This window comes from Podarcis bocagei (assembly GCF_964188305.1).
Source record: "Podarcis bocagei genome assembly, chromosome: 4".
In the NCBI taxonomy this organism is placed as follows: domain Eukaryota; kingdom Metazoa; phylum Chordata; class Lepidosauria; order Squamata; family Lacertidae; genus Podarcis; species Podarcis bocagei.
In genome coordinates this window covers 100,479,087-100,602,262 of record NC_138128.1, presented here as the reverse complement: position 1 = coordinate 100,602,262, position 123,176 = coordinate 100,479,087, and the positions used below count along the sequence as shown (strand labels likewise).

General features: G+C 42.3%; 5 protein-coding genes and 1 long non-coding RNA gene across 17 annotated transcripts; 2 read left to right on the top strand and 4 right to left on the bottom strand.

The window, feature by feature from the left end:
- Positions 1-13,101: 13,101 nt before the first annotated feature.
- On the bottom strand, positions 13,102-25,513 carry RIBC2 (RIB43A domain with coiled-coils 2). Of its 3 annotated transcripts, XM_081191977.1 has the most exons (9): positions 25,337-25,470; positions 24,901-25,048; positions 23,239-23,320; positions 20,438-20,782; positions 19,767-19,885; positions 17,801-18,028; positions 15,193-15,359; positions 14,367-14,487; positions 13,102-13,757 (listed from the first exon to the last, which is right to left on the bottom strand). In XM_081191977.1, the coding sequence occupies exons 1-8, from the start codon at positions 25,453-25,455 to the stop codon at positions 14,406-14,408; spliced, it is 1,290 nt and encodes a 429-aa protein (XP_081048103.1). In that variant the 5' UTR covers positions 25,456-25,470; the 3' UTR covers positions 13,102-13,757; positions 14,367-14,405. The 3 variants fall into 3 exon arrangements, with proteins under 3 accessions (XP_081048103.1, XP_081048102.1, XP_081048104.1); XM_081191976.1 differs by lacking the exon at positions 13,102-13,757 and having other exon boundaries at positions 14,312-14,487; XM_081191978.1 differs by lacking the exons at positions 13,102-13,757; positions 23,239-23,320 and having other exon boundaries at positions 14,312-14,487; positions 25,337-25,513.
- Positions 25,514-26,386: 873 nt separating this feature from the next.
- Positions 26,387-63,387, top strand: SMC1B (structural maintenance of chromosomes 1B). 7 transcript variants are annotated; one of them, XM_081191560.1, is made up of 26 exons: positions 26,387-26,536; positions 27,737-27,845; positions 30,499-30,687; positions 34,613-34,725; positions 35,742-35,945; positions 37,502-37,740; positions 39,183-39,441; positions 39,907-40,047; positions 41,444-41,526; positions 43,131-43,338; positions 45,044-45,229; positions 45,573-45,752; positions 46,877-47,023; positions 47,656-47,793; positions 48,735-48,851; positions 50,576-50,682; positions 51,494-51,635; positions 52,022-52,167; positions 52,872-53,025; positions 53,630-53,728; positions 55,535-55,691; positions 57,580-57,734; positions 58,518-58,669; positions 60,670-60,739; positions 62,161-62,271; positions 62,495-63,387. In XM_081191560.1, exons 2-26 carry the CDS (start codon positions 27,737-27,739, stop codon positions 62,618-62,620), a joined length of 3,732 nt encoding a protein of 1,243 aa, XP_081047686.1. In that variant the 5' UTR covers positions 26,387-26,536; the 3' UTR covers positions 62,621-63,387. The 7 variants fall into 7 exon arrangements, with proteins under 7 accessions (XP_081047686.1, XP_081047690.1, XP_081047689.1 ...); XM_081191561.1 differs by having other exon boundaries at positions 26,491-26,626; XM_081191562.1 differs by lacking the exon at positions 26,387-26,536 and adding an exon at positions 27,456-27,584.
- Positions 63,388-64,928: 1,541 nt separating this feature from the next.
- Positions 64,929-79,500, bottom strand: FAM118A (family with sequence similarity 118 member A). Of its 4 annotated transcripts, none has more exons than XM_081191834.1 (9): positions 79,437-79,500; positions 74,912-74,969; positions 73,243-73,495; positions 71,693-71,914; positions 70,460-70,588; positions 69,141-69,426; positions 67,996-68,028; positions 66,411-66,494; positions 64,929-65,539 (listed from the first exon to the last, which is right to left on the bottom strand). In XM_081191834.1, exons 2-9 carry the CDS (start codon positions 74,956-74,958, stop codon positions 65,493-65,495), a joined length of 1,101 nt encoding a protein of 366 aa, XP_081047960.1. In that variant the 5' UTR covers positions 74,959-74,969; positions 79,437-79,500; the 3' UTR covers positions 64,929-65,492. The 4 variants fall into 4 exon arrangements, with proteins under 4 accessions (XP_081047960.1, XP_081047961.1, XP_081047962.1 ...); XM_081191835.1 differs by having other exon boundaries at positions 74,912-74,972; positions 79,446-79,495; XM_081191836.1 differs by lacking the exon at positions 79,437-79,500 and adding an exon at positions 77,973-78,058 and having other exon boundaries at positions 64,929-65,527; positions 66,398-66,494.
- A 1,486-nt stretch (positions 79,501-80,986) lies between these two features.
- Positions 80,987-83,658, top strand: LOC308585856. Its single transcript, XR_014007635.1, has 3 exons — positions 80,987-81,115; positions 82,029-82,102; positions 83,514-83,658. It is a non-coding gene; the product is annotated as an uncharacterized lncRNA (long non-coding RNA).
- A 2,221-nt stretch (positions 83,659-85,879) lies between these two features.
- Positions 85,880-93,834, bottom strand: LOC308585794 (uncharacterized protein). The gene is made up of 5 exons (XM_081191915.1): positions 93,737-93,834; positions 91,197-91,352; positions 88,709-88,946; positions 87,547-87,626; positions 85,880-86,537 (listed from the first exon to the last, which is right to left on the bottom strand). The coding sequence occupies exons 1-5, from the start codon at positions 93,816-93,818 to the stop codon at positions 86,401-86,403; spliced, it is 693 nt and encodes a 230-aa protein (XP_081048041.1). The 5' UTR covers positions 93,819-93,834; the 3' UTR covers positions 85,880-86,400.
- A 4,347-nt stretch (positions 93,835-98,181) lies between these two features.
- Positions 98,182-104,586, bottom strand: UPK3A (uroplakin 3A). The gene is made up of 6 exons (XM_081191208.1): positions 104,508-104,586; positions 101,839-101,997; positions 101,241-101,520; positions 99,739-99,821; positions 98,737-98,869; positions 98,182-98,335 (listed from the first exon to the last, which is right to left on the bottom strand). Exons 1-6 carry the CDS (start codon positions 104,560-104,562, stop codon positions 98,221-98,223), a joined length of 825 nt encoding a protein of 274 aa, XP_081047334.1. The 5' UTR covers positions 104,563-104,586; the 3' UTR covers positions 98,182-98,220.
- Positions 104,587-123,176: the final 18,590 nt, after the last annotated feature.

The window sequence follows — 123,176 nt, the reverse complement described above, 5'->3', positions numbered from 1 at the left end:
CTCTACCTTGTTGCAATCTTTTTAGTTACAGCAAGCGGAATGTTTCTGATGCTTAGCTGCTGAGAAAATGATTTCGAAAAGCTTTGAGCCTGCTTGGGGGGGGGGGTGACTTCGGGCCTAGGTGAGGTCACCTGTCCTCACCTTCCTTCAATCTCTCTAATTCCCTTCCGCGCTTCCTCTGCTGCTTCCCCCTCAGAGGAAGGATATTCCCCCCCAACACACATGTCTCTGGCTCTCCTGCAGGGCAGTTTCAGTTCAACCAAGAAGCAGCGCATGAACATGAGGATGCTGAGCAGGATGTGGCGCTGAGGCGCTCAGCCCAAAGGGACCGAGGTCTACTAGTGTTCTCTGGCCCTCCATTTCAGCCAGTCAAGTTGGCTGTTTGGGGGGAAATTGTATCACAACTTTGGCGGGAAGTCTCCTGAGAAATTGTGCTTGTGTTGGAGACCCACACATGCGTCTTTCCTCTTCTTTGCTTCCCCTTAAGTCCCTCGGCTCTTCTTCCTGAAACCTGGAATGTCTGGCCCACCGCTCACGCCTCCCTCTCCACACAGGACACTTTCCCTCAAGCTGGAAACCATTTCCTTTCCAGACAAGCGTCACATCAACAAGGAAATTCTCAATAATCACATTAAACATGTTGCATGTGAGCTGGTATCAGCCTGAAAGCTGGGGTACAAATGTAGTAAGAAATCATGACACAAGTTAACAGAGTCTCTCTTTCAGCCTTGAACATGGCTGACGCAGCCCCCTTTCCCCTCAGACCAAGACACAGGGAGCCAGTAATCATTCAAATCATTGTTTGGGCTTCCCTCTCCAGCACTGTCTGCAGAGATTAAAGAGGCAAGCACATGCGAGGGCTGCCACACTTTGAAACAATTTAAATTATGCCCTGTGCCTTTGCTTTTCAAAGGAGTGGGTGGAGAACCAGGCCTGCTGATCATGATTGACATTTCCAGTCACTTCCACAGACAACATTTGGTTCTTATTATCAAAAGATAACCACATATGCGGGGGGAGTGGGGCATGCAAAAACAAAAAAGACTATCCAGAGTGCCATAAGAATTCCTCAGACATGCACCATTCGGAAAGCATTTGTTACTGAGGCTTTCAGAAACATCTGTTATTTTTTATTTTGCATGTCCAAGTAAATTTTATGTCTTGTTTCCTTTGTATTATCAGGACTGGCAAAACATTAACGTTTGATTTAGCTGAAAAGAATATATATAAAGAACACCCTGTGTATTTTAATACTTTGGATTGAGAAGTGAATTAAATACATACAAATGACATTAAGGATTACCTAACCAAGGAAAAATAATAAAGAATACCAAATTTTTGTGCACTTTTTCTGTAGTCTCTCAGAATCACAGCATACTTCCAACCCTGGAAATAAGACTAGGCCATTCTGCATGTTAGCTTGCAAGCCATTTTGGAGTACTGTACATAAGTGAGTGAATAAATAAATATATGTAAATTAATTTTTGCCTTTTAAATTAATGCATTTACAGTGGTACCTCGGGTTAAGAACTTAATTCATTCTCGAGGTCCATTCCTAACCTGAAACTGTTCTTAACCTGAAGCACCACTTTAGCTAATGGGGCCTCCCGCTGCTGCCGGAGCACAATTTCTGTTCTCATCCTGAAGCAATGTTCTTAACCCGAGGTACTATTTCTGGGTTAGCGGAGTCTGTAACCTGAAGTGTCTGTAACCCGAGGTACCACTGTATAGGACTGGAGAGTATGGAAGCACTTTTACAGTCAATATCGCATTAATTCACACAACACAACTTTACCATAGAAACATAAATATCAAATAGAAGACTGCATTCTGTCAGAGGTACTTGCTTGTTACACATATACAATGATGGTTAGGTAATTTTAGACTCTGAACTTAATGGTCTTATGGTATTATCCATTATCCAAGTTCAAAATGTGTTAATCCAGTGCTGCTGTGCTATGGCACCTTCCTGCTCATTCTGTCTTGTCCTCCTGCTCCTTGGGCTCAGGCAGGGAGAACCCCAATGGATTTATGTAATCATGACTAGTGCAAATATGGGACAGAGAGACATGAGGATGACCGGGGGGACGGGACGGGACGGGACGGGGGGGCTTAACACAGTAGGCTGTCTTTATTGCAATACATACACCCACCTATAAATGAAAGACTTCTAATCCCGCTCCCTTCAGCCTTAGGACTGCATTTCCTCTCTGCATTTGGGAATGGGAACTAAGGAAGTCAGACCCTTCTTAAACTCCATGGCCTGAACAAAGAAATATGCCCAAGAGCTTTAGGAGTATTCACATGTCCCCCAGGTACACTTATAAGTGACCAGAAGAAGACGAAGGGAGAGTACCCAGCACAATGGATCCAGGAAGGAAAGTTGCTAAATGTGCGACCATCTCTGAAAAAGATCCAAATAATGCAATCTGCTGAGAGTGTCTTTATGGCTATTAAAAACAATAAGGAGTCTTGCAACACCTGAAAAACTATTTTATTACGGCATAAGTGGACGAACTCCACTTCATCAGAGGCATGAATAATATACATTAGTTATATTGTCTGTTGTAAAAGAGCCAGATTTCAGGCAGCGTGGAAGTGTGGAAAACCATATGGTATCCTTCACAAAGGCTTTTGAAACACTGCTGCAAAAATGACTCCAGGCAAGGAGGGAACATGTTGCAATTACAGCATCCTGACCATATGTTTTGTTAGTCAGGATATGGGTTGAAAAGCATGGCAACAAGGAGCTACGATAATATGCTGGGGAGATGCACGCTGCTTTGGAGCCCTAGTTTAAGATTATTCAGGGAGAACTTAAAGTCCTCTTCCCTTTAAATAGTATGCCAATATCATATAAATCCAGATACACCTGTTATAAACGAAACACAATGGCATAACTATGGAGCTAAAGTCAAAATAAAAAAATTCCTTCCAGTAGCACCTTAAAGACCACTAAGTTAGTTCTTGGTATGAGCTTTCGTGTGCTAAAGGTGAGATTATAGAAAAACAACCCTGACCTGCTTCAAGGAGGCTGGCTACTTCTTACTGAGGAAGGCAACTCAGACGTCTGGTGGGAGCCCACAAGACTGAACGCTTCTTTCTATAAACTTTTCTCCCCATGCAGAGATCACGATATCAGGGGAAAGACGCTTGTCTGCTGACAGACTACTTTTCTATGTGCAGGGATTTATTTATTTTTATTATGAAGGAACATTCAATCATGTGGGACCCTAGTTGATGTCTGAAGTGGTAGAGCTCAGTCACAGGTTTACCACCTAAACAAGGAAGCTTAGTTATTGGGTGACATCCTTCCTCTCTGCAACGTGCACAGCCCTGTATGGAAAAGAAAAATAGGGGTGGAGGCCGCATCTGGTTAAGCTTCCGCACAATCCTCCTTTTTATTTTCCAGGCAGAGCCTTATTAAGCATGTGTAATAAATTCCTGTGACTGTCATTCGTTTTAACTGTTTTTAATACAGAATTTTAAATGATTGACACCCGCCCTGGGGCCTTGGGATGAAAGGTGGATAAAAATTTAAATAAATAAATATTACCTCTTGCTGAAAGAGAAAGAGCTAAGTTGTGTGGATGTAGAATTCTATATGTGCTGCATCCCTATCCCAGATGATCATCTTCATTTTTAAACGGTGTTTTACATCTCTTAATCCATCTCTTAATCCCTTTCTACTAGTAATGCCATTCCCTTAATAAGCATTGGTTCTTTTTTTAAAAAGATATTTATTAAAGTTTCAGCATATTACAAAAATAAGAGAAAAAAGAAAGAAAGAAAAAGAAAGAAAAATAGAAAATGAAAATACAAAGTAAAAACAGTTAAAGACAGATCAGTCTTTCCATATCTTGTCCTTCATTTGCTTGTTTCCCTGACCTCCTCACACCTCCCTTTTTTGTATTCCAGTTCAATTAGTTAATTCAGCAAATCCTTTCCCTCTTTGATTTTATCTTAATCTTTTATCTTAATATATTATAACTTTAGATTACCATCTGTTAACAATCCATTTTTACATATTCCTTTATAACATTGCTGCTAAAAACCACTTAACTTCAATCCAACATCATTCTAACATTCATTAATTTTACAGTATTTCTGTAGATAGTCTTTAAATTTCTTCCAATCTTCTTCCACCGACTCTTCTCCCTGGTCTTGGATTCTGCCAGTCATTTCCGCCAGTTCCATATAGTCCATCACCTTCATCTGCCATTCTTCCAGAGTGGGCAAATCTTGTGTCTTCCAATACTTTGCAATAAGTATTCTTGCTGCTGTTGTAGCATACATAAAGAAAGTTCTATCCTTCTTTAACACCAATTGGCCAACCATGCCCAGGAGAAAGGCCTCTGGTTGAAATACCTTTTTCATTTCATTATAAATCATCTCCCAGAAAGCCTTAATCCTTGGGCACGTCCACCAAAGGTGAAAGAATGTACCTTCAGTTTCTTTACATTTCCAACATTCATTATCGGGCAAATGATAGATTTTTGCAAGCTTGACTGGTGTCATGTACCACCTGTATATCATTTTCATAATATTCTCTCTTAAGGCAATAAGCATTGGTTCTTGCATCTATGCTATGTCGGGGGTTTTTTCCTCATTAAGTTCTAGGAAGCTTAAGCAGGGAACATCTACAATACACTACACCATACAATAGCATAGCATTATTTTCAACACAAGGCAGCACAAGGTACAGTTCTAGAAACATAAAAATGTGCTGATGGCAAATACCTCCAAACAGAGCTGGTTGCAAAGATCTCCGAAGAAAACCTTGGACATTTTGAGAAGGGTAATGGCATACTCTGCACTGGTTCCTCAGTTCCAAATTTCTTAAACCTACCCCTGGTAGACCACTATCCCTGTTTTGTCTTTCAGGTAGGTTTTGACAAAATTGTTTTTTAAAAAACATGTTACTGTAAATTGCTACAGTTTTAATTCCTTTCCTTCCCCTGGTTCCCTAGAAGTTTAATCTCAGAAAGCAGGAGAGAGGTGCATATGTAAGCTGACAGGGCACTACATCAGAAAGCTGTCTGGAAATATTTGCCCCTGGTTATAATTTGTAGTCAATAGAATTTGACCAGTTGCTTCCTAAAAGTGCAGCCATGGAATTTTCAAGGTTATGTTACTATGAGAAGATCTCAGCTGGCCAGAACATTCTTAAAGGACTGAACCGAAATGCCTTAGAGGCCCTCGCAGTGCTGAGGCTGGAAGGATTCCTATCTACATCATCAAGAGAAATATTGGCTTGTCTGCTCTTCCTAGCTCCCAGCTACTATGAACTGCATTGCAAAGAGTGGTCTGAAGCAGGTTTTGGGGAACTGACTGCTTTTAATGAAAGGGCAGGTGCCGTGCTCTTTTTATTGTAATTATTTGTATGTTTTAAACTTACAGTGGTACCTCAGGTTACATACGCTTCAGGTTACACACTCCGCTAACCCAGAAATAGTGCTTCAGGTTAAGAACTTTGCTTCAGGATGAGAACAGAAATCGTGCTCCAGTGGTGTGGCAGCAGCAGGAGGCCCCATTAGCTAAAGTGGTCTTCAGGTTAAGAACAGTTTCAGGTTAAGAACGGACCTCTGGAACGAATTAAGTACTTAACTCAAGGTACCACTGTATTTTATATATGTATATACAGTAGTTTTAATTCTATCAATATTAACTTTTTTAAAAATTGTTGTTTCTTCTCTGTTTTTGCAACATTTTTTATTATCTATAAGCCACCTTGAGTCCAACCAGGGGAAAAGGTGGGGTAGAAATAAATATACAGTGGTGCCTCGCAAGACGAAAATAATCCGTTCTGTGATTCTCTTCGTCTAGCGGTTTTTTTGTCTTGCGAAGCAAGCCCATTGACGGATTAGCGGATTAGCGCTATTAGCGGCTTATCTGCTGATCAGATCAGCTGATAAGTGGCTTAGCGGCTTAGAAAAAGGGGGGGAGGGGAAAAACCCACAGGAACTCGCAAGACATTTTTGTCTTGCGAAGCAAGCCCATAGGAAATTCATTTTGCGAAGCACCTCCAAAACGGAAAACTCTTTCGTCTAGCGAGTTTTCTGTCTTGCGAGGCATTCGTCTTGCGGGGCACCACTGTATTAACAACAAAGAGCTGCAGCTTTGCTTATATCAACATTAAAAGCACTGTTAGAAAGGGGGCAGTAATTCTCCAGTATATTTTTCTGCTGTTTTTCTCTTCACCCTCCAACTCTTCCTTACAATTTTAAACTCATATCTGAGATAAAGCGATGCTATTTACGTACATCAAAATTTTATGTTGAATGGGACGAGAATTGAGAATAGCACAGTTATTTCCGTTGTGTATGTTGTGTGCGGGGACGCGGGTGGCGCTGTGGGCTAAAGCCTCAGCGCCTAGGGCTTGCCGATCGAAAGGTCGGCGGTTCGAATCCCCGCGGCGGGGTGCGCTCCCGCTGCTCGGTCCCAGCGCCTGCCAACCTAGCAGTTCGAAAGCACCCCTGGGTGCAAGTAGATAAATAGGGACCGCTTACCAGCGGGAAGGTAAACAGAAGTTTGGAATGAGTAGAATAGTTGGACTGCAACATAGGTTTGGAAAATATGTGAAACTGTTGGAGTGGAAACATTTAGTTCAGCAAAACCACAGACACCCTCTTTATATACACTTAACAGTTAGTTTTAGCATCAACTGCAGAAATAAAAAATGGCTGAATTGAAATATTCTGGTCCCAATCCAGCAAATTAGATCCATCCACTTAACTGATGTAATGCACTGCAATTATATCTGGTTCTCACTGAATTCTGAGGCCACTAATTGCTGCATGCAGCAAAGTTTAACTAGAATGGAGCCACTGCATTAGTTCCTTGGACTTCTCATACAAAAAAATAGCAGCACGGTTCTCCCATCAGTGGGGATAATAAGGATTTAATCTGATGGGATACCTGACAGCAGAGCATATTCAAGTCATTAGAGTGGCTCCATTTCAGGGATAAATAGCACCTCCTAGACACAACATCATAATCCTGTTTTTCTAAGCCCCAATTCTTCTGAATCCAAGCAGTTTATGGAAACCAAACAGTATTTCATTAAACTTGCCAAGAATGAGAGCACCGTTTGGGATTGCAAACTATGTTACGTCAGTGCAAATGCATTAAATGATTTTACCATTTACTTTAAAAATGTGAATGCTATATGATGACTAGGTTTCACTGACTGGAAGCTGGGGGCAGACAATACAGTTGTCTGCTTCTAGGCAGGCGTTGAATAAAGTTTTAGTTTGCCTCTCTTTATATTATATTGTCTCTATTAATATGCTTTTAGCCTGCTGCTGCTTTGTGTTCTATATCTAATTTGTGTCATCTGTACTGAAATGGTAAGCCATTGTGAGTATTTTTGGTAAAGAAAAGAAGAAGTAGAAATTGGACTGCAGAAATAAATTAGCAAAGGACTGATGGTAGCATGTGGATTTCTTTTCCTATATTCCACCTCCATTTCTGGTCACAGAGTTGACAGGTGTTATAGTGCTATGGAAACTCTGCTGGAGCAAGACTATGATGCTCGTTTTTAGCTCCTCCGAGAGCACTTTGTCCTATAAGGCGATCCTAAAATGTTACAGAGAAACTAACTCCTGATCTGCTCTCCCACAGTGAGTTAGAATTAGGCAAAAGTGACCCTCTCTCAGCTCTGCTGGTGGTGATTGAGGGGCTTCAGCACTCTGGGCTTCCCCAATGCCTCCATTGCCACTGGCAATGCTAGCCAATGATCCAATGATAAAGATAGATCACTCATGTGAGGTAATCAATCAATTACCGTATTTTTTGCACCATAACACTCACTTTTTTCCTCCTAGAAAGTAAGGGGAAATGTCTGTGTGTGTTATGGAGGAAATGCCTACGGGTGGCATGCCTACGGATTTTCTTCCTCTAAAAACTACGTGCGTGTTATGGTTGGGTGCGTGTTATAGAGCGAAAAATATGGTACTTAATTGGCTGGATCCCTAGATCTAAAACATGGGGCTAAACATACTCTCTAGCAAGAGAGAGACCATATCAGTTAAAAATCACAGAATCACGGGAGTAATGGGTTCTTAGACATTTTAAATATCATGCTCTAGCCACTTACAGTGCTTCCCATCTCTTCCCCTCTTGCAATGAACAGACCACACCATTCAGAAAGTTAAGATGCTTTACTTGCAAACTTAAAAGGTCAGATTCATATGTTATTCCATGTAGAAGCAAGAAGAACACAGGTAGATATTTGGGGATTCAAAAGATAGTGAAATGGCTACATTATTAATTATTACATTTCTACCACATAAAGAGGTTATCCCCACCCCCCAAAAATGAACCCAGAATGTGAAGCAGCACATATATGTGTCTGTATGTCACTATGCTTTCTGTGACTTCAACTCCTGTGTTAGAACTCATTGGATTAGGCTTTAAATTGTATTTATGGAGAGACAGTCATCCTACATGGTCAAACTCTCAATGTACAACCAGTATTGCTTAACCTGTACTTACTTACCACCATTCCTTTTAGTGCCCTGGCAAGCAAATCACAGAACGGGATCTTCTTTGGGCCAGATTTAACAATGATACAGTCCCACCCCCATGCTTCCCAAGGTAACTGGGAATGTGATGGTGGTGGGTAAGGTAGGGAGACAGAAGTGCTTAGCCTCCCTCGCTTCTCTGCAAATGATGTTTTGGCTGCTTTTTTTTTTTGTAGAAAATGGGTGAGTGAGGGAAAGGCTACAGTTCCCCCCAACCCTTCTTTTCCCTGAGTCTCCCCTGCAAATCTCCCTGGCTTCTGTCCCATATTAGTATTACAAGGAAAACATGATGTTGGGAAACCTATTTCCTTCAAAACTTCTCTTTTGGCCCTATGTTCATGCATAAAGCGAGGGTGGGGAATCTCCAGCCCCCAGGCCAGATGTGGCCCTCCAGGCCTTTCTGGCGCTCAGCACCCTTCCCAGGCCACACTACCTGTTCCGCAGGTCACATCCTTCACCAGACCAGACTCCAGGCTCTTCTCAAGTACCTCTTTCTGGCTGGAAGGTGCTCCTGAACTCAAATAATAATGCCTCTTTCTTGCCTGGAAGGTGGAGAAAGGTGTGTGGAAACTTCTGGCTTTTATGTTTCTGGAATGTGGCCTACGATGGAAAAGTAAGCCACATCTGTTGCGCCGCCTGCTTTTGGCTGTAACCCTGTTCTCTCAAAGTTGCCTATTAGGAAATGCGGCCAAGCTGAAAAAGGTCCCCCCCCCCCCCGCTGATTAAAACGTGTTTAATCCTCTTTTGCATTTTCGTATCCCAGAAGAGTGGGGTAATCAAATTAGACCTTGCTTTGTTACTAAAACAGAGCTCCTTGTAGGCATTCTTTTCCTGTCCGAGCGCAGATAAAGCTAGGAAAAAAGGGTAGTGAATCAGCCCAGAATTTTGTGATTTGCCATTTTTTAAAGGGTTACAAACTGACAATGTAAGACTGCTTATTTTCTTGTGGTTTTTTATATGGAAGGATTTTTGCGGTGCCTTTTGTGAAAAGGCTGGATTACTAATAAGGCACAGGAAATAGATTTCTCAAGCCTATTATTCACTTGCATTATTTCATGCTATACTGTGTAGTGTTGTCTAGATCACAATGTGCAGATTCCTACACTTAAGAGTGGTTGACCTTTTTTTTTCTTTTCTTTAACAGAGCTTTCAAGCCATGATGATTCAAACCTCTGGATTTTGTGTGGTTACTTATTTTATATATATATATATATATATATATATATATATATATATATATATATATATATATATATATGCGCCTCTGGGGTCCATGGGGTATTAAGGGAGAGGTAGTAGTCCTGGTGGGGGACACGTGCTGTTCCTTCTGAGGTAGTTTGTCCACCTTTGGTCCCCACCCTGCGGTCGGCTCTAACCTGTGGCTCCTAGAAGCTGTCAGCATGCGACAGCGGTCACAGCCCACAAATGGCTTTGGCTGGCCAACTAAACCAGGTGAGGGTAGCCGATGGGTCTCAAACCCTCGGTGAGTTAGGGATTTCCCCTGCATGTGAAGACACCCCTAGGGGATTGAGCAGATGGGACCAATACTGGGTCCAAGAGTCAAGAAGGCAGTTTCTGTGTGTGCTGTAGAGGGAAGTGAGAGACAGATGGCACTCATCCACCTGGGAAGGTAGCCCATCTAGAAGGAAAACTATCATCTCTGCTGCCTTGAGGAATATCTTCAGGAGAAGAAAAGGCTAAGGATTAAACTCTACACAAATCTGGAGTTGAGTCCTCAAGATGGTTGGATGGCACCTTGTCTGCCTCCTTCCGTCAACTCCTGCAGCCCAGCTGGTGCCAAACGCCTTGCTCTGCTTTCCTTTGGACCACTTCAGTGAGGCCATGAGGTCTTGTTGTCTGGGCAGCCCAGGACCTCCTTACACACTGCCCAGACTTGCGCCCCAGGGGGGGCACTGCAGTGCTGCTAACACAACAGCTTAACTTCACCCCCAGAGGCACACCCCACTGTCTCTCAAGACTGACAGATGCCAACAATGTGTGCCACTCCATTAGGAAAGCATGGATTTCAGCTTCTGACATTTTTCAGTGCTTCAAAAATTGGGGTAGACAACCTGTGGCTCTCCTGTTGTTATTATTGTTGTATGTCCACCTCCCAGAAGTCCCAGCCAGCCCAATGGTCAGGGATGATGGGAGTTGTAGCCCAATGACAATCTGGAGAGGCGCAGGTTTCACACCCCTGTTCCAAACAACTGTATCTCCCTATCAATGCATGGAGGAGACATCAATGAATGAAAGAATAATGGACTTCTGTAAAAATTAACGGCAAGTAGTTCATCTTGCCTCCTTTTCAAAGTGTTAATACAAAAGGAGGATTCTGAACTGAGTCACTAATCTTATTTTCTCTTGGTAAATGAGGCTCCTAAGCATGAAGGGGATGTGAAATAGTGAGGCTTATACATCTGTCACTGATTCCAGCTTCATCTGTTTAGTTACAGAAGAAAAAGAGATGGTAGTATCTACCAGCTACTGGCTTCAGATCTGAAATAAAATCATAGGTGATTACGAAATTTTTCCAGTGAACAGCATAAGGTAAGTCACAATGCTGAGGCACTGATAAAAAAATTCATTTTTTTTTAAATGGCCAATTGGGCTCAGTACTATAACACATACCTCACATGCAAAATATGTCAGGTTTGATTCAAAACATCTCCAGTTCAAAGGATTATTTTGGGTAGCAGAGCTAGGAAAGACCTTGGGAGAACTGCAGCCAAATGGCACCACCCAGTATAAGGCAGATTCAGAAGTTCTATATTTCAAGTGATTCCACATTTTAATTTACCACTTGTAGTTCAGGAGAGTATTTTCTATTACTCCTGTGAAAATATGCTCAAATAGGTGTTCTAGCTTTTGAAAGAAGCCAAATATGCATACAGTTGTGCCACAAATTATAGAATAAGTGTATGTTTTAATTCTGGAACCAGTTTTTTTAATTGAAAGGAAACCTACTAACATACATGAAGAAATACCAACTATTTACTAAAAAGTAGAGCATGGAACTCTTAATCTCAGGGTTGTGGGTTCGAGCCCCACATTAGGCAAGATTCCTGCAGTGCAGGGGGTTGGACTAGATGACCCTCGTGGTCCCATCCTGCTCTGCCATTCTGATTCTATGTATAACAGGAAAACTATCATTTGTTAGGGAAGGAGGAAAAGGAGGAAAATGTTTTTGCTTTTGAATAAATGAATTTGGTAGGCTTAATACCATATATTTAAATGAAAAACTTTTGTGATGTGAGGTTATTGTACATTTGCTCTGACTTCTGTTGTGAGTGAGAAGTTCAGGATTGCCACACTTGCCTGTGCTTCATTTTGTTGAGAAAATCACTTATGGTATTTTGTAATCTGAATTTATTTACAAATATACAAGTTGAGTTTTGATAGAGGCACTCAGTTCAAAAACTCCCTACAGAAAGCTCTACTACCTCATATTTGATCCCCAGAGAGAGGTGGACACCCCCACAAAATTGCTGCTAGCTTAGACTCCAAAACTCAACTTTCTATTTTTGTCCTCCTAACTCAAACTTCTCTTTGTTCCTTTTCCACAACAGATTAATAAATGCATTTTTTGTTGTTTTTGTTTTGTAGAGTGAAGACACCAGTAACATTATCTAAGTATCGTACCCTACAAAGTGTATGATGCCGCCACGGGACATTGTCATTGTAAATTGCTTATACATTCTGTTGATAACATACCTGCTCCTTTTTGCTATCTTTGTTTGCCTGTTTGTTCTTATCTATGCATCCAACCTTCTCTTTGGCAGCAAGAACACTGACTGAAGACCCGCAAAATACAAATGCAAGCCAAAATTTAATGAGTCATATTTGCTGACTTCCTTCCCACAGCATTGAAATGTATCTCTGAATCTTGTGCAACATCATCATATAGCTTTGAGAGACTGTGACTTGGTGTATACATGGAGCAAAATGGGGTAATAAAGATGACAATACTATTGCATACTAAAGGTAGGAAATGTCATTTTTGAACGTTTCCCCACATAAAAAGCTCCCTGCAAACAAAGCTTTTCACATCTCAAGAGACAAGTTCTAAGCAAGCCACCCCCTGCCATGTCAGTTTCCTGGTTTCAGGGAGACGTTTGGGTTCTTTGGTTGTTTTTTGTGTAGAGGAGTAGCATTCAGAACTGTGATTCCCACTCCACCTGCCGTCTGAAGTGGTGCAGGACACTCCAAGAAAAATGCCCCTCCGTTCCTCTGTCTTTGTAGACCAGGCATGTCCACTTACTGCTCTGCTGGTGCAGATGAGGGAGACGCTCTTTACCAGCTACCCTCTCTCATTCCCCCCAAATGGTATTCAAGCCGAGGGTAAGCTTATCAAGCAATTTTTGGATTTAGTAGAGGAACTGTTGATAGAAAAAAATAAATAAATAACTCTGACATGCAAGTATGTCTTTTGGATGTGTGGTCATGGGTAAATTCTCCCCAAATTTATGGGACAGAGACATGTATAAAAGATGCAAGACTAGTGAAGACTGAATTGGGATTTCTGAGTAACTGCCAAAGTTCTCCCACTGATGGTTAAAATCACAATTCTCCGTGCTTCTCAGAATTCATTCATTTATTTTTAAATTCTACAAAATGACTCAAAAGTAAAAATGGTTCAAGAAGACACAAAAAGACCTTCAACCCAACTAAGCAAGAGGCACAGTACTTCCCCAAGACATATATAAAATAGTATCTAAGTCAAACTCAGAGTAGATCCATTGATATCAGTGGATCTACTCTGAGCATGAAAGAGTTTGATAACTTTCTAGAAACCTTATGGATGTTTTCTCCTGGGAGAAAATTCCATATGAAAGTCTGAAAAGAGATCATGAAGACAAATTTTGGACAAACTTTTCCTAGTTGAGATGAATATTCTGTATAACATCCAATGTCAAGTGGGCTGACTTCTTCTTCTTCTTCTTCTTCTTCTTCTTCCTTTTCTTCTTCTTCCTCTTCCTTTCCAACCCTGATGGACCCCTCTGTCCACATCTGCTCCAGAAGATCACCAAATCTCTAAAGCATATTTTTGGGTTATTGGGGATGGGGGCAGTAGGGAGAGGAGAAATCCGTTGCACCAACTATGTGTGTCCTTCTAGTGGAGTTTTCTGGTCATTCAATGAATCTTTATGCACAGGGTTGGATGTCACAAATGAGATGGGAATGCCTTTGTTCAAGTTTTCCTCCATAACATATAATATTGCTTATCCACTCCTGCCAGTGGCAACCAATGATTTGGAATGGTGAAGAAATGCACAGGGGATGGTGTTATTATATGGGGTAAGTGATACCATATGATACAGTCCAGAACGCAACATAGGAATGCTGTTTTCCATACTATCCGTCTCCTGCAACATATATTTCTGTCAGTAGTTTCATTGTAAAAACAGTCTGTTATCTAGAAACATTCTTATATGGATGTGTTTGTGCACTGAACAATTGTTAAGCAATTCATTTAATTTACTGTTTCCCAAAATTTTGCTCAATTTGTATTTGCTTTTATGAATTGGGCAGCATTATATTATTCTACTGAAACTGACACTGGAATCATTCGATGAATGGTGGGGCTACAAAATTCTCCTATAAATTCTTCTAGAAGCATTATAGCAGTATCAACAACTTTTACTAAGAACTGCAAATGTTCTATTATATTGTCTTCACTGTACATTTTTTATTTCTGCATTAATATTTCCTTTTGGAATCCACCATCCTCTTGCTCATTATAAAGGCTTAGTTTCATAATATCCATATGTCAGGTAAAAAACATATTAATGTTGTTTTCTTTATTACAGTTTTGAAGTTGAAACAAATACTTCTGCAAACCTTTTGGATATATCCAACTTGATAATATTGATCCGAACATCACCGGCTAGTGGTGTTAAATTGTGTGTAATACTGGCCAGAAGGAAAATTTGAATACACCTCTTCATCAATATATGCTTGCCTGGAAATAAATATATTCAATTAATAAAAGTTCTCATAAAAATGTAAAGTTCATTCTTCATGTGTTCTGCTTACGCTTCAGATAACTGCTATGCAAAGTAAAGTAGTCACCAAAAGCATCAATAGTATCACAGAACGATAGCAGGTAATTGTTATTAAGTCTGACATTTGTAAAAACTTAGCATGCTTATTTTTAAAGATTATGACAGATCACTGAATGTAGAAAATAGCAAGTTCTCTGTGGAATTTCAGTAGGATGAGCATTTTGGACCAAATGCAACCAGTTTGATCAAAACAGAATAACTTTGCCAAACTCTTGAAGGTGCCTTGCACAGAGTCAGATCATGGGTCCATCAACCTCAGTGGTGTCTAAAACTACTGGCAGTCCATCTCCAGGAGACATACCCAACCCTACCTGAAGATGTTTGGGACTGAACCTAGGACCGTCTACAGGCAGACGTTTCCCCAGAAGGGGGTGTCTCCAGATCAGGGTTTTAAACAGGAAAGACTAGAAACCTGGGCCTAAAGAACAACGAGCAGAAGACACTACTCTATTGATCAGCTAAAAACAAAAACCAGGCTCCTAGCCTTTATACCAGGCCTGACCAATGCCTGCTATTTTCTGGTGAGACTGAAGATGGTCATATGTATAGATGATAGCTTACCAGACTAGGCACATGAGGTACGTGGTATAGACACTTCTTACCTTGTCTTCTGTTCCTGGGAGAGCTGTGCATTAAGATTATCTAACGTTCTCCGAAGCTCTCGATTCTGACGCTGCTGATGCCGTTCGAAAAGCACTTCTGCCCTAGCTTCCTGAATGCGCTTTCTGTCCCACTCTGCATTTCTTTGACGTTCTTCTTCTTCCAACCTCTATGTCAAAAAGGAAATGCTTGTTATTTCTTCATAAAAAGTAAAGGGACCCCTGACCATTAGGTCCAGTCATGGCGACTCTGGGGTTGCGGTGCTCATCTTGCTTAACTGGCCGAGGGAGCCGGCGTACAGCTTCCGGGTCATGTGGCCAGCATGACTAAGCCGCTTCTGGCAAGCCAGAGCAGCACACAGAAATGCCGTTTACCTTCCCGCCAGAGCAGTACCTATTTATCTACTTGCACTTTGACGTGCTTTCGAACTGCTAGGTGGGCAGGAGCAGGGACTGAGCAATGGGAGCTCACCCCGTCACGGGGATTTGAACCACCGACCTTATGATTGGCAAGTCCTAGACTCTGTGGTTTAACCCACAGCGCCACCCGCGTCCCTATTTCTTCATAGCCAGCAACAATTCACACAGCAACAATTCACAAACACCCCAATCCTAACTAGGGCAATCCTCATACAATCAAAATAGTGTATGTATGTATGTATGTATGTGTGCATGTGTGCATGTATGTACGTGTGCAAATGGTGCTGTGCATGCCTTCTATGTTTAAACAGACCACATGCCAGGGTTGGGATAACTAAGACAGTGGCACAGTGGATTTCAAGCCCACAGCTCAGAACTCTGATCAAACTGCTTCCTCAGTCCTCATTGTAGGTAGGAAGTCTACCCACCCACCTAATAATGTGCTGGTCCCACAGTCTTAATTATGCTGGATCTGATGCAGATCAGGGCCACTGCTGGTGAGTTTCCATGACTGAAATCTGCATATAGTTATGCTGAGAGTTGCAAGTTGCCTGCCTCTGGCATAAAGGCACAATTATACAGAGCCCAGAATGTGGAGATACATTTAGAGAAATCCATGCAGCTGACATTACCAGCTTTACATAAAATATTTGCCAAGTAGCATATGTCTCCAGATAAACATATGAACCCTAATATACTTACTTATTTCTTCTGTAATTATCAAGGAGTAGACATACTGCATGTTTGGTGGGAATGTGCAATGAAATAGGAGTTTTAGTTACAGTTAAGGACAAATGTTAAAAAGACAACTCTATTAGTTCCTGTAATTATTATCTTAGGATATTTGGAAGAGGTAGGAGCAGTACAGTAACAGGAAAGAGAACTGTTATTTATAAATAGCTGTACATATTTTAATAGCACAATATAGGGTGGAAAGACACAATTATGAAATAGGAAATTAAGAGTTGGTCAAATTAAATGCATTAGCTTTCTGTCCATCTGGGCACAGTTTGGGCCTCCCCTACTGGTGGTGTTCATCTTTGGTGGCCGAGGCTAAGAAGAGAATGCACTCTAATACCCCAAACCTATGGAGGTACAGGGAATCTGCTTTCTGTGCCTTGCTAGCTCAATGCAGCTGAGATGAGAGGTGTGGGCAGCCTTTTCCCTTCTCCTCCTTGTACCAAGATGTACAATTTCAAGGTTCCCACCCATAGACATCAATCATCTCAAGTTTCAGGGCTTACAGAGTTCTTGGTGCTTTGGGGGAACATGTCAGAGGAACAAGGGGATTCAACTCCAAGGCTGTCTGTGGCACACCCAGTCTTCACATGCAAAGACACACACACACAGACACACACGTGTGTATCAGGGGCTTGCACAGGGATATATGAACCACTCTCTGACCAGCTACAGGACTGCAGCCTGAATTGGGCTGAGCGGATGAAGCATAATTTCATTTTTAAGGTTGTTAAGAAAATAATGAAGTCACTGGCAGGGCCGTCTTAAGCATATCTGGTGCCGCGGTGCAAAGCTCCCTCCGGCACCCCCCCCCCCGTTTCCCAGAGTTTTTTTAGAGAGGACGGTGCTGCCAGCGGGGCTGGAGGAGGCAGGCAGCGCCAGGGGGGCGGCTCCTCTGGTGGGGAAGAGGCAGAGGCTGGACGCGGCGCCTCCCAACTCAGCTGGACACTTTGTGCTGCGGTGGCCACAGCAGACGGAGGCTCTGGGTGCGGCGCTGCTCCGGCGCAGCATGGCAGAGGGGGGCACGCTGATGCTGGGAGGCGCCGCGTCCAGCCTCTGCCTCTTCCCTGGTGCCCTGCACCACTAGCCTCTATGGGTAAGACGCCCCTGGTCATTGGGTTGATGTGGATAGATGATGTAATTGTTTTGTAGTTTTAATCATTACAGAGTAGTGTTAGTAGATTTTATGAAGGAATAGTAATGATGATCTAAGTTATGGAATTATATTTTTCTTTATATGTTACACTGTTTTTAAAAAATAAGTGTCCCTGTGCAATCCCAAAATAATTGTGTGGTCAGGGTGGCAATTATGTTAAGTGTGAATTAGTTCTTACAATGAATTCTGGAAAACTGGTGAAAAGCAATTAAGTATTTGTGTTTTTTAAACATCCTATTTCAAAAGAGGATTCATAAGTTTCTACTGTGGCACAGTGGCAATAATGAAAGTGAATACCAGCTTCTCCAGAACTTGTTGCAGCTGAACGTCACGTATTTCTTTCAGCTGATCTTGGTTCATTCCTTTCCATCGGTTAGGAATCACTCGACCGTTACCAAAGGAACTGGCCGCTTGCTGTGGGTTTTCAGAGAGCAGGTCTCCTCTAAGCAGATTTGAAATCTCAGCTATGTTATCTTCGTCTTCTTGCTGCTTTTCAAGTTGTCTTCTTGATGCAATGTCAGCAGCCTTAAAAAAGACATTGTTGTAGGAAAAACTCAGAAAAACAGCAAACCCTATTAATTATTCCAAAAGATTTACCTTGTTAAACCATGCACAGTTCTTAATGAGTACAGCATGATATTGTTATGTTATCTAATACACTTTACTACAATCCCTTCTCTTCAGCTCACAGGAGAATCAAGATAGAAAGATAAATAAGGAAGACCTGAATTAGACTAAATGAACTGAGGAAAAGGGAGCCAACATAGAACAGAGAAACACAAGAGGATGAGAATCAGAGGTAAGCATCCTGCTGCTGACTGTTTTTACTCACTCAACTGAAAAAAATTAATCTTGCTGTTTTATTGATTTTAGTTATTGTATTTCTGAAGTGCACTGTCAACTGCTTTCTAAAGTTGTGAAAGTAAAGGTAAAGGGACCCTTGACCATCAGGTCCAGTCGTGACTGACTCTGGGGTTGTGGCGCTCATCTCGCTTTATTGGCCGAGGGAGCCGGCGTACAGCTTCCGGGTCATGTGGCCAGCAAGACTAAGCCGCTTCTGGCGAACCAGAGCAGCGCACGGAAACACTGTTTACTTTCCCACCAGAGCTCACCCCGTCGTGGGGATTCGAACGACCGACCTTCTGATCGGCAAGTCCTAGGCTCTGTGGTTTAACCCACAGCGCCACCCGTGTCCCTAAAGTTGTGAAAAGTGGTATGCAAATACTATAAAGAAGTAAAACAATAGAAGAAAGAGGAACAAGATGGGAAAGCGGCAAATCAATAAGTCGAAATAAAGGAAGAGAAGTGACAAGGTAAAACTCTCAAAGATTAGAATGGGCCAAAACAGACAAGATTCACTAACTGACAAGAGTTAGCAATAGTCTAACAAGTGGAAAAACAGAAAGAGAAGAATCAAAACTCACCCACAGCTTAAAAACAAGATAGGAAAGAACCAGATGAAATAAATAAATAAATAAATAAGATGCAGAAGGGTCAACTAAAAGTTTAAGAGACTAAAGTTAAAAAAAATTAAAATCTGCTCTTAATTCATTAAACCCCACTTTATTTTGGAGGGAACTTCCTAAACTGAGCCAGAATAAACCAATGATTTAAACATCAAAAGGTCAAGCAAACCAAATGTCAGATATCACTGTTGTTGGTTCTTTCTCTTACTGGAACCATTCATCATAAAATATGAGCCAATTCTTAAGTCATGCAGGATTCACTTGGAATGGGAGTTTTCCCACAGGCCTGCGGAGGACTTGTCCCCCTACTCCTTAGAAGTCCTGAGTTTTATTCCAGGAACAAAAGGTTGACCACTTCCAAGGATGGGGGGGGGAGGGGAAAAAGACAGTGATTTGTACATTTGAAGGAAGTCTTTTTGCAGAAACTGAATGGGGATTGTTTGGTTCTGAAAGGGCCCTGAAAACATTCCATAAGAATAGCCTATTCCATCTAAAATGTTGGATGGCCATTTGTCTTGGGATGCTTTAGTTGAGATTCCTGCATTGCAAGGGGCTGGAAGATGACCTTTGGGTCCCTTCCAACTATACAATTCTATGATACTGTTTTTATGTATGTTTTATCGTTAAATTGCTTTGAGATGTTTTATGGGAACAGATTCATAAATAAAATAAAGTATGTCTCTAGAGGCTGTCTAAATATTCTGAAATGTTTTTTCAGTGTCTTATTTGTTACACTATATTACACTGAACTTGGAGAATAATAGTTCATCTTCTTTTCCCTTTTAATACTGATTTACCAGAGCTTTATTAAATTCTGTAGTAGTGATGCAAATGGCTCTTCTTGTTTCTTCATCTATTCTTTGAAGGTTCACAGCCTTTTGATCAAGTTCCATTCTGTGTTGGTCATGGAGGGCATCTAAATTAGTGAAACAGAATTGGACACGTGTACACATGTAAATCAGTATAACTGGGCGGGGGGGACAACGACCTATTGTCTCATTCTGTTGCTTCTGCCTGTTCCTTGGACTCAAGTTTCCACGTTCACCTTACACAACCCAATTCATTTGCCCTGCTCTCCTGACAAACCAGTAACTTCTCTAAGCCCTAGATCCAGCTTTCTCCCTCCAATTAATACGCATCACATGCATATGATTCTGCAATCCAATGAATGTCTACTCTTAGGTAAATCCCACTCATTTCAATGGGACTTATTCCCAGTAAATAGGTACTGAACTGCTCCACTGCTCCAGACTGTGGATTAGGGCTGACAAAACTGAAATGTATTCCAAGCCAAAAAAAAAACCCACAAAAAGGCAACAAAACTAGTATGTCAGGGAGAAGTGTTCTAAACAAAAATATGTAGGAATGCTTTTGTCTGGCATGCAGCTGAACAACTTGACGACTGTTTGGCCAGCTACCTGAGATATAACTTTCAAAACAAATTCAAAAATCTAGGTTAATTTATTACCAGCATATTTTTTATCTGCCAGTGCGTTCTCCCAATCTTTTTGTTGTTGCAAAAGCCATTCCCTTGTTTGCTCCTTCTGGAATTTCCACCTATTCTCACTGTTCAAATCTTCTCCCATAAACTTCTGCAAGCCAGATATGGTACATCGAGGGTCACTGTCTGCGAGACGAGCTGGAGTATCTTTCTTTAGGGCTTGTGGGTCAGACAAATCAAATTCACGCCGTGTTTCTGGCTGCTGATAAGTTTGGCGAAATTCATTGACAGCTTTGTTTAGAATTTGAGCGTCTCTTTTCTGTCGTTCATCTAAGATGCAGAGGATTTTGTCATTTTGTTTCATTTCAGCAGCTGGATTAAAAAAAAGGAAAAAAGTCTCATTCACAACCAGATGAAACATATACTCTTTTTAACTATTTATCAATAAAAGAATTACAAACTTGTTGACCAGCATCCAAAGACTTGTATGTGCACATTTCTGATGGTTCCATGTAGGGTTATGCCAGCTGTTAGGAGGGTGAGGCAGCCTGCTCCAGACAGTCAATTTCAGACTGCAAATGCGCTAACATTTTTACCACCGTGCAGATAAGTGAGAGGTGCCTTTTGGCACCATATGTCTCTGAGCTGTCTTTTTCTTTATTAAATGTATATCTTACCCTCCTCCCAAAGGAGCCAGGGTGCCCGTTGTATGCATGCAGCAAGGCTTCCAGCTACCATTCTTCACACTTCTGTACCACAGGCTGCTGCTCTGAAGCACACGCCACCCCCGGTTGTGGGGGGCTTCTTTTTCAGTGGCACTGCATGCACTGCAGCAGTAGGAAAAGAAGCCTCAGGATCCTCAGTACTTTTGAGTTCCCCATGTGGTCAACTGGATCACTCCTTATTTAAAAAAAATGCCAAAGAACCATTCTTTTTATTGAACTAACTTGTTTTGGTGTAGAAATATGCAAATATTTGAGCAACAGAGAAAAGTGGGAGCATGAAAAGAGTAAGGATGCAATTCTAATCATGTCTACTCAGGTAAGTGGAGTTATCAGGTAATCTGCCATCTTTCTACTCCAAAATGCCTTGCCGCCTTGGCTGATTTTCAACCTGTGAGGTTCAAAATGCATACATGGATATGTAAATACCTGGTCCACAAGAGGGGTGGGGGTGGGGCCAGCTAGGACTGGGGAAACAGCAGGCAGGAGAAAGGCTAAGTTTCCCTTCTGAAGCTCCTCTTCTTTCCTTTTTCTAACGGTCACTAGAATTCTATTACACATATTTGTAGTATTTTGAGTTGGGGGAATCTTCTAATCCCTGGATCCAGCAAATGTTAAAATATAACACTTTATAGGCACTATAACAGAAGTATAGTGTCCAGATCATGGAAAGTCATAGTGCAGCTCTATTCTGCCTTGGTCAGCCCCCACCTGGAAGATTGTGTCCCGTTCTGGGCACCACAATTTAAGAAGGATGTTGACAAGCTGGAACGTGTGCAGAGGAGGGTGACCAAGTTGATCAAGGAATTGGAAACCAAGTCTTATGAAGAATAGTTGAATGTATGTTTAGCCTGGAAAAGAGGAGACTGAGGGGAGATATGATAGCCATCCTCAAATATCTCAAGGGCTTTCACGTGGAAGAGGGAGCAACTTGTTTTCTCCTGCTCCAGACGGTTGGACTCAAACCAATGGCTTCAAGTTACAAGAAAGGAGATTGCGACTACACATCAGAAGGTTGGTTGAAGCAGAGGTTGGATGGCCATCTGTCACAGATACTTTAGTTGAGATTTCTGCATTGCAGGGGGTTGGACTTGATGACCCATGGGTAACTTCCAACTTTACAATTCTATTATTCTATGATAAGCAATGATTCAAATTCCTGGTGAAGTGATAGCCTAGGCCATGGGCCATTAAGTGAACAAACCAAGTGGATCTGTGCCAGGTAACAAATGGGTGGGCCACCATCCCTCAACTGGCTGTTAGTTAGAAAGACTAAAGGCCAGATGGAAGTGATCTGAGCTAGAATCTAGAAGTGGGAAGCAACAGGCTCGGAAACCAAAGAGTTAGAGTGATGTAGGCTCAGGTTGTATATATGTGTAAATAAACCATATATCGTAAAGGCACCTCAGCCTCTGCTGTACCTTAGTCCAAAGGAAACACCGCCCCTGTAATCTTGCACCACTCGGATATTGCGGTGGCATGCAACAGTAAGCAGGATCTAATTTGCATTGGTGCTACATTGGGTATATCTCTACTACAAATTTATAATGGATTTACGCCAGTGTAATTTTGATGCCTTCCCAAAGAATCATGGAATGGGAGTTTGGTGAGTATTCTCAATAAGAACTCACACAACCACAGTTCCCATAATTCCCTGGGGAAAGAAATAACAATTAGACTTGTTTAAGTTTGTATGTCTTTCTGTTGCAACTCCTACTGGCTGTAAAAACACACCTAGTTTCCAGCCAGTGGGAGTTGCAACAGAAAGACATATGTACCTTTTCCATGTACCTGGGGTTAAGTCCCACTTAATGGCACTTGCTTCCAAGTAGACATAGAACCATAGAATTGTAGAGTTGGAAGGGACACCAAGGGTCATCTAGTCCAACCCCCTCCAATGCACGAATCCTGCCCACAGCTAGCCCTGGGTGGAGGGGTATAGGATTGTGCTGTTAATCTTATATAACGTTGGCAATTCATGACTTCCATCTTCACAGCAGAAGAGTCATAGAAAATGTAAGGTGTTATTTAAGAAGAAAATAGTAAGAGAACAAATTTTGACAGTTGTTTGATAAACTACTGATTTAAAACTATTAACAAATATACCAATGGTGTCATCATATGCCCTCTGAGTTGCTTCTTGGATCTTTCTGTCTTTGATTTGAGCATCCAAAGCTTCCGTGTCAACCTGTAGTTTTAAAAAAGCCCACCACAAAACTGGTTCAAATGTATAAATTATAAAGAAATTACTGTATTACCAAAACTATGCAGGGCTAACTTCAATACAGAAACTGCTATTCAAGATAAAGCATTTAGAAATGAACTAGTGATCAGATTATCCATGTAACTGCTCCAAGACTAATCCTTTCCTAGTATAGGATGTCATTATAAGTTCTCTATACAGGAGTAAAAGGGGTATTAATATATTTTGCAAACTCAAGACACTAGCTTGAAAATAAAGACTTGTGTTCATCTGATTATGTATCCAACGTATTTACTTTAAGCACGCATTCTGGAAAACAAGGAAAACATGTACATTTCCAGTGAGAACCAGTGTGTTACAGAATGCTGGAATGGGATAAGGGAGACCTGTGCTCAAATCTCCTACTGAGTGACTTGGGTTCATACTGAGAGTACAACTGTGTTCACTGTGAGCACCCTACATAACAAACAAACAATATACAGTGGTACCTCGGGTTAAGTACTTAATTCGTTCCGGAGGTCTGTACTTAACCTGAAACTGTTCTTAACCTGAAGCACCACTTTAGCTAATGGGGCCTCCTGCTGCCGCTGCGCTGCCGGAGCACGATTTCTGTTCTCATCCTGAAGCAAAGTTCTTAACCTGAGGTACTATTTCTGGGTTAGCGGAGTCTGTAACCTGAAGCGTATGTAACCTGAAGCTTATGTAACCCAAGGTACCACTGTATTAGTAAGAGATTTCTGTCCTTAAACACATTATTTACTTGCCTTTAGAAGCGTCTATCCAAGCATTGCCCTCAAATGTCTAAACACGACTCTACATAGATTTTTAAGAGCATGCCACTAACACTTGACATACTTCCTTTGGGAACTACAGTATTACTCTGTTATCAGAGTAATTACAGCTAGTGATAAAGCATGGCATTTTCTTTAATCATGACGTTCACTGAGAGGACTTTTGTCTAATCACCATTGCTCAGGTAGTGACCAAGCTTTTGTAAATTCAATGTCTTCATTGCATTTGTAGATATGATAAATGAGCAGTAATTAACAAAAGATTACAAATGAAAATAAAGGTAAATATAAATAAAATTGGGAGAGATAAATAGCAGTCTTAGTAGTAGTTGGTGATGCGAGTTATGCAATATCAGAAAGAAAATATCCTAATAATTCAAGGAATGCCTATGTTTTAAAATTATTTTCCACAGCGTATTCCAAATATTTCTGTGGATTATTCATAACATTTGCAATAGGGAGTTTGCAAGAAGAGTTGCAAGTCATCTAAAAAAGTTTTGTGCTGCTCATTGGGACATTGCAGTACCATTTATTTCATGATTGTATTGATCAGGCTACAAGAACCAACATTCTCAGTAAAATCAATTTTGACATTCCAATTTCAGAAATTTGCAGACAGGATACTTAAATCAACACTTTGGCCTAGATGCCCTAAAAGGAAGCATTGCCCCTTCCCAGGAGTCATTCTGCCCATTGCTAGAGGCACTCTACCTACAGGACCAGAATTATTATTGCTATTATTTATTCCCCCACATCCCTCTCCCGCACGCTTACCCCGATGGTCCTGACTCTGGCGTCGAACACCCGGCTTTGCCTCTGCAGCTCCCGGTAGCGCCTCCGCTGGAGGGCAGCGTCCTCGGCCAGGTCTTGGCGGTAGTCCCGCTTCTGCGCCATGGGGGAGGAAGGAGGCGCGTCTAAAAACCTGCAAATGGCAAAGCAACAATTTCCACTTATATGTTTGCGCGCGTGAATGGTTTTTTTTTGTGTGTGTGTGTAACATATATATATATATATATACACAGTATATATATATATTCCTTCTTCCCCCCGACATATATATTAGCAAAAGCTAAAAACATAGGAGGTGGGAAACACTCGTTAAAAAAGCATTTAACATTAATCAAATTAAAGCTATATGCATATAAATATATATGAGCTGATCTGCTGAAGTTACATCCAAAGCAACTCTCTCCCCCCCCCCCCCGCCCACCTCGCCTTCTCTCCTCCTGGGGATGCGAAGGAGGATGTCAACAACGCGCGGTTGCCAAGGGAAACAGGCCGCGCCCCCCAGCCAGGTTCTCTTCCGCTCCAAGGACCGCCTTGTCCCATAAGCCACGCCTCCCTCTTGGCCCCGCCCACCCCGTCTCACCATCGCGCTTCCTCTCGCGCCTTCACTCTGTGAAGTACACGCCGCCCTCTTCCTTACTGGTACTTCCGGTGAATCCCCCCCCCCGACCAAAACACAGGGGGGGATTTCACCATAGACGCGCGGAAGGCTAGAGCGGCGCTGTGCTCCTCCCGATGTCTGAGTCGAGCGTGCTTCGAGTTTTCTACGTGACTTTTTAAGGCTGTGTAGGGTCGGTTACACGTGTGTCTGGGATGCAAGCGGCGCGCTGCTCCTCCTGCCCACGGGGGGGTCAGAGGCCGGACTCGCTTCGGCCAAAGGGAACATAAACATAGTGAAATACTGTTTCAAGGCATTAGATGAAGTGTTTGTTTTTTAAAACCTGCATCTCCGTACTTTATACCACAGCAGACAAAGCATTTTTAAAGTAAAATTAAAGGTTACTCTTCTAGTGCAACCTAATTTTCAGTCAGGGATAGAATTCCAGGGTTCATTTAATATATTTAGTATTATGGTGCATAACCGATTTATCTTTATAGTGTATATTGATTTACCGCTTGTAATAACAAGATTGTAGCGCGTAACATTTATGTACTTTGTTATTTGCGCCATTGAATTGCATGGAGCAATTTAATCAATAAACGCTAAAGAACTTCGCAACTAAATTGAAGTTCCGGCGAAGTGATTCCCTCGTCCTGCCGCCTCCGGGATCCCCCCCCCCCCGCCAGGGGCGCCTGGCCAGCCGCCCTAGGGAGTCCAGCACCGGCCGCACCTTCGCGGCTCTCGGGACGTCCCTCGGGCGGTGCAACTTCAGCGCCCGCGCTACTCGGAAGCGGAAACACCGCCCCTGGGCTCTCTGCGCGCGCAGCCGTCAGAAAACGGGAGCCGTTAAACTCGGGGCGGGGCTTCCGTGCCGATTTCGGCGAAGCCCGTCGAACTGCCCCGCCCCTCTCTTGGGACTCTCGCGAGATTTTGTTCCCTTATGGAGAGCGGGCGGGTGTGAGAAGAGACGCTCTAGGAAGAGACGATAGAGAGGGACCCGTGAGGCGGCATCCGGGCGAGAAGGTGGTCTTCTTCTTCTCCCCGCTTGTCCCGTTCAAAATCCTGGGGCGAGGAGACCCTCGGGGCTCCCTCAGCTCTGTGCTTGTTTGCTTTGTATGGTTTTATCGTGGTTTTTCTTTAAAAAAATAAGGAGACTTCTTTTTGAACTCCCCGTTTGAATATGTTTAGCGCCACCTGGAGCTTGTATTATATTATTACACATATAATATAAACATGAGGGTTAAAGGGGAAAGCAGGTTACGGTATATCCACCTGTATTAAAAAAGCACACACGCATCACTGTAAATATATACTGTGTGTGCATATCTATATTTTTATCTACACACACGCAGTCTTGAGATTCCTGCTTTGCAGTGGTTGGACTAAATGACCCTCGAGGTCCCGTCCAACTCTACAGTTTTACGTAATTTTACTTCTATATATTAATGTTATATGGCACCTATTTTATTAACTATGTTGGTAATGTAACTATCGGGTGCTGAGTACTGTATTGTCACTGACTTGTTAAAAATATTACTTAGGCTGCACCCCCTGCTCACCTGGGTTCAAAGGATTTAACTTTTGGGTAGGCCTGGTTAGGATGGTGCTGCAAGAAACGTGTTAAAGCGGGAATTAGACAAATTCATGGAGGATGCATACCTATCAATGGCAGCTAATGGCAATGGAATTTGTGGAGGGCTGTGTTGAGCGCCAGTTTAGTAGGGTCAGATTGGTTGGAGAGGGCAGTTGCCTTCATTATTATTCATTAAATTTGTGCCTTTAAGCTGTGCTTATATTAGGGGGAATATGGGAACATGCAGAATATATATCAATAGTAGTTTATATTATTATTATTAATACTACCGTATTTATTAAATTAATGCATAGCTACTGGCCTGCCTGTTCCAGCAATTTTTATATGCTACGACTATTATGTGTAATACAGTGGAAGGTCTCCATTTAATGGGATTAATGATTTATGGTATAATCCTAACTATGTCTCTTCAGAAATATATCCTGTTGAATTCAATGGCACGTACTCCCAAGTGAGCAGTGTTAGCCTGCAGCCCTGGTAGTTATTCATATCATTTCTACTGAGCAACTTTCATATTCAAAGGGTTGCAGTGTTTGATTGTTATTTAAAATATTTATTAACTATTGAGGGGAAATTGTCTATATATTTTTCTTTCAAAAATAATTTTCTCTCCTCCCTGTAATCCATAGATGGGATACTTGCAGCTTTTGATGGTGGAAAATTTCAAATCATGGCAAGGGAAACAATGCATAGGACCGTTCAAGAAATTCACATGTGTCATTGGTCCCAATGGTTCAGGTAACACGTGAACAATTCAGACAGGCTTCTGTCCTGTTATCTCCACACTGTTGCTAGAGTTTTTCTTTATCCTGTATTGTATGCTACTTTGAATGCTAAAAGGTTTAAATGGTTTTAAGGAAAGACATTTTTAAAAATTGATTGGGTGGAATGTAGTTCTACCTACCCAAATTGATTAATCTATATTAATATAACCCATTGTAAACTAAGCTGAATAAACTAGCCCTCTAGGGAAAGTTTGCTGAAGGTTTCTCAGTTTGTGAGACAATGGCTGTTACTCAAATATCAAGCTTTGGAAAGCCTTTAGCCCCCACCAATAATGCCTTTGAGGATCTTTCCATTCTTACCCCAATATCGAATTCTTCATATCCAGTATGATAATACACCTGCGAAGTCTGTCGGTGGCATATGCATGGCTGAGGTTGCAAGGTTTAATCTTCTGAGTTCATCCGAGGTGTCCTCTGTGCTTTCCCCCCTTTTTCCACTGGAACTACTCTGTGACCCTTACCTTCCTCCCCATATGCCATGCTTAAATTCTGTTTTAAGCATAAACGAGCTGTCTTATATACTTAAATTCATATTAAAAATAGAAAGTAAAATACAAGCTTATTCAACCTTAATTACTGAGGTAATACTTCATTTTATGTTGTAGAGGGGGAAAGTGGGGCTCAAAAAGAGGAGTTAACTTACAGCTGAGTAAGCTTATAGGTGGCTTTCATTTCAAAATGTTTTAGAAGAGATAGTTCCTGTCTCTTCTAAGATGGTACCTGCTATGGCAGGTTTGTATATGTTACAGAAAAATAATACATGTTTTTTCCCTTACAAATTATTATTAAAATTTATCATTAATTTTTATAATAGTTCTGAAGGAAAAAACCTCTTATATATTATATAAACCTCTTATATAATATAATTACCCTATAAATTACCAAACCAAGACTTGGGGGTATGTGGTAATGATTTCAATGTTTTCTACAGTGAAGTCATTGCTGTTTGTGCTTACGGTTATCAGAAACTAGTAAAATCCTATGTTGTACTCCTAATCTTCAAGACTAAATTAGGGGAAAGAAAAGAGTATAATTTAATATTAAAATTAGGCATCTATCAGTGTCATATCAATGAAGCAGTTTTATGGGGTTTCAGGGCTTTCCAACTTTTTTGGGTCAGTAGGCACATTTGGAATTTTGAGGGCTCCGGTCCCAAAATGGCTGCTTTGGGGTATGCAGTGTGGCCTAACATAAAATGGCCGCCACATCTAAAAGAGCAGAAAGAGTACAGCAATGCCCCTGCACCCCCTATCAGTGGGGCAAAGGTACCTCTAGCAGCCACAGCTGTGCTTGCTCACAAAAGGCCCCTTTTGCCTATCTCATCCATTCAGAACAGAAGGAAAGCGTCTCCAGCTCTGAAATTTAATGAAATGTGAGTGTGATTAAGAGAGCAAGCTCAGCCCAGGAGAAGTTAGAGACGTTGAAGGAAAACAAATAGGAAAATGGTCAGGGGGGCTCCATTTTTTTCTGAAAAAATGGGGGACACCACATTTTCCACTTTTTTAATGGACCTTCACATCTTTCCAGTACATGAACTGGGCAGGAAGAGTGAGCAGACTCGTATGCATTGTGGGATTTTGAAGGGATGTTCCATGAGGACTTTTGTGGGTGGTTGAGGAGGCAGACAGACCCCAGCAGGTGTCATGTTGGTGATCTCTTGCTTGCACCAGTATGGTGCCCCACACTCTGTGGGAATTGCTGTGTGAGGCACTACTTCAGAAATTGCCTCCTTATTTGTGTATTTAGAGGTATAAAAATGTATTATAAAGAAGAAACCTGAGTTATATAGTCTCCTGTTACCTGTGCTAGTGGTTTTTAGTCATAAAAGTACAGTGCAAAACTGTTTCAACCTGTATCTATGGCTGATAGCAAATCTTATTAAAGTTCAATATGGCTTTGCGTAGAAGTGTGTGCTAAATTGTGGAATTATACTAGCTCTGTTTATAATCTAACATAAAAATAATGTCTGTGAGTTCAGGCTCACAACTAGGAGATAAAACATAGCTGTGGTGATACGTGAGTCATGATTCTTTATCTGGTATGAATCAAATATTAGTCAGAAGTTTATCACACCACACAATATTTTAAGCTTTTTTTGTTGTTATAGTTCATTTAGTATTGTTAATGGTTTTGCCATGCCTGATGCTTTCATATCATCATGTATACAGCAAGCCTTCATTGTTATTCTTGAACTTTGGCTAGGCAAATGAAATAGAAGTCATCAAATCTGCCTTTCAGCTCTTCAAAAAGTTGGGTTACCCACTATGGAGTGTGTGGTGAAAATTAACTTTCAAGCTTGGCTAACCTCATTAAATTCTGCCCTTAAAAAAAGAGGATAGAAAGGAATCTGAGAATAACTTCATTTCCCCCTAAATTCGGAGGGTTGGGTAGATGATGCCCAACCCATAGAACCAAGAAAATCTGTTAGACATGTTTAGACGTACATACGGTCAAGGCCGTGCCAATGGATAAAAATATCTTCGTTTAAAGGGAAGTTTTTGAATTAAGAGTCTCTTACATCTGATCTGAAATGAAAATAAAGATGCTTGTGATTATCTAAGCTATATTTGAAAAGGGCAATATTTTGATCTTTTATACAACTGAAGGGAAATCAAATGTAATGGATGCACTTAGTTTTGTAATGGGTGAGAAGACATCTAATTTGAGAGTGAGGCACATCCAAGAACTGATACATGGAGCACATATCGGGAAGCCCGTTTCATCTACTGGAAGTGTAAAAATGGTGTACATGGAGGAAAATGGGGAAGAGAAAACATTTTCAAGAATTATTCGAGGTGAGTGGAGCTTTTCTAAATCATGGGTAGGCAAACTAAGACCCGGGGGCCAGATCCGGCTCAGTCGACTTCTCAATCCAGCCCGAGGACAGTCCGGGAATCAGCGTGTTTTTACATGAGTAGAATGTGTGCTTTTATTTAAAATGCATCTCTGGGTTATTTGTGGGGTGTAGGACTTTGTTCATTCCCCCCCCCCCAAAAAATATAGTCCGGTCCCCCACAAGGTCTGAGGGACAGAGGACCGGCCCCCTGCTGAAAAAGTTTGCAGACTTTTTTCACTTCAACCCAGCATTTTTCATTTTCCAGTCTGCCGGGACTTCGCCTGTTCTCCAGGAATTCTCAAAGATGACTGCCAGTGGTTCTGAGATCACATCTGCCAGTTCTTTTAATACTCTTGGATGCAGTTCATCTGGCCCTGGAGACTTGAATACATCTAAACTAGCCAAGTATTCTTGTACTATCTCCTTAGTTATTCTGGGCTGTGTTTGCTTTGCTGAATCATTTGCTCCAAATTCTTCAGGTCGGACATTGTTTTCTTTATCGGAGAAGACTGAGGCAAAGAAGGCATTGAGGAGTTCAGCCCTTTCTGTGTCCCCTGTTTGCATTTCACCATCTTCTCCTCTGAGTGACCCCACTGTTTCTTTGTTCTTCCTTTTGCTACGAACATACCCATAAAAGCCTTTTTTGTTGCTTTTAACCTCTCTAGCAAGCCTGAGTTCATTCTGTGCTTTAGCTTTTCTGACTTTGTGTCTACACGTGCTGGCTATTTGTTTGAATTCCTCTTTGGTGGTTTCCCCCCTTTTCCATTTTTTGTACACATCCTTCTTTAATCTTAACTCAGTTAAAAGTTCTTTAGATAGCCACCCTGGCTTCTTTAGGCACCTTCCATGTTTCCGTCTCATTGGTATTGCCTGACGTTGTGCTTTTACTATCTCCCTCTTAACAAACTCCCAGCCATCATGAACTCCCTTTCCTTTTAGTATTACTGTCCATGGGATCTCACCCAGCACTTCCCTAAGTTTTATGAAGTCGGCTTTCTTAAAGTCAAGAAATTGAGTCCTAGTATGCTTGGCTGCTCCTTTCCGCTGTATAGTAAACTTCAGAAGAGCATGATCACTCGCGCCTAATGATCCTTCCACTTCTACCCCACTAACCAGGTCATCAACATTGGTTAGGACCAGATCTAAAATGGCTGTTCCTCTTGTTGCTTCTCCCACTTTCTGGACAATGAAGTTGTCTGCAAGGCCAGTGAAGAATCTGTTTGACCTTATGCTCTTGGCTGAGTTTGACATCCAACAAATATCCGGGTAATTGAAGTCCCCCATTACTACTATCTCCCTTCCTTTTGCATGCTTGGCCATCTGTTCCAGGAAGGCATCATCTATGTCCTCCGTTTGGCTTGGGGATCTATAGTAAACTCCCACAATGAGGTCTCTGTTATTCTTCTCTCCCTTAATTTTGACCCAAATGCTCTCACTTTGGCTTTGAGGTTCTAAATCCTGGATCTCTTCACAGGTATACACATCCCTGACATATAACGCCACTCCTCCTCCTTTCTTGTCTGGTCTGTTTCTCTGGAATAGATTGTATCCCTCCATTATTACATTCCAATCATGGGACTTATCCCACCAGGTTTCAGTGATGCCTATTATGTCATATTTAGTTTGCTGTACCAAGAGCTCAAGCTCATCTTGTTTATTTCCCATGCTTTGCGCATTAGTGTACAGACATTGAAGTCCATTAATCATCTTATTTAAGGATTTTTTCCTCCCACCACTAGGTCTGCGTGCTGTTGGCTCCATTTGGTCTATGACATTTGGATGATCATCTTCATCAATTGATAGGCTCCTACCTTCAGGAGCACTGTCTCCCTCCCCCACATTAGTCAGTTTAAAGCCCTCCTGATGAGGTTTCTGAGATTTTTGGCAAAAACATTTCTCCCAACCGTTGTGAGGTGCAGCCCATCGCTTGCCAGAAGTCCATCTTCAAGAAGCTGCAGTCCGTGATCTAAGAATCCAAACTGTTCCTGTTTACACCCTAAGAATCCCAACCGTTCCTGTTTACACCCTAAGAATCCAAACCGTTCCTGTTTACACCATGGCGTTTTAAAAATTTTTAAATGGCTTGCTTTTTAATTGCTGTTGATTTTGCTTGTTCATATTTTTAGGTTGCTTTTTGTCTTGTTTTTAGGGTGTACATTTATCTTATTTTGTACTGTGTCAGTTGTGTGTAAACCACCTTATGTACTTCTGTAGAAAGGTGGATTATAAATTCATATTAATACTATACTTCTGTCTGGTGTGCCTAAATGTGAATATCTCAGTGATTAGCTGTTAACGACTTCTGGGGCCAAAGGAATTTGACGATAGAAAGCAGACCTATCACAGTGATTAACACCTTGCAAATTTTGATGGCTCAACTACCTAATTCTCATTTCAGCATAAGGCAGTCAGTGTTAAATCTTACCCCCTCCATTTCCCCCTATTGTGACACACACCCCAGCCTCCATCCCACCAATCTCCCTTTTTATCAAAGGGAGGACAAGCAGGCAAAAAGCTTTCTCTTTCTTTCTTTCTTTCTTTCTTTCTTTCTTTCTTTCTTTCTTTCTTTCTCTTTATTTATATGAGGGAAGCTATTTAGGGCCAGCAAACGCCTTACTTTTACACAGGGGGAAAAGGGGCTCTGTCCCAGCCTCAGATGGGCATTAAAGGCACCAGGAAGGGGAGAGAAATGACACAAGGACACACATAGAAGGGGAGAAAAGAGAGTCTTAAATAACAGGGCAACTTTTTTCCCTCTTCCTCTGAAGAAAACAACCAGTTTCTTTTTTCATGGTGGCTAAGGAAGGGGCAAAAGGGAAAGGGGCTCCCAGCAAGAAGCCCCAAGCCAGCTCAGAGCAGCATCTCTAAATAGCACCTACCAGCCTGGCCCACCAGCCCTACTTTAAGCAAGCAGAACCTCAGGTGTCTGCTAAGTTTCTGCTGCTGGCTGGCTGGCTGCTGCTTTCCCAGCTGCTTTCCAAGTGTCATCTGCTGTTGTGATTAGTTGCCTCTGCAGCAGCTATTGGAGCTGAGCTGCTGCTCGCTGCAGAATGGGGGGTGGGGAGCCTATCGTGAAGGCTGCTACACCTACTCTTGTGAGTCACTCGCTGCCCCTGCAGGAGGCAGCGGAAGGCTACATGGTTTCCCCAAAATTGGGATGTTTGCCAGGTGACATTTTATGAAACCATTATGATATGGACTTCGAAACCAGTTTTGGATTGATATATTGTTCCCCATCACTCGGTTAAGCCATTAATGTCAGTCTTGTCTGGTCATGCACTGCAAAGCTGCAGGTTATGAGAACCTCCTTACATACTTTCACTTAGTGTAGTGTCTAGCAATATCTCCCCACTTACCTCCACCTTCTGAATTCCCTTGCCTCTAAGCCACATTTGTTGTTTCACTTTTGAGACTTTCTTGGGAAGGCACTAGACAGTATCCATCTTGGAAGGAAATATTTGTATGTTTTCAATTGCAGTAAAAGGTTTGGGAGAACCCAGTACATTTAAAAGAAGACCCATGACACAAGGCATTGTAGTTGGTTTTTGCAGTAGATGACCTGGGTCTCACAGGAATGGTGAGACAACAGGCTTTGCCTCCCATTGCTTAGGAAGACGCCTGGTTCCTCCTGAGATCCATAACGAGCAACTTGTTTGGCTTTGATGCTGCCTACTTATTTTCGAAGGCATGCTTCTAAGCTTTTTGCCATCTGTGTGTAACACGAGCATACATGTGAATGCATACACTAGTGCAAGAGCAGATCTGGTAACAGTTCAGAACTAAAGACCACCTCAGAAAGTAATGAACTGTTTTCTTGGCTTGAGTAGTCATTATCTCTTTCAAAATGGATGGATTGTATAATCTGCTCTTTCTTCCAAAACTAGGCAGTGGATCTGAATTCCTTGTTAATGACAAGATTGTCAGCAGATCTGTTTATACAAAGGAACTTGAAGAAATTGGTATAATTGCTAGAGCAAGGAATTGCCTGGTTTTTCAGGTAAATATTTGTGTTGTAATCTAATGTATCAGGAAACTAGAGCATAACTGACACAGGTCTCTGCAGCTTCAGAGGCATGGAAGAATCTGGGGAGTAGAATGTGTGACATCCTGTGTCCTGTAGCCTCACACCCATTGATAGATTGAAGGAGGTACTGTATTAGCCTTGTATTTTAGCACCAGCTTAGCAGCCATGCAGTGAATTGTGTGCAGAGGAAGGATAGAGTGCTCTGCCTTTGCCTGTGTCTGGCATAGAAACCAAGCAGGGCTAGCAGAGGGCAAAAGCCGCCTCCTCCTTGTTCAGCATAGAAATGTGGCCAGCTGTTTTCAGCTCCCAGCAGGCTAGTAAACATTTTTTTGCAGGCTAGTAATTTAGGCTTACTTACAGAATAAGTTCAGAAGCTTTTGTTTCCTCTTAACAGTTTCTGCTTAACTACACTAGAATTGTGGTTAACATTAACTGTGGTTAGTTGCATCGCAAGCCATAGTTTGAACCTATAATAATAACACATAAAATGACAATGTGAAGAAGCTCAGTGTTGGAAAAGCAGAAACAAAAGCTTCTGAATTTACCCTGGTCATAGAGGAGGAGGAAATGGGGGATGCACAGACCAAAGCTACTTGTGGTTTGTTTTTGCTTGTGCATGTCATGCTAAACCATAGTTTAATGTAGGAATGAGAAACTGCCAGCTTGCTGGCCTCACCAAGTCCACCAGGCTTCACAGACTGGACAGGCTGTTTTGGACAAACTAGCCACCTTTCCTGTGTCTGATGTTAAAAACTGCAGTTCCCAAGATTCTTTGTGTGGTCGGTGAAAGTGCTTTGAATGTACTTTACATGTGTGGTGTGTATGTGGCCGAAGTTTGTTCCCAGTTCTTTAAATCAGATGATGGTTTCATATGACATACAAACATGGTCTTTGTTTTTAATCCCTTTCTCATTTTTGTTGCTGGTGACAAGGTTTTGCTTCAGTTTTAATGCTTTGTAATTCTGTAGTTTGATCCTACTTCGCTGTAGGGTGAAGTTGAAACAATTGCTATGAAGAAACCCAAGGAAAGAACTCTACTTTTTGAACAAATTAGTCATTCAGGAGAACTTGCTGCTGAATACGCAGAAAAGAAGAAGAATATGCAACAGTCAGAGGAAGAGGCACAGTTTAGTTATAACAAGAAGAAAAATGTTGCAGCTGAGCGCAAACGTGCCAAGTTGGAGAAGGAGGAGGTAATTCAAAGAATAGCACAAAACATTTGGCTCTTAAAGTTTGTGTGCGAAGTTTAGCAATATTGTTTTTGGTTCTTACGTGGTGTTTTTATTTTTTTTCGGTAGAAATTCATGATTTAAATCAGTGTTTTCTAAATAATTTCCCATTATAGAGATTTAGCTCATAAGCATATGCACCAGCATTATTGTGCCAAAATATGTTTCCTCTGAATTTACTTAAACTATTTGTGCAGAAATCTTATAAATCAAGTTTCATTTTACATTTTTATTTGCTTCTCCTGGTTCTGAGCTGAGAATCGTGTCTGGTTCTTCTTGTTCAACAGTAGAAATAATAATCAACTAAAATAATCAACGGCTCTGCAATATCAGCAGTGGTGTAGTTTCTAAGGCAAAAGGAAAAGAAAACGAAAGAAAAATAAACTGCTCTTTCTGTTTTCCCAGTTTCTGCTCTGCGCTCTTCCTACCTGCTGCTTCCCTCCCCCTTCCCCCATAGATCCAGCTTCTCCTTTTTTCAGTGCTTCCCTGGCAGCTGCTTTTCCTACTTCCCAGGCCCACCTTTTCTTTTTCAGCCAGCATACTTACTCTGTCTCCACTTCTCCTTCTGTCCCTACCAACCAAACACCTGGTAATAGAATCTGTCCAATCAGAAGGGAAGTAAGTGCAAACAGTGAAAGGTAAGTAAAGAAGAGCTGGACCTTGAGCATGAGGAGTGTGCACGGCAGGGTGTGGATTGGCCATACCCACAGCAGGCATACAGTTTCCAGAGGTTTGACCATAAGAAAACCTGGCCCTTGGACCAAAGAAGGTTAGCCATGCCTGTTTTAAGGAACAGAAGAGACTTTCTGGCCTGCTTTGGTGCAGATTGAAACTGGCCCTTATGGCAGGCATGCCAGTCTTTAACCTAGACCTGGCCTTAAAGTGTGTATCCCTGCTATGGATCTGGTCCTATTCCTCCAACACCTATAACCGGTTGTGACAAACTAAAGAATAATATAATTAAACAATTATCAAATAATATTGCTATGGAGAAGGCAAAACCTATGAATGGAGTATGTTTCCTATCCAGCTCTGTTAACCAGTGGCTAACATTTTATCCGTATCAAGGTGGTGAGTGTTGTAAGACAATAGAGGCTGGGGGAGAGAGTTGACAACAATGCCTATGCCATTGAGGCAGAGGTCAGGGTAGGAGACCTTCCTTCTCTGATTCACACAGAGGCCCAGCCTGCAGGATACCAGCACTCAGGGCTTGGGCTGCAGCATGGCCAGATGGTGGTACCCATCTGCCCTTCACCCCTCCCCCCACAAAAACCACTGAAACCCTTAGTATAGTGATGTCTATTAAGAAATTTCTAATATTTACAAATACTGTTTTAAAGATTTAAATAAATAGGCTGCATCTATAAATCACAAATTATTACTAATACATATTGTATGTATATTTAATATAACCGAAATAAATGCAAGTTTTTTGTTTGGCGCTTTGCTTGCAACTTTTAACTACCAATATCCATTGCTGTTGAATATCAGTTAGCTGCTAATGATTTGGTTGTTTACAGGCAGAGCATTACCAGATGATGTTTGACAAGTTAAGGGAATACAGAGAGAAGCTGCAAATGTTCAAGCTGTATCACAATGAACAAAAAATTAACTTTCTGAACAGCAAATTGGCTGCAAAAAACAAGGATATTGATTCTAACAAAATTGCTGTTTCCCATGCTGAAGATGCAGTGGGAGCCAAGAAAAAAGCGCTTGGAGCATTAAATAGAAAACAGCAGCAGATCGAAAAAGAAATAAAGTAAGTGCATAAATTAACATTGTTGGGAAATGTTTGTTTTTACCCATCTCTCAGAATGCTGTGCTACACCTAATGGGTGTTGCTGGTATGTGAGGATTTTGTTTCCCCATTTTCACGAGGCAGTATAATGTTGTGAAATGCTTCTATTTAATCTCGTTCAGCTCTCCAGAGCCAGCCTGCTGAATCTGGAGATTATGCAAAGCCTCAGTTTCTATTTACTGACCACTATTGCTAAGAAGCTAAAATCCCAGAGAAGTTCAATATATATTTTTTTAATCTGATTTCACCCCTTCCCTGGCCAATCCCAGCTTCTTAGCATAACAGAAGAGTGAACAAAGCCTTGAAACCCAACCTTATGCCATCACAAAACAGGACTGTCCAGGGCCACTTTTCTGACATTTCAGAATATGAATTCCCGGATTCCCCTTACTCCGGTTAAGGGCAAGGGTTCTTCTAAACCTATCAGCTCTCTACCTAGGGACCTGGGCAGATGTGAGACATTTCTTCCTGAGACTCAAGAGCCTCCCTCAGGAGACACCTCATGACTTAGATAAGGAGAGAGGCCAGGGGAATGATTTACCCAATGAGGAGGTTAAGGGAGCCAGATTCTTTAACGCCTTGGCTTATCGTCAAGGCCATTTCCAATGTGTTTATGTGCTCTGCTTAACCAGTTCCAGCAAAGGCACCATCCAGGGCAGCTTCAGTCTCTGCATCTGTCAAAGTATCTCAGAAGGCAGCCTCTTTCCCTGCAGTATTAAAGGATGTAGCAGAATCAGAGTGAGCCTCCCCCTTGAGTACTTAGAAATCAGATGTGTCCCAGTATGTTAGATTAACCAGCTGTGGGCTTTTTTATATGGGCATTGGGCAGAATTTCCTGGTAGATCTCTGGGTGATTTGAATAAAGTAACCCACTAAATGGATGTCTCCTTATGCCAACCTTGAAGTCATATTCAAAGTAAGTGGATCGATGTTTATTTGGAAAAAGGTTGATGACTTTAATGGAGCACCTTAAAGACCAACTAAGTTAGTTCTTGCTATGAGCTTTCGTGTGCATGCACACTTCTTCAGATACACGTGTGTATCTGAAGAAGTGTGCATGCACACGAAAGCTCATACCAAGAACTAACTTAGTTGGTCTTTAAGGTGCTACTGAGTGTATCTGAAGAAGTGTGCATGCACACGAAAGCTCATACCAAGAACTAACTTAGTTGGTCTTTAAGGTGCTACTGAGTGTATCTGAAGAAGTGTGCATGCACACGAAAGCTCATACCAAGAACTAACTTAGTTGGTCTTTAAGGTGCTACTGGAAGGAATTTTTTTATTTTGACTATGGCAGACCAACACGGCTACCTATCTGTGACTTTAATGGAGCCTTTCAAAAATCTTTCTTGAATTCCTTTGAAAAGTACTTTGTTCAAAGATCAAAATATATCCCTTTTTAGGTCTCTGGAAGTTTTGCTGAATCAAAAAAGACCTCAGTATATTAAAGCAAAAGAAAGAACCTCTTACCAAATAAAAAAAGTAGATACAGCTAAGAAAGATTTAAAAGATCATATGAAAGAACAGGCTAAGATGGAAGAAAACAAAAAAGAACTAGAGACAGAACTGATGGATATTGATAAAGCTTGGAAAGCATATGAAAAAAAGGTTGAAGAGGAAGCACTGCACCAAGGGAGAGAGGTTTTGCTAGAAGAAAGCCAGGTAAATTTCAAAACAAGCAGAAAAATGCTCAAGCTTTAACTTTAGGTAGTTTTAGACATATACTTAACACATCAGGGGTTCGTTGTTTTCACCATTTCATTTTAAATTCTTTTTAATTCATTTTTGGAGTGATTATTGTTTCTTAAACACATAAATCAGGAAGTTGTTGCAGTAGATATTCATTATCTTTTGTATGTAGAATATTAAATGATGTTGGGTTTTTTTGTTCCTAGTATCCCATCTAGTCCTACATGTTATTTTTAAAAGTTAATTAAAACCAGAAATAAAATAACTTTAAATACCTTAAATGGACAATGATTTGCAAAATTCAAGCTATAAAATTACTACATGGTGGATTTTTTTAAAAAAGAATAATATTTTACTGATTGCTCTTGAGCACTTTATAAACTTGGTAAATAGCTTTTATGAAGCAACCTGGTAATGTATGTCCGATCTTGTGTCCAGATACGTAAATATAAGGAGCTGAAAGAACTAGTTAGGAAAAAAGTAGCTGTATTGACTCAGCAACTGAAAAAACTGCACTTGGAGCAAAAGGCAGATGAGGACAAGATGGCATTTGAGCAGCGGAAACAGAGAGAAGTTGAGGTACTTGTAAATAATAACAAACCAAAAATTATTTTGGGGCAAGAGTTGTATTCAACCTGTTGGCCCCCTTGGTTTTCATATTTCTATGTTGATACTGCACTTGCTGTGCAGTTCAAGAAACAGTGTATTTTCATGCATTCAGTTTCGCTAACAAACAGCACCAAGGCAGTTTTTCTCTGCCCTCCCTATTGCATCTAGTTAGTCCCGTAAAGAATAGTGATTGATGAAGATCCCAGCACATAATAGTCCTCCAGTGATCTTTGCATGGCAGAGTTGAGGAAATTGAGGATGGAAACTTCAATTGTTCTGGAAACAAAATGGTGTAGTAGGAAGGCAACTGGGTAGAGATGCAACCTTCAGGGGGAAAGGGAGCTGGAGACTGAACAACTGCAGGTGTTCCTTCATGAGACTGATTATCTAGATCCACTACAGTCTGGGTTCAGGCCCAGTTTCAGAACTGAATCAGCCTTGGTTGCCCTGATGGATGACCTTTATTGCGAGAGGGACATGGGAAGTGAGACCCTGTTACTTTTGCTTGATCTCTCAGTGGCTCTTGATACTGTCAACCTTGATATTCTCCTGGACTGACTTAGTGGGAGGGATATCAGAGGCAGTGTATGACAGTGGATCTGCTTGTATCTTGTCCAGTAGTGTGTTAATATTTTTTTTTTTATAAGTAAGTGGGAGACCAGGGAGAGAAAAAAGAAGGCTTACAAGCTTCACAGGGGGAGAAACTTGCCTGTTGTGAAAGATGCTAACCTGAAGAGCCTTAGGGTACCAGGGACCCACAGGCAGACTCTCAGGTAAATGAATGCTTTGGGGCTCTGAGAGCTTCCTCTAGCAAACTCACAATGTTTCCTCTAATAGACTCTTCAAAGCGAGATCCTTCATTCTAAAGCCACTAGCATTTTAGAGGTAGAAGAGAGACAGTTTGTTACTGTTCGTGGCATTGATTCTCTCAAGCCCAGAAGACCTGAAGATGTGTTTCCAGTACAAATGGGCAGTGTTACATAGATTGTCTTCCGAATCATTGGCTCTGTTTGGGGGAAGGGTTAATATGGTCATCTGTCATGGATGCTGTAGCTGAGATTCCTGCATTGCAGGGGGTTGGACTAGATGACCCTCGGGGTCTCTTCCAACTCTAAAATTCCATGTTAATGGTTGATTGGATGCCAAATTATGCCCAAAATGGTTTATTCAGCAGCACTGCATCCTGAAGTTCTTCCAGGTGGTGGGAGGGTTAAGTACAGAGTGCTTTGCTTTGCTCTGTCTCTGAATTAAGTCATAGGAGCAATCCATCCCCTGGAAAACTTCCATCCACTAGGGAGAGAATAAGGGTAAGCTTCACATTCCTTTTTGATAAAGCAGTATCTTTTGACATTCTGTTTTTGTTTAGGCAAGTATGAAGCAAGTTATGGAACAGATAGAAGATCATGAAAAGCGGATAGAGAAGTTGACAGAGTATAGCAGCACATGTGTGTATGTATTTATAAAATCTGATTAAATTTAAATTCATCACTTTTTGCACAAACATGAGCTATTAGATTAAAATATTTTGATAGTTCTTTGTTTGGTTTTCCCCATAAACCTGCTGTCAAAATAGTATATTAAAGGGAGAGCATTGCATGCAAATCTACAGGTGTATGCTGTATAGTTTTGAGATGCTCTGGAGTGGGCTGAGTTTCATAAGTTGACTGGGGATATTATTTTTAATACATATAAAATTTATATCCTACGTTTTCTCCCAAATGAACCCAGGGTGACTGTCAGGACACTGTCAGAGGCTCCTGGCTGGTTGCCCTCTTTCAGCGGGTCTAGGAAGGCTCCCTCACAGAGGGAAGCATTCATCACCCCGTGGAGCCCTTCCCGGCTCGCTTCTATGAGCCAGAATGGGCAAAGATCAAGGAGACAGGTGGTCGGTTTCACTAGTCCAAGCAGCCTGTCCACACCTATACTGTCTTCCATCTTCCTCCTCCCTGAAGGGTCAGGATGGGGAGGTAGTCTCCACCATTCCTACTCTGCCCAGTTCCTGACAGTGACAGACAATACAGTAGTAAGAACAATACTCTCTCCCAATAAATCCGTATGAGCAAGGTTGTTTTGGTGCTAACACCACTTGAGGTGAAAAGGATAATGAAAGAGCATCTCAACCCCCATCATTCAGCCCAGATACTGAGGTCCAGCTCCGAGGGCATTCTGGCAGTTCCCTGACTGCGAGAAGTGAGGTTACAGGGAACCAGGCAGAGGGCCTTCTCGGTAGTGGCACCTGCCCTGTGGAACGCCCTCCCATCAGATGTCAAGGAAATAACTATCTGACTTGTAGAAGACATCTGAAGGCAGCCCTGTTTAGGGAAGTTTTTAATGTTTGATGTTTTATTGTGTTTTTAATATTCTGTTGGGAGCTACCCAGAGTGGCTGGGGAAACCCAGCCAGATGGGCAGGGTATAAATTAATAATATTATTACTGGTCTTACATATGTACATTTTTGTAATGGATAGAAAGTGCCCTACCCAGCCAGGAAGGTTATTGTGCAAGGTGTGGGGGTGGGATGGGGAGATTCTTGTCTTAAGAATTTAGTTTAGTAAATTTTACATTTGGGGGTTCTTTCTCTCACTTGAATGTATCTTTGGTTCATACTGTTTTTCACTGTGGACACTTTGGAAGATCAGGATTTTTCTCCTATGGTAGCTTTTTCCAGAGAGTTGTACTTCTATTTGCAGATCAAGATCCTGTAACTGAGTGTCCCCACCTAAGATCATTTACCTAGGGGTCAGGTAAAAACACTGTTGCGTAAGAACAACCAAGAGCCTTAAAGTGCAATCCTGATTGTTCCTTGGCAAGCAGGGTTTCTATTTGGCACTAAATTTAGCCCTGCCAGGACTGGCTTTTCTCGGCAGCTCCCAAATGGAGCCCATCCCTGCTGAAAGTGATGACAATCTGTTGATTGGCAGGTACTTCAAGCCCTTCTTGATTTGACTGGGATCCTCCCTTGGAGGATGACCTTCAGGATTCATGGCAGTATTGCTTAGTTGACATTAAACTAATTGGGCTGTGTTTTTTACCATTTTGCTTTGGTTTGAAGTGAATCTTTAGCAGAGAAAAAACAGGAAGAAGTAACACTCACAAATGAAATTGAAAGGTCAAAGATACGAATGTCTGAGTTAAATGAAGAACTGAATAAAATTGTCAGTGACCTGCATAATGCAAAAATCGATGTCCATGAGGGGAAACGCCAGAAGACAAGGGCTGAAAACTTGGAGAGCCTCAAAAGACTATATCCTGGTCACGTGGTAACTAGATGGACTCATTCTTACATTTTAATGTGTTCAGTAGACTTGAGAATTTCGCCTTGTGAATAGCCGGTTGTCTTTATCATGTTTCCTACTTGATAAATGCTGAGAAGTGTTGAACATAAGTGCAACTGAGAACTAGCAAACCATTTTTGAGTATCAGTATTTTTCTAACTGGGTAAAGAAAGTAGCACTATGGTGGCTACATAACTTTTAGTAGCACTATGGTGGCTACATAACTTTTCTCACTAAAAGTGAGAAACTAGTAGCTAGCTATTTCATAAAATATATACCCCACCTGATTAAAAATAAATAAATCTCAACTTGGTTTTCAAAAAGAAACTATGAAACCACAAGAATGTTTCTCCAACTGGCAGTGCGGGACGAGGAGCAGGAAGTGGGAAGCTCCCTGCTGAACCGCTCTGAGATGGGTGGACAACGCTAGGAGCCAATCCTAGTTTTTCCATTGTATCTGACTGTCCATACCGTTGGGAGGAGTATTGTGCCTGTCCTGCATCTATGTTGCATCAGCACAGGTGAACATGATATTGAGGCTGTGGAGAAGGTGCAGTTCACCTGAGCAATAATTTAATTCTTGGCACTCATTCACTTTAATCTTTGCAGATTAAAAAATATGTTTTTATTTTTAACAAGTGATCACTAAAAGATTCCATACCCCTCTTTTAAATAAATAAATAAATAAATAAATAAATAAATAAATAAATAGTGTTTTAATTATTAGAATATCACTAACACACCCATTGCAGACACTGTCCTTTTAGCAATGTGTTCAATGGCTGCGCTCAAAATGATTTTTTTAAGCAATAAAACAATCCTTTTTATTATTATCATTATGGCAGTGATGCCCTCCAGATGATGATGATGGACTACAGCTCCCATCATCCTTGACCATTGCGGTAGTCTCGTAATCTGGGGAACCGGGTGACTGCAGCTCCCATCATCCTTGACCATAGTCTCGTAATCTGGGGAACCGGGTTCGCGTCTCCGCTCCTCCACCTGCAGCTGCTGGGTGACCTTGGGGCAGTCACACTTCTCTGAAGTCTCTCAGCCCCACTCACCTCACAGAGTGTTTGTTGTGGGGGAGGAAGGGAGAGGAGAATGTGAGCCGCTTTGAGACTCCTGAAGGGGAGAGAAAGGCGGGATATCAAATCCAAACGCTCCTTCTTCTTCTTGCTGGCTAATAGCTTGAGTCCCACAGCTTCTGGAAGCCTCACATTGGCTAGCCATATAGTATGATATTAGGACTCTCATTCAAGTGGTTTTTCACTGAGCTAAAGCTGGGAAAGTGTTTTAGCAGTAATCACAAGTTTATTTAAAAATGGTGTGATAAAACATTGCCATAGTAATACACCAACATACCCAGAGGTTTCTAAGATGCTCCACATAGTAGGTTCTCATATGTGCTCAAATAAGGTTCATTTAGGTAGAACTCAGTGAATGTCTTTTCATAATGGATTCACTGCTCTTAAAAACTGCTCTGTATTTGCTTCTAGAATGAGGATTGTAAGATTCTGATGCCTCTTGAAAGATTGTAAGATTTTCTGATGCCTCTTGAAATGGATGCTTCCATCAAGGAAAAAAAATGCAATTTTAATTGAAAAAAAATGGGAAATTAGCTAAAATGAAATGTGTGCTGTACAAACTCAAAAGATCAGTTTGCTCGTTATTGCTGTTCTGTTTTTAGTTTGGAAGACTGCTTGACTTGTGTCACCCTATCCATAAAAAATATCAGCTTGCTGTCACCAAAGTTTTTGGCATGTATATGGTTGCGATTGTTGTGGCTTCAGAAAAAGTAGCTAGAGAATGTATTCGTTTCCTCAAGGAACAAAGAGCTGAGGCTGAAACTTTCCTTCCTTTAGATTACCTTAAGGTACACTTTTATTAAAAGTATATTATTAGTTTTTTATTCACAAAGCTGATTGGGGATTACTTTGACATCTAAGAAATTTTGTTAGTTTAAATTTGCTTTAAAAATATTTTGTAAGATGCGACTGAAGTCTTAGAAGATTTTGTACAACAATTAAAGTGTCTAGGTTTGTATACTTGGTCTCTCTGTGGCTCCTTTTGGGCCCAATTAATATTGCTTTATTAATTTATGAGTGTCTGAAAGCATGTTTCGTATGTTAGAAACAAAATCTGATAGGATACTTGTAATCTTTGTTACAGGCTCTTTCATTGTATTTAAGTAACCTTTTCTAAACATTTTTATTTAGGTAGAACCAATCAATGAACAGTTGAGAGAGATAAAAGGAACTAAAATGATGATTGATGTTATACAGACATCGTTTCCTGCACTGAAGAAAGTAATTCAGTTTGTTTGTGGGAACGGTTTAGTATGTGAAACAGTACAGGAAGCAAGACAAATAGCATTTGAAGGACCATATCGACTTAAAGTAAGCACAAAGAACCTCACTTTTAAAATAAGATTTCCTGTTGGCTTTTAAACACGCAAGGTACATGTTCAGAAGAATCATGGAGCTCATCTTTCCAGAACTATATAACTTGAAATGCCAGCCAGTGCCAGAAACATTTTATACAGCTAAAATAGGCTAGACTAAAACATTTCCCCCTGACATGATAACACTGGTGGTCCTCTGAACATTTGCTTTTGAAAATTTGTTACTTTTGTCTATTTTGATTATTTTGTTATAGCTACTGTTTTTATTGCTGTTAAAGTGTTATATAAAATATAATGCTAGGTTGGCAGGAGCTGGAACAGAGTTTATACTCTAATGACACATTAGCTACTGAAGTTAAACATTGTCCCACTGAATGGGTAAAATAGGAACCTTCAGAGCTTAAAAGTCACCATACACACCAGGCTCATAAGACAATTGACATCCAGTGCAGGTCTTTTAAAATTGCTGTTATATGAGACCAGCCAGAGGTTCTGGTTAGGTTTAAGCTAGCCAGAGGTTATCACATATACTACCTTTCATCCAAGATACAGGATAGTCAGATACACACTGTATTATATACAGTGGTGCCCCGCAAGACGAATGCCTCGCAAGACGGAAAACTCGCTAGACGAAAGAGTTTTCCGTTTTGGAGGTGCTTTGCAAAACGAATCTCCTATGGGCTTGCTTCGCAAGACGAAAATGTCTTGCGAGTTCCTGCGGGGGTTTTTCCTCTCTCCCCCCCCTTTTTCTAAGCCGCTAAACCGCTTATCAGCTGATCCGATAAGCTGATAAGCCGCTAATAGCGCTAATCCTCTAATCCGTCAATGGGCTTGATTCGCAAGACGAAAAAACCGCTAGACGAAGAGAATCACGGAACGGATTCTTATTGTCTTGCGAGGCACCACTGTAATTGTCTTAATCCTGAACTATTTCACTGGTTTTATGTCCCGTCTCTTTGTGTTTTATTGGAAGGCAAAATTGATTTGAATATAGCTAGTTTGGAATATCCCCCCCCCCATATACTTGCCCTCACCTCAGTCCAGGAATTGTTAGTATACTTATGCCTAATTGCCCTCTAGTAATATTGATCAATTCAGAAAAAAGTGTTTAATTTTCAGACAGTGGCTCTGGATGGAACTTTATTTTTGAAATCTGGTGTAATCTCTGGCGGCTCAAGTGATTTGAAAAAGAAAGCTAGATACTGGGATGAAAAAGAGGTGAATGAACTTAAAGAGCAGAGAGAGAAGCTGATGAATGAACTAAAGGTAAAGCTATGGAAATTATGTCCAACAGTATCAGTGTTTGAAACTCCCATTGTTCTAGGTGCGTTTTGCCACAAACTACAGAATGGAAGGAAAGGAGGACCTTTTCTTGCCTCCCCACTTCCAGCCACTCTCTGAAGACTGGAGAAGAGACCCTCTTCAGAATATTAGGCAGGGCAGGGGAAGCATGGCTTTGTTTTTTGCAAATGAGGACTAGATCATTTGAAATGAACTTAATATTTTAGCTGTAGTTCATTCTTTTTCAGCTTTGTATTTTTGTTTTTAAAAAGCGTGCCTAGACATTCCGTTGTTGGGCCCATAACCTAAATTTAAGGTGCCAAAGTATCCTAATATCATTACTGTAATACTGTAAAAGGAACAATTCAACTTTTGATGAATTGATTCAATTTTTCCCCTAATGAACACGTTTTTGAAGTGCAATTTCCCATAATATTATGCATTTTTTTGTTATTTTCACTAATGCATGCATTTCAATGCATAGCTTCCCCAAATAAATACATTCTTGTACATATTACCCGGCTGGAGAACTGCAACGCAAATTTGTTACAGAAAGTGCGATTTAGGTAGGTTTCCCTCTAAATGCAAACTAAATCAGATTTCTCTCCTATACTTAGGACTTGATGAAAATCAAGCGCAAAGAGGCTGATTTAAAGCAGTTGCAAGCTCAATGCCAAGGAATTCAAACACGACATAAATATTCGCAAAATGAACTAGAAGTTATTAAAAAAAAACATATTGCTAATTTCTATAAGGTAATATTAAACTCTCAGGTGGCTGTTTTCCTTGTCTGGGCAAAATGACTTGCTTTTTGGTTTTAACTAGGACATCTTAAATGGTAACATAATTGAGGTTTTTCCTTTACCCGTTGAAGAAATAGAAGTAATATTTTTTTCAAAACCCATAATTTAGGAGGGAATGTTTCTATTGGGAGACTTTCATTTTTATACTTTTATACTCTAAACATGAAGTCTGCATTTAGATGAACAGGAAACCAAATGTTGGCCTTTTTGTGTTTGGGTGTTGGAGTGGGGGTGGCTTCTTCTGATCTCCGGACTGGCTTACTTTTTTATTGTGCCAAGGACTGCATTGCCCTTGATCAGTCATCCAGGGGCCACAGTTTAAAAGTGAGTGCAACCACATTTTTGTCAATTTTGTTTATAAAGGACAAATATTGGGAGGGTGGGGAGGACACAAAAAACTTCTGTCATCACAGTAGCATAGTGAAGTTTACCTTTGGAAGGAGTCAATAAAACAATTTCTTTAAATTAAATTTTTAATTATTTTGTAAATTGAGAAATTTAGGTTGGATTTGTCTGGCCTCAAACACGTTGCTGTCACCAGCTACAGCAGGAACCAGTTACAGCAGTAACAAATTATTTCTAATAATTAATATCATTAAAATCATTAAATATTTAAAAAAGAAAAATGGAAGGCCCCACAAAAAGCCTTTTTTGGCATCATGGTCTCATAGTGGGGAACCCATAGAGCAGTTTTAGGGGAGGCCTCACCAAAAATGGTTTTGGGTACAAAATGCAGCCATTGGACTGCAGGTTAGCTACCTATGTTCTGATAGTTACATTTGCAGTACAATTGTGTGGTTCCAGAATAAAATATCCTCACAACATAAATAATTAAAACAGTGAGACTAGTTCTCCATTGTTTTTAAAGACTGTTCATATTTATTTGTATTTAGGAAAAATCTATGCTGGAAAGTGTACTATTAAATAGCCAGTCAGAACATGTGATGTTGAATGAAGGAGTTTTACAAAGAGCTGTTAAAATGGATGAACTCCAAAAGAAAATTAACGAGGTATAAGATTTTCATTCATGGCAGCATATAGAATCATAGAATGGATGTCTTACGGCAATTGGTTGTAGATGTGTGTTCCTTGTGCGGCTGCTTCTGAAACCCCCTGATCTCAGGGGAAAGCTCCAGACCTGCTTTTACACTTGTAATAAACTTAGTGCATATAGCCAAAGGCCTTTGCAGACTTCATACTTTACAAAATATATTTTACAAAATAAAATGTATCCAGGCTATGTACATAACCCAGGGAGGGGGGGTTCAAAAGCTCAACAAAACACTTTCATATCCAAAAGCTATATAGGACATAAAGCTCAGTTAAAATAAATTTTAACGTTGTTAATAACAAAAACATAGAAAAGTGTTCAAATAATTTTCTGGCATCTGGAAAAAAGGGCACAATGATGGTCTATTGTCAAAGATCCATCTTTCAGAGGTTAAGATACAGCTTGCCAATTTATCAGGATAATTCTTTGACAACTTACAACCCTTTATGGGAACCCTGCACAGTTTAGTAAGGCCCTTATCTTAGGTTTCATTTAAATTGAAGCAGTATTGTAAGGAAGGCAGGTCTGCTTTTGCTGCCATAGATAGTAATCAAGGTTCAGCTCTCTAAGAAGAACTGGTGGTGTCCCTGAAGAAGTCCTTGACTCGTTCTTGGAAATATGTTCTACAGAATTTCCAGTGCTGCCTTTACTTCTCTCTGGCATTTGCCCCTGTATAATAATTATGTTAATTCTTTAACAGAAAGGAAATCTTCAAAATGGGCACCAGCACTTCATTTCTATTATAAAATAAAATTTGAAACAGTTTTAACCAAACACCAATTTCTGTAACAGTTCAGGCCAAACTAGATGTGATGCTGTTCATGCAGTTAGCAAGTGTGTGTGTGTGTGTGTGTGTGTGTGTGTGTGTGTGTGTGTGAATAAAACCAAGTAAAAAGGAGCTATGCTGAAGGGTAGGCAATTTAACCTTTTTCTTCCACCATTGTCCTGATCCAGATCTCTCCTCCCAACTCCCATATTTGCATTGGGAGAAGAGCTCCCACTTGCTCCAAAGGGAATTGCCAAAGGGAATTTTCTTCCCAGTGCAGATAAGAACCTTGGGATGGGGACAGTTACGGTATTTAGGTGGGGAGCATAGAGGGGCTAGAGAGTTGAAGACTCCCCCCCCCCCAGCTGCCTTACAGTCCCAGTCCAAATCACACACATGCCATATGGCTACTATTTGTGTTTGTACAATTGCTACTTTCCTTAATAATGTAATGTCTAGCTTGGCCTGATCTCTACCAACCCAATATTCCTAAAAAGGTGTGTCTGCAGTAAAAAAAAAAATAGTAGTGAAATTCTTCTGGCCCTATCAAGCTTTTCAGTGTTCCTGTGTTCCAATTAACAGGTCAATACCTCACAGTGAATAATATAATGCATTGTTGAAGAAGAAAAGGTGACTCTGTGAAAGAGGTCATTAAGAAAATTCTTGTCTTGACAATGTTCCTAAATGGCACATTCACACATTACACACAGACACAAGCATTTGTCTATACATATAGAAGTGTTATTGTTGATTTACCTAGCTTAACTACTTGTATACTTGTTGAATGTAATATGGGAACATCCCTACAATAACAATTGATACTTCTTACATTTCTAAAACCTTCATATACTGTGTGAAAGAACTTCTTTTAAGGAATTATATTTAATTGCCTTCTTGGTGGGGGGTTGTTGCAATAGGTGGAAGACAATGTTTTCAGTGACTTCTGTGCAGAGATTGGAGTAGACAATATTCGTGTATATGAAAAAGAACATTTGCAAGAGCAGGAAGAAATTGACAAGAAGAGGTAACTATTCAGAAGTGAATAGTAGTGATGTTTTGTAACATCATTCTGTAATCAGAATTCCTCCGTTTTCTGTATACATACATACTTAATGTCTCTGTCCTAAGATATTGTTCAGCTATCATCATATGATGATTATTTTATTGTTAAATTGAGGTCAGAACTATGTTTGCATAGAATGCCCTCGCCAGTATGCATTTGCTACTCCTTGGGGATGCAAGGACATTGGGGGAGAGGAATTGTCACTAGCTTTATTCTTTTCCAAAGCGGTTTTGCCTATCCTATCCCTACCAATAGGGATGTTTGCATGTAATGTTTTTATATGTTGCTTCCTTATTTACCCCTGATTCCAATACCTTTTGCTTCCTTGGTTGCTTCCCTTGGATTGAAGATTAGATTGTAAGCTTTGGGGGATCTACACTGCAAAGCGCCATGCATTCTGATGCCACTTTATTGTTATTATTAAATAATAACTTGTTTTTTACCTTGCATTTAGAGGGCAGCCTAAAGCCACATGGACGCCCACCCCTCTGCAACTGATCAGTTCAGCCTTTTAGCAAGTGTGATCTGTCCCTCCCCTGGCAGTCTGCTGGGTAGAGAGGAAGAGGGGGCAAGAGAAAAATAGGTGTGCCAGAAATAGAGAGAGAAAGTGGGTGCCCCACACACTTCTGACTCTGTCCCTGCCCACTGTTGACTTTGGCCCTCCCACAGTCAACACAGATCCCTTGACATTACTTCTGAGGGATGTAGTGGCCTTTGACAGGAAAACATTGCTGTCTCCATCTTAACATATTACTGTATTGTGTCTGTTCAGGTTTCAGTTTGAAAACCAGAAGACGCGACTGAGTGCTCAGCTTGAGTATATTTGCAGCCTGGTAGACAAGGCGGTGAAGAAGAATAACATGTTAAAGGAGAATATTTGCAAAGATGAAGCTTATATTATTAGCCTGAAAAAGGTAACCAATAGTTTGTTACAATAATTTATATCCAGCTTTTCAAGTTTTCACTACAATCAAGCAGTGCATAAAATTTCTTAAAGTAATATAATAATCAGATTTGGTTACAGTCATTTACTTCACAAAGAAATTGGTTTAATTATTTTAGAAGACCTCCTTTTCTAGGCATTTTGCACTATGCGCACATTGCATGTCTATAATATATGAACATATAAATGTAACTAAGATTAAGGAGTGAGATGGCAATTAGGAGGGGAAAATCCATGTAGATCAACCCAACACAGAGATATTAGAGTGTTCCATCTCTACCAATAGGTATCTGACTACCTTGTCTGGATAAGATTACCATGAGGCTATTATACTTTATAAATACTTTTCATACATAGGATGAGAAAAACTTTTTACAAATGGTCGAGGAAGTTACGGTGGAACTGCAACAGCTGAAGGAAAGGTGGAATGTTAATAAGGCTGATGTTGCAGAAGCACAGAATCAAGTTGAGGAATCAAGGAAGGCATTGCTAACTCTAATAAGGTAAGGTTGTGTTTAGAATAGGTAAGTGATTTGTGGGGGGAGGAACTCCAGATAACTGAAACTTCTCTCACTAATTTGTGTGAACAGGAACATTTAAGTTGAGCATTGTATATTTGCTAAGATAGTACAATTCTGTACAACTGCTATGACCTAGATCCGAAGGTTTGTGATGGAGAGGTTCTTTGTGTACAACAGGGTGTCTCCAATACCATCTTCATTGCAGCCTGACAGGCCACTCATGAATTGGTGGTACAGAGCAGGTTAAGAGATCCAGAAGCCGATGTGCACATGTTCAGCTATGGTGCTCGTTGGATCACCACTGCAGGGTGCCTTTGGATGGTAAAAAAGTGGCAAGAGCAAATGTGTAAATGACCTGGATACAAAACTGTTTCTATCTTTGAAAGAGGGCATGCAAATCTTTCCCAGTTACTTGTGTCTGCTTACACATGTCACTGAAAGCAAGAAAGCAAGCTGAATTTGATGGGGAAGTAATTGATTTCTAGAATGGATTGAGATACTTTGTATTTGGGTTAGAAACTTAAGCTTGAAGTGTGGTTCAAAAGTACTATCTCGTGTGTTTCTAAACCCAGGTATTAAGTCTAAATTAATAATATAATATACAAACTGTTCTTATATAAATTTTAAACCTTCAGTAGCTGAAATATCAGTGTTATGTTTTCTGTGTTCTTGATTTTTGGTGGCAGAGAGTTGGCAAAGTTGCAAAAGGAAGGTATTGCAATCGAGACCTCTCTGGAACAGAAAAAGTTAGAAAGGCATAATACCTTTCTTGATTGCAAACTCCAGGACTTAAAGATTGGACTTCTTTTGGGATCTTTGGATGACATTAGTGAAATAGAGGTAGGTTTTGTGGCATATTAAATAATTTAATACAGTTGTGGAATTTGTACATAAATAAGGTCTGCCAGACCTTGATCTAACTAGAGTAGTGTTTTCCAAACTTGGGTCTCCAGCCATTTTTTGACCACAGCTCCCATCATCCCTAGCTAGCAGGACCAGTGGTCAGAGATGATGGGAACTGTGGTCCAAAAACATCTGGAGGGCCGAATTTGGGAAACACTGAACTAGAGTTTTATCTGGTGGCAAGTACCAAATTTTTAGAAGAGCTAACACAGAGAGAGAGCACAGAGAGAACCAGAACTGCAAAGATGTCATCCTGATGGGTGTTTCCCCCCGAATCCAATGCTATTTTATTCAGATGCTAGGATGTATATTTAACAATTGATGCTCCTGCCCCTCAAAAAGGGCAAATGTGTAGAAATATATGAATAGGAGGCTGGATAAAATTGAGGCACCACTGGTTTTCATGAAGAAGTAAACAGTACCTTAACCATAAGTAGAAGGATGGGAGAGGAGAGAGAAGCAAATGCTGCTGCTGCTGTTTTGGGTTTTTCAGTTTTAAGTATTATGTATCTCCATTAATTTTGCTGGCTGTTTGTTACAGCTGGGATCTGATACCGAAACTACAGAAATGACGGCTGATATCTATGAAAGAGAAGAGGCAATTCATGTAGACTATAGCAATCTTGCAAAAGAGCTAATGGTAAGAGAAGATCTCCATTTTAATATTGTGCATGAAAGCATGTTTTCATGAGCTTGGTTCCACAGTTTATTTTCCGTTTGCCTGGCTAATGTGGTTAAAAGGAACATCTGGCTACCATGATTCCTTAGATATTCTCTGCCGCATGCAACTTGCTCCGTAAGCAGGACTGCAATCAATCACCCCAGAGACTGTCCATCCTGTGGTGTGCAGGACCACTGAACCGCTTCCTGCTGCTATTAACCACGGAGGGAATCTTTCATGGACGCCCATTGAAGCTTCCCTCCCACAGACAGAAGCAGCTTCAGGGAGAAGGGTGGTTTTCATCAGCATGTGGGGGACATTCTCCCACAACTTGTGCAGTCTGCACTTCATAGCACAGCTACCTGTTGTGATAAGTGCTTCTGCATTTCATAAATTTGTGGTGAGGAAAAAATGGGGAGAATTATGTATGCCACATTGAGCTCCTTGGAGGAAAGGTGGGATATTAATAAGAAAGAAAAGAAATTAGTTCTGCATTCATTCTGCATTACAGACACTGCATACTGTGTTGAGACTATTGTTGTTTGTAGGTATTCACAGCTATATCAGGTTTGTTGCCTGAACCAAATTCTCCCCGAATTCTTTAGTCCCTCAGATAGGTAGATACTGCCATCTGCCATCCACTGTCAGGAATTGCAGAGTTGGGGAAGGAGATTTCCTCCCGGTGTAGAGACCCTGGTCAGTTTCCTGCGTCCTGTCCAGATGGTTTTGCCTTTCATTGCTCAGGACTAGCCTCACATCTTGGACTGTTGGGTGATTTATCTTCCCCTTCCTTCCCTGCTTCCCTGCTTGCTTGTTGTTCATTATGGTGAGTTTTGAGTGGTTTGGGTTATTGTTTTTTCCTGACAGTATTTTAATTTTTTCTTCACACATCTCCTCACATCCGCTTGGCTACTTGGCCCAGTGGTTTGGTGTTTTGTTTGTTTCCTGGCCCCTCAGCTTCCCCACCTGAAGTGAATCCCCGAGTTTAATTTCATTCAATGGTAGTTGTGGTATGTGAGCAAATGTCTTCAGTCTCTTCCCCACACCTGCTCTCCTAAGCCACAGCAGTTCCTTTTCTTCTCTTAGTAGCTTTTGCACCCAGACCTTTCCTGAAAGCCTTTTTAAAACATGTTTTTCGTTCTAGTGTGTTTTCCTTATTGTGTCAGTAAAAGGTAAAGGTACCCCTGCCCATACGGGCCAGTCGTGTCCGACTCTAGGGTTGTGCACTCATCTCACTCTAGAGGCCGGGAGCCAGCGCTGTCTGCAGACACTTCCGGGTCACGTGGCCAGCATGACGAAGCTGCTCTGGCAAACCGGCACCAGAGCAGCACACGGAACGCCGTTTACCTTCCCGCTATAAAGCGGTCCCTATTTATCTATTTGCACTTAAGAGTGCTTTCAAACTGCTAGGTGGGCAGGAGCTGGGACCGAACGATGGGAGCTCACCCCACCGCAGGGATTCGATATTGTGTCAGTACCAGTACCTTAAAAATCATACTTCCTAAACTCTGCCGTTCCTGCTTGTGGGTGATAGATGGCAGTATCCATCTGATGGACTGTGTATGCTCTAAGAAGGTCAATCTGAGTCCATAAGGCCACGAGGAATAAGCATGGCACTTGCAGCCCCACAGGGACAATCAAAATGTTGCAACTGCAGCATGTTCCTCTGGTGTGGACATTACCTCCCCCCTCCTTGTCTTTTCTTTTAAGACTTTGAGGCAATTTTTAATAACCCAATACCATTATTCATTGTTTTTATACTTCTTTATTTCATTTTACATCTAGGACTTGCGCTCCGACAAAGATATTGAGACTCACCTAACAAAACTTCAGCAGGAAATAGCATCTAGAGAAAATGTTCTATCAAAAACAGCAGCACCGAATATGAGAGCTCTTGAGAGATTACATGTTGTTACAGGCAGATTTCAAGAATCGGTTGATGGTAATATTAAACCTTTTTAATTAGTAAAATTAATAATAAAACGATTCTGTGATTCTGATGGTAGTAGTGAGAAAGGTGTTTCTGTAAACCCAGATTGTTTGGGTGCCGTTGTGGCTGTCTGATCACCCCACAACGCACTTACATCCCAATTTATTACCTTATTGCAAGTCTTTCAAAATGTCCTAGCAGTTGACAGGAAAGAGGCGAACACATGTCTTAGATTAAAAATCAGCCACAACTTTTATTTATAGTTTGCCTTCAATAAGTAATTGAGATAAAATATTTGAAAGGTGGGCAGGAGGCCTCCTCTTCCTTCTCTCCCCCCCCCCCAAGAGAAGTGACTTGGCTGTTTGTCCTGCTGGACTATCTGTTGGGGCCTTTTTCCTCTGCGGAAGCCCTGTACTTGAGCATATGGTTAGGTTATGAGCAGGCCCCTTCAGCACATGCTCCCAAACCTGCTGGGCAGTCCCCATCCCATCCCCTATGGACCTTACTGTTCTGCCTGGCAAGTTGTCACCATTATTTGCATCAAGCAAGGATACCACATGCGCTATAAACATGCAACACCAGATGGCGCCAGAGAGCAGGAAATATATGTGTTTTTCTAAAGGGTTTTTTATTTTATTTTGTTATAATGATCTAATTTCTGACTTATTTATAGCATTTCTTTCTGTGTCTAGATCCACCACAAGATCCTTTAGACAATATTCCAAGAAAGTAATCGTCGTTGGCCGGCCTCCCCCCACCCCCCACCCCCTTTCTTGAGATATCACTTTAGGGACCTGAAAACAGCTCTTGGTTACAACATTAAAAAACTTCCAAATAGTTTTAAAAAAACATTATAATCACAAAAGCATGGTGGCTCCTCAAAATATACACCTCAGGTGTGAGAAGTCCGAGTAACATAGGCCTTGCCTGAAATGTTTCTCAACCCTCAGAAAATCCCTTTCCTTGTAAGATACTCTTCTTTGTCTCTCCCATGATGACTCAAAGCTTCCATTCATCCCAGGAGTTACTTGTCAGGCCCACAAGGCTTGACCAACATCCTGGCACTGCCCATTCTGGTTGCCCCAAAGGGCTTGCGGGGCTGGGAGGACAGTGCTGCCTTCTCAGGCCCCACAACTCTCTCCCGCACTGGAACTTGCAGGTATGTCAGAATCTATGCTTTAATGGCAATTTTTGCAAGGATGTTCATTTTTATTTGTCCCTTTAGGGCAATAGATGTAGAGGTACTGAAGAAAGAGAACATCCTAGTAAATCCAGTGTTCCATCAAAAGTATAGACATTTGCAAGGATTTTTCTTTCTTTCCATAAAAGTGTGAAGCAATTCAATTTTCCACCATACACAGATAGATAAATGGGCCACATAAGCTACAGTAAAGTTTGAATTTAAATAGCACTGCAAACATATAATGTTCACTGAGAACACTTTTTAAATTGCAAGAACCTGGACTTGTACAGCACAAACTTGTATGTTGAGAAAAGTGGCTTTCTGTTGCAAAAGAATATCTGTATAAATACTGTTTTCTTGTGTTTGTTTACCGAAGTTGGTAGGAAATTGTGGGTAGAATCCAGCTGGTGACCTTTGCTCTCATGGAGGGACTTTTGATTCAGCGGAAAAGGAGAAGGGTTGATTTTTGCTAATTCACTCTTCCACCTGCAGCTCTCCACACCACCTTCAACCCTCTGCTGGAGGGTGACAACTGTCTGAAACGAATTTGAGTATGGCGTAAATCACCTATCTATGTTCTTACATTAGCAGAGGCATCCACCAGAAAAAGCTCTTCCTTGAATGCAAGGACATTAATTGGATTCTACCCTACAAAATTAACTCCCAATATTTTAGTGATATGTTCTGTTAAAGCTAGTTCAATTATCCTTTTTACAGTGTTTGAGACTTGTAGGACAGAAGCCAGATTATGTAGGCAAGAATTTGAGAAGGTGAAGAAAAAGAGATACGAGCTGTTCAGTCAGTGTTTTGAACATGTGTCAGTAGCTATAGATCAGATCTACAAGAAACTCTGCAGAAACAGTAGCGCTCAGGTTTGTAATTTTTCAGATATTTCATTTAATACTCTTTAACAACCACAGTGAGTGTACTGGTTGTAGATTAAGGCTAGATTACTGGTCCATCAGAAAACGAATCATTCAAGGAATTCTTCTTCTTAGTTTTTAAAGATTCAGGATTCAAAATAAAGTGATCCAAGGCAAACAGCAAAGTGTCCAATCCCTCTGCCTCCATGACTTGGAAATACAGAGTTAGCTGGGCATGGGGAAACGACAGAGCTGGTGAGAGATGACTTACCTGTGAAGCTGCATCAAGGCTCCACGGTAGAAGAGTTTGTTTTGGGGGTGGGAAGTTTGTTCTGTGCAAAGTTGGCATGCAGTTATGAAGGTTAGGTTAACTTGCCATGCACAGAACTAGTGTGTTCTCAAGCTTTGTGCTCATGGACACAGAAAGGAGCTCTGGCTCGTTTCCAAAGCAGCTTGTGAATGATTTTCTGTTCTTCTTTTCCATCCAGTACAAATACCGCTTTGGACTTTAACATCTAGGTGCTCCCTGTTCTCCAAATTTACTTCGAAGAATGTTGTATTGTTTGCATCCGTAACTTGAATAGGATTGCATTTTTGTCCAAAAGAATAATTTAAATTGCATTTCTGGAAACCAGTATTTTTTTAGCATTCACGAAATCTGGAATAGCCAGTATGGTGTCCTCCTGATGTTGCAAGGTCACCATGTTGACAAGCCCTGCATTAAATTTTTTACAGATAAAGCTAATGCCCATGTTTTGTTATTAATTGAACAAGGAAGATGGTATCTTTCAGGCATTTCTTAGTCCCGAAAATCCTGAGGAGCCTTACTTGGAAGGTATTGGCTATAACTGTGTAGCTCCTGGAAAAAGATTTATGCCAATGGACAACCTGTCAGGTGGTGAAAAATCTGTTGCAGCTTTGGCTCTTGTGTTTGCAATACACAGGTAAGAAATACATTGCACTTCAAAAAAGAATATGACACACATATCACAGTTTATACAACCGTGGTATCGTTTTGGAGTCACTCCATTCTTCATATAATGTTGAGATTCTACCTCTAGGCATATATGGTGGACAAGATGAGAAAGGAGAGCAACATATATAAGCTTTCAGTTTGTTCTGGAAGTGTGGAAAGGCAAGAGAGGATTTGGTCTGTTGTTGGTCCTGTGCTTATGCCTCGAAGTTCTGGAAGTAAATGTGGAAAGCTGTTGATCACGTTTTTGTGGCCCTGTGTCAACACCCGGTTTCTAGGGGATGTTCTTCCTATATTCAGTTCTGGCTCAAGCTCCAACCCAGAAAACCTGGTTCTCCAATTTATTTAGCTAGATCAACAAGAGATAGGCAAATAGATTTTCGTCTAGAATGTGCCACTTTCTCCCAAGGTCCACCTATTCCAAAGGAAGTCTGTCAGGGATGCAACAAGCGAGGGGGCTTCTTCCAGGTGCAGAATTTGAGAGTGGTGCAGTATTAATACTCCTAGGGAACTGCAGCTTTTGCTACAAAGATAACCATCTAAGTTATCCATTAAGCACTTCCATGCAAATCAGTATCCAAATAAATAAAAATTATACAAAGTAGCTCCTTCCTTGGGGCAAAATTACTCTTATTTAGAATTCAACATGGGCTAGTGGTCAGATGAGACCATTATTTAAGGGATATATAAAATACCAGTGAGAAAGTTTGTATAAATCATTTACCGGTACTTACGGTAGTTGCCTTTTTTTCTTGCTGATTGAAATAAATGATTTAAAGTGCCTTTATTGATAAGCCCAAATCAGGTAGTAGGAAATGTATTTAAATTATTGTGTTTGTCTTTTATATTGTTTCTTAGTTTGTTTCATTATGCAATCTTTTAATTTTTGTAATTTCTAATTATTGTGGTCTTGTATAGTAATTAAAATAAAAAGGTTTGAGAACAATGAAGTGCACTCCAGCTATGTTCACACAGAGGTCATTACTTCTGTTCTGTTGCTCACTAATTCTGTAGTTGATAGTCAATAGATACCTCTTACTTCTGTAATGATCATATTCGTTTTGAGAACGTAATGCTGCCTTGCCCCACAACAGGAGGATCATGTTGAATGAAGCTTGTCTCCTACTAATCTTCTAGGGCTGCTACCATGCTAGTTGTTTAGAATGGAATTGCCATCCTTCTTACTCATTCTTCATAGTGAAAACAGACAGTATGATTGCCCACCCAGTGTTTTCTTGTTGTTGTTTTTAAATAAAATGCAATTGCAGCATCAGTTTTTCCAGGGTAGACTGCAGTTCTCAGGGAGGATACTGTGCTTTTAATTAGAAGCTTCTTCTGCCTCTACTTCTTGTTCGGTGCATTGGTAATTAATTGTTCCTTAATTAGATTTCTGATAGGTTTCAGGATACCATTCAGGCAGTTATTTTCTGGCTTGACCTTATATTTTCCTTTTTCTAAAATCACAAAATACCACTGTGCTGGAAAGGGTCTAGTTAAAGTTCCAGGCTACCTCTGCTTAATTCCCTTTTAGGTCTTGGCTATGGAGGTGGAAATTGCTAGATAATACAGCACTGTATTAAGTGCTATAATAATATTAATTTATTAAAGTGCTGCTTTTAATTCCATTCTAGCTTGATACAGAAAAGTAATACTGCCTTGTTTAGATGGCAATTTGGTAAAGAGAAGTAGAAATATATTTCTATATTTCTGTACCACTGGCATATTATAAGGTGGGGGAGGCTGTATACTATATGACACACTTGTTTTAAATTCTGTATTTGTGGGGGATTTTGGCTATATATTAAGAAAAAGTAAAAAGAAGTCTTGAAATTCAGAATATGCAGTCATTAAAGTAGAAAGCAGATGGTGGCAGGTGCACACTCCATTGGTGAAATTGTTTCTGTTACTCTTATAGGTACAATTGGACTAATTTACATTCCATTAATAATTGTGCTTGCTTTGTTGTTTCAGCTTTAGGCCTGCCCCCTTTTTTGTTTTGGATGAAGTGGATGCAGCGCTAGATAACACAAACATTGGCAAGGTAAGCTATCAGTCTCTCTTTCTTCCTAAAAGAAAAACAGCATTCCATCTCAGAAATGTGCTTTTTCTTTTTATATATGAAAACAATATTTTATAGCAGGGGCAAAGAGTAAATAGCAAGCAAACCCTTTATGAAAGAGATTACACTGGATATGCTGCATATATCAGACACTGTTCGAAATGGAAGGAAGCGAATTGCATCTCATGCTAATTCCCTGTTAAAGGCAGTTTAGATTGTTCACTTAAGAATCTTTCCATGCTTACCCAGTGCATCTTAAGATTTACTAGTACTTTCCAGCCACAAGAACTGTTAGTTCTTGAAAGCCACTGTTCATTGGGATCTCAGGACTCCAGAAATTGTCAGTGAGTAGACATGCATTTGCCTAGGGACCAAGGCAGGTGTGAAGAACCTCCAGTCCACAGACCTAACCCAGCCCACTAGGCCATTTTGACAAACCCTGTAAAGTGAGGTACAGTGGTGCCCCGCAAGACGAATGCCTCGCAAGACGGAAAACCCGCTAGACGAAAGGGTTTTCTGTTTTGGAGGTGCTTCGCAAAACGAATTTCCTATGGGCTTGCTTCGCAAGACGAAAATGTCTTGCGAGTTCCTGCGGGGTTTTTTTCCTCCCCCCCCCCTTTTCCCCAAGCCGCTAAGCCGCTTATCAGCTGATCCTAAGCCGCTAAGCCGCTTATCAGCTGATCCTAAGCCACTAAGCCGCTTAACAGCTAATCCGCTAAGCCGCTTATCAGCTAAGCCGCTTAACAGCTGATCCGCTAAACCGCTTATCAGCTGATCCGCTAAGCCGCTAATAGCGCTAAGCCGCTAATGGGCTTGCTTCGCAAGACGAAGAAACCGCAAGACGAAGAGACTCGCAGAACGGATTCTTTTCGTCTTGCGAGGCACCACTGTAAAGGCAGGGCTTGGCGAAGGGGCTTTGTAGCACGTCTTGTTCAGCTGGTTGTCGGGCGCTTGGGATGTACTGTGCAAGGGCTTTGCAGGCTCCTTTGGAAAGAAACCTGCAACCTTCCATAATTTTTTGACAGTATTAATCAAACCTCTGCTGTAGCCCTATTAGCACGTGAGGGTTTTAATTAAGATCCCCAAATAGATAATAAAATTATCTATTATAATGAGGACCCTCCCATGATTTTTTCTGCACTTATTTGTTAAGCAACTTCTTACAATTCCTCCAAGCCATAATGGTGTGGGTTTTTAAAAATAAAATACTGTCTTAGTGAGTAGAGATATATTGCTTGAGGAATTTTTATTCCAAACAGATCCTCTAATGTATTTTATAGCATAGTCTTGTATTTGAGATGTCTTGACAACAGTATGCTTACTCATTCTATAAAGCAAGTTTCTTTTCTAATCATTGTATTTCTGCATGTATCTAACAACCCCTTTTTTTTCTTCTCAAAAAGATATCAAGCTTCATTAAAGAGCAGGCCCAAGAAAAGTTTCAGATTATCGTTATTTCTCTAAAGGAAGAGTTTTATTCTGAAGCAGATGCTTTAGTTGGAGTCTGGCCTGAGGTATATATATATACGCACACAAAACACACTCTTGAGTGATAGTTTCCGCACCCTAAGTGTTTCATAGAGAAAACAGAAACAGAATATGGCTACACTTCTATAGAATCAAATCCCTGGTGGTTTTAAAGGGTTGGGTGGCAGAAATGCAAAGAAACCAAACACCTACAGCTGCATCTTTATGGCCTGGTGTGCTATGATAACTCTTGACCATTTCTCTCCTTAGCAAGAAGATACTATCCACAGTCAAGTACTGAGCCTGGATCTTACTCTGTATCGAGAGTCTGATGATGAAAATGAAAGGCAACCGAAAGGCAGAAAGAGCTCTGCATTGAAATATGATACAAAGTGAATTTGTGGCTGTGGCTTTTGTTTAACCACGTTGTGACAGGTTTGAATGTTACTTATTAGAATTCAGTATAAAACTAAATTCACATATATTTAATGTGAGAATTGGTTGTTTAGCATTATATTAATATGCTTATTCTCTGTGGAAGTTTAACTGCTAAAATTTGTAATAGTTAGACATTAGATACAGTTTCCTGATGTCTCTATCAAAAAGAAAAGCTGCTGGAGGGGCAGATGGGATTGAATGTGGAAATAGTATTAACTATTTCCCCACCATTCTGTCCCATTCCCACCCACCCACACTTTAACTTCGCCACTACCTTGAGAGGTTTCAGATAGGTATTTGCAAGAGCAAACATGTGAAAAGTCATGGGGGGTGCAATCTGGAATAGAAGAATGAGTAGGTAAACACACCCTATTAGCCACTCCTCAAAGTGTGGCTCCAGCAGTGTGTTCCTGTTTAAAACAGGGTCATGACACACAACTACATGTAACATCTGCATTGGCCTGAGTTATAGTTAAAGTTTCACACTTTTTTGGTGTTTTTGATCTGATTGTTATCCTTGGTCAAACAAAGACTGGGGACCAGTGACATTAACTAATAAAAAGCATATATAGACAACTAGAACCACTGACACTGGTCACTGAAGATTATTATGCAACAGTTTCTTACACAAAATATTTCTTAGTGTTTCCATTAAATTTGTTTTGCTTGCATTTATATTTGAAAGTTGCTAAATAAACTATTCAATGTTTAGTTTCTAATTAAAACTAAGTTGTAGTCACTTCTAAGCATAGCTGCTAATATAAGTGGTAAACAGAGCTTTTTTTCATCTGGAACTCGTCAGAACTCAGTTCCAGCTCCTCTCAGGTGGGCACCATTGCCATTCTAAGAGAATAATTTTTCATGGTGAGTTCTGGCACCTCTTTTTCTAGAAAAATAGTGGTGGTGATTACATTTTACACTGCAATTCACTATTGGTATTCTCAGAGATGCATATGTTATACACCTGCTTGGGGGGGGGGGAGAGAATAGAAACTTTTCATGAATGCTTAGGTTCAGTAATTCTACGCTGGGTGCAGTTTCCAGATCAAGAAGTTTGTGAACTACTGTGGTCAAGCTGTCTTACTCGGTTATCTGGGCCTTCAGAAACACCCCACAGGCTGCATTACCTGCTATTTCAGTTGGAGTGCAACCCCATCTTGCAACAAGAACCACTCGCCCACAGTGCCTCCATCATGCCAGGATTCAAGCTTCGCTTATTTCCCCTCATCTGTGCTAACACTGCATCCCAATAGCAGTTCAGATCCTACACAGCCTGTCCTGATTCAGATGTCTCCAGGATAGTGATATCACCTTGCCCCAAAACTCCTAATGACTGCTGCTAGTGGCTTCATATACTTATTAAATAGCTAACCACCAGGCAGTTAATCTCCCAGTGCTACTTTCTGGACTTTCGAGTACAGTGGTACCTCAGGTTAAGTACTGAATTCGTTCCGGAGGTCCGTTCTTAACCTGAAACTGTTCTTAACCTGAAGCACCACTTTAGCTAATGGGGCCTCGCGCTGCCGGAGCATGATTTCTGTTCTCATCCTGAAGCAAAGTTCTTAACCTGAAGCACAGTAAGAGCTGTTCGACAGTGGAATTTGCTGCCAAGGAGTGTGGTGGAGTCTCCTTCTTTGGAGGTCTTTAAGCAGAGGCTTGACAACCATATGTCAGGAGTGCTCTGATGGTGTTTCCTGCTTGGCAGGGGGTTGGACTCAATGGCCCTTGTGGTCTCTTCCAACTCTATGATTCTATGATTCACTGTTTCTGGGATAGCGGAGTCTGTAACCTGAAGCGTATGTAACCCGAGGTACCACTGTAGTGCTACTTTCAAGTACTTCTGAACCAGAGGTCTCCCAATTCCCATGGCATGGAGCTGGTCCAGGATGATACAGTGGTCAACTGTATCAAAAGCAGCAGGCAAGAAGCAAGTGCAAAGTCAGAATTGCAGGGTTGGACGGGACCCCTACTAGGGTCATGTCCAGCTCTGCAATGCAGGAATCTCAGTTAAAAGCTTCCATGGCAGATGGCTGCATTCTTCTTGTCATGCTCTCTGTAAAGGTCATCATATCAGGACAACTCGGTCCTAGTCCTGAATCCAGATTAGAACAGATTTCTTCCCCAAGAAGTGGGTAATTGTTGGTCAGTAGCTATTGAAACAAAGCTCCTCTACTAGTCTCATAGCTTTTACCTTCTATTTATGTCCTTTATTTTCTGACATTTTGCTAGGTTTAAAAAAAATATACAGAAAACAAATATTTGCTCCTGGGTTTCAAATCTTTTTATTAAAATGTACATAAATTAAAAGCCCTTACTGTTCCCCACTGCAACCAAGTTTTTTTAAAACTTAGAAAATGTGCAAAACCTGTTTATATTTGCAAGGGGTAGGAGTAAGCAAAATAAAAATTACCATTACTGCTGTTCCACAAATGTTTGTACAAGAGTTCACTCTGATGGGTAGGTTCTATAGCAGTTCTCATGCACTTTTCTCACAACTGCCCTTGGGAGAAGATTTCTAATACTCACCTTTGGATTCAGACAAACGGAAACAAAATTAGTCCAATTCAAAGAAGGTAAAACGCTGTTTCACAGATTTATGTCAGAAGCTATCCTTTTGCAGTATTTCTTTGCTGAGGTAGTTGCAAATTGATTAATGGATGACCTTAAAATGTACATATCCTGAATCGATATACAAATTTGTAATAGAAAATCCATTCCTAAACACTTCTTACTAAACAATGCATATAAATTTAAAGGATCCTCTTGGCCACTGTTGGAATCCTTATCCGTGATATAATCAGGTGACACACTCCTCGTAGACCACTGCTGTTCAAGTTACATTCTTGTATTCAGAGAGGGCAACATCTTCAACGCTACCTGTTTTTGAAAAAAGGGTTTTCAAATTGAAAAAATACTATTTTCTTTTATCTAGACAAATTATAGAAGCAATGGGTATGCACAGGTGCCAGGAAATTCTGCCTCTGTTTTAAAACTTTGAAAACTTTGGCAGACAGGAAACTGCCTTGTAGCATTTCAGGTAGATGCTTATGCTCTTCTAAGGAGCAGTTTATCATCTCTTCGTGGATGACAAAAGCCCATACTTATGCTGAGATACAAACTTAATTCATAATTTATTTATCCCTTTATATGCAGAGAAATCTGTTTCCATCAAGATAGCTCACATCATCAACAGCAGTTGGAACTGACTAAGATCTCTCTAAAGATCTCCAGATTAGGACATCACTACAGAGTTTGGAGATGCACGAGTTCTCCCAATTGGTTCTAGATTGCTGGTACGCCACTCCCCTGTTTATATGGCAAAAATAAGATTCCCCACTTCTTCCACAGAAATAAACACAGCAAGCTGTTGATCCAGGCAGGATAGTGTTTATGAAATCTCTGCACAAGGATTTCCCCCCCCCCCCTGTAACTATTTTGGCATTTCAAGCCACACTTTTATTCTCAAAATGACCATTTTGGAATCTTACAGTAATAAACAAATATTTATTTAACCCAGATTAGGACTTGGTGATAACTAAGATGCAGTGCAACTTTCCCCATGGTGTGGCATGACTCTAGGCACATGTTCTTGAAAATATCAGCTGCATGCCCCATGACACACTATTTTTACACACCATGCATTTTTTTAATTCTGTTTACTTTTACACTGCAGACTCATAAATATGTGCTATGCACTGTTTTTCCCCTTGAAAATAAAAATAAATGTCAAATAACGGGTTAGAATTACCATTATCTGCAAGCCTTGGTCTCTTAAGTTGGTCATTACTGCTTTCTCCTAGCCGTCTCTTGGCACAATCCATGCAAGATGTTCCTGTGGGAACAAACAGTATTACAATATCGTAAACATGTAGTGAACATAAGGATTTTCATGAAAAGACTGGCTCCAACAAAGCACGTATTGAACTCCATTAGAATTCACATCATAATCCTGTGCCAGATGTAGGTAACCATTGTGGATGGAGGTCTGCATTCACCATTGGATAACCCTTCGAGGGTCATACCAGCAGAGGTAGAATTTGCACCTGCATGAGAGTCCTGCCCATTCGGCTGTGCATCTACTTTAACTTTTTTTTCCTTTGCTGCTGCTGCCCAAACTGGTGGGGTTGGGGACTTTTTCAGGTCCCTGAACCCGGGGTTAACCAGTTACGAAAGGTATGCCAGAGTGGAGATTTCCCTGCTGAAATGAATTCATCCTCATCCTGGGCCCCAGAGGCCTGATCTGGCCTCCTGAGACCCCAGATAAAGTAGGCAGGGAGCAGGAGTGGGCAGAGAAGGTTAACGTCCAGATTGCCCCCTCCTAACTTGATCTGCACAGGTTAGCTGAGGCGCTGGCCATACACACCACTGACAGGCATGCCCCAGAGGATTTTCCCCTTTGAATAGAAAAATGAGATGTTTGTTTCAAGTAGTTTGACCAGGTAACAGTTTTATACAATTGTAACTGTTTGAAGTGGTACCTCAAAATCCAAAGGTAAATGTGTTAAAATTGTGGCTGTGCACAAAAGAAACACACAAATCACCCTTCAGTGGTATTACTATAGGGCTCTCCTGAGAGGCACAACTTTGAGGTAGCCTTCCAGTGCTCCTGCCTTAAGCACTACGATGCTGAAACAAAATCTCTGAGAAACACCTATACATTTACTGCTTGCAAAATTAAGGGCTCACTGCACAAAACAAATAAGCCATAAACCAAAATAAATAAACCATAATAAAAGTTTATAAAACAAGCCCTATTATGCCAAGGCAAAGTAGATAATGTATTCAAGCACCCCCTGTCACTTTATCAGCTATATTTGTTCATAGGCTGAGGTGAGTTCTTGGCCATTTTCTTCCTTGCTTTCAAATGAAATGAAAGTGAGACCAAACAGGTACAAAATCATCCTCTTTTCTTTGGCCCCTAAGGACTGTTTTTCTAGCACAGCAATATTCCACATTTTAGTGTACCAAGTAGTAAGAATGGCTCAATTTCCCCAAATTGCAATGGTTGTTCTAGCTGCTATAAGAAGGTGCTATATCAACTCTTTATTATGCAAATGTTTGTTAAATTTGTCAATTATAAATAAAACCACTAACTGAGAAGTTGGGGGAATGTGACAGTTTAAGATCTTATCAATTTCTCTGAATACTATTGCCAGAGAGAGGGTTTATTATTATTATTTTACTGTTGTTGTAAAACAGAATATAATTACCCGAACATTCAAACTAGCACATAATTTTACATGGGTGCAAAATCATACTATCCCAGTTCTTCCCAAGACCCACCACAACTGAATATTACAAGGCCTACATTCAAATTAAAAAATGTACTTAACCCAAAAGTGTTGTACTGTCCACCCGATCTGCATCTGGAGAAAGAATGAAAACTATGTCATGAACGAGATAGAATTTAGCTACATTCACTTTTCAGAGTTGCTAATAAACAAGGTTGCATCAAAGGCTAAATGCACAGAGACATCTTATCTAGGACATTATTCACATGCGACTCTTTGCACACACAATATTATATAATGTAATATTCCTATATTATATAAAGTGGTAAGTTTCTCCATGGAGGCAAACCGCAAATAATGATTTACATTTAATTTGTGCTTTTACAGGTTCAAGAGTCTACATCCTCAGTTCTGCAGTACTGTATCGTGATAATATTTCCATGATAGAGTAGTCTAGATACTCTTGGGATAAGAGAAAACAGCTCTTCTTCCTAGAACTACTGGGCCAAAGATGGGATAGGGCAGCATGTGGGACACCTTCTTGAAAATGGGATATTTGCCCATTGGCAATATTTATTAACATGTATATTTTGCTGTATCCCAGGCCTTCCAAAATAAAAGAGCAAAACATTGTAGTACATGTGAAAAGCATCTTGGGGTCTTGGTAGACCACAGGCTTAACATGAGTCAACAGTGTGACACACACAGCAGTAGCAGCCAAAAATAAGCTAATGCTATTCTAAGCTGCATCAACAGAAGTCTAGTGTCCAGATCAAGGGAAGTCATAGTCCTGCTCTATTCTCCCTTGGTCAGACCACACCTGGAGTTCCGTGTCCAGTTCTGGGCCCCACAATTTAAGAAGGATATTGAAAAGCTGGAATGTGTGCAGTGGAGAGCAACCAAGATGATCAAGGGTTTGGAAACCAAGCCTTATGAACAATGGTTGAGGGAACTGGGTATGTTTAGCCTGAATAAAAGGAATCATAGATCTATAAATCTATGATTTGGCTATCATTTCCATGATTGTCATAGGTAGTACAGAAACAAGGGATGGTGGTTGCAACAGACTATTTTACAAATGAATGTGGCATCAGAAGCATGAAGTTTCACACACATATTTAAAGCAATACCCTTTGTTCCAGAAATATATGAAACTAAAAACCACTGGTATATGGAGAAGAGAAAAAAATGTTTTGACACAACATTTGAGACACACACACACACACACACACACACACACACAGTACCTGGACTCCTCTGTTTGCAGATCTGAGTGGAAAGATCTTGAACATACTCTGGGAAACTTTCAAAGCAATTTCCATAGGATACAACTTTTATTCCATGTAGGAGCATATCTGCCTGGAGTTTAAAAAACTGGTCTTCATTTTCTTTAAGCACCAGCATATAATGTTCTAGATCCACCTTGTTTTTGACAGTGTACAGAAAGAGGGCCTGAAATATCTGATCACGCAAGGTTTCTCCGCAGCCCACAAACAAAAATGATTTTGTCCGGTACAGGTTCTGCAGAGCCTCCTGTAAAGAACAAGTAGTTCCTAAGTCACATATAAGATAAATGTTTAATTGTAAGGCAGCCTGGGATCATAAATGGCCCGCCCCTTTCCTGATTGATAGTGGGCCAAAATTGCTTCCAGGTAAGGAAGTTTCCAAACACTTAAGACAATAGGTTTTCCTTCAGGTTGTCACTGCCACAAATGGCTAATAACTGTACATTTGGGCTAGTAAATTTTTTGCAAGTTACTATATTTGATGGGTTCATTACAAGGCTCTAGATAACATAACCATTTGCACTTCTATGCCCAAGGAATTCGGTAGTATAACCAGTTGTTACTTTTCAAAATATACACATATATTAGAAATATTTTTGTTAAGATGTCATGATCAAGAGGTTGCTGAGTCACTGTCTGCATCCACTTAATTAGCATTTCATTATAATATTGTATAGTGGAAAGAATGGGTTCAAATCCTTCCTCAGAAAAAGAGTAGCCTATAGCATGACCAAACTCACATAGCTCTTGTAAAAACTACATATATAACAAATATGGCTGCTGAATGCAGGCCTGAGTTCCATCCTCTCACACTGTGCACATCTGCACTTCATCAAAGAGTGACGCATACACTGGAATAAGTATCAGAAAAAGTTATTTCAACAGTTCAAAATACAGTAGGCCTGCAACTTACATGGGGTAATGCTCTGGGGATCATCCCTAAAGTCAAAATCACACATAGTCAAAACCCATCGGGTTCAATGGCGGATGGAATTACTAAAGTCATTTCCCCCCAAAACCCTGCAACTTTTTAAATTTGTTGCTGCACGTGTGAAGCTGAATGTGCACAAGTTCAGTGTGGGCAAGTTGTGGGCTTACTGCACAAAATTCCTCCTCACACACAAAAATATGTATCATATTAAATGATACAACATGGGTAACAGGGAGATGTAAGGAGATGGAGGCCATGGAAGGCAAGCTCCTGTCTCCAACAAGAGAAATATGCTTTTGAAGCACTTCCTGATTTATAGGCGACATAACTGGTTTCAAGGTGCACATACCATCACCTCAGGGTCTTGAGTAACATCCTTATATCCTGAGGGATCCAACACCATTCCACAGGGATCAGCATACAGACCGTGAATGTGAAGCACTCCATATTTGACGTGTCCTTTTGCCCACTGGAGAACCTGGAGAGAGCCAAACACTTTATTAATACTGCCAAGCATGAGGCAGAAAGGGGCCGTGCCTCAAAAGGGACATGTGATTCATTCATTTTGGTGACAGTACTATCACTTCCCTCATTTACTTTAAAAAAACAACCAAATCTGAAAAAGGAACCCACCCAAACTGTAGGCTGAGGCATTCACACATATTTCATTTGCTACCTGTTGAAGGCTTGCCGCTCTTGAGAGAATTGTCTAGGCTGCAACATGGCATTTGAGAGCTACGTTTCAAATTATTAAATGGAGAACAATATTCTGCAATAATGCAAATTCTACAATGGTATCATTTCAAACAAAATGGGGGAGGGGGTAATCTGCAAATCAAAATATACGTGTTTATTTTCCTTTTCTATTTTTTAAATGGAAAAATACAGCAGTGTTCTAGAAAAAAATAGGGTGAAAATGTATCTGTCAATCCAGCTACCTTCTACAGAAAAATGTCAGTACAAGTACACCTCCCCTCGCTATCAGACCACCTCCCCTTGCTTAGGTAATCTTCCGTTTGCTCTCAGATCACCTCTGCCCACTCTCAGACCAGCTTCCCTTTGCCCTCTGTGCTCTTGATAGGCCTTCTCTCACCCTCCGACTCTGACGCCACCAAAACACTCTCCCAGAGTGAGTGCAATGGCTGATTGACATGCTTCTACAGTGTATTTGATTTTTCCCAATTTTTCCAACATATTCATTTATATAAGATGGCATTTATGGTTGAGGTCATGAAAGTAAAGTGAGCTAAGTTGTGGGCTTACTGTATATTCTGCTGCTTTCAATAGCAAAAGAGGCAGACAGTGATTATGTCAACAGTAATTCCTAGTTCACCAATATTAAAAAAACCAATTACAGCAGAACTTTCAGGTGAAAAAAATTGCAGCTGCTCTGATTCTGTACCCCCAAATAAAGCCATTTTACCTCTGAAATACAGCCCAAACCGAAACAGTTGACTTTGAGGTGGATGAACCACCTTGAAATATATGGATGAAGGGTGGTATATGAATTTAATAAATAACCACCACCAAACACCTGATAAATTGCCCTTGTTAATTTGGTACAGCGGTAGTCTTAGCATACCTTGTCCTTATCCTTTAAGTCAAGAGATTCCATCGGTTTACTCTGCTGCTGACCAAAGATTTCAAGTAAGTTGTCATAGTTTGTGGTCAGCACCATAGTGCCTCTCTCCATTAGCCGAAGAATTGACTGCAGAACAACAGGATTCTGAATGTGTTGCTCCAAGTTATCAAAAACTTCCATTAGGCAGTCCTGAAAGAAGTTTGGCTTGGCATCTCCAGTGCGCTGCGGGAGGAAAGACAAGCACAGAAGGAAGACATCTATGTCGAGGCCTTTGACAGCAAAATAAAAACCGTGAAAGCATCAAAATTCACGGGGGATAAAGCTATCAACACCTAGTGGCCCTGATGGCTCTATTTTACGGTCAGAGGTGCATAGCCTCTGAGTATCGGTTGCTGGAAATCACAAGTGGGGAGAGTGCTGTGTTCAGGTTCTGCTGCTGAGCTTGTCATGGACATCTGGTTGGTTGCTGTGAGAAGAGGATACTGGATGAGACAATCCTTTAGTCTCATACAGCAGGCTCTTCTTGTTTTCTAACAGGGCTCATTTACATTACCACAAAGCCTGCACCATCTGCAGACTACCGGCCTTGTCTTCTGGTCTGCCAAGGTCTCAATCACTCTGCTGAAGTTGAGGTTGTGAGTGCACAACTTGCTGTAGTTGAGGATGAAGGGATATCAGAAGGCTTCGCATTATGCTACTCTACAAAAAGTGTGTCCCCCCCCCCCCCCCGGGGACAGTAAATAGTAACCGCATGCCAGGATAACTTTTGCATCCTGGTGGAACTGTAACCACTCTCATCCACAGACAAAACAAGAAGGAAATAGAGAGCTACGGCTCACCACATTAATATACCTAAGGTAAGTATATAACCTTGTCCTCCTGAACCATTTCAAATAGCCCCCTGCTTCGCAACATGCCTCCCCCAATTTGCCCTGTGCGAACAGGACGGTTTTTGGCCTAAAAATGCAAAAATTGAGAAACTGCCAAAGACCTTGAAGAAGGAATGGAAAAGACCCACTTAAGCCCAAGCAGTGACTTAAAGAGGCTAGTGCCAGTGATTCAGTACTGAAGTCCAAATCTAAGAGTTCTTGGTTGCCTTGAACCTGAGCAGGAACCAAACCCCTAATCACAAAAACTGGTTCAAAAGCAATAGTTCAATAAACAGGTCAGGACAGGAGGGACCTTAGAAGGCCCCTCTCTTTCTCCATCTTCCAACAGAAAGGCAGGCAAAGCTGGCTACCTTATATCCAGTGCTATTTTTCTAGAAAAAGAGGTGCTGGAACTCCCCATGAACGCCTCCCTTGTTCTCTTACAAAGGCAATGGCGCTCACCTGAGAGTTGCGTGAACTAAGTTCTGGTGTTTCCTCAAACTTGGGTCTCCAGCTGTTGGACTACAACTCCCATCATCCCTAGCTAGCAGGACCAGTGGTCAGGGATGATGGGAGCTGTACTTCAACAACAGCTGGTGACCCAAGTTTGAGGAAACACTATTGTATGGTAATAATGTGCGTCCAATATTGTTTGTTGCAAAGCTACAGATATGTGCTTACCGGTGACATCTTTCTGATGAGGTCATGTGCAACCACAAGCAAGTCTCGCTCTTTGACCACTTTTTTGCGGAATTCAGCCACATCCCCCGGGTGCAGCACCTCCAGCTGATCTGCGGCTTCAATGACGGCTTCAATGCAGCTTCGCCAGGAGCACAAGGCTGGAATTCCTGGTGCTACAGCAGCACTCACTCCCGTTCCAATCACTAGCAGGAGGTCTTGGGGCTGCTTCCGCACAAGGCTTTTTAAAAATTTCCTGGAGTGTAGAAGTCAAGCAGAAATTCTATTTATGGCCACAGCTGACATAGCCATATTTTGTTAATCAACGGCATAGCACATTAATTAATCAAACTTTTCTTTTGGAACTCAGCAAAAGTTCTCAATATGGTGTCCATGGTTCTCCCTCTCTCCCCCCCATACAATCCCCACAACAACCTTGTGAGGTGGGTTAGGCTAAGAGATAGTGACTGGCCCAAGGTCACCCAGTGAGCTTCATGGCTGAGTGGGGATTTGAACCCTGGTCTCCCAGGTCCTAGTCCAGCACTCTAACCATTACGTTACAAGAAGATTCCAACTAAAGACATGGAAAAACTTTCTGACAGCAGGAGCTGTTCAACAGTGGAAGAGTCTCCCTTGGGAGGTGGTGGACTCTCCTTCCTTGGAGGCTTTTAAGCAGAGCTGGGGTGGCCATCTGTCATGGATGCTTTAGCTGAGATTCCAGCACTGCTGAGGGTTGGACTGGATGACCCTTAGGGTCCCTTCCAACTCTATGATTCTATGATCACAGATGCCAGGCATCAACTGGGTTCCTTTAAAATCAGGAACCTTTTAATTAACTGTGGAAGGGAAGTTAGCTGAACAGGACTGAAAGGGTGGAAGCAGCTTTAGTGTGGAAGAAATCGCAGTTCCTCATCCTATCCAATGAGTACAATCTCCCAGAGTGTGCACTGCCTCAAGCTCACAGGAGAAGAGGCACAACAGAAGTATAATAAATAAGAATAAGATATTGGTAGTAGTATGTATGCTTTCATATTTCTAGGAAAATACTTTTTATGGGGGAGGATTTAGATTTGGTTCACATTTAAAGCCCTGTTTATCAAATCCACATTCTCTGAAACAGTACGACAATCAAACAAAGCCAACCTTCAAAGCGCAAGCGTGCACACACACACACACACACCATGATTCGTGATATATTGCCAGGTCAAAAATTATGAAACCGCTATCACGATCTGGACTTCAAACTGGTTTTGGATGATATATCAATATATTTCCCCGCCCTAAAAATAACATGCAAAAATGCATCACATTTAGGGGAAATGCTTGCAAAATGTATACATTAGTCAAAAGTGCACACAAAAATGTGTTTATCAGAAGAAATGTGTACAAAAAATCTGACCAATTTTCATGAGCATTTAAAAAAATGCAAACTTCTACAGAAATATGGACAGCAGAATTTAAGATTGGTAAAATGAGAAACTGAGGGAACCGACTCTGAGAGATGTTTCCATCCCTACTTTTGGCATTTATAAAACGTAAAAGAGAGGTCTCCACAGAGAATTGTTGTGGATATAAAATGGAGAGGCTGTTCCAAACATTAAAAGTATCAGCAATAATCCTCATGTACCTAAAAAGTTTTTTTAAAAAAAAGGGTTTAAAGAGTTGCTTTTACCTTGATTTTTGTTCACTTCTATTTGTAGCTCTTTCAGCTGAATCCATTTCCCCAGCTCCTGTGAAATAACAATGCAAGGATTCAATAGACTAATTACAGCTGACACATTAATCAACTTTATCAATATATTAACACATTTTGGACCAATAAAAAGTTGGCTCCAATTAATCGGGTCAACTTCCTGCCCACTATACAGTGGTACCTCGCAAGACGAATGCCTCGCAAGACAAAAAACTCGCTAGACGAAAGGTTTTTTCGTCCGCGATTTGCCTCGCAAGACGAATTTCCCTATGGGCTTGCTTCGCAAGACGAAAACGTCTTGCGACTTTGTTAAGCCGTTTAAACCATGCTTCGCAAGACGGAAAATTCGCTAGACGGCAAAAATTGCGGAACGAATTAATTTTGTCTTGCGGGGCACCACTGTACTTGCGGGAACCAAGCCAGCCTCTGTTAGGTCACAGCTCTCTCTCCAATAGGTATCACAGCAGTCAGCCAGAATGATGGGGTGGACATGAAAGGAACCCTGGCATATTTTACAGAGACCGCAGCAGCAAGAAAACTAGGTTCCACTTGCAACCCTTCATTGTTCAGTGTCCTCAAACTGCCACAGCCTACTCTTGAGGAGCCATGGCAACCTAGTTTGTCTTCCAGAGAATCCCTTTCTGCTGCCTTGGCACCCCCTAGGTTCACAGGGTTCTTCCTAGACCCACTGCGGTCTGTCAGCACACCAAACATACTGAATGTGCACCCCAGGAGCATTCCCCACGCTCTCCTGCAGGCTGCACATTGCAAGGAACAGATTAGCAAACGGGGAGGGAGAAACAAGCCATGTTCACTTTCAGAGACATTTGCCTGCCCCTGCTGAACATCTTACCAGCAGGTCCCTGGGAAGCTTCTGAGAGGGACCCCATGCAAGGTCACCCATGAGGCAAGGTGAGGGGACTGCCTTCGGTGGCAGGATCCCTCAGGGCAGCGGATCTGGCCTCCAAGGACTGCATCACCTGCTGTTGCCGCAGTGGCAGCAATCGCTGCAGCCCACTCCTTGGAGGCTGGATCTACAGTCTCCTCGGAGCGGGGCCCCCCTGCCGCCACCAACGCTGCCTCTACAGTGGTCTCCCTGCCACTCACCCCCTGGCGCAGGGCAGGGCCTGATGGGCTCTATAAAGGACTGCTGCTGCTGCTGCCGCTGCTGTTGCTGGGCAGAGGGGGATCCGTTGTTTGTTTAAATTGCTGTTATTTTTTACCTATGTCATTTTAAACTGTGATATTAATGCTGTATTCCTAGTTTTAGATTTTATGTGGAAATTGTTTCCCATTTGGTTGTGTATTTTTTGATGTGGTTTATTTATTGTTTATGACTTTTGTAATTATGTAAATCTTGTCATGCTGTAAGCCACCTGGAGCATTGTTTTTTTAACTGTGGAAAGGCGGCATACAAATAAAAAATGATGGTGGTGATGATGATGAATAGGAGGTGCTGCTGGTCTCCTCAACCCCCATGAAAAAAATGGCAGGGGCTGCCCTCTGGAGACTTTACAGTCCCCTTGTCCCCAATGTTGGTCTTTACGCCCTCTCCCTTCAGGGGGGCACCATTTGGGGGTTTGCCTCAGGTGCCAGAATGTCCTGGGCTGGCCCTGACCCCACAGCCCCACAAAATGCAGGTTGGAAGCCCCCGTTTCTCTCAGAGGGAGCCTGGTCCACTCCCAGCAGTGATCCTCAGGGCCACATCCTGCTCCCTTGCCTCTCCTCCCCAAGGATGCCTGGCCTTCTGGTTGGAGTAATAGCGGCCAGGAGATAATAATACAAGGGGGGAGGGAGGGAGGAAGGACTTCTTCCTTTGAGGGGAAAGGGCCAGATGAGCTATGGAAGGGAACTAGCAAGTGAAAGAAAAGGTTAGTGTTTAATCAAGGAAACAAATAGAAAATGGAGTAAGAGAGGAAAGATCATTTAAAAAGAATTAAGTGAAGATAAAAGGACCAGGAAGGAAGGATTAAAGAAGCTGGTGAGATGGGGTGGAGATAAGGTGAGTGGAGTGAGCAGAAGTTACAGGGGGTGGGTAAAAAACTTCAGGTGTGGGGATAGGGGAATATTACAAAGAAAAGAACCCTTATCCACTTAGGGCACCCAGATCATCAAATTCTGCCTAAATTGGTGTGTGGGTGTGTGGCCACAGAACAAACATGCCTGTTCTTAGTTGAAGGAAAGCTGAATTACAGAACTCCTTGCCACAAGGAAGACGCTGTGCCAAAGAATTCAGAAATTTCCATATAGGGATTACTATAAAATGAAGTCAGAAATTGCCAGCTGGTTGTCTGTCTCCTTCTGACACCATTTTGTGACTGGCTGTGCCTAGGCAGCGCAGGGTGTGTGTGTGTGTGTGGGGGGTGTGTGTGTGTGTCTGGTGCCCCTCAGTAATTTCAGGCCATCTCAAGTGAACTCTGGGAGTAGAAAGTCTGAGAACCTCTGCACTACAATATAGAAACATATTGACCTGGGAAATGGAAACTAACCTCAAGGGCATGTAACTCTTTTGTGCAGAGGAATTTATAGCCACTCCCAACAGCCACACATCACTGCGTCTCATGTGGGGTCACTATTTGTACTTAAGCAGCGCCCCTGTGCCTTTAATAGCTCCCTGCCAGATGAAAACCAGCCCCCAAAACTTTTCCCATCACTGGTCTGTATGCTAGGAAAAGCTTCACTTGCTAAATTTGTGTTTCGTTACACTGGTGTTAAATTGACACAAGGGCCTTCCAGGGGAAAAAGTTGACAACCATAATATCATGGGATATTTATCTGTGGCTAAACCACTTTGGGATTTATTTGTGGGGGGGGGGGTTTACAATCAAGAGGTGTATAAATTTTATGAAATAAAATAAACCAATTCCTCACTGATTTCTCAAGAAAAACTTCACTCCTCAATAAATGCTTAGACTTTGGTCCTAACTACACACACTTGAAGGGAATTAAATGAACAGAAGTTAATTTACTGACATTTACAATCCCTAACGAATGGTAATCACTTCTGAATAAACATTATTGAAAATAAAGGAGCAAATACATTTAGGATTGAGGTGCCAGTCATGATGTCCTGTTGCTGAGGCCTTCATTTTATGTTTCTTCTCATAACACACACTTCATAAATTGATCACAATGACCTAAGTACATGCCCATTATTAACTCATTGATTCTTACTGTTCCAATACCTAACAAGTGCAAACCTATCCAAAACAACCCCAAAGAAAATCTCTACATTAAACTTTCATTTCAATTAAATTAGTTAACAGGTTCCTAACAATACTAGACGCCAGACTGAACATTGTATTCACACACAAAACGCCCCCACAGACATTTCCCTGTCTGGCACAGAAAGGGCTGTTTGGCTTGGCGAGTAAAAATAGCAGACATTAGAGGTGCTATTTTGACCAATGACCGACCGCCTGTTATTTGACCTCAAGCAAGGCTCTCCGGTGTCTCATGGCTAAGCTCTGATGTCACAGCTACCAGGGCAAAGATGTCCAGGCAAAGTAAAAAACATCCGGAATTGCACCTTAAGGAAGCAGAAACAAATAAGCAGCAGCTGGATTGAAATGTGTGTCCTCCTTCGCCTCAAGGGCTGAAGGCACAATGAGGTGCAAAAGAGAAAGGGAGACAGCTGACACACTGCGCTCCCTGGAGAAGCTAAGGCAAAGAGGCCACCCAAAGAGAAGAAGAAGAACAGGCGGATGGTGTTTCAGGTGACATTGTCTTATCCGAGAAGACCTAAGGCGAAAGTGCCAGTAGCTAAACTCAGTGGGTGCAGTGAAAGTGGATTAAAGGATTCTGTCTCTTTAGAACAAATCCACTTTATTGTTTTTTTTTAAATGGAATCTGGACTTTTTGCAGTTTGGAAAGTGGCAGGGGAATGCATTGACAAGTGTGGGAGGAACAAATGGCTAATGAGAAGCCACCTAACAGCTCAGCAATGGCCGGATGTAATCTAAAATCCACGTAAGCAAATCAGAATGAATGCTCAGTGACGAGGGGCCAAATAACAGTGAGAGTTTGAGGCTGAAAAGCAGGGTTCAAATTGAAGAAGAGAGAATTACAGCAAGAATAATAGAGTGGAGCCGGGGCAAAAAGGCTTCACCTGTTGGACGCCTGCCTGACCATTCTTGTCGGGGAAGACCAGTCCAGTTACAAATGTGACCGAGACAGAATGACTTGGATTGCTCCCTGGGCTGAGAGAGAACAGGAGCCTTGGCGGCCGAGGGGGGCTTTGGGGGGCCCGGCTTCGAAGCGAGCGATGCTTCCCAAGGCGCGCAGCGTCCAGGCACAGAAATCCGCCCCCGCGCCGGGCTGGTCGCCGAGGAAGAGGCTCCTTCCAAGGCAAGGCGCGCGCATTATGGGATGGAGAAATCCTCGCCATTTCCTCTCTTCCGCGCGCCCAGCACCCCCCGGCGCGCGCGCCACCCCAAGGCCCCCCCGCGCTCCGGGGCCCCCGCCCGCAACTGCTTCCCCGGCCCCCCGCCCGACCGCCCCTGACCTGCCGCCGCCGCCGCCGCTTCCTCGGTCTCCGGTCCGGCGCAAGGCGACGCCGAGCCCCCGCTCCCGGCTCGGCTCCTCCTCCTCCTTCCTGCGATTTTTCCTTGGCTCCAGGCTGCAGAAACGGCGCCGCTTTGCGCCTGCGGTCCTCCCTTTCGAAAGGAAAACTTGCTCGCGCCAGTTTTTTATTGGTAAGAACTGCAGTGGGAAACAAAAAGAAGCAACTCCGAGCAGTGCTTGATTTATAACATAGAACACACAGCTACCTTATAATATTGTAATAATAAATTTAAGCTCTGATAGATATAGATATGTGGACCACATTTCTGGAGCAGCACAGGAAGACCGCCCTGAAACCATTTTGACTCCCAAAGTGACCAAATGTTTTCTCTGCAAGGAGGGAGGGGGCGAGGGAACTTTCCCATTGGCTCAGGAATTGGGAAATCACCATCTCAAAGGAGATGGCAGCCAGATAAGGCATTAGCAGATAACCTGGCAGACAGGAAAAACAACAACATTCAAATTTCTGCAGATTTTGTTTACAACAATATATATGATCATGGAACATCCAGAAAGCTACATAAGAACACAAATCCTTCCCAAAGGAAGTCTCTCCTCCGAGAAATCCAGCGGCCTGAGACTCCTGGCTAGGAAACACGTGAGAGTCAGGGAGAGCCAGCCCAGCGCACCACCCTTTGAGAACGACGCTTCTCATATAGGAGAGGACAAAACCTTGTAAACATGGGATAGTAGTTTATGACTTGAGGGTGGGCTCAAGTAACCCAGAACTAAGAAGTCCCTCTGAGTTCAATGGGGCCAACTCTCAGGTATAGTCCTAATTAATCCCCTGGAATTTGTAATTGCACAGTGGCACCTTCAGAGCCAGCTTTTCCTTGGGAGGTGGTCACTACTACTACTACTACTACTACCAATAATAATATTGTTGTTATTGTTGTTATTAAATTTGTAAACGTAAAAAAAAAAAATTCGCAAATTTGTAATTCGTAAATTAAATCTTTATTAAAGCCTATGCAAAATGACCTGGCCAAGCTAGGGCCATTGAGAAACGATACAGGGCCATTGAGAGAAACTTCCTCCTTCCTTGCCCTGAGGGGCGAACAGAGACTGGAGATTTGGAAGGTTGCCAGGGTCACTGGGTGTGAGGTGACAGGAGGAGAGGCTTAGAATCATAGAATTGTGGAGCTGGAAGGGACCTAAGGGTCATCTAGTCCAACCCCCTGCAATGCAGAAATCTCAGTTAAAGCATCCTTGACAGATGGCCATCCAACCTCTGCTTAAAAGCCTCCAAGGAAGGAGAGTTAACAGCCTCTCGAGGGAGATAGTTCCACTGTCAAACAGCTCTTACTGTCAGAAAGATTTTCTTGTTTAGTCAGAATCTCCTTTGGTTCCGTATGTTTAGTCGGAAGCCATTGGTTCAAGTCCTACCATCTAGAGCAGGATAAAACAAGCATGTTCCCCCTTCCACGTGACAGCCCTTAAGATGCTTGAAGATGGTTATCATATCTCCTCTCAATCTCCTCTTTTCCTGGCTAAACATACCCAGCTCCTTCTACCATTCCTCCTAAGGCTTGGTTTCCACAGCAAGTGTTGCTGGGAAGAAGAAGTGGGAAGAAAGACTGAAATCTGGACTCCCTCCATGCAGACTGAAGGTGTAAACAGGTCAATAAACCATATTTCTTAAAGCTACGACATTGTCCTGAACACACCGTTAACATGTTTTGTAAAGAGGAATGTTCAATAAACGGATAACTGGAGGGGCCTTTACTTTGTTATATCTTCTACTTACATTCATGCCAGACTGAAGCCCAGACCTACCTAGAAAGCCACTCCCCTTCCCCGGGGTGGTGGAGTTGTGGGCGGGCAGCCGGGACCTCCCTGTGACCTGGCAGGGGGCAGAGGGATGCCACCCACGTCATTAGGGCTCCCAGCCACGTCACGCCCCCTGGATGACCAATTGGGTTAGCTGGGGGCGTGGCCAATGCTGTTTAAACTGCAGTGCAGCTGGGGGGGGGGCAACCTCTATTCGCCTTCTTGTCGGGTCTCCCAGCCCACCCACCCTCTTTTTTATGCATTACTTGATTGTGGCCTTGCTATGACTAATGTTGGCTGCCTGGTTGTGGGGGCCAGGGAGGAATTTTTCCACTTGGCAAATTGGCACCAGCCATTTGGTTTTCGCCTGCCTTATAGCAATATCGTCACAACTTTGTAAGGCTAGGCATTGGGTAAGCCTTGTCATGGGAGGGGCGGTTGTTGTTGCCTCTGGCCTGCCCCTCCACGTTAAGGGTATCCCATTAAAGGGATCCAGGGGTGTGGAGCCTGTCCGAAGCCTGGGCTAGGGCCCTGCCACGGCCCCATCGGTGACCCTGGGGGTGCTCTTAATTGATGTATATCATAGGACTTCCCCTCTCGGTGGTTGACCCTTCAGAGACTTTCTGCAGTCGGTCAGGAGTCAGGATATAGTCTGGCTTCACCCAAATGCCTAAGCCAAACCGCTCACATCTGTAACCAATAAAGTTGTAGCCTACTTTATCCCAATTAACCCAATATATTTGTGTCTGTGTGTTTATTTCAGAGGGAACTGGGGGGCCTGGAGCCTCGCTACACAACCAAACAACAAAGAAAGGGAAAGAAGAAAACAAAGAACAGGTGAGTCGGTAGGAAGAGAAAGAAAGAAAAGAGAGAAAGTGGAGGGGGAATTTGAAGTCTTGTGTTTCAGGAGTCTCTCTTCAATATATAAACACTTTTCCTCACACAGTGAGCACTGCTATGACTTTACTTGAGGGGTTCTCAACTTTCTACACCAGGACCCACTTGAGTTGAGACAGTTGAAAAGTACTGACACCCACCCCAGCCATAAAATAGTGGCACACTTCAGCATAATTGGCCAGCAGTTGAAGACATCCTTTTCTGATTTCTTTCCGCAGGGCCTGTAAGACAGAGTTGTTCCGCCTGGCCTTTGGCTTGGAGCCAATTTGATTCCCTCCCTCTTTCTTTTTTCTTTCCCTTCTCCTCCTGTGATGAGGCTGCATTTTAATATTTTAATGTTTCAATATTTTAATGTTGTATTTTAATTTTGTTTTTAAGTTGTATTCATTCAACTTATTTTTATTATTGCTTCTTAGCCGCCCTGAGCCCGGCCTTGGCTGGGGAGGGCGGGGTATAAATAAATATTATTATTATTATTATTATTATTATTATTATTATTTTTCTGGTAAATGGCAATAGCAGAGGTCAGCCTTTTTGAGTCCACGGCTCCCTTAGCCAACTATATTCTTTCACCCCTGTGGGGGTCAGGAGCCCAGTTAGGTCACCTTTCCTGTAAAGGAGCCCTGGGGTGCTTGAAGAAAGCAGTAGAATTGGCAGCTGTAACTGTACTTGCCTTCCCTGCTTTCCTCACCTCCATCTATGATCTGTAGTCCATAGCACAAAACAAAACAAAATGTATTTCCCAGTTGCTACTTTTTTGCCACATTATTTGTCCATATTTTGGGCTTCCTCTAGGTGGCGCTATCTGCCAGTTTCCCCCTTTGCTTATAATGGCACCACAATCATAAAGGAATGGCAGTTTTTAAAAAAAACTTTAACCAAACAAAATGTTCAGTGCTGCTATTCCCATATTTCAAGTATAGTGGTACCTTGATTCTCAAACTTAATCTGTTCTGGAAGTCCATTCAACTTCCAAAGTGTTCTAAAACCAAGGCACGCTTTCCCATAGAAAGTATTGCAAAATGGATTAATCCATTCCAGACTTTTAAAAAGTGCAAGTAGTGTCAGGAGGAGATCAGATCTCCCTATTCTCCCTCAATAGCAGTCAAGGGGAGAGGGGCAAATGAAGTGGGGCAGGGCTTCTGGTGGAGAAGTTTAATCCTTTCCTAGTGCCACATTCCCAATTAAAATCGCACCATCAGGTTGTTTGCCCTATAGGGGAAAACACACATGCACAAATAAATGATTCTATGAAATAGCAGCTTTGGGGGTGCTTTGTTTAAAAATGCAGCAGATCCCCAATGTCACACTGAGTTTGGCTCTTAGCTATAGAATCTCCTCCTTATTCTAGCTGCCTGTCTAGCTGCAGTGAGCTGTACTTGGTGATGAGATAATACTAAGGCTGATACCTTATGAGAGGAACAATGGAAATATCACCGCCTGATTTTGCTAAACATAGTCCTTCTTTTGGGAGGGCAGCAGCATTTTGTATACAATGTGAGTAAACAATAAAGAAGTAAGGTACACCCTCCTATATTGCTACTTCGCCATAAGTTGTTCACATGTTAAAGGGATTAGAAAAAGAGGGGTTCAAACATCTGGGAGCGGATCAGAAGGGTCTAAATGGGGCTGTCACACTAATCACCCAAACCACACTTAGCCAGTAGGATGACTAAAACGGCAATCTTGGAATAAGCCTGACTGAAATCCATAGGGCTTACTTCTGAATGGATATGCATAGATTCTGCAATATACAGTGGTACCCCGCAAGACGAATGCCTCGCAAGACGGAAAACCCGCAAGACGAAAGGGTTTTCTGTTTTGGAGGCGCTTCGCAAGACGAATTTCCCTATGGGCTTGCATCGCAAGACGAAAGCCCATAGGGAAATGCTGGCGGTCGGGAGCAAAGACCCCCCCGCCTGCTCCCCCCCCGCCTGCCTTCCCCCCGCCTGCCCCGGCGATCTTAAAATGCTGGGGGTCGGGAGCGTTCGCTGCCGACCCCCAGCATTTTAAAACACTGTTCCGAAGCGGGGGGCGGGAACATCTGCCCCAGCCGCCCCACTTCGGAACGCTGTTCCGAAGTGGGGAGGGGGGGCGGGAACAGCTGCCCCATCCGCCCCACTTCGGAACGCTGTTCCGAAGGGGGGGGGCGGGAACAGCTGCCCCATCCGCCCCACTTCGGAACGCTGTTCCGAAGGGGGGAGGGGGGGCGGGAACAGCTGCCCCATCCGCTCCACTTCGGAACGCTGTTCCGAAGTGGGGCGGGGGGGGCAGGGGTACCTGCCCCAGCCGCCCCACTTCGGAAAGCTGTTCCGAAGTGGGGCGGGGGGCGGGAACACCTTCTGAAGGCGGGCAGGGGGCGAAAGTCTTTGTCCCCCCAAGGCTTTTTGGGAAAAGATCTATAATGAAATGAAAAAGGTACTTAAATGTACTTTTCCTAAAAAGCCAGAGGCCTTTCTCCTGGGCATTGTCGGCCAATTGGTGTCGAAGAGGGACCGAACTTTCTTTATGTATGCTACAACAGCAGCAAGAATCCTCATCGCAAAGTATTGGAAGACACAAGATTTACCCACTCTGGAAGAATGGCAGATGAAAGTGATGGACTATATGACATTGGCTGAGATGACAGGCAGAATCCGTGACCAACGAAAAGAGACGGTGGAAGAAGAATGGAGAAAATTTAAAAGTTACCTGAAGGACTACTATAAACTTAATGAATGTTAATGTGCTGTGGTTTTTAGAAACAAAGGGATACAGTGATATAAGATCAGAACATAGAGAGGACTAAGATGACAGAGGTTGAAAAGTAACAATTGGGAGTTGCTACAAAACTTTGGACATTGGGATGCAGAAAGGGGAGGTATGGGGAAGTCCCAGAAAAGAGGTTTATGAAAATATGTTATGAATTTATACATGTATGTTTGTTCTTTCTGTGTTTGTTTGTCTTTAAAAATTCTGAAAAACCAATAAAAATTTTATAAAAAAAAAAAAAAGAAAGTCTTTGTCCCCCCTGCCTGCCTTCCCAGGGGCTTTTAAATCGCCCCGGACAGCGGAGAAGTCCTCCGCTGTCCGGGGCGATTTTAAAATGCCGCCCGCCAGCATTTTAAGATCGCCCCGGACAGCGGAGAAGTCCTCCGCTGTCCCAGGGTTTTTTAAAATGCTGGGGGTGGGAAGAAAAGCCCTTGTCCCCCCCCCCCAGCCTTCAGAAGAGGTCCGGGGACAGACTGTCCCCGGACCTGGTCTGAAGGCGGTTTCCCTAGGAACGCATTAATTGATTTTCAATGCATTCCTATGGGAAACCGTGCATCGCAAGACGAAAAAACCGCAAGACGAAGAGACTTGCGGAACGAATTAATTTCGTCTTGCGAGGCACCACTGTAAACCCTGCAGTATTCATTCATTCATTCATTCATTCATTCATTCATTCATTCATTTCTACTACTACTATAAACCAGCATTCATTGTAGCAGCATACAATCAGAAACTGAAAGACAAAGAAGTCACAAAGATTAACAATTTATCATTTCTTCAATTTGGACACAATGATTACAAAAGCGTTTTTGTGAGTGTCATTTTGTATTACATGACATTGGAGCATTTAGGACTGTACAACGTTTGATCATTTTTATTTTATAGTAACAGAGCACAGAAAGTAGACCAAGCCTGTCCAAAAGCGCACTTGTATAAATGTGAAAATAGCAAGCTGCCTTATTGGGTTTTGCAGATGTATTCTTTTTTAGGCAGGCAGGAATAATGAAGAATAAAGCATTAAAATTTGCATATGCACCTTTGTAGAAGTTGGTCCAGTTAAAGGTGTCACTTTAAGAGTTTTCCCTCCTCTTAATTCTCTGGAACTAAAGACATTGAAATTGTTATTATGATTCAGACTCATCTAAGCAGCATTTCATACATTATGTGGCAACAACAAAGGTTTGTCACCAATGAACATACAGGGAACCACAATCTCATTTTCAGATATATAGACTTTAAAAACATACTGTGGGAAGAGGCCACATAAACAGCATAAATTCTGCAGTCATTTGAGGTTAAATTCTACACACACACAAAAACACCCCAAAACATTTTTAAGATACTCTCGTTCTTCAGAATGCTTGTTCTTTGACTGAAAACATGTCACTAAAGTACATTCTTTGATTCTCGGGGGAAATCCTGCAGTTGATTCATATCTGTTGTTGCCGCTGTTCCAGAAGAAAGGAAGTGCTGAGTTGCCTGGCGTTCTATTTCTTATTTGAAAGAGCTACTGCTACAATTAAGGCAACCACTAGGACAGCCCCACCAACGGAGACCAGAATGGTGATTACTATCATTCCTCCGGCTCGCTCAAACATCACATCAGCAGTTTCATAGTTTGTCACTGGAATGCAAAAGGAAAACGGGTTCAAGAATTAAACACAGGGGTCAGCAAACTTTTTCAGCAGGGGGCTGGTCCACTGTCCCTCAGATCTTGTGGGGGGCCAGACTATATTTTTGGGGGGGGAGGGAATGAACGAATTCCTATGCCCCACAAATAACCCAGAGATGCATTTTAAATAAAAGGACACATTCTACTCATGTAAAAACAAGCTGATTCCCGGACCATCCACGGGCCGGATTGAGAAGGCGATTGGGCTGAATCCGGCCTCCGGGCCTTAGTTTGCCTACCCATGAATTAAAGCAATCAAGACAGATTGGGTCAAAGTCCATTTATAAATGGTCAAAGTCCATTTTATATCCCTACTAAGGAAGTACTTTATACTTATGTATAACAACTAAAAATATTGCACTGAGGTATTCAGGCAGGACTTGTATGACACGAGTATACACACAACATATTCCTATTGAATCAACAAAGTGTCAGAATGTCAGAGTGGTCCCATGTGACTGAACACTCCTTCCTACAGAAAGAACATTCCTTCCACATAGAGAACTAGAGGTCAGGAGGACAAGTACCAACTTCTCCATATCAGAAAAAACTAAGCCCAGCAAAGTTGTTCCAAAGTTGTGTTAGTTTTTTGGGTGGTGGGGGAAGCAAAGTGTATTGTGGCATAGTCTAAGAATTTTTAGTCTGGCCTACATGTGCACCTGTGAAGTGGATTCTAGTGTATGGAATCTATTGTATAGATAGATAAAAAGTGGTTAGACTTTAAGGTTCCGCTTGTTCACAACTCACAAGTGTATCTATTTTTATTTTCACACGGTGGGTGGCATCCGTACATCAATGGCCACTTAGGTTACGCAGCAGTGGAAAACCCAGATTCAAAATCTTTCACATACCAAGTAGGTGAATATTTTCTGCTACCATATCTGTCGTTAGCTGCACAGATATTTTTTAACTGGGCAATGTGTTACATTCTAGGATATATCTATTCATTTCTGAAACTCACCATTTTTGGTCTGTATTGCTGTTGACCAATCTGTATGAGCTCTTATTGTAGACTTGCCATCCAAGAAAAAGAAGTTGACCCTAGAAAACAGAGATTAAAAGGCCAGGGAAAATTCATATGCACTTTAAAATATCAAGTATGAAAATAGAACTGGAGACAATCTCATTGTAGTCTTTGCCCCATGTTTTAACATGTTAAATAGGAATGCTCGACCCACCATGCTGAATCCATAGTCTTAGCTTCTATTATTAAAATTTGGTATTGCCCTGGGGGGAATGTTGCCTTTTTAGAATACTGGTACTATGTACTTTTGCTTTTATATTGGAAAATAAATGCAGGTGGTGTGCAAAAAATGGCCATAATTAAAAGTGTGCACACATAATAAAGTTATTGATAACAACCAAAATCACTTACCTGCTTCAACCTGTCTCTTCTACTATTTTATACTGTATGGTACTAGTTAAACCCAAAAGATCTATCGTTAATAGGTAAGCAAAGGATGGGGAGTTTCTCCTACGCCATAAGCATTCTAATGGAACAAGAAAGCTTTTTACACCATTCCTGGAAACCCTGGTAGAATGCAGCCTAATTTTATTTAAGTGGTAAACCTGTGTTGGACTATGCCACTCCAGATTGTACTAAAACTCTTCTCCCTATAAAAAGATTTCTTCCATGTAAAAAAAAACCTAGATACCAGGGGAGCCTAGCTTTTGCCCCATCATCATGCTAATTCTCCATGTGTGTATACGGAGGAGAATTCAGACATAAGGACCCCCCTTTGTATTCTCAAATGGTACGGATCCCATTCACTGAGAACTGGAATATAATAATAATAATAATAATAATAATAATAATAATAATTTATTATTTACACCTCGCCCATATCATGTGCCTATCCTGAGATCATTCCAAAGGCAAGGTTCCATGTGACAGGTTTTTCTCCTGCTGATTGTAAACTATTTTAAACACAAGCTTGATGTTTGCAGTGTCCTAGAATGCTACAACCTCAGTTCCTCCCCTGCCTAGATGCAGCCCAACATACACCAGTAACCATCTGAAAAGTACAAATGTTTAGCCTCTAAAATTAGTGCATGGTCTGTAAATAAAATATACATTATTTTTAAAAAGTCAGAGGTGCATATATTTCAGTGTTCATAGTTACCTATAAAATGTGGATGGCTTGAGGGCTTGATTGCAGAAGGGACCTTTAGTTTGACGGCAAAATTCTGATCCCACCTGGTAGCCTACGACTGTCATGAGCTCATATTGGCTGTTATCTAAATCCAGGACCACAATGTCCCTAGCTACTTCACAGGAGACACTCTTGAATTCCCCAGCAAAATAAAGAGTGGCTTGAGGTGTCTTGCGGAGATTTTCAATCTGTTCAGTATCTGTCACACCTTCAAAAGATGAAGAACAACCCATAATATGATAATCACAAATATATCTCAACAGTACAGCACAAAGAGTCATTTCAGCATGTAGAAACAGAAAATGTTACAGCTCTTCTCGGATGGCACCTGTTCAGATGGCAGGTGAGGGATTGCCTCTTTGATATGCAACCAAGAATTTCTATGCATGCATAAAATGCTAGCCCAGCCTTCTTCTTGACATGCTGGAGTTCTCTATTTGAGAGGCCTCTCTCTTTCCTTTTCCAAAAATGGATCACTGAAAAATGAAATCCCTTCTTCTTGGAAGCCTGCACTGGTAGAAATGAGAAAGAACACTACATGCTATTTCCATACCCTCCAAATTTTTGTTCCCAAAATTGGGACATCAGGAGGGACGCACCTTCTTCTGTTCCGGCACTCTGGCACTCGTTAGCAGGATCACACCAGAGGTGGCACAGCCCTGCTGACTTGCACCAGAGTGAGCATCTTTTGGTCCAGCACTCTGGACTCACACCAGATGAAAAAACAGGACCTTCTGGGCAGTGGCAGAGCTTCATGCGGGGCGGAGAGCAGGCGGGGGCATGGCATGTGTCCTGGGGGCATGGCATACCACCTGCTGGGGCGTGGCACCTAGCGGGGGGTCAGCCGTGATGGCACCCCACCGGGATGGAGCTGCCAGGGGCGGTGTGCTCCCCCCGCACTCCTCTTCCTCCGCCAGTGCTTCTGGGATCCAAACAGAAGCTGGGATTGGCTTCTGTGATCTGGTATGTCCCGCTTAAAATGGGACACTTGAGGGACAGGCACTAGCAATCATGAGCTCCAAATTCTTGTCATCCAAAGTAGTGTCAGGTAAAGACATTTCAAGGATTATATAAAGCCAAGAAAGTAGACAGAAGACTAGACTCATCATTCTGCTAAATTCTTCAGCTTAATGGAGGGGGAATGATTGTGTGCACCTCTCTGTGTCCCTCTATATCTGTAAATCCAAGCAAACAAAACAACATGGCCCAAGAGCTTAGGGGGACTAAAACGTAATCCAGAACCTATTCATTTTCCTGAATATATGACCACCTTTCTTTGTATTACAGGCCAACCATCAAACCCAGTTGTATTTATTGTACTCTCCAGCCTCCCACTTTGTACTGTTATGCTGGTTATCGCTTTGGGTGCCTTTGGGTCAAAATACTGTACATAAATAAGCCACAGCATAGCATAACATCCTTGGGGAGCCCTTTCCAGTAGCAAAGAGCCCATCATTTCCCCAGTTTCCATTGCTCAATTCTACAGTCTGGCTAAATGACAGAAAAACGTTCTCATTGACAGTTTTAATATTGTGAGATGGACAGATAAGGAAGCATAAAATATGTTGTATTTTTCTTTCCTCAAGCACTCTTATTGCATGTCCAGATAAGGAAAAGAGAAAAAGATTACAGCACTCAGTCGCTAATTCTCTACATTATGAAAGAGTCCCTGAAAAATTGTCCACGTATTCTGTTGGTCATTTCAAAGCAAGAGGGATTGGGACTGGAAAGTCCAGCTGAGACGTACATTAATGGAAAAGGAATGAAGTAAAACGTGGAACAGAAACGCTGTAGTTTTTATCTTCAGTTCTTGATCAGCAAGTTTTGCTTGTCTGTGTGGTGCCACAAGACTGATGTAAGAAGGATAAGGAAAACATCTGCCCCCCCTCAGGTCACATCTGCTGGTGACTCTTGTTATTTTAAACTTTCTTAGGTTGGACTGCAGTTTTAAAACCTGGTTTTGAAAATCATATACTGAGCACTTGGGATATAAAGGGATATGAATGTTAATGTTTTTCCCTATGTTTCAGGCACTCGGCATTTAAATGCCCTTGAGGTGGGTTGCATGGGAGCTATGTGGAAATAAGTTTTTAAAATTCACACAGCCGCAGGTTCATCACTTCTGGAAGACAGCCGCAACAGACCATCCCCTCAGCTGCTGACTTCTGCTCAAAGTAGAATGCTGAGGTTTGTCCTCTGGAGAAACATGTGAGACTTTTAATAGAAGGGAAACAATTATTAGACCAAAGGGGGCTACCCTTTGGCCTTCCAAATGTTGTTGAACTATAATGCCCATCATTCCTGCCTACTGGAGCTGATAGGAAGTGGAGCCCAACAAGATCTAGAGGGCCACAGGTTCTCCGTATCTGGATTAGAGTAACGAAATCTCTCAGGCAGGAGAGCATCAATGCACAGCTGCATCAAATGTTACATGCACACACACACATAAATCCCATACCTGGCAAAGTGGACGAGTCAGGAAGCTGAGCTACAGCTATTCTCACTGTGGCTGGAGAAAACTTTGCGGTGGTAACACACTTTGGGATATTGACAAGAAAGTAGGTGCTCATGTAGGTTGTTAAAAGCATGCTGTTGTTAGGGAAAAAATCCAATGCTGAAAAACAAAATGAAAAGTAACATCATGGTCTTGTTCCATGGGAAAGCTAATTTATCACAAACCCTGTCAATTGAATAAAGTGCACTTTTCAAAGTGCCTTTGCTTGAATCACAGCCCCAAACTTGCAGATAGCCATCACTAAGGGCAAAGACATAAACAGACATTTATTGCTATGTTCAGAGCAGGCTCCTACTTTTAAATCAGCTCCATCCCCTCCCAGTCAGAAGGGGGCAAGAATTATTGTGAAACTTTCAGTGGTACTGCTTCTGAAAGTCCCAAGTTCACAGCACTGACAGAGGCTGCTCCTATTCAGAAGCTGTTGTACAAAATGCTTGATGGCAGCTGCTGCAGAATGCCATACCATGTGCCAAATTTTCTCCACACACACTCAACAATATTCAATAGCTGAATGTGTTGTGCTGTTTCAAATTGCAGGTCCAGTGAGATGCTGAAATGGGCTGGATCAGGCATGCAGGTCCATCACTTCATGAGCACAGACCTGAATCGTGACAGCTGTGTCTGAATGAACCATCAGCCAGATTTCAAATGGAGGGCTTTTTGGTAGAATCAGCTCAGTTTAGCTGCCATTCTCAAGTCATGAAAAACTGCACACACATGGTTCTAAGTAATAAAAGAAGACTAATTCCTTCAGTTGAGTTGCCTTCTCTAAGTAGTTTTAAATTTTTCTCTATGAAAGAACTATGCTACTGAAGACTAAACTGCTCCCTAGTGAAAAAGAACTCATTTAATACTCAAAGATAGCTAGAAGGATTATACCCTTCAAAAAAGATAGATAGATAGATAGATAGATAGAGGATAGATAGATAGATGATAGATAGATGATAGATAGATAGATAGATAGATAGATAGATGATAGATAGATAGATAGATAGATAGATAGATAGATAGATAGATAGATAGATATAGATAGATAGACAGACAGATGCACAAATGGGGTGGAGTTTCAAAGAACTGGAGCTCTTCAGTGTATATAGGTCAGGAGTAAGGAATGTTTTCCTGCCAGAGGCCACATTCTCTTCCAGAGAGGCTTCTGGAGGCCACATGCTAATGGTAGGCAGGGCCAGGGACAAAAGTGACCCCTGAATGTGAATGTTGCCATACTCCGAGGAGACCTTCCAGGCAGGCAAAAACACCGAAGTAGAGTTTGAAGCAGAGTCCTTGAGGGATGAGGCCTTCTGAGAGAGGGGGTGGCTGAGGAGGGACACAAGCCAGGGAGAGTCCCAGGGGCCCGAGAGACAGATCTGAGGTGCTGGCGTAAGGCAAGGAAACACCAAACTTTAGTCTGCACAGGCGGAGGGCCAGCAGAACTGCTTTTCACCCAATCAGTTTATCATAATAATCCATCTCTATTCAAATGTGTTTTTTAATCTCAGCAAACAACCTAAAAACAATAACCTGAAAAACTCATTAGCTGCCCATCAGCATGTTTGCCCTTTAGCCATCCAGCCCCCCCCCCCGCTGCTTCCTTTCTGAAGAGAGCATTGCAGCAGCAGCGAAACATGTTTTGCATACAGCATTGCAAGAATAACTGAAATATGATGTTGTTAACATTGTAGCTTCTCTGATGTAGTGGCAGGGAACATAAAGCTTATTTGGTTTCTTCCCTAACAGCTTCATATGAAATGTATCTTACGTTGCTCTATTTATATCTCTGAAAATATATCACAAACAAAATGATTTCTCCATTATTGCTTTAACATACAGATGCCCTTTCTAGCTTTCTACTCATGTCATGAGGCTTTCTAGTCATTTCTCGGCGATAATCAGTTATAGCCTTGAAGGTTTCAGTTCTTTCTCAGACATATACAATGCAACGCCACTGAATTATTAGTTGTGATTCTTTGTTTTCTGAAGTGCTGCTTGGAATCGTACATAAAAGTAAATTTCTTTATGACAAGGATTGATTTATTGTAAGGTTGCCAAGAAAAAAATATTGAAGCAAAATTATTATGCTTTTAACATCTGCGTGAGAAGCAGAAATTCAGCTCTTTGGGGGCATCCAGTTGTGATAATGGGGAAAGCTTAAGTATCTGAATTTTGTCACACAGCTTTTAAAGGTACAGGACTCTCCCAAGGGAAGAAAACAACAATAACAGTGGAAGAGAAAGTCTGAAAGTATCAGCAGAATCAGGTCATGATGAGAAAAAGATTATGGATTAAATATTTTGCAAGCAAATCATATGTGTAGTGTAGAACATAAACTGTTATTTAATATGAACAGTTATTTGCCATAAAACATCACCCAAACATATGGAACTTCATCAATATAAATTTATGTACTGAGATGACAGTGGGCTTTATGCTCTACACTTCAACGCTTTGGCAACCTATTCCTGCTCAAGCAAGAAGGTAATACTTACTGATTTTTTCCAGGTCTTCCACTGGAACAGCCCATCCAGATCCCAAACTGCCAAGCAAACACAAGAGCAAACTCAGCTTCATGTTGTACAGCTAACACCCAAGACTTAACTAAGTGGCCAACTGAAAGGACAGTTGATCGAACGGCAAGTTTTCTGCTTTGGCCGGGCGGGGGAGTGGGGGTGGGCGGTGTGGATGGGCAGCCCATTCCTTTGTAAGCATGAAATGGGCCAGAAAAACAAGGAAAACAAGATAATCAGGTGCTGCACAAGCAAGACACTTATGCAAGAACACAGTCCTCAACGTATTGGGAACTGCATACTTACCTATAAAAGCACTTACAGGAATGTTAAAAAATTAAAAAATAAAATAAAATTATGAGAACTGGGCTGAAACAAGATAGTTTTCTTTTTATATTCCTAATGGAGCCCATTCTTTCAGAAGAATATCAGGAGCATACCCATGGTAATATTTAACAATTACATACAGCTTCAGAGATTTTTTTAAAAAAACCTTGTTAGTGTGTGAGAGATTCCAAAGTCATCTGTCTGTGCCCAGAGTTAATGTTGTTAATGTGGGGTAGACTGTAGCAAATAAATAACATACACATTATGTGATCAAGGTATCTTGAGAGACCACCTTCCCCTTCCCTCCCTGGCAGCTCAGGGCATTCAGCAGGAGTCCTTAATGCTAAGAAGCCTGCGCTACAGCAACTTAGAAGAGGGCTGTAGCTGCCCGTTTTGGGGCATCATAATTTTGAGATACAACTGAAGACATTTTTGTTTCAACAAGCTTTTCCAGCTGGATGGAAAATTCACCTACGTACTCATCTCTGCCTTCGGTGCTCATTTTCTATTGTTTTAAAACATCCTTCGTTTTCTATGCATTTCTTTTGAACCTGTTTTAGTTATTTTTATTGTAAATCACTTTGAGACTTATGTAAAAAACAATTAATAAACTAATAAAATTATTATCATTTCAATTTTTTAAAAAGTTAACTTTCTACTGTAAATGTACCCTTCCATGCAAAAACAGCATATGTAGTCTTTGGGAATTGGATAGATCTGCAGGTATGTATTTTTTTCTGTTGTATTTGGGCTCATCCTCACTTCCACTTGCCCTGTGCCTGGAAAGCATGGGGCTGAGCAGTTTTCTCCTTGCCCTGCTCCCAGGGGTGAAGTGTGGGGGAGCCAGGGGGGCCGTGACCCCGGGCACACAATATGGGGGGCACAAACCAGCCCCCCCGAGATCCCTGTAGCAACCTGCCGGGCTGTGGCAGTGAGGGCTGGGTGAGCGCAGAGGAGGTTCTTCACCCTCCATGTCCCACCTTGCCCAGCTCACAAGTGCCTGCCTGTCAGCGGTGAGGGCTGGATGAGTGCGGAGGCTGAAGAGCACCCTCTGCGCCCCACCCCTGACCTGGAAAACAAACTATTCTCAGGGGAAACCCACTGTTCAGCTCTAAATCGGAAGAAACTGCAACCCACAGAAAACCCAACAAGTCATTTGCGCCAACTGAGTGCTAAAGAGCCTTTTCCCCAGGGAAAGAGGAAGTGTGCTTAGCCCTTGACTCAAGAATAGTGCTAATGTGGTCTTCCAAATAGTAGCAACTCCTCCCAAGAACAAAGCATGGATCTCATAGAAGCACTACTCTTTGTTGCAGAGGGTTAGACCTTGTCCCTGTTTTGCCACAGCAGTAACTTGTCCACCTCTACTAGACACCTATGAATGCCATGTGTCCTAGTATGACCTAGTTATTTATACCCCTCTCGGCCTCACAGCCTCCTCCAACCTGGAAATTGTTTGGGGAGCCTGGGATTCCGAGTCGGAAGCCATCTGTTTTAAATGTGCTTGAAATGTATGGTGTGCCTGCAGCCTGAGATTCTTTTGCTCCGGTTTCAGACAGCGGAAAGGTCAGTCTTGTCCGGTCCTATCCCTTCACCACTCTCCCTGCCTTTCATTCGGTTTTCAAAGTTGATGACCTCTGCAAACAGGTTCAGCTACATGCTTTGATGACCTATAATCTTTAACTACATCATATTTGAGTACAGGGTGGTTCTTGCCCATGTTCCAGAGCATTCTCTTCTCAATGGCACGAGGAGCAAGCATGCAAACTGGCTAGAGAAAGCTAGTGGTAATCAAATCAAGAGAAACTTGATTTACCACAGGGGTGGGGTTCTGTTTTGGCTCAGTGGGCCAGATCCTTATCTGTTCCCACCTTGTGGGCCAACGTTGACAGGTGGGGGGACAACCCACCTGCTAGTCAACTGACATGATTGTGACATTATTACACCCTCCCCCCATGTAAAATAAGGCCACAGTCATCTAGCAGGAGAAATCCAGGAGTTCAAGCCTAGCCCTTCCCTTGGCCTGCTGTGTTAGTTTTCAGTTTTCAACATGCATTTGTAATGCAGTCCTCAACCTGCCATCCGAATAGCACGGTCCTTTCTACAGCCCCTGGGCAGGACCCATGATAATATCAAAATGACCACGAGGGGTAAAGCTCTGTGAATGGCAAACACAGCGGAGGGGAGAGGAGAGGAGAGGAGAGGAGAGGAGAGGAGAGGAGAGGAGAGGAGAGGAGAGGAGAGACCCATTGAAACATGCAGAGCTTTTGACTTCTTCAAAGCAAGTTGTGGGCAGGAAACACAATGCGTTCCTCTGGATTGTTTATTCTCAAAAAATTACACACATTTCTGTTCATTTAACTCGGAAGTGCAACATACCACAAAGAACCAAGTTACATTTCTTCTCATAATGGACAACATAGGATCGAATACTTAAGAGCTATAGGCCTGCACACCTGAAAGGAGGAAATGTAAAGCTTCTGCTTCCCATTTTAAACTGTTCACAGTTGCCCATGACATCTGAGGGCTGTGGGTTGCTTAAACTATGGTTAATGTGAACAAGCCCAAAGATCCCAGCATGTTTATTAAGCCACAGTTTCCTGCAATGGTGAACCATGTGAGTCTAAGTCTCACTTATAATGGGAAAGACAGTTTCTCAATACTGTACATCTGAACCAGGCTATTGGGCAAATATAAGCGTAAATAGCTTCATCTGCAGTCTGAAACAAGACACAAGGAAGAAAAGTGACTGAGGACTGGGCAAGTAACAACTGAGGAGCACCGTTAAACTCTGTTTAAGCAGTGTTTTATGCGTTCTTCAGCTCCCGGCTTCACAGCTTGTATACTCATGCTCCAGAACTTCAAAGTACCTTTCAGTTTTTACCACAACACTTCTGAATCATACAATCAGCCAACAACATTTTTTTTTTAAAAAAAGCTTAAGCTTAAAGTATCTGGATTGAGATTTTTAGTTACATTATCACTTTACAAATCAAGTGATCAACCCTACACCAGCTGTTGCTAAACTACAACTCCCATCATCCATTGTCTACACTGCCTGGGACTGATGGGAGCTGGAATCCAAGTAGAGTTGGAGGCCACAAACTCCCCATCCCTCAGCCAAGTCAACAAAAAACTTTTTTGGGGATGCCCTTCATTAGGTCTGATGTAGATTAGACTGACAACAGGGCCAACAAAAATCATAAACAGCAACTCTTGCTGCGTGAAAACACCACAGATTGTGTTATTAGAGGAGTATCGCGTCAGAACAAGGTCAACAATGCTTCCTCCAATGCCCTATTGTTCGAAGCGCAGGAAGATTTTCAGTAATGTCATGATGTACAATAAACAAATGAGCATTCTGGAATGTGGTTTCCCATGTTTCACCCAAAGACAGAGCTTAAGCAGCCACAACAATTTTCAGCTTTGTAACCACTTTCCCACAGTTTCACCCAAAGACAGAGCTTAAGCAGCCACAACAATTTTCAGCTTTGTAACCACTTTCCTCTGCCATTCCCCTCCCCACTCGGCCACGTTGACTCCAATTACTCAGTATTCTCTTCTTTTAAATTGGAACTTAAATACAGCATCAATTATGATACCTTTAGAAGTTTAAATTTGTACTCTACTACAATCAATTTTCACAAATCTAACGATTGCTTTATAAAAACCACACATGCTAAATGACCCTGGCTATATACCGTAACTTAAATCAGGGTAGCCAGTTTGGTGTCTTCCAGATGTTTAGAACTACAACTCCCATAATCCCTGGCCACTGGCTATGTTGGATGGGGCTGATGGGAGTTGTAGTCAGAAATACTGGAAAACATCAGATGGGCTACCCCCAACTTCAGTAACAGGACTTATAGCCCATTGCTCAAAGTTAAGAAGTCATTCAAGCAATTAATGTTGGAATATTATTTTGGACTACCCACCCAGAAAAGATCCCCTTTTAAACTTAAAAAAGTCATATATTTAAGTTCATCGCTGCTTGAGAATTGGAGATAAGTTCATGAATATTCCTGTTCTATGCATGGGACTAGTCACACGGGGTCACAGTTTTTTAAAGATGTGCAGTTTTGTAACCAGACTTCGTAACATCCACAGATGGTTTGCCACCTTTTCTGACTTGAAGACTATATTTAGTGGGCGGAAGAAGCTTCTAGTTCTGACTCAGAAGTTTCGAGCACTCTTGGAGAAGTCTGTTGGGTTGTTTGGGATTCGTATCTCATCTCAGTGGGAGTCTCTTCTGATGCCCTGGGAAAGAAAGAGAGAAGGAAGGAAGGAAGGAAGGAGAGGTTCACATCATGCAAGCCCTTGATCACTAGCTCACTTACATTTTAAACCAACTTCACTGAAAAGCATAATGTGAAGCAAGATGAATTTAATGCATATGCAAGCCAACTGATTAGGACAAGTTCATGATAGCTCAAGCGACACTTAAGCAACTGAAACAGAAAGCCACTTCAATCACCTTCCAGAGCTGCTCTCTTAATGGTGCTATAAGGCTACATCTAGGGCAGTATTTTTCTGCAGCAAAACCCTCTGGGTTTCCTTCCCATGTGCATGAAGCTCTGAAGGGGTTCTATTGGGAGATGTTGATTGGATCTGAACCTTAATAATGGGTAGAGACAAAGCAGAGCACAAAAGAAACTCACGTTACAGTCAGAAGAGTCGCAGCAAGAAATCCAGCCACGAGGGTGAACATCAGCACACTCAGGATGGAAGTTATGACTATCATTCCACCACTTCTGCGACCTGGCCAGGTATCAATGGTAGAGGACCATTTTACTAGGAGAGGAAGTGGAGTGATGTCAGCCTTCTGCACAACCTATTTAGATGGGACAATGAAGTAGGGTTGCCATATTTCAAACAGTTAGAATTCGGACAGAAGTTGTTGATTTTCCCAGACATTTAGCCAATTTCTGCCTGGATGCTGCTTCTGACTGCAGTATTCCAGGTATGTCCACAAAATTCCAGATGTATGGCAAGCCTACAATGAAAGAACACTTGGCAACTGGTAGCTTGTTTCTTTTAACAGGAGGATTTGGTATAACAACACTGGACAGCCAAACAAGAAATGCCACTCCCATGAAACATACTGTTGCATGCCACCCCAATCTCTGAGAAGTGCCAGATTCCAGGGGTTGCAGGTGCTCACCCAGGGTTCGTGTGTCCATTTGGAATGAGGGACAGAAGAGACTGTGGAATCTTTATGATGTATGGTTTATTTACACATATGTACAACCTGAACCTACAATTGAGGGGTTCACAGCATCACCACCCCAAAAGGGTCTTGTTTCTTCCTTAGCTACAGCCTTCAAACAGAAATCATGCCTTGCTCTCAGGTATTGTTCTGACTCTCTCTCTAGCTTACTACTTTACTTCTAGATCACATTACTGCCAAACTCTGCTCTCAACTCTGGCTTTTGTCCTTCTCACTTTCTGTGAGTTCCATTTGCCATCTTCCACAGAGCCCCTTCCTTTGCTCCCTGAATGGCTCATCACCCAGGCTATCACCTCAGCAGGAAGCTGGCCTGCCTATTCCAAGAGTTAGAAGCCTTGGTTAAATTTTAATACTTGCTGGATCCGGGGATTAGAGGGGTCTCAGCATACAGTTTACTCCCCCCCAACCCCCCCCCCCTCATAATAATACTTACACTTTCTGGTTTTGATTGGTTGAGACCAGGGAGTTTGGTCTTTCATGACACCTGCTGTACTGTCTACAAGGACGTATTTAAACCTGGTAGCAAGAATGTGGAAAAGGCTTTACTATTCTGATAACAGAAGACAACATCTTAACGCACCAAAGCCCTGGCCTCTTACCTGCAGAATCCTCAGTGGAGGCTACAGTTCAGGCATAAGCAATAACCTATTAAGGCACTTGGCAAGCTGCTAGACTTATTAAGGCCTGGCTTGAGAATCTGGATCTCTGCTTGACAGAGATCTCGAGATGGTTCCTCCCAGGCTTTCTTGCCTTCCCCACCCCCTGCCACCCTCCTTGCCCCAGCCACCTTCGCCCAGAAAACACATCTGAGTCCCTGCTGAGCCAAGGGAGCTTGCAGGGATAAGCAGCAAGTGGGGAAGCCTGCATTGGCATCCTTCCTCCTGTCTTCTGCTTTAGATCAGTGCCCTTCCATGACGGCTTTGCAGCTGTTTGTGGCAGAGACCCAAATTCCAACACTTTGGTCTCTACTGAATATTTAATCTAGGATTAGTATACTAAGCATGTGGACAGTGGAAGAGGGAACTCTCTTGATCCTGCTTCCTGAATGCAACCCCCTTTTTTTTTTAAAGGCCTCTAAAAGCAGAGCGTTTCTGCTGGGTGCTGTAGCCCTCCCTACATTTTGCAAGGAGTATTCTGAATGAAGCCAACCTATTAAATCTGCTTTGGAGTCTTGGCCTATACTGTGCGCATGTTTTGCTGATCTACCTCAGGCTATGGCAAGTGACTCAGAGGGCTGCCAAGGGACTGCAGTGAGGCTCCAGAGTCCTTGGGAAGAGACTTGCTGCAGTTGCAGCTAAATGCAGGTCAGCTGCCTTATTTTAAATTTGTACGCTGTTTTGAGTATTTAAAAGCAGCTTGTACAAACATAAAGCCGCAGCAGGAACAATCTTGCTGACTTGGGAGCAAAATGGGTTTGCAAAGGAGAGGGGGCCTTTTCTGTGGTGGTGCCCCAGCTGTGGAATTCCCTCCCCAGGGAGGCACTGGTGTTTCTCAGTCTTTTCAGCATTGGCCAAGACATTGGTTTTATGACCTCTGTTTTGCTTAATAGTCTTGTAGTTCATTACCTTATTTCTACTGCTGCACTTAGATAGATTATATTGAATTTTTACTGCCCTGGAATCTCTGTAGAATACTTTAAAACAACCAAATTAAAAGAAGCAAAAGCAAGACAATAAGAATAAAAGAATAAAAGCCACCAAAAGCAAATGTGTTCTTCCTGAAAAAGCTCATTTTCCAAGCTGGGCACTACACTGAGGAGTCTCAACCTCCCCCTCCAACCTTCAACCACCCAATTTCACTTTGTGGGAATACCTGGGGAAGGATTTGGATGTTGATCTTAATTCCAGGAAGACTTATAATTAGAGGGTGTTCTGTCCCTTTCAGGTTAGCCTGAGCACTTACGTTTTAGAAACTTTCTTGGGGAGAAATGCTTACCTGTAGGCTGTGTCTTGGGAGAGAGGCGGATTACAAGCATCTAGAAAATTTGGGTCATACAAACAAGTGGCATCATCACCAACTCTGACCAGATACTGAGACAGGATGGCAGGTGCTTTGGTGGCGTCCACAGCATCAGACAGCTTGGGAAGCGACGCACAGTTTGGAACATTAAAGACCGCAGCTTTGTAAGGCCCACTTTGTCCTCCACTGGTTTGCTGGAAAGTTGCATCGAGAGGTTTACTACTATTGTCCATAAGAAAGGAACCTGAAGTACTTGCTGCAGCAGAAACAGACACATGCAAAAAGTTCACGTGACAGTTTGTACATGGCACTCACCAGCACTATCAGCTTCTTTATTTAAGTAACTGTTAGCAGTGTTTTTCTTGTGTCTCTGCAGGAGAATGGCCAGTGGCCATTTGCCAAAATGACTGTCTACCCATTCCAAACTTTGCCATCCAAGTGGAAACTGCTATCTGTAATTGCTTCTGTATAGGAGCCTGTGACAGGGACAGGTTTACTCCAGTTCCAAACAATATAATATCTGCTTTTGGGGACCCCCCTTGAACAAGGACAGACACAATAAGCACCCACTTACCAGAGTCCATCATGACATACAGGTATACTTCATAGGCTGCTCCTTTCAACATCGAGCCATCAAACACACAGAAGGGCTTCTCCAAAGCAACTGTTGTGAGGGTGGGATTGTTTGTGGCAAATTTGGGGTTTGCAATTTGTGGTCCCAAAGTCTGGCCTTCTAGAGTAAGAAGAAAAATTACTTGCTATTAACTTTGGAACAGTCAATCACTCAGCTTCCCAGGTTCAAACAAAAAGTTGTTGTACTCTTTGAACTTAGGGAGAGGGGTATATAGACAGTCTCGTAATGTTGGCATGTGTCTGTCTTGAACCTTTCTGTTCTGTTCTTTAGCCCAAGCATGCACACCACTTCTACTTTAAAACCATATATTTTTATGCTGGCAGTGCTGCTATGGCAACCCACATCAGAGCAGGCGGCGACTCAGCTGTGGGTCCTGATCCCCCAGTTGAAGACCCATGCCATAGGCATTCACATAGCCTGGTGCTATCAAGATTAAGGGAGTGACACCCGTGAGGGTGCATTTTACCACAGCCTAAGTGGCTGAGTTAGAAGCAAGGAGATTCTCCAGTCAGGTCTTACCTCTATAGGAACTTCTTTGTTTCTACCTGCTGCCTAACCAAGGAGGGGGTCTTGCTGGTGCCCCATTTGTGGCATGCTCTCCCACGAGACGCACACCTGCACACTCACTGAGGTCTTTTGAGGAACCAGGTGAAGACCTTTATTTTATCACAGGCTGTTTAAATGACAATGGATGTGGTCATTTGCTTTCCTTCTTAGACTCTTAGACTCTTTCTTAGACTCTTGCATCAAATAATTCACTAGCTGGTTTTATGCCATTTAAAAATTATGTTTTGCTGGTTTACTCTGCTTTGCTAGTTTTGTTTTTTTCTTTATAATTGGATTTATTGTTTTTATTGTTTTAAACTGATCAGATTCAGGGATTTGTTTGGGACTTAAATGTGCTTGCAAACCAGTGTGTGAGCGGTATAGACTTTAACAAACACTGTATGACTAGTCTATATAGTTAACAAAATATAGCACAGCCTTAAATTAGTCTGTCACTGTCCCATCTGCAGTATTTGGATGACAATACTAATCTGCTTTACAGGAGTTATGTAAGGATTACAAAACATATGTGAAGTGATTTGAATATTCACAAGCACTATCATCTGCGCTAAGCTTCTTTCTGCCCTTAACACAGAAAAGAGAGTGGTTCTCCTTTCCATTTCCACAAACAGCAAGCTAACTACATCCAAAGTTACAGAGGTCAGGGACATTACAACTTGCCCATAGGTCATATGTTCCTGTTCCTTTAACAGTTATTACATTGATCTTTGGTCATCTTTAGCACTTCCAAATCCTTACAGCAGCTGCCACCAGTAAATACCCAATCCTATGCAAATTTACAGCCCCCCCCCCCAGCAACCAATCCGGGAACCAGATAAGAAGATGGCTGCTATATGTTAGTAGTGTAGAACATCGACAGGGTCTCCTTATCCTAAAGATTTTGCCTATAAAAATCACAGGCACACAAGCCCCATCTATGGTTTTATTGCAGAGGTGGCCAGCCTTTAGATTTGTAGGATCTACTTTGATTTTATTAGAATCCCAAGGTCCACCAATTAGGTGAGCATAACAAACAGATTGAGCCTAGGGATTTGCAATTGGTCCCATGACCAAGCTAACAAGCCATTTCACACAAAAATCTGTGCCTCATTTTCCAGTCCCCTTCAAATATTTCCCCCCAGCAACCTATTTGGGAGGGAGCAGGAGAGAAAGCTCTTTAGTTGTTGCTATCCACAGATGTTTGAGAGTTAGGTCTCCAGGTGATTTTCAGGATATTGGCAAAAGTTTCTCCCTTAACAGAGAAAACAATACCCTCGTCTGCTTTGCACTCTTGATGCTGAACTGAAGAGCATCACCACTACCAGAAGTTGCTGCAACAGCTTATGCTGCTAATAATTGTTGTGGTACTTAGTTGTACAAACCTTCAAGGCCAGAATTAACACAATTGGTGTTATGTTGTTCAAAGCCATGGGCAAATCTGATTAGTGATGCAAGACTTGAATTGTCAACAACACACAGCTATGAAAAATGACTCAGCATCTATGTGTTAATTAATAAACCATGTGGAAGGAAGAGTAATGAAATTTAAACAGATATTGGCTTACCCAAGTATATTGTATCTACTTTAGTATCTTCTGAGTTTACGAAGACTATTATAAAATATTGTCATTGGATATGTAATAATTGCACTCAGTGCAGCAGCACATACAGTGCGGCAGAGAGATTAACAATGACCAAGTTGCTCTATTATGGTCCCCCTTTAAGGCGCTTGATGCTCTGGGACCTTGTAGTGAGGAGCAATGGGTTACTTTTTGAAACAAAGGGGAAATTGTCAGTACCAGACATGCACACTTGAAAGCAAGTTCCATTGAACTTAATGGACTTGCTTCCAATGCAATATATGCTTAAGATTACATTAGAGTGCCATGTCTGAAAAGTATTTCCTAAAAATAAAGAAGAGTCTTCTACTTTGAATCCCAGAAAAAGAAAATTTCTCCCGCAGGGAAGAGTTTCCATGAAGAACCTTTCAGCCCAGTTGTGTAGCATAAACAGTATTAGGGAACAGGTTAAAGCAGGCACCACTCCTGATTCCAATGACTTACCTATGCACAGCTGCCACAAACAGCAAAAAATCAGCTGCAACCAGAAAGCCCACATAATCAGACAGTAGAGGAAGCCCCTGCTACCGGCAGCCCCAGCTCACAAATGCCAGCTCCACAGCTTGCACTAACTATATCAATGGTTCTACACCTTCCACTAATTGCTCTGTTCCACCAATCAGTGGCTCACATTCTGCTCCCTTTCAAACTTGCTTGCAGCCACCCTTTCTCATCCCTGCCCCAAACACACATTATCATCTGCATCTAATCTGTTGGGGGGGGGGAGAGCTGTGCCTGCCTCACCCAGTAGAAGCAGACTGCAGTCCTTCTGTCACACTTTTAGCAAGGTCTCATTTTTAAAGTTTGCAGTGTTGCCTGTTGTTACTGGAACTCACTCATAGTTTTCCCAAGGAAGCAGCAGCTTATTCTGAAGTTAAATGTAAAACCTCTTGCACAGGATGTTTTGCAATAAGAAAGGAAAGTATGTATGTATTTAAAATATTACATGCCTGAATGGCACCTGTAATGACAATGGCACATTGTTAGAAACTTTATTAGAGTGGCCAAGAGACTGATCTTTGGATTAGCACTGGCCTTCCCCACGGCAACCATGACCACCAGCCATGTTGGCAGGGGCTGATGATGGCATTTGCAGTCCAAAACATCCTGGAGCTCACCAGATTGATTGAGGAAGGCTGAATTAGAAAGGCACAAGTTATCTGTGGTCAAATCTCTAGCCCTCATCCTCCCACCGTAATGTGAGGTTGAGAATCCTGACCTACCTTAGAGGCTTGTTGAAGGGATGGCCGCAATATGTTCAGCACTTCAAGCATTCTGAAGCACATTATAAGCACTAAATGTTTTTATGACCACTGCTGCTAGTACTGGAGAAATGCTTTCACAGATGCCTGGCAGGCATAAATTTAGTAGGTTAGGCTTGCTTCTCTCAGTCCAGTATCTCCGTGCTGGGAATTTCTTGTTCTGTTCCTAGTTGGTCATGGATTTTATTTGCTTGTTTGTTTTATTCCATTGATTACAATGTTGATAGTGCAGAAGTTGGATTTTTGAAATGTTTGCTGTACAGGGACTAGATGCTTGAATCAGTGGGAGCCTTGCCTGAAGTGCTGCCGTCATAGAAAAGTGCACTTCCTGGCTGCAAGAAGCACCTGCAGACCAAAATCTCAATACACTGAGGACTCAGCTACACTGGCAAAGAAAAAGTGCTTTATATGCAAAATAAAAAAATTCCTTCCAGTAGCACCTTAAAGACCAACTAAGTTAGTTCTTGGTATGAGCTTTCGTGTGCATGCACACTTCTTCAGATACACACATGCACACGAAAGCTCATACCAAGAACTAACTTAGTTTGTCTTTAAGGTGCTACTGGAAGGAATTTTTTTATTTTGACTATGGCAGACCAACATGGCTACCTACCTGTAACTGCTTTATATGCGTTGTTTATGCATTCTAACACCGTGACACCAGATGGCACTGTAGAGTTCTGTTTTTGCCAATCCGATTTCTCATACAAAGTTTAAAAGGTGTTTAACCGAAACACTTCTTCGTTGTGTCTGGATCCAGCCTGAGCAAGAGTTGTGTCTCCCCCTGCCTTCCTTATTTACTCTTGAGCAGCAAGATGTGAAATGAGAAAAGATTAAGTAGCCTATGGGAGCTGAAATATTTAATTTTATTTTGAGCACATCAGTTCATAGAATCATAGAATCATAGAATCATAGAGTTGGAAGAGACCACAAGGGCCATCGAGTCCAACCCCCTGCCAAGCAGGAAACACCATCAGAGCACTCCTGACATATGGTTGTCAAGCCTCTGCTTAAAGACCTCCAAAGTAGGAGACTCCACCACACTCCTTGGCAGAAAATTCCACTGTCAAACAGCTCTTACTGTCAGGAAGTTCTTCCTAATGTTTAGCTGGAATCTTCTTTCTTGTAGTTTGGATCCATTGCTCCGTGTCCGCTTCTCTGGAGCAGCAGAAAACAACCTTTCTCCCTCCTCTATGTGACATCCTTTTATATATTTGAACATGGCTATCATATCACCCCTTAACCTCCTTTTCTCCAGGCTAAACATGCCCAGCTCCCTTAGCCGTTCCTCATAAGGCATCGTTTCCAGGCCTTTGACCATTTTGGTTGCCCTCCTCTGGACACGTTCCAGTTTGTCAGTGTCCTTCTTGAATTGTGGTGCCCAGAACTGGACACAGTACTCCAGGTGAGGTCTGACCAGAGCAGAATACAGTGGCACTATTACTTCCCTTGATCTAGATGCTATACTCCTATTGATGCAGCCCAGAATTGCATTGGCTTTTTTAGCTGCCGCGTCACACTGTTGGCTCATGTCAAGTTTGTGGTCAACCAAGACTCCTAGATCCTTTTCACATGTACTGCTCTCAAGCCAGGTGTCCCCCATCTTGTATTTGTGCCTCTCATTTTTTTTGCCCAAGTGCAATACTTTGCATTTCTCCCTGTTAAAATTCATCTTGTTTGTTTTTGCCCAGTTCTCTAATCTGTCAAGGTCGTTTTGAAGTGTGATCCTGTCCTCTGGGGTGTTAGCCACCCCTCCCAGTTTGGTGTCATCTGCAAATTTGATCAGGATGCCCTTGAGTCCATCATCCAAGTCGTTGATAAAGATGTTGAATAAGACCGGGCCCAAGACAGAACCCTGTGGCACCCCACTAGTCACTCTTCTCCAGGATGAAGAGGAACCATTGATGAGCACCCTTTGGGTTCGCTCAGTCAGCCAGTTACAAATCCACTGAGTGGTAGCATAGTCAAGACCGCATTTTACCAGCTTCTTTACAAGAATATCATGGGGCACCTTGTCAAATGCCTTGCTGAAATCAAGGTAGGCTATATCCACTGAGTTCCCTTCATCTACCAGACTTGTAATTCTGTCAAAAAACGAGATCAGGTTAGTGTGACATGACTTATTTTTCAGAAATCCATGCTGACTATTGGTGATCACAGCATTCCTTTCTAGGTGCTCACAGACTGTTTGCTTAATGATCTGCTCCAGAATCTTCCCTGGTATTGATGTCAGACTGACTGGGCGGTAATTATTTGGGTCCTCTCTTTTCCCCTTTTTGAAAATAGGGACAACATTTGCCCTCCTCCAGTCTGCCGGGACTTCGCCTGTTCTCCAGGAATTCTCAAAGATGACTGCCAGTGGTTCTGAGATCACATCTGCCAGTTCTTTTAATACTCTTGGATGCAGTTCATCTGGCCCTGGAGACTTGAATACATCTAAACTAGCCAAGTATTCTTGTACTATCTCCTTAGTTATTCTGGGCTGTGTTTCCTTTGCTGAATCATTTGCTCCAAATTCTTCAGGTCGGGCATTGTTTTCTTTATCGGAGAAGACTGAGGCAAAGAAGGCATTGAGGAGTTCAGCCCTTTCTGTGTCCCCTGTTTGCATTTCACCATCTTCTCCTCTGAGTGACCCCACTGTTTCTTTGTTCTTCCTTTTGCTACGAACATACCCATAAAAGCCTTTTTTCTTGCTTTTAACCTCTCTAGCAAGCCTGAGTTCATTCTGTGCTTTAGCTTTTCTGACTTTGTGTCTACACGTGCTGGCTATTTGTTTGAATTCCTCTTTGGTGGTTTTCCCCCTTTTCCATTTTTTGTACACATCCTTCTTTAATCTTAACTCAGTTAAAAGTTCTTTAGATAGCCACCCTGGCTTCTTTAGGCACCTTCCATGTTTCCGTCTCATTGGTATTGCCTGACGTTGTGCTTTTACTATCTCCCTCTTAACAAACTCCCAGCCATCATGAACTCCCTTTCCTTTTAGTATTACTGTCCATGGGATCTCACCCAGCACCTCAGTTGAGATCTCACTCACCTCAGTTGAGATCAAATAAGAGACCAAAATACTTCTATGTAATTCAAGGCATGCGCCCCAAGGCAAGGTTATTCCTTATTTTATAATTTACCATATACTGACAGCAAATATTCTTAGAAGAATATAATGACTCCAGATTAGTGTTGCCAAGTAAGTAAGAGACATGGATTTGAAAGATTCTGATTTAAATTTCTCCTTTGCTATTCAGCTTAGCAGAAGTGGATGGTTGCTCCATTGCAGCCCCTCTGCAATAATTGGGATAATAACACTAGGACCTGCCACGCAGGGTTCTTGTAAGAAAACAAATATTGCAGAGATTAGATAACCTTTTTGTTTTTAAATGTAGGAAATACAGGCCTGATTCTTAGATGGTATAACATGGCACATCTTACAAATTTGTATGAATAAAATTATTAATTTAGGAATCCCTTGTTGTCGCTAACCTGATATGGCAAGAATCCTGATTGCCGGGAGACTGCTAAGCATGTTCAACCTAGGATGTTTAGTCCTTCACACTGAAAGTCCAGGGACATTTGGGGCAGCCTTCCCTGTGAGCTCCCTCCCCACTGAATATCTCATGTAATCTCACATATCTGTCAACTCACATATTGAGCTGTGAGCAGTTCAATGCTGAGTAATCAAGTGCTGTGTGCGCATATGTCAATGTCCCCTTAGGAAACAAGTGTTGCTGCTCTAGAATGTCACCCATGCTGGGCACACTGCTTTTGTGAGGAGAGGAGCATGAAGTGGGCTCTGGCCCATTAAAAAGTATGTCACAATAAACTGACACACTTCTTCCTTCATACTGTGTTGTTCTATTAATTTGTGGCATCATTTTCTCTATTAACCTTGTGGGCATCCGCAAAGAAAGGCACATTGAGACATGGTGCTAAGGGATAAACTGAATGGGAAACTACATAAATGAAGAACAAAGAGACATGTGGGCTTGACTTTATTACATACGCTATTGACCACCGGTGACTCATGGCAAATTATGGACAGATACTTTTATTTAACATCTCTTAGTAGAGATGTCACATCTCTTAGTAAAAAGGTAAAGGACCCCTGACAGTTAAGTCCAGTCACGAACGACTCTGGGGTTGCAGCGCTCATCTTGCTTTACTGGCCAAGGGAGCCGGTGTTTGTCCGCAGACAGTTTTTCCGGGTCATGTGGCCAGCATGACTAAGCCAATTCTGGCGAACCAGAGCAGCAAGCGAAAACGCCGTTTATCTTCCCGCCAGAGCAGTACCTCTACAGTCATACCTTGGGTTGAAGTAGCTTCGGGATAAGTATTTCTGGGTTGCGCGCTGCAGCGACCTGGACGTAACGGAGCGCATTACTTTCGGGTTTCGCCGCTTGCGCATGCGCAGACGGTCAAAATGGCGTCACGCACATGCGCAGAAGCGGCAAATCGCGGCCCGCCCGCCAGTGTTGCGTTCGCTTCTGGATGCAAATGGGGCTGCAGAACGGATCCCGTTCGCATCCAGAGGTACCACTGTACCTACTGGTATTTATCTACTTGCACTTTGACGTGCTTTCGAACTGCTAGGTTGGCAGGAGCTGGGACTGAGCAACGGGAGCTCACCCTGTCTCAGAGATTCGAACCGCCAACCTTCTGATCAGCAAGCCCTAGGCTCTGTGGTTTAGACCACAGTGCCACCCACACCCCACATCTCTTAGTAGAGATGTTAAATAAAACATCTCTTGGTTTGACTTTAAAACTATAGTTTTTCCTATAATTCTTGTATGAATTTGTTCTTCCATGGGTGTGGGGGTATGGCAGGAGAGTTTGTTGAAGGTTATTGTTCTGTATAATATCTGTAAAAGATAAATGAGCAGTTTTGTTTTTTAAAAAAGAAAGGCAACTGTATGCCGAATAAATACCCCTATTATTAGAATTTGTGGTTAGTGTTTAATCAGAAAAGCAGTCCTGGGCATACATGAAACTGGAATGCCACTAATCATGTTCTGAACTATTTGGCAATCTCCATTAATAGTTTGAGAACAGCGCAGTTCAGATTCAGTTTTTGATACCAACCTGTCTTCTAGGTTGGCATCAGTTTACAGCAGTTTCTCAGAAATGTGTTGTACTCTGGAAAGCGAGGCGTTGCATCCTCTAGCGATAAACTTGGAGGATAAGCGGGGGGGGGGGGATCTGGTGACATTCAAGTACATTATCTAGCACAAATCACATTTACTTTGCAGTCTGACACAATACAGCTGTCATTGTTCATGTCCCACAGGACTTGCTCCTTTGGCAGGTTCTCTGCCTTTATTGGATGCATATATCACACACTCTCATGAAAGGAACAGCTTCTCTTAATGCGAGAGAACACACAGTATTTATACAGACATTCCAGGAGGCCTTTACATTTTTCTTTCCTTTTTTTAAAACTTGTCCTCCGCAAGTCTAGTTCTTCCAGTTAAGCAAGAGGGCGGGGGAGAAAGACCCTTGCATTATTTCTTACTTTGCATTCTGAAGATACTTTCTCACACTCACAGAAACCACTGTTGAGACCAAGCTTCTCCACCACTTATGTCCATGCCAAGATAATCTTCACCTAATGAGTCTCAGAATATCAGCCTGTGATTTTAAGCAAAAGAGTTTTCCTCTCAAAAAGCTGGATGTGTATCTTGAAATCTCCAAATGTGCCTGGATGATAGCAGGTGTGGCTTCTCCCAGCCATTCTTGTCCCCTACACAGCAATTTAGGGGAATGGCAAGAGTTGAGGAAGGAACTTGTTGCTGATGTGGGGTAAAATAACACACCTGGTTTCCAGATTGCATTTTGGTGACAGTACATGGACTGCTTTAAGATTCATTTCCCATTGCTGTTAGATTACTAACCCAAGGGTGGCACTGTGGTCTAAACCACTGAGCCTCTTGGGCTTGCCGATCGGAAGGTTGCTGGTTCAAATCCCCATGATGGGGTGAGCTCCCATTGTTTGGTCCCAGCTCCTGCCAACCTAGCAGTTTGAAAGCACGTCAAAGTGCAAGTAGATAAATAGGTACCACACCGGCGGGAAGGTAAATGGCATTTCCGTGAACTAGTAATCATGCTGGCCACATGACCTAGAAAGCTGTCTGTGGACAAACGCCGGCTCCCTTGGCCTGAAGCAAGATGAGCGCCACAATCCCATAGTCGCCTTTGACTGGATTTAACCATCCAGGGGTCATTTACCTTTTACTATTTCATATACAGTCATACCTCCATTTACGTAACCCTCTGGTTACGTAAACTTTGGGATGCACTTGCGGAAAACCCGGAAGTATTTTACTGGGTTTCGCCACACGCGCATGTGCAGAAGCGGTCCTCAGGTTGAGGAAACCTCAGGATCTGACTGGACCTCCGGAACGGATCCCGTCCGCAACCAGCGGTACCACTGTACTGTAGTTCCAACAATCCCTGCCCCAAGACACTGATCCCAGCAACTCTTCCCAGTAGGTCTTGCCCCAGTGTGGCAGTTGCGAGGAGTGACTGAAGGCCCCCGCCTTCCCACTGCTCCCTAAGACTCCTCCCCTGGTTCCTTCCCCAGCAGCCTAAGGCTCCTTCGTCTTGTCTCTCTTTGGTCTGCCCTCTTCATTTCAGGAGAAGAAGACTACCTGGCTTCCTCAGCAGCCTGCCTCATCTCTGCCTCTTGACCACCCTCTGCTTCTGTGTTTGAGTCTCTTCCTGCTCCCTAAACCTTGTTGTCCCTTCAGCTTCTGACACCTCCTCCTCCCAGTCTTCTCCCTCTTCTCCCTCTGACCACTCATTGTTGTCCCACCACCAATCCCCTGGCTCTGAGCCTTCTTCCCTGGGGGTTCCCCAGCTGGTGCCTCCCCCCACTCCTCTGAATCCAGCCCCTTCAAGACAATGAGGTACTGGAGGCTTATGAAACGGTGGGATTTGACTAGGCAGCATGAGGAAGGTGTTCTGGAAAGCCGCCTGAGGCATAAGGGGCATTATGGTTAGGCAGTCAAGATGTACAAAGTTCACTAGAATAACTGGGGGGGCTTTGTGCATAGGCACTATTCCTTGGCCCCATTTTAATATTTGATCATCAAATTTAGCTTAATTGGTTTGTGCTATACATGCTATACACACACACACAAATTCACATCTTGATTTTGGATCTTTTTGGACACTAAGTAACTATGGTTGTAGAAAGACAAATGAAGTATCACAGCATATACAGATTTATTCAAAACTCAGTGATTTAGACAACACCCTGCCCAAATAAGGCAACTTTGTCAGAAGAAAGGTGTGGAGGAACCGAGGAGGACAGTGACTATGGTCATTATAGGTGAATGACTGGCCGGTTGAAAGGTGACTTTCCATCCACTGTCTCAGCATCCGAGGTGTTCTGGGATGTTTATGCACATTTCAACTCCTCAGTAGTGAAAGAGTCTTCAGCACGTAAGTCCTGGGGACAGGAGAGGCTGGGCCAGTACTATGAAAGTGTTGTTCAGTTGTTAGGTGGCACATGTAAATCGTGTGTGTTTTTATGAGTGGCCTGTATAAGTATTGTGGGTATACATTAGAATTTTGTGTGACAGGTATGCGAATGGGGAAACACACAACACATACCAGTCTGTAAATGTACACAGTTCTCCATACTATTATTATTCTCCATTAGATTATTTAATTTCTATGACACTTCATACATTGAAAAGATCTCTAAGCAGTGTACAGAAAACTGAAGCAGCAGACAACTTAAACAAAATATTACAAAAATACAGTTATATATAAAGCTTCCTTCTGACACCCCCTCTGGGTTCTCACCTGGGGGCCAAACAAACTCTCAGCTCTCCCTCTGGACTTGCTTTTTATGCACAGTCCCAAGGTGGGCGGTCCTTCCTGGGGCTGCTCACGTCTGTGTCCCATTCAGCTGTACTCGCCACACACAGTTCCAGGTGCAGCAGGGGGTATGTTGAGGTTCTCAGGTGATCCAGAAGATGTGAAAATAGCCCCCCTCCACTCAGAGCTCTTTCTTCACCCTCTGCCCTCTCCCTCTCCTCCAGCTGCAAGGTGATAGGGACCAACCAATTAACTCCACAATGGACAATTTAGGGACAGTTTGCATAATAACCAGGACCAATGTTTCCATGGTCTGTACCACATCACATCACACATGAGAGATTGCCCCTTTTACATTTCACATGCAAGCTTTCTTACTCAGTTCTAAAAACTGGATTTTCGAAATTAAACCTGATTTTTTTGTGTTGGTTATTGTTCAATTTAATATTTTTGATGTGAAGATTTTTTCCTGTTTTTCATCATAATAAGCAGAGTAATAATTATTGATATATTGTATGCCTGGCTAAAGACTGCTGGAATTAGTTCTTTGGTTTAATTATATTTTACAAGCACTTTATGCAAGTATTTAATTGCATTCCTGCAAATATGCTGTTCATTATATTCAGCCTCTTAATGTGATGATGAGATTTGTTGATGCCATAATGAGCTTTATTAAATCCCATGGCATACATGTGCCACAGTTAACTGTAGCCAGTTCCTCTATGAAAAATAGCTGTAAACTGAATTATATTGGTTTCCTGAGCCTGTTTATGGATCCTTCCCTGCCCTCCTCTCTCTGATGAATGGCCAGGTTGTTCACTTAGTCACCTGAAGAGGCAGGAGCTCCCTTGCCCCGTTTATTATAGCACTGGTATGAAATGTCCTTTCTTATACACAAAACAATGAGTTCATATATTGAGGTGCAGTCTTCTAATCCACAGTACCTCCTATTATTCTGTATCCCCATTTCTCTTGGGTTTTTATGTCCCAAAAGCAATGCAGTGGGGGAGGAGAAGGAAGAAAACCCATTCCAAGATTAAAACAAGTGTGGGAGTGGCAGGGGGGGGGGAATAAAGAAATGCCATTTGTGGGAAGTGATTATTTCATATCAAAGATGAGGAGATTATTTGATGTGTTTCCAATTGCTGCTTCCTTTGACATTAGAGTTGTTCTTTTACCTCACGAATGCACTTATATTCTTGCTTACAGTGTCAACAAGCATTTCTCCTGGCTTCGGAAATATTCAGGAGCAGCTGGTTTTAGGGAAGAGAAGTGCTCTTTGTTCTGATTTTGGCATTAGCAAGAGAGAAGTGCTACGTTGAATGAAAATTGCAAGTCAGTGGTGCCCTCTAGTGAAATCCACAGGAATCCATACTCAACTGATACAAGTCTTTGCACAGCAAAATTAGCAAACGGAATTCATTGCCAAAAGATGTTATTATGGCTGTCTCTAATCATTGTGAATCAAGCTTCCACTGAATTAATGATTATGAGAAAGAGCTTCGGATTTATCAGGTGAAATTGATATTCATATGATACATTTCAGGAGTGAGGACTTGAACAGTTTGTACAAATCTGGACTTAGTTTTGAGTCCTGCTCTAGTTAGCGCTCTTGAGCTTCAGGGTGGCCATATTTTGAAGAGCAAAACAGAGGACACATTTGCTGACTTCTTTTAACTACAGATTGCTATGAGGACACTCATTTTACATACCCATGAAAAAGAGGACATGTGGCAACCCTATGAGGTGTACAAGGCACCATCCAGCTGTTTTAGGGACTCCACTCCAGAGTTGTGTAGGGTACATTCTTTAGCCTTTTCCTCTCTCAAAGACATCCCCAAGGCAGTGGAGATTTAGGGTCAGTTTTCCTTCTCTTAGATGGGCTGCCTTCCAGGTGGATGCCCCCACCTGCCCCTCACTTCCATCTACAGCATGGGAAGAAATCACGTTCTTGACCATTGGACCCACTATTGCTCTTGTCTGCTTAGTCCACCAAAGTCTGTCTTCACAAACACTTCAGAATCATTCCTTTTTATATAGATATATAAATATTTATTAGGATTTTACAAATTATAACAGACATATCAATACACACAAACACAAACAAAAATAAAATAAAAAAGAACAAGTATAGTTTCAATACCTTATTTTCTTAAAACTTATTTCACCGACCTCCTCATACCTCCCCTTTCTGCATTCCCATTTCAAAAATTTAGTTCAGCAAATCCTCACCCTTAATCTTGTCTAATTCTCATCGTTACTTTTCTTTCAACTTAATCTTTACAGCTGTACTCCATTTAATTTTAAAAACCACATAATTCTAAGACTCATAAATTTTACAGTATTTCTTAAGATAATTCTTAAATTTCTTGCAATCTTCTTCCGCCGTCTCTTTTCCCTGGTCTCGGATTCTGCCAGTCATTTCTGCTAGTCCCATGTAGTCTATCACCTTCATCTGCCATTCTTCCAAGGTGGGTAGATCTTGTGTCTTCCAATACTTTGCGATGAGTATTCTTGCTGCTGTTGTAGCATACATAAAAAATGTTCTGCTGGAACATTTGGAAGAGAACACAAGGGCCATCGAGTCCAACCCCCTGCCAGTGGCGTAGCGTGGGTTGTCAGCACCCGGGGCAAGGCAAGTAATTTGCGCCCCCTAACCCGTGGATTTGCGCCCCCTAACCCGTGGATTTGAGCCCCCTAACCTGTGGATTTGCCCTAACCCCAGATGTTGCGCCCGGTGCGGCCGCCCCCCCCTGCACCCCCCACGCTACACCACTGCCCCCTGCCAAGCAGGAAACACCATCAGAGCACTCTTGACATATGGTTGTCAAGCCTCTGCTTAAAGACCTCCAAAGTAGGAGACTCCACCACACTCCTTGGCAGCAAATTCCACTGTCAAACAGCTCTTACTGTCAGGAAGTTCTTCCTAATGTTTAGGTGGAATCTTCTTTCTTGTAGTTTGGATCCATTGCTCCGTGTCCGCTTCTCTGGAGCAGCAGAAAACAACCTTTCTCCCTCCTCTATGTGACATCCTTTTATATATTTGAACATGGCTATCATATCACCCCTTAACCTCCTCTTCTCCAGGCTAAACATGCCCAGCTCCCTTAGCCGTTCCTCATAAGGCATCGTTTCCAGGCCTTTGACCATTTTGGTTGCCCTCCTCTGGACACGTTCCAGTTTGTCAGTGTCCTTCTTGAACTGTGGTGCCCAGAACTGGACACAGTACTCCAGGTGTGGTCTGACCAGAGCAGAATACAGTGGCACTATTACTTCCCTTGATCTAGATGCTATACTCCTATTGATGCAGCCCAGAATTGCATTGGCTTTTTTAGCTGCTGCGTCACACTGTTGGCTCATGTCAAGTTTGTGGTCAACCAAGACTCCTAGATCCTTTTCACATGTACTGCTCCCAAGCCAGGTGTCACCCATTTTGTATTTGTGCCTCTCATTTTTTTTGTCCAAGTGCAATACTTTACATTTCTCCCTGTTAAAATTCATCTTGTTTGTTTTTGCCCAGTTCTCTAATCTGTCAAGGTCGTTTTGAAGTGTGATCCTGTCCTCTGGGGTGTTAGCCACCCCTCCCAGTTTGGTGTCATCTGCAAATTTGATCAGGATGCCCTTGAGTCCATCATCCAAGTCGTTGATAAAGATGTTGAATAAGACCGGGCCCAAGACAGAACCCTGTGGCACCCCACTAGTCACTCTTCTCCAGGATGAAGAGGAACCATTGATGAGCACCCTTTGGGTTCGGTCAGTCAGCCAGTTACAAATCCACTGAGTGGTAGCATAGTCAAGACCGCATTTTGCCAGCTTCTTTACAAGAATATCATGGGGCACCTTGTCAAATGCTTTGCTGAAATCAAGGTAGGCTACATCCACTGCGTTCCCTTCATCTACCAGGCTTGTAATTCTGTCAAAAAACGAGATCAGGTTAGTCTGACATGACTTATTTTTCAGAAATCCATGCTGACTACTGGTGATCACAGCATTCCTTTCTAGGTGCTCACAGACTGTTCGCTTAATGATCTGCTCCAGAATCTTCCCTGGTATTGATGTCAGACTGACTGGGCGGTAATTATTTGGGTCCTCTCTTTTCCCCTTTTTGAAAATAGGGACAACATTTGCCCTCCTCCAGTCTGCCGGGACTTCGCCTGTTCTCCAGGAATTCTCAAAGATGACTGCCAGTGGTTCTGAGATCACATCTGCCAGTTCTTTTAATACTCTTGGATGCAGTTCATCTGGCCCTGGAGACTTGAATACATCTAAACTAGCCAAGTATTCTTGTACTATCTCCTTAGTTATTCTGGGCTGTGTTTCCTTTGCTGAATCATTTGCTCCAAATTCTTCAGGTCGGGCATTGTTTTCTTTATCGGAGAAGACTGAGGCAAAGAAGGCATTGAGGAGTTCAGCCCTTTCTGTGTCCCCTGTTTGCATTTCACCATCTTCTCCTCTGAGTGACCCCACTGTTTCTTTGTTCTTCCTTTTGCTACGAACATACCCATAAAAGCCTTTTTTCTTGCTTTTAACCTCTCTAGCAAGCCTGAGTTCATTCTGTGCTTTAGCTTTTCTGACTTTGTGTCTACACGTGCTGGCTATTTGTTTGAATTCCTCTTTGGTGGTTTCCCCCCTTTTCCATTTTTTGTACACATCCTTTTTTAATCTTAACTCAGTTAAAAGTTCTTTAGATAGCCACCCTGGCTTCTTTAGGCACCTTCCATGTTTCCGTCTCATTGGTATTGCCTGACGTTGTGCTTTTACTATCTCCCTCTTAACAAACTCCCAGCCATCATGAACTCCCTTTCCTTTTAGTATTACTGTCCATGGGATCTCACCCAGCACTTCCCTAAGTTTTATGAAGTCGGCTTTCTTAAAGTCAATAAATTGAGTCCTAGTATGCTTGGCTGCTCCTTTCCGCTGTATAGTAAACTTCAGAAGAGCATGATCACTCGCGCCTAATGATCTTTCCACTTCTACCCCACTAACCAGGTCATCAACATTGGTTAGGACCAGATCTAAAATGGCTGTTCCTCTTGTTGCTTCTCCCACTTTCTGGACAATGAAGTTGTCTGCAAGGCCAGTGAGGAATCTGTTTGACCTTATGCTCTTGGCTGAGTTTGACATCCAACAAATATCCGGGTAATTGAAGTCCCCCATTACTACTATCTCCCTTCCTTTTGCATGCTTGGCCATCTGTTCCAGGAAGGCATCATCTATGTCCTCCGTTTGGCTTGGGGATCTATAGTAAACTCCCACAATGAGGTCACTGTTATTCTTCTCTCCCTTAATTTTGACCCAAATGCTCTCACTTTGGCTTTGAGGTTCTAAATCTTGAATCTCTTCACAGGTATACACATCCCTCACATATAACGCCACTCCTCCTCCTTTCTTGTCTGGTCTGTTTCTCTGAAATAGATTGTATCCCCCCATTTTTACATTCCAATCGTGGGACTTATCCCACCAGGTTTCAGTGATGCCTATTATGTCATATTTAGTTTGCTGTACCAAGAGCTCAAGCTCATCTTGTTTATTTCCCATGCTTTGCGCATTAGTGTACAGACATTGAAGTCCATTAATCATTCCCCCGTGTCTCTTATTTAAGGATTTTTTCCTCCCACCACTAGGTCTGCGTGCTGTTGGCTCCATTTGGTCTATGACATTTGGATGATCATCTTCATCAATTGATAGACTCCTACCTTCAGGAGCACTGTCTCCCTCCCCCACATTAGTCAGTTTAAAGCCCTCCTGATGAGGTTTCTGAGATTTTTTGGCAAAAACATTTCTCCCAAACGTTGTGAGGTGCAGTCCATCACTTGCCAGAAGTCCATTTTCAAGAAACTGCAGTCCGTGATCTAAGAATCCAAACCGTTCCTGTTTACACCATTTGCGAAGCCAGCTGTTCACTTCCACTATTTTCCCCTCTCTCCCTGGGCCACGTCGTTCAACTGGGAGGACAGATGAGATGACAATTTGTGCATTTAATTGCTTCAATTTCCTGCCCAGAGCCTCGTAGTCTCTTTTGATCTTCTGGAGGCTATTGCTTGCAGTGTCATTGGTTCCCACATGAACCAAGAGGAAGGGGTATTTGTCAGTGGGTTTTATGATTCCTTGCAGTCGTTCAGTTACATCTTGGATCTTAGCCCCGGGGAGACAGCACACTTCCTGAGACATCTTGTCAGGCCCACAGATCACTGCTTCTGTTCCCCTCAGTAGGGAATCCCCTATCACCACTACACGCCTCCTCTTAGGTTTGGTCGGGGTTCTTCCGTGAGCTGTCCATTCCAAGGTCGCCTGCACATTCCCTAGACTTTGCTGGACTGACTTTGCTGCTCGTCTTCATATACCTGATCGACTGTAATGAGGGAGAGATCCTCAAATGGAGTCTACTCTTCGCCTACCATGCTAGGGGAGAGGACCTCAAAGCGATTGTGTATTTCTAAACAATCAGAGCGAACCCTGGGCCTCCTACTTCTTTGAGTCACGTTTCTCCATATATCTGGCCTCCTTCTCAGGGGAGTCCCCTGTCTCCTCCTTGGTGGAGACGGTGTGCTCTGTTGCTTCCGAGAAGAGCTCCAGCTCTCTAATTCTTTGGAGCGTAGCTACACGTTCCTCCAGTTGCTAGACTTTGTCTTTTAAGAGGGCAATCAACATGCAATTGCTGCAGGTAAAGCTGCCTGCAACGTTTGGCAAGATGGCAAACATTGCGCAGGAACCGCAGGCGACTGCAGCTGTTCCCTCCTCCTCCATCTTGAGAACGTGTCGTTGGGGGTGGCTACAGCGGTCCTCCATCATAAAAAGCGTGAAGACAGGACTAATAACTCCCCCCACAAAAAAACCTAGGTCTCCCCCAACAAACGTTTGAGACTAGCTCCCCTAAATCTAAAAGATGGATCAAACTGCTCCTTCTTCAACTGCTGCCCTGCTAGCTCTGATAAGCTCCTCCCACAGCTAATCACCTGCCTCAACAGAAACCCTGCCCCCTCTGACCTTTGCACAGGGAGAACAGCTAATCAGCCACAAAGAAACACACACACACACACACAAGAAAACCCTTTTTGCTCCTTCTTCAACTGCTGCCCTGCTAGCTCAGATGGTATGCAACTAGATGCTAGATGGTATGCAACTGTTAGATGGCATCAGTGCCAACTGGATGCCAACTAACAGTGCCAACTGGATGGCATCAGTGACAAGAGACTAGGATTTTTGAGGGGGCTCGGGCCCCCTCAGGCCCCATGGAGTCGGCGCCTATGTGCTCTACGGAAAAGCAGGACATTCTGGGATCAAATCAAAAACTGGAATGACTGCTGCAAATCTGGGACTCTCTGTGGAAAATAGGGACACTTGGAGGGTCTGTTTTCTCATAGACTTCTATGAACTGAGTTTTGTTTTTTTAAATATACAGTAGCTCCTTATACCTTTGAGGCTATTTTAAAAGAGTTATTGAAGCTCCTCTTTTAAGGGGTGTGTGTGACTGCATGTGTGTCAGGCTTCGGGGAATCTGATTCCTCCCACAGTGGGCAGCCAATAATTAGATAAACAAGAAGAGTTCTTAAAGGTAAAGGTAAAGGTACCCCTGCCCGTACGGGCCAGTCGTGTCTGACTCTAGGGTTGTGTGCCCATCTCACTTAAGAGGCTGGGGGCCAGCGCTGTCTGGAGACACTTCCGGGTCACGTGGCCAGCGTGATGAAGCTGCTCTGGCGAGCCAGCACCAGCGCAGCACACGGAAACGCCGTTTACCTTCCCGCTATAAAGCGGTCCCTATTTATCTACTTGCACTTAAGGGTGCTTTCAAACTGCTAGGTGGGCAGGAGCTGGGACCGAACGACGGGAGCTCACCCCGCCGCGGGGATTCAAACCGCCGACCATGCGATCGGCAAGCCCTAGGCGCTGAGGTTTTACCCACAGCGCCACCTGCTGTGGGTTCTTACCAAGTTCTTACCAAGTCTTTATTCACTATTCACAGAGAGAGGCTTTGAAAAGTGCCTCTCTTGCAGTAATGGCGTTGCTCTGAGTAAAGCCCCCACCCTCTCCATCTCCCGTATTATACGCCATCCCTGTGTTGGCTGATCTGTGCTTTCTGCCTCTGTGCTTTCTGCCTCTGAGCTTTCTGCCTCTGAGCTTTCTGCCTCTGAGCTTTCTGTTCTCCTACTTTCAATGCCTGCTGGGTTCTGGGAGAGGGGGATCTGGAATGCTTTTTAAAGACACTGAGTCTGTCAGCTGTCTCTCCCCTGGTGCTTCTTCTTCCTGCTGCTCCTCTCCCAATATCTCCCAGCTTCTCCCCTCTGCAGCCTCTGCGCTAGGACCTTCCACAAACCACTGTTGTAAATCTATACTGTCTCCCTCTTCTCTGGCAGGTTCAGGCTGCCATTCCTCCCCTTCCTCTGCCCAGTCCCTGACAATCTGTGATGCTGCTGTTTAAATCTCCTTAGCCACACGCCCACAAGGCTTCCCTTGTGGTACATACTGGCCCTGTATGATTGTGTTACAAGTGATCACTCACTTGCATGGCAGCAAATGATGAGATTTTGCAGAATTTACTTGCTTCACCAAAGCACTGGAAGATTCCACTTGAAGTTGAAATGGGTTGTTTGGAATTCAGGATAAAGGGCACTATAGAAATTTGATTTATAATTCATGTTCTTTGGGCTTCACTCTCACTTTTGGAGTTTACCAAATTCATGTGTTTGCACCATGATGTCTCCAGCAGTGCTTCTGGGGTGTAGGTTGTTTAAAAATCAAGGATTTGTTATGAGAATGCTAAATAAAAGGGTTTTCCAAAATAGCAAAATAATTCATCCCTTTGTTTTGTTACATCTTCAGATATGGTCTTAGTGCGTCCTATTTAACTAATCATGATACCATAGAAGTATAATTGTGTGATTCTGTCTCTGATGCCACAGCAACCGGTTAGTGCTGATACTCCAGAATAAGAAGTTCTTGTATCACAGCAAGATCTGAGGCTGGGCTTAAGGAGAATTAAGGAGAGTTGGAAGAAAAGTGCCTGAAGCCACAGAGCATCAAGTTTTTAATGTTTCATGTTTTATTATGTTCTGTTGGGAGCTGCCCAGAGTGGCTGGGGAAACCCAGCCAGATGGGTGGGGTATGTATGTATGTATGTATGTACAAACAAACAAACAAACAATGCAGTGGTTTGCTTTTTTTTTAGATGTAAAAATTAACCTCTTCGTCCCTTGTAGATGCTCCCATCACATCTATGTGGGCCCAGGACTCATATGTTCTAGGATTCTTTTGTAAGGGGACAAGATTAATTTGGCTCCGGGTTTGCTGGAGAATAGAGTGATTCCTGCAAATACCAAAGTTTGCCATCTTTCCTGTAGAGTTCACAAAACCGTCTCAGTCGCCATTAAGTGATCATTCTGAAATGTCCCAGTACTTGCAGCAATGGCTCCACTGAGCTCCACACAGTCCCTCCCATCTTGGAGATCCCTTTTCTTTAGGAGCCAACTAATTCCTTGGCAACCTTATTCTATAAAGAGTTCAGAATTGAACGAGTGCCTCCATGAACAGATTTCACTGTACCTTAACTCCTAAAGGCTGGCAATTCAGAGAGCCATCCTTCTGTTCACTCTCTTGCAGCCCTTATTAATATTCAACAGCATTCTGTGCCACCCTATTGAATAATTCACTTCCTTTCTTCTAAGCCATCACAGTGTTAATTTCTCTACAATTACTTAAAACAGATATGACTGAATTTCAGCTATGGAAAAATGGTTCCCTGATAAGACTGGTGTCTGGAGGCACCCGCACCATATCTGCCATTTTTCTGAAACCAGGACACCAAGCCTTATGAGGAATGGTTGAAGGAGCTGGCTGCATATGTTTAGCCTGCAAAAGAGGAGACTGAGACAAGTTATGATAGCCATCTTCAAATATCTAAAGGGCTGTCCCATGGAAGATGGAGCAAGCTAGTTTTCTCCTGCTTTGAAGGGTAGGACTCAAACCCATGGCTTCAAGTTATAAGAAATGAGATTCTGGCTAAACACCAGGGGAAACTATCTGAAAGTAAGAGCTGTTC

Bases quoted from the DNA above. Each gene is read 5' to 3' on its own strand.
- RIBC2 (XM_081191977.1), bottom strand. From the start codon at position 25,455: ATGGGACAAGGCGGTCCTTGGAGCGGAAGAGAACCTGGCTGGGGGGCG. The intron at 25,049-25,336 runs GTGGGCGGGGGG...TGCCATTTGCAG, and splicing joins CCAGGAGGAGAGAAGGCGAG to GTTTTTAGACGCGCCTCCTT. The intron at 18,029-19,766 runs GTAAATCAGTAT...GTCTTTTTTAAG, and splicing joins CAGAATTTAATAAAGCTCTG to GCTGCTGACATTGCATCAAG.
- SMC1B (XM_081191560.1), top strand. From the start codon at position 27,737: ATGGGATACTTGCAGCTTTTGATGGTGGAAAATTTCAAATCATGGCAA. The intron at 50,683-51,493 runs GTAACTATTCAG...GTGTCTGTTCAG, and splicing joins GAAGAAATTGACAAGAAGAG to GTTTCAGTTTGAAAACCAGA. The intron at 53,026-53,629 runs GTAGGTTTTGTG...TGTTTGTTACAG, and splicing joins ATGACATTAGTGAAATAGAG to CTGGGATCTGATACCGAAAC.
- FAM118A (XM_081191834.1), bottom strand. From the start codon at position 74,958: ATGGATTCAGCTGAAAGAGCTACAAATAGAAGTGAACAAAAATCAAG. The intron at 66,495-67,995 runs GTTAAGTACATT...TTGTTCCCACAG, and splicing joins GGACAGTACAACACTTTTGG to GAACATCTTGCATGGATTGT. The intron at 65,540-66,410 runs GTAATTCTAACC...TTTCAAAAACAG, and splicing joins ACCAAGGCTTGCAGATAATG to GTAGCGTTGAAGATGTTGCC.
- LOC308585794 (XM_081191915.1), bottom strand. From the start codon at position 93,818: ATGAAGCTGAGTTTGCTCTTGTGTTTGCTTGGCAGTTTGGGATCTGGA. The intron at 91,353-93,736 runs GTAAGTATTACC...TTTGTTTTTCAG, and splicing joins GGAAGACCTGGAAAAAATCA to CATTGGATTTTTTCCCTAAC. The intron at 87,627-88,708 runs GTAACTATGAAC...TCTGTTTTCTAG, and splicing joins AAGCCATCCACATTTTATAG to GGTCAACTTCTTTTTCTTGG.
- UPK3A (XM_081191208.1), bottom strand. From the start codon at position 104,562: ATGTGGGCTTTCTGGTTGCAGCTGATTTTTTGCTGTTTGTGGCAGCTG. The intron at 101,998-104,507 runs GTAAGTCATTGG...TTCTTACTCTAG, and splicing joins TTTGTGGCAGCTGTGCATAG to AAGGCCAGACTTTGGGACCA. The intron at 101,521-101,838 runs GTAAGTGGGTGC...TTTCTGCTGCAG, and splicing joins GTATGTCATGATGGACTCTG to CAAGTACTTCAGGTTCCTTT.